Raw genomic sequence first — 144,179 nt, 5'->3', positions numbered from 1 at the left:
TATGGGAATGGGAATAAATGTGGGGTGGGAAATCACCATAATGAGAAAACAAATTCTGAGCAAAACCCAAAACAAGTCAGTGAAGGAGAGAACATTGTGTTCTTGTGTCCCCACTCTTGGAATTCATTCAGGAAGGGAGAACATGTGGGAGATCTCTGCTAGCTGCACCTTGCTGTATTCATTTGGGCATTTTTGAGGAATATCTTTATGAGCTTCTACAGCTGATCTAGTCCACAAGGCTTATTACACTACACAAATGAGATGGAGTCATATTCCATCCAATGCAGATTTCATGTGTGGAATGTACAGCTGATGCATCCCATACATGCATCAGTCATGCAGTCAAATCCCATCTGGTACAGTCAAATCCCATCTGGTACAGATTTTATTTTCTGCAGAATGTAAGTAGGTGGAAAGGCAGGACCTCACTATGCAATGGATAATGACAAGCAGTAGACCAATAGGCATAAAGATTATGGAGGCCTGGTGGAAATTTCCACAGTGTTGGTGAAGATGTAGATCATGAAATAAGTGCATTTAAGGAAACTGATCACTCCACATCTCCCTTGGTGTAAGAGCCTAACTGCACAAGCTTATGCACGCTTAGTCATGTAAGTAAGACCTACTGTCTTTAATATGGAAAACGTGGTTTTCACTGTTTAGTTTGGGTTTACCAATGACAGGAATGCACTATAGACAGTGCTTGAGAGAGGATGTGTTACTGCAGACAAGGAGCCCAGCAGTAGATATTTTTTCATTAACACCCTGTAATAGGAATGCACAAATGGAGATGCTAAATTATAATGGGCCCTGGAATTCCTTATGGAATTATCACACCAAATGCAGCTGCAGTATCTGCAGGAGGAATAAATAATGAATTGACACTTGTTAAAGAGTGTTGCCAGCATGTCGACTTACCTCAGCAATATTAGGACAGTGTGTTGCGTTAGTCCGTAGCAGAGCTGATTTACAGAAGTTGTCAGTGGAGACAAAAAGGCCTCTAAGTATATCAGCCACATACATTTTATTCTTGGCAACTAGACACTAAAATATTTTCCTATCTGGTTCATTCAGTTTTAAATCACAGAGATAATTTTAATAGGCAAAGGAAGAGTAGAGAAAAGGAAAAGGTCACTGGAGTTGAGAATAACAATCCCAAATGCATTCAAGTTAGATTGGCACACTACTGTCTCATTCACACACATGTACAATAAAAGAAGGATTTGTTTTGTCAGTTTTTCATTAGTTGCCTGCAAGTTTATTTCCATTTCAAACCAATAACAGGCTTGAAATAAATACATGATTATCAATCCCTTGTTGATTTTTGGCTCCAATTAATTAACTACAACAGATTTTAATTTCAGCGCAGGCTAGCAATATTTTCCTCCAATGTTTGTTTAGTTGGTGATTTGGTGATTTGGAATCCTTCTTTGGATCTCTTTGTATTTAAGCACCAGAAGTAATAATAATTACAGGTTACAATGAATTATGTTTCAGGTGTGTGAACTGTCCCACACCTATCTATCTGGGAATTTATCACTGGGTTCTTGGACACTCCATATCCACTGTAGAGGGTGCTGCTTGGAATTATTGAAACAGAACCTTTGAATGTTATTACCACAATCACATATTTAGTAACCTGGCCTTCAGAGAACAAACCCGAGGGAGTTACAGAGCCCAGGACTCCTTACTCATGGATGATCAGCCACTGGAAGAAAGCATTTTATAGATTCCTTCACAAAACCCAGACATGAACAAGCAGGACATAAGCTTTGTAGCATATTAAAGAGGTGTGTGGACTCAGCTCTTAGGCAATGTTCAAATATCTTTGAACAGAAGCACTTTTACGCGAGACATGTAATTTGTTACTCAAATGGTCTTGAAAATTAGCCTGCAGTTAATACCTTGAGCAAATGAAGTATTATCAACTAATAATAACACCAGCTATGTTTTTAATAAGGAGCATATTTGTTATAGCATTGAGTAAAATAATAATTTCTAGGTGAGGATGGATCAAAATTGTGAGCCTATGAGTTAAGGGACAATAGGCTGCTGGACTTAGTTTTAGAAAACCTGTCCCTATGTCTACCTTGGCAGCACAGTTACATAGCTTAATTTTCAGAACCACAACATCTTGGCTGGGAGTCCTGGAAAACCTGCTGCCTGCTTTACAGGCCTTTTCCTCCCTGGTCTGGGAGGGCACAGCCCTGACTGACTCCAGCTACAAAAGCTGCTGAACACATTCCTAGGCTTTGGTATTAAGATGATTCGTTGGTTGGTTGGTTGGTTGGTTGGTGTTTTGTAAGTTAATGATATTGATTTCTGTATCTTTATTTTTAGATCTTATTATTCATGAGGCAATTGTTTCAGTTTAGTTGTGTACTTTTTGATGTGTTTTATTTATTGTTTATTACTTTTGTTATGTTTGCGATTGTGTAAACCTTGTCATGTTGTGAGTCACCTTGAGCACAGTTTTAACTATGGAAAGGCGGCATACAAATAAAATGATGACGATTATGACGAAGACAACATCGCCTGCTCACCTTCCAGTGAGCTGGCATCATCTGCCAGCAGAACATTTCTGCTTTCTGTGTATGCCAAACAAACCATCTCTATGCAAAAGAATAAACAGAAACAAATCTGATACCAGAAATGGTATTTTTAAATAATATATTTTTTTAAAAACCCTCAGCTGGCAGGGAGATACGTTTCAGCTGCCCAGGACACTTCAGCTTCCAAGAAAGAAGGTACTGTAAAACTGCTTAATTGCAATTCATCATGAGGTCCAATGCTATCACTTGTGGAGTGAATCATGACTGTGGGGCTGCCCTGTGAAAAAGGTATGTTAAATGTTTTGTGGTCCATGCACTCTATAGGGAGAATAACTTCAAAACCAAGTTCCAATTGAGGACAAGATAAGCAAAGTGCAGCTACCCATGGTCTATGGAGGCTCAGCATTAAGTATGGGACTAAACCCACAACTACACATGTCCTTTCTGTTAAGTTGTGGGTGAACATATCAGACAACACAGTGATTCTCCCAACAGTTCTTGTTTATTCACAGGTCAGAACAGAACTGAACTGAAGGGTTCAGCCAGCCTGCTTATATAGAGCTCCAGTACAACGTAACTGTAACAACTTTCTATAACTATCCAATCACTGAACGTCACTTTCAATCCCTTATTTGCATATGTGGACCTGAACTATCTACAGTATCCCCCTATTGGCCAGGGTGAGAACTTCAGTACATAACACTTTCTAGGCAGTAAAATCACAGTTTCCCAGTTGGTGTATCCCAAGGCACCCCAATAGCCCCTTATCCAAGGCTTCACTGCTTGGAGAGTTAAAGGCCCTGAGACTTTGCTGCTGGCCGCCATTTAGAACCATTGAAGACAAGCCCAAATGGCCAGGTCCTCCCGAATCATCCAACTGGGAAGCAGGATAGGCCTTCCATCCAACTGCAGGGGGGAGAGTTTTTGTGTGGGCAGAGGTAGGTGGGGGACAGGGGGGGGCAGGTTGCAGCAGTACAGGCCTGCTCCCATGCTGGTGGAGAGAGATTCCTTTCTGCGCTCACAGAGGCAGTGGGTGGGTCAGATTCGGAAAGCAAGATAGTTTGCAGTACACAGGGAGCAAAGAAAGGTGGGCAGCCAAAGAGCAAGATCAGAAGAAAAATAATTCACTGAGCACAGAGGAGCAGCTAAAACGTGAGTGCGCTTGCCCCGAAAACCCATTCCTTGCAATGGTGGTGGTGAGTCAGCTCAAACTCTTGCTCTTCGACTGTATTCATGATACAGTCATGGAAATGAGATTTATGTAGGGTGTAATAATAGTTTCATTTCTAATGCGTGCCATTGTAATGGATTGTTTTGAAGTCATTTCTGCAGCAGTTAAAGTAATTTTTAGTTGTCTCCCCCCAAAAAACCCTGTGACCTGTCCTGTATTTTGCCTGACCAAAGGTGGCGACCCTAACTGGAACTTAAAAGGACAGAGCAGAGAGACCAAGGCTGGGATGGGAGTGAAAAGCAAAACCACAGACCTAATATCAGGTAGAAAAGAAATGAGAAGAGAAGAGGGGCGTGAATGGTATCAAAGGCAGAAAAGGGATTGTGGAGGGGGGAATCGATATAGAAAGTAAAGGACAAAAAAAAGAAAGAGTGAGCAAAAATAATGCAATGTCAGAAGATGGAAGAGGAAAAATCCAGCTGAAAGAGTGGGGGGTTTTTTATTAAAAAAAACATAGTAGAAAGGCAAGAGATTGGAACAAGTCACTTTACATATATGTGGGTATGAACGTATGAAGAGAGGGAAGGGGATGGTGCATTCATGTGAAGGTTTAGACAAACCTATGCACATAATGGGGCGAGGGTGGCGCTGTGGTCTAAACCACTGAGCCTAGGGTTTGCCGATCGGAAGGTTGGCGGTTTGAATCCCCACGACGGGGTGAGCTCCCATCTTCCGGTCCCAGCTCCTGCCAACCTAGCAGTTCAAAAGCACGTCCAACTGCAAGTAGATAAATAGGTACCGCTCCGGCGGGAAGGTAAATGGTGTTTCTGTGCGCTGCTCTGGTTTTGCCAGAAGCGGCTTAGTCATGCTGGCCACATGACCTAGAAAAACTATCTCCGGACAAACGTCGGCTCCCTCGGCCAGTAAAGCGAGATGAGTGCCAAAACCCCAGAGTCGTTCACAACTGGACTTAACTGTCAGGGTCCTTTACCTTTACTTTTTTATGCACATAATATTGCACACACAGCTGAAGACCCTGCAAAATATAGGGTCAAATGAAGAGGGCAATAGTAAAAGAGAAAACAGACACTGTGCTATGAATGAATGGAGAAGTGTTGGATCTAGAGTGTGTGCTGACAGTTTTGCTGATAATGATCCGTTTGTGTTTGCTTAGCAGTCATCTTGCTGTATTTTCCGCTTGCCGCACTTCCAGAGTGAATAAACGAAGCATCGGTTTAATGAAGAAACTTACAGACTTATACAAATATTAAACTTCCAATTACTCTTAAAACAGCACAGTCTGTAATGAAGCTATTGATTTCTTATAAGAACAGGCAGGTTATTCAGCCAAATGTAATTGCAGACAGCAAGGCATACATTTCACCTCACTTTTCTGAGTTGGTCTGGAAAAAAATGTACCATTTGTGAGATAGAAGCTTTTTACACGTTGATCCATAATTACTGAAAATACATGGGTGTAAGAAGAAAATGTAAAAAGCCAAATTTAAAAATGGAGGACCTTTATGAAAGTTACTGGAGCACATTCAAAAGAGAAATTGCATGAATGATGTAAGGGTGTAAAGGGAACCGTCATGGAAAATGTACGTTGTCTGAAGACATTTTAGAGGAACGAGCATTTGAACAAGCCGATGTTCTTCACTAGGGAATTTGGATCTGGTGATCTCATGTCTCTGCTTGGGACAGTCCTGTGCTGTTTATGGGCTTCCCATCAGGATCTGGTTGGTCACTGTGAGAACAGGATGCTGGGTAGATGGGCCATTGGCCTGATCCGGCAGGACTCTCCTTACGTTCCTACGCAGCTGTATTAAGATGCGGTTGCATTGCTAGACTAGTTTCAGATGGAAGGGCTTACCAAGGCACAATCCTATACATGTTTACTCAGATGTAAGTCCCACTGTGGTCAATGGAACTGGCTCTGCAGTAAGTGTGCATAGAATCTCAGCCTCAGTGAACCTGTCATGTGCATTGCAAACTGCACAGCTGTTTTGCCAGTCCCTGTACTGAGTCTGCTCCACTGCCCAGAGAACAGCTGTACAAGCATTTTGAGAATTGTTAGTGGAGCTACTGCCTATTAACTGACTAGGGATGGGTGACTCAGTCAATTTCAGTTCCTCTTGGTTTCTCATTTTCCAATCTACATTTCCACACCAGTCTGTGGTTTTAAAACAAATTAAATGTCCTCGTCAGCATTTAAGTGTGATTTCTCCTAATATACAACTTTTTAATGCAATTTTGCTTAATATAGTCATTTTTACAAAGCACATTCCCCCTAGTATTCACATTTTCCCCAACATAATGTATTTTGCTATGCTATTTTCACCAGCATATCTACATTTCTATGTAAATGCAAACCAGATCGACTTCCTCCCCTATCCCTATTCATGGCTTACTTATAGTTAAGTAGAATTGGATTTTATCAAGCTCTCAGCAGTGTCACTTTGGGTGAAGAAGGAACCACAGCTGGGAAGTGTACTTTTCCACCACACACAGAGGGTCTTCCTTCCTCACCCCCCAGTTGTCTGGACTAGATGGACCAACAGCTCATCCTTGGGCACCATTCCTCTGGATAAGTCCAGACAACCCTATCTTGGCTTTGATAAGCTGAGTCTTTTGGCCAAACATGGAAACCACCCTTTTCTCTTCTCCTCCCTGCAAGCTGGGAACAAACCAGGAAGTTTTCCATTAACTATAGTCCCCCACTTCACCTGAATCAGAAAACTTCCCAGCAAGCCAGAATCCTGAACCTACTTCAAGCAATGGCTTAAAATCCTGGCTTCTTCCAAGGCTGTTAAGGATAGTTTCCCAGCTTAGACAAAAAGTATACTTCCCAGTTCAGATGTTCATTTGGGACATGCTGGGTGTGTTTGTGTTGAGGTGCATTAAATAGCTCCAAGTCAGGGGCTTAAAGCAGAAGCATATTGAACGTCAGCTATGGAGGAGGCAAAATAGTTTTATTTTAAAAAAGTTTCTTTAAAGGAGCAATTATATTTTATGCTTCCAAAAGCAATGTTAGCCTTTTCAATAACAGCTTATGAGAACTAATGGGCACTAAGTGCATCAGCTAATCCACTGTGGTCCCTTGTGCTGTTTGAGTTTTATTTATTGGCATAATAAATAATAATGTGGAATAAATTAGATCCAATAAAGCATTTCCTGAATACATTTCTGTAACCGTTTATGATTATTTATTCGCTGATGGGTTCAGTGCATAACAGCCTGCCAAAGGCATGTAGGCTTTGTGACTAGAATATGAGAAACGGGTAAAAACACTATCCAGGAAAGAAATGAAAGCACAAAGGCTGCAAAACATTAATTAAGCAGTTTGTTTTTGGAAACAGAAGCTACTAAAAAAAAAAAAACACCCATGCAACCAAGATGGTACACATATCAATTTTTATACCAGTTCAGGTTGAAGGAGGCATAATTTCACAAGGGCTACAATCCTAAACCCATTGACTTGGGAGAAGTGGCAGTTGGTGGTTACTGGACCTGGCAGGGCTGCTAGGAGGTCATGGAGGTGTGGTCAAATTGTTCTGGCTTCTTCACTCTCCTTCTGGATACAGTGGACACGTAAGCATTGCAATTGTACAAATACTTAGCACCTAACTAAACTGAAAAGTGTCTTACTTTGGTTCAGGGACCAACACATTTCTGGGGCATGGCTCTTTAGGTGTGGCCCTCAAGGAAACAGCTCTGAACATGCTCAGAACAGATGTATGATTATCAGTGCCGTGATACTGCACAGGGCGGGGGAATGTGCAATTGAGAACACTAATCTGTTGAGGCAAGAGCTACTCTACTACAGTGGTGCACCTAGGCAGTCTCAATAGTCAAACCTAGCCTTTCTCAACCTTGGGTCCTCAGGTGTTTTTGGTCTACAGTTCCCATCATTCCTGGCTAGCTGGACCAGTGGTCAGGGATGATGGGAGTTGTAGTTCAACAACATCTGTGGACCAAAGGTTGGGAAAGGCTCCTCTAAGCATTCAGCAGTCTAAACTGAAGCTGGCAGTAAATTTAGGATATCCTCACTTTCCAGTCTAGCAGCATTGTGATACCACTGTTTTTAGTCTACAGGAATGCAAGCATTTTCACATACCAAGACATTTATCACAGCCCATAATTCTTTACCGGTTAATATGTTTTATGCTCTTAAAGTGATTTACAGATTCACAAATTTACAGATATTAAGTGCAATGGGGATATTTACTACTGGCTTTAATGGGATGTAGATAGTACCATTAAGCATGCTGAAACTTGCTCTGCTCTGTTATCTTAGGCCTTGACCTAGAGAAAGTTAGCTGATTAGACCAGCTGGAATCAGTGAGACCTACATATGTTCTGCAAGTTGTCCCATCAATTTCAACAAGATTTCTGGCTCTGGGCTTTTTCATTAAGGATTATTGTTGAAATGGTCTGTGCATTACAAAAGTTTGGCTGGCCAAAGATTAGTCTAAAAGAGGTATTTCCTTGTTTCTTACGCAACATGCATAAATTTTTCTCAGAGAACAACTGAAACTGGTCAAACCAAATTAAAATTATTACAATATACAGCAAGCTGTGCATAAAGATATATGAACCTGCGTGTAAGTTTTAAAAATAATAATGTTAAAGAAGCAATCAGGCAATTACAAATATTTTAAACCTGGGTATTTAAAGCCATTAGATACCAAATATATTTTAAAATAATTTTTATTAAGGTTTATAGAGAAAAATACAAAACTTTTATCTAGATACAATAAAAACACAAAAGGGGGGTAGAGAAAGAAATAGAAATAGAAATAAATAAATAAGTAGAAAACAGGTTAAAAGAGATAGAAAAATAAGATTCATAAAATAAAGAACTTCCGATTCTTCATCTGTCTGCTATATAAAAAGCCACTGGATCCCAAATATTGACTGGAGGCAATAAATATTGCTTTTTAGTAAACAGCAAAATTGTAGGCAGAAAAACAAAAGGTCAAAATCAACATTTGCCTTGTGGAGTCCATATAGAAACCAAGAGATGCATTTACTTTTCTATTTCTATTTAACCTACATATTTGCAGACAGAGGGGTTGTGTTGTATAATAATCCTTTTTTATATGGACAGAGTCAACAGAAGATTATTTGGGTTTCATTTAAAATATGGATTTTAGAATCAGCAATAAATCCCCTTTTGGCTGAGACAAATGAAAGGCAAAGAAATAACGTGGCATTTAATCTTTTGGCTCCTCAAGTTCTGCGCGATTATTTCGACAGTTAATTCAATGTATTTAATGTAAGCTCCCAAGTTGTTCAAAGAAAATCTTGTTTTGAGCCTGCCTCACTGAAGGAATGGCGTGATCGGGCTTTGCTGTCTTTGGAAGAATTACCTATGTGAGAGGAAAAGAAAGCGAGCATTATGCATGTTAAAAGAGCATTGATGTCCGAGTTTAAATTTCTCAAACTCATCAGCCTTCTTGCTTCCTTCCTTTGAAGTTAATAATATTTCTCTCTTTGGAAATAAAGTGCTTGCTCATGTATCGGTGCTGGGAAGAACTGAAGCTGTGCTACAAAGTCCATTTGAAAGCTGATTCCTGACACTTGCAAGGTGCTTGAGAAGGTCACAGATGCAGCAATTTTTGTGTCATTTCCCACTGAGCCAACCCAGCTCTCCTTATGTGAAGTTTGGACCTATTAAAAAACACCTGCCATAGTGTTTGACCTTTGGCAAGGAACATGGAACCATGTACCCCGCCAGGTCAACCCTCTTCTCCCAAACTGGCTGCTACAAATTGAAGGCTGCCAGTGCTGTTGACCCCAACCTTCAGCACAAAGCAACATTGTGGTGTTGCAGCCACTGGGACCCTTGTTCGTAATTCTATGCGCTCTCCATCATTGGAGTGGACCACAAGGAGAAGCCTTCTTGTTCTTCTAGAACAGTGTTCTCCAAATTTTTTTCAAAGAGGGCCAGATTTGATAAAGTGAAGGACCATGGAGGCCCACCAAAGGGCCCACCAAAGTTGACCTTTTTTTAGGATTGAAATTGTTGAGCTTTTTAAGGATTTTACCCCAGGAAATAAACTGCCACAGGGGCCGGATTAAACTGACTGGGGGCTTTGAACAAGCCTGTCTGAAACGGACTTTGAACATGCCTGTTCTAGAAGGTTCTGGGTCTAAGGCTCTTCCAAATGCCTCAGCTTCTGGAAATGCCTCGGCAAAGGACTTTAAAATACAGCTTTACTTCAGCACGGTGGAACTGTTCAGACAGGGGTACTTTATTTATCCAAATTAATATATCGCTTGATTGTAGTAAAACCTCTAAGCGGCTTACAAACAATAAAAATAAAACATGAAAGTTATCAATAAAAGACTCTTAAAAACAGGTATATAAAAACATTCAAAAGATCGGCAGAAAAGACAGGTTTTAATCTCCACTTCAATGTGGCTGGAAAGGCTTGCTGAAGCAAAAATATTTTAAGCAGGTGCTGAATAAAGGACTGTGAGGGTGCCTGCCTGATGTCAATAAGTATGGGGCAAGTTGGCTGTCTCCATCTTTGCTCCTCGTGACATTCCATCGCCTCACATTCCTCTGACAGGTCTCAGAGGACTTGGGGCCCATTATCCTATTTCACCTAAGGCGTTCTGAACAGCAGCAGCTACAGATGTTTCCTTTGCTATCATTCAACAAGGAGGCGTATGCTCAGAGATCAACAAGCCCTCTTTCATGTTTTGGGGAACCTGGACAGCAGCTTCTCTCAGCATCAACACTCGCAAATGCATTTTGAGACTGTGGGGATCTGTGCGACACAGGTGGGCAAAGGTCACCCGCTCCCTCTCCCCCAGATGCTTTTGTTCATAGTTGGGCACTGGCTAATACATGTGTGTTGTCCTTGACTGAGGGGAGAATTCTGGTAGCATGTGGATACTACGCACACACTGCCTGTGGGAAATTTGTCTGGGGTGAGTGAGGTCACTTTGTGCCCTTTTGCCTTCCTTTTGCTTTTTGCAAAAAAATAAAATAAAATCTCTTTTTGGTTATATTTTAAAATCAGCTTATACATTCTATAAAAGTTCCCTTTTGAGGACCTGCACACAGAAATAATTTCATCAGAAACTGAAGCCTGTCAACAACCCCAAACAATCCAGAACACCATTTAAAGAACCAGGGAACTGAAATGTAAATAGTATGGATTGAGAGATAAAAAATGAATCAGGATACAAAGTGAGTATGGTGGTACCTCTGGTTAAGTATTTAATTCGTTCTGGAGGTCCGTTCTTAACCTGAAACTGTTCTTAACCTGAAGCACCACTTTAGCTAATGGGGCCTCCTGCTGCTGCCGCACCACCGGAGCCTGATTTCTGTTCTTATCCTGAAGCAAAGTTCTTAACCTGAGTTAATATTTCTGGGTTAGTGGAGTCTGTAACCTGAAGCGTATGTAACCTGAAGTGTATGTAACTGAGGTACCACTGTAGTATTTTTTCTTTGTGAAGTAAAACACGCTAAGATGTAAATAAGTGCTTATGAGTAGCAATACAGAGTAATCATATCGGACATATAATCCTTTGTCCAGAGAGTAAAGTCCTGGTTTCCTATAGTGGTATGAAAATTTCCTAAGCCCCACAGTAATGAACATTGGGATAATCTCATCGTACAATGCTGCATCTGTGACTGTCTTTTTAAAGTCTTTTCTTGAATTATGTGTCTAAGCATTGCCATCAGCTACAAGGTAGTATTCTTTTGTGTACAGCAGAGAATAATGTTGCTGAATGTGATGCTTTCAGGTGCACTTTGATAAGACAGGACAAAAATAAACCACACTGAGCTCAATAGGGAGAGGTCAGGGCCTTCATTTATTTCAACAAAGCTCTTGCCTTAGATATGATATTTAATGATGTAGCCCTGTGCTTCTGCAGCGCAAAAAACCAAGGGGAAATGCAAGCCATCTCCTTCTGGCAGTAGTATAAGCAATCCTGACTGCATGTGGCTCATTACAATTGCCAACAGATTTGATTAAACCTTAGTCCTATTCTCACTGGCTTAGCTGTGTGGAATTTAGGGCCAGAGGGAGCTCATTTAACACCATATCTTTAGGGCTATCTAGTTACCTTGAAGGCATATTTCTTTGTGAAATAAGATGCTTCACTACAATCCATCCAGCCATCGTCTTGATCCTTGTGTAAGTTCAGAGAGTCAGCATCTATTTATCCTCAATGACAACTTTTTCACCAAAAACATGTAAAGAGGACTATGTGCATGCAGGGTAGTCAGGAAACAGAGGAGACACATCCTTAATCCATGCCTCTGCATGGATTATTATTATTATTATTATTATTATTATTATTATTATTAGAATTTATATACCGCCCTATACCTGGAGGTCTCAGGGCAGTTATGAATGTTGACAATATGTTTGCAGTTATGCATCCAACCATGTGTTCTCTCGATCCCTGTACCTCATACTTGATAAAATCTAGCTGGCATGGCATGACTGGGTAGGTCCAGGGTGTGGGTCAACGTTATGGGATAGGATGATGCCCACTGCTTTGAAAGAGGCAGTGATGGGCCTGCTCCTACAAAAGCCCACCCTGCACCCACAGTCAACTGATGCATCTTTTCTGGGGAAGGCAATGGAGTGAATTGTGGTAGAGCACCTGTAGGCATTCTTGGACACAGCACTGATTCTATATAGTCTATAATCCTGGTGGCCAGTCAGATGTCTGTGGGAAATTCAGAAGCAGAACATGAGCACCACAGCACTCTCCCCATGCTTGCTCTTCAGCAACTGCTATTCAGTGGCATACTGCCTCTGCCACTGGAGGTACTATATAGCCATCATGAGTAGTCACCACTGAAAGCCCTATCCTCCAGGTCAATTCTTGCACGACCACATCAGATCAGGAATCTCTGAAGTTTACTCACAAAATACTGGGCAGGGAAAGCATTCTCACCCAGGATCACCGTAGTCCCCCTTCTGCAGATGCTACCACAGCAGAGGGCATGCAGTCTAGAAGTCTCTACTGATGCTTTTCCTGTTCTTGGTTTTCACAATGGATGGATTTAGAGGTATTAAAGTCAACAGTTTCCTGACCTAAGTTAAACACTGCAGGACAGTTTAATTAAAAGCTTAATTAAATTGCTCTCCCATCTTTCCTCAGCCTGTAGCTCAGGAACACTTATCTGTAACTTCATTATAGATTCCAACAGTACAGTTTAATTACTGCATTTCATTCATTTGCAGACAAATGCTAATATGGGTTTAGAACCATTTACAAAGCCTCTGACCAGATGAGTAGCAAAGTGGTTTTCTTTTTGCTCTGCAGAAAAGGCCAGACCTTCTTGTACAGGAATAGACCCAAAACTAAGAGGACTTCATGGAATAAAATGATGAATTATGAGATGCTGTATTCAGGTTTCTGATTCTCTGAAGCAGAGTCTTTATGATGGGCTTAAGAGCCAGCATGAAAAAATCCTAAAAATATAAATGGTTGAGAAAGGAATTTGTAAAAATGCCATCTCCTGAAGCTTTTATGAACAAATTTATACTAACGCTGCCACTTTTTTATTGTTCTGTTCATGAGCTTCTCAGTTAATTTCAATGAAGCTGGCAAAGCTTTTTTTGCAGCTTTGGTGTGTTCTCAACACAACATGAGTGTTGCATCTGGGTGCATGTCTGCACTGTAGGGGTTGTTTGGCTCCTATTTTGTGTAATTTTAGTCTAGATCTCATAAACATAGCTTACTTTGCATAGTCTGTGTTCTTCTTACCATACGTTCACACTCTTCCCATGTGAAGGAATCTCTCCCTCTACAAGATGGAGGGGCAATGGGGTTGTGGGGAATTTCCTTGGCTTCTCAACCTGGAGATCTATTATGGTGTGGGTTGAATTGCAATGCTTGGATCACGTCATCATCATCATTATTATTTCCACAATATATACAATATAAAAACACAAAATTAATGATGAAAACAAGAACAAAAACCATAAACCAATAAATCTGGAGTTCCCTTCACTCAAGCAGCAGACTTGGCTCATAGTGGCACATTTCAGGTACCCATAAAGTTGCAGATGGTATGCTTGTCTTATCAGCATTTCATTTCTATATCAATATCGCCCACACTAGTGCACACAATCTTGAAACTGTGAGATCATTTTAAAAATGAAAATAAAAAGCTTTAACAATATGCCAATGAGGCAAAGCAAACAATTGGCTCTGCTCATGGGTGATAATTACTGTGACTAATCTGCCAGGATTTCCATCTTCACTCTTATTAGCATCATAAGGTGAAGCAAAGAAATCTGCTGCTCTTCAAAGAAATGCAGTCTTTGCTCAGTAACCCTATATCCTCACCGTTTTCTGTGGGGTTTTAGCGCAGATAACACCAGTCAGATTGTGTTGTGGTTGGGGAGGGAGGCACTTCAGTGAAGAATTGTTCTCCCATCAGCACTGCTGTGTGGTAAGCATCTAAGCAGACAGGCTGCACTTTTATACCAATTGCTTCCTCAGCGGGTGTAGAAATTATTTTCCAACTCTCTCTGAATCCTTTAATATACATATATCTCCTCACGTTTAATCTTCATCTCTCTAGTCTGGGCATACTCAGCTTCTTCAGCTTCCCCTTCCCTTCTAACCCATATTTCATTCACCCACAACATTTTCTCCATTTTGTCAATGTTTTATTGAGCTGTGGAGATCAAACCAAAACACAGCACAGCTCTTGAGACTCTCGGCATTGCTACTTAGAGCAGATGAAATAGGTTTTGATAAAAAATGGGGGACAGTCAGTAAAATGACTTTCTGACTTGAAGTGCTGAGTACCGTAGAATAAAATAGCAAAGTCAGGGCCGTCTTAAGCATATGCAGCGCCGGGGTGCAAAGATCCATCTGGTGCCCCCAGGTTGCCCAGAGTTGTCAAGGGTGCTGACACCATGCTTATCTCTGCTCAAGAAAAGAAAACAGGAAACATAAGGAGCCCAGCGCAACAAACCAGCCATCGGCGTCAACGACTGAGTGAAGCCGGGCGTCTCATGGTGTAAGCAGCATGCGCTAGGCGGGCCTCTCCACGGCCCAACACGAATCTCAGACGGCCTGGAGGGCGGAGCCGGCAGGGCACCTCAGCACCTCACTGCCTCGCTTGCCCTCGAACTCGCGGCGCAGAGCCGCCTGCAGCAGAAGAGCCCGCCGCGGCGCTCCGACTGACAGACGGGCTCTTCCCCAGACTCCAACTCTTGGGCACCGGACTCTCAGCCTGGCGCCCCTGAGAGCCTGCCGCCCAAGTGCCCCACACCCCTGGCACCTGTGGTTAAGATAGCCCTGAGCAAAATGGTTCATTGTTAAAAGTTCATATACAGTCTACCTAAATACACGTTGTCTAGACAAATAGCTTGCTTAAGCCGTTGCTATGATAGCAATAGAGGTAGCTGGAGGATGGAGATGGCTATCCATGGAGTGGGTTGGTGCTCAGGGACCAGCAGGGTTGCATTGTGGAAATCTAGATATGGCCAGGATGACTGGGGTTTGGATGATGCAAGGATTGGAAGGCAGTGAGATTTGGAAACAAGGAAAGATCAGAGATGAAGAGGGAGTGAAAGGGAGTTGTTTCCTGAGTTCCACCATGATCTATGGATTTGAGGTTTCAGTCATCTACAAATCTTTAGCAGCAGTTCAATAACTGGGTGGTTGGCCCAATCTTCTAAGTCAAAACAGTTACCTAGTTCTGGGGCATGTGCAGAGGCCCAACACAACCAAGCTACCACCCTCCCCTTGTTTTCACCATTCATGTTTGAGTCTGCAAGCAGTGTGCTTCTCACCAATGGTGTTGTGAGGGGATGGCAATGCATTCTAGGCAACGTAAGCAGCATTGCCCACATTATCCAGTGTTGCTCCCAGCAGCCAACTGGAACACGGCAGCCTGTCCACATTCTGCTTTCTGTAGCCTTAGTGCATAATCCACTGCCAGCCTGCTGCACTTGGCAGGCTGTGAATGGAGAGGGAGCTCCATTATTCTCCCTTTGTCAGTTTCCCTCTTCTCTCCTGCTCCTGCAGAAGTGAGAGATATTACAAATCAATAATAATACGAATAATTCAATATCTCACCCAGGATATGTATGAAATTGCTAAATGGCAACCAAAAAAAAATAAAAAATAAAAATGTAAGAAACCAATTCCATCTAAAACCTATTTAGGACTAGGTCTCTTCAATTTAATCCACAGTCTCAAAGTACAAAGGTTATACTCATTGCCTTTGTCTGGAGCTGCCAGTAAGCTTTAGTGCTCTGTGACAGGGCAGGGAGGAGGGAACTCCACCAAGATCAATTCCGACTGAATGTTCGTATCACAGAGGTCTTGTAATGCCTCCATGTATCAGTAAGGGAACGAGGGTGTCTAAATTGAGTTCAGTGGGAATTTGAAAGTGGGCCATAAGGTTTAAAAAATGTCAATCAAATATTTTTATAACTTGCTCATGATGCCATGTCCCCCCCCCCTCCGGAGAGTAACCCTAGATTTCCAGGGCATAACAGGAGTAATAGCTTTGCCCAAGTAATTTGCTGGGACAATTGTGTGGGGGGTTTTGGTTGGTTTGTTTTTAGAAGGCCAGAGTTTGCAGTATCTACAGACCAAGGAGGAAAGTGACTTGGCTAATAGGACTATTATATAAAGATGTAAGCATCCGATGAGCAACACTGCTCTAAAAAGGGAACGAAACAGAAGGAAAACAAAAGCCATATGGGTGTGTGGGCTGTTACAGGAGATGCAAGAGAGGCTGGAATGTAGACCTCAGATGAGGTAAACCCAGATTTTTATGCCCATTCACCCACAAAGCTCTTTAAATGGCCTTGGGCAAGTCATGTTGTTGCCACCAAACCAGAAAAAAACAACCCAGAATAATTAAGCAGGAGATGGGCATTAACACTTGTACACAAGGCAACCATTAAAGTAGGGTTGTCATACACCTGGAATTTCCCTGACATACCCAGAAGACTGCAGTTGGAAGCAATGTCTGGGCAGAAATCAGTAAAATGTCCAGGAAAATCCGACCATACGGCAACCACTGTTGGCAGTGTCATTTTTGCCAATTTCCCCTACAATATATCAATTTTTTGCGATTTTGCAGAAGAAAGCTCAACAACTATCTGGCAACACTTCATTAAAGGTACTGCTATAGGAGACAGCCGAATCTTGTAGCCTAGGCAGTAAACAGGGTAATTATGGGATAATCACATGTAAGCCCCCCCCAAAAAAAAAATGTCTTGGGGGAAGGAGTAGATGTGATAAATAGGCCACAAACTGGACAAAGATATGATATTTCTATCCCATTGTGATTTGGGAAAGCCAGATGGATACTCAAATTGGAAGGAGAACTGTGTATTCATAAGCTTTAATAGCTAGCCATGCACATAAAGTAATAAGAGATTTATTATCAGCTTGCTGAGTCTTAGGCAAGAAGGCACATTCCAGTAAGTATTTTCAGGATAAGGACTCGTTTGGGCTATAGCAGAAAAGCCTGAGGCGATGGCAGGCAGAAACATGCAAAGGTAGAAGGAGATAATAACTTGAGAAAGGGTTGTAACTCTGCTTCGTATTCAGAAGGTCACAGGTTCAACCTGCAGCATCTTCCAATTGTTCTGGGGCAGATCTCCTGCCTGAAGCCTTGGGGAGCCTCTGCCTGATAGCATGGAGAATGCTGAGCTAGATGGAACAATGGTCTAACTCAGTATAAGGCAGATTCCTGTGTTCTTAAATGATGAAATGCCCTTGCTTTGTCTTTCTTTACATTTAGATCCCTGTCTTTTCTCCAGGGCGCTCAAGATTGCATATATATATATATATATATATATATATATATATATATATATACATGGTTGTTTCTGCCACCCCTACCATTTTTATCCTCACAACAACCCTGTGAGGTAGGTTAGGCATAGAGGGGGGGCAGGCTCAAGAACACCAAATGAACGTGGATTTGAATGTGGGTTTTCCCAGTCCTAGTGGAACACGCTACCCCAGGCATTAGGTAAACTCGGCCCTCCAGATATTTTTGGGACTACAATTCCCATCATCCCTAACCACTGGTCCTGGTAGCTAGGGATGATGGGAGTTGTAGTCCCAAAACATCTGGAGGGCCGAGTTTGCCTATGCCTGCTCTAACCACTACACAAACCACTTGTTCTTTCCCTGTCCTTCCTGGTAATAAACAGTATTAACACAGTGATGCTGTTGTGCTTTGCCTTTCGCTGGCCTTTCTGGTCAATAACATCTAGCAGGAACAGGAGAAATTATTGCATCCCAACATGTACGTGTGACCAACCCTTTGGTGGGCCCTTTGATGTTCCCCTGTCAATCCCTCAATGTCAGGTCATTGAAAGTTGAAGCTGGGAAAAGAATATTTTTCCCACATGTAATGCCATATATGACATCAGACCTAAGAAAGGTGGGTATGGCACACCCAAAACAACCCAATGGGCAACCTCTGAGGCTCTCCATCCCTCGTCTTCCACATTCATCGTTGGCATCCATCTGTCTCAGGAGACAATGGAGAAGTGTGCCTTTGTGGGTGAAGTCAAACCATTGGGAGGTTATAGCGCCTGTTGTGACTGTAGAGACCAATATGGGAGAGACATGTTTTGCTGCAGCTGAGGCTGCAGATGTACTTAATCCACCATTCTTGCCAACAGATTGTAAGTGGGCTAGATGCAGTATAAAGGTAAAGGTACCCCTGCCCGTACGGGCCAGTCTTGACAGACTCTAGGGTTGTGCGCCCATCTCACTCAAAGAGGCCAAGGGCCAGCGCTGTCCAAAGACACTTCTGGGTCACGTGGCCAGCGTGACATCGCTGCTCTGGCGAGCCAGAGCTGCGCACGGAAACACCGTTTACCTTCCCGCTAGTAAGCGGTCCCTATTTATCTACTTGCACCCAGGGGTGCTTTCGAACTGCTAGGTTGGCAGGCACTGGGACCGAACAGCGGGAGCGCACCCCGCCGCGGGGATTCGAACCGCCGACCTTTCGATCGGCAAGCCCTAGGCGCTGAGGCTTTAACCCACAGCGCCACCCGCGTCCCAGATGCAGTATACTGGGCACCCAAATCCTGTTGACACCCCCAGAGCTCAGAGTAAGCTCTGACAGCCAGAGTTTGTACTTTCCCTCTGAAATCAGACTATTAATATTAGTCTATGCAAATTTGCATAACATTTGCACATACTAATTTATATGTATAGATTCATGAGCCTGCGCCCCAACTTTTCAAAGTCCCCCGCAGTGCCCCTTCCTGCATTCCTTCACTGCTTTTTATAAGGTTTTTGGTGTTAGTACTGTTATTTAGAAATACTTTTCTCTATGCAGTCAAAAGTTCTGGCAATAGAATTTAAAATTCCCTGTGCCCCTCAGCTTCGCCTAATTAAAACTGACAACTCTTGTTTTGAACTACAAACATAATTACCTGGTTGCTTCCATGAACCTGGATAGCTTCAACTGTCTATTGATAATTTATGAGCATCAGATAAGCCACATAAGAAAAATATCAGGTACTGGGTTGGGGAGGGGGAAACCTTGCAGCAACTTCCCTTTGAAGTTGATATGTATGCGAACGGAAGATGAACCTTCTCCGAGAACGTTAAGAAACGTGCTCTGCTTTAAAAGAAACTCTGCCACGTTTTTAAAGTGATATCATGACAAGCACATTGCTTTGCATTTTCACGTTTTCCTCAAGCTTCAGAGATAGCTGTTCACCAAGAGACTTTTAAAACCCGTTTAAAAGCCTGTGATTTCCTCCAGTGCTACCCTAGCAGCTAGCCTCAATGTAGTGCAAGGATCATGTTGTGTCCTAGGCCATCTCCATGGAATGGATGGGTGTAAAGTCCTACCTTGCTGCAGGAGGGTACCATTAGCCGGCAACACTTTAAACAAAAGGGGGCGGGGAGTAAGAAATCAGGATAGGATACAGTGATAACAGCAAGAACCTTTATTGAACTACATAACTGGGAAACAGAGGCAAAGCAACTGCTTATATACATTCCTGAAAGCCTGGGCCACTCCCACTCCCCAAGTGATTGGCTGTCTAAACTTCCAAACTGCGAATCATGACTCAGAGTTCATGGGCTAGTGGCAGAGGCCCAAATCCTGAAATGTTCTGTGACTGGAGATCATGTATCGAATCACAACACAGGAGTTCAGAATCCTTAGTCTAGACTCAAGCTCAGGCAAACACAGACCACTGAATACATAACAACAGCTACATTGCACACAGCAGTGGGATATCATTTTAGTTTGTGGTGTTGTTAGGGATGCGTCTATGGAGCATGGCCCCAAATCTTTTTCAAAGTGCCTTGTTTCTGAGTGGGTAATGAATCTGGGGGGGCGATTGAATGAGTGTGTGTATGTTTGGTCTAGCCTACTGGGTATGAAATCAATTTGGATGAATAAATTAGTATGAGATGGCTTTATTTAAATATGATTTGGGGTTGATTAATGGGGACAGCTGAAAGGGAACTGAATGTATCTGTTGATAAATTAATTGGGGGTAAAGGAATTGAAGAACTGGTATTGGGGTGAACCAAGATGGGGTGCAAAATAGTTGAAGTTAGCTGGCTATCTATAATCTATCTAACCCCATTCGCCTTGATTCTATCAGGTTTCAGTTTACTGAAAGAACCATTTGAAGAAACAAAAATAATATCCATAACTGTTTCAAGATTTCAGGATCACAGAGACAGCACAAGATGATCTTGCAAATAAACCTGACTCTAATCTCGCTTTAATTATTTTCAAGCCATTATTGTAATTAAAAATGGTATTTAATAACTTATAAAGAAAACACCTTAATATCATGACAGGGTGCTTTATTTAATTTGTTGGAGTGAAACCAGAACCCTTTTTATTCTCACCAGTATTTCCATGTAATACTAGTGCTAATTTTATATATTTATGATTCTAGAATATTATAGAAATCTTTCCAGCTCTTCATTGTTTTGTTACATACTCATCATGGTTCAGGACATTCCCCCTGAATGTTCTTTACTTAGTTGGTTTATAACATTCTACGCAAAGCAGCACACTACAAACTATTTTACCAGATCCAAAGGCTGTTCTACCTCAATAAACACAACTGAAGCCTCATGTATACCTGCTTGGGAGTCAGTCCTATTGAATTAACTGGAACTAACTTCTGAGCAAACACACATAGAGTTGAGCAGTGTATCTTACAGCTGATAAATGGTTCTGGTGGCGTCTTTTAGGTTCTCCACAGACATATGCCTGTATAGGGGCAAATAAGGACCTGGAAACTGAAGCACTGAAGCACCGAGGACTATTTTGAATTATTCAGATAATCCAGGCATCCAAAGAGGGAGACTGTTACCATATGATGAGAAACAAGTTGTTAGAGCTCAGAGATCGAGGTTAAAGAATGTCATCAGTGAAGAAGATCTTAAAAATTTAAACGGGAGGATTAAATACTCCATATGATTAATTGAATAACCTGCTGTCCACAAAATGTGGATTTTAATTGCAGCAGGCACTGAGCTCAGAGCTGGTGACACTGTTGCAAATAATGAAGATGCACTTCAGTCTGGCAGCATCTTACATGGTTTTCTAAAGAATGCATCAGTTCACCAGACAAGTGGAGACCAGTGAGTGTTCATTGTAGGAGAAGGTGATGGGACAGAAAACAAGGGAAGGGGTTTTTTATTCCCTTTGTAACCCACCACACATCCTTGGCTTACATTTGCAGTGGTGGATTTCTCCAGGAACTCTTGCCTCGATGAATATTGCTCCCAGCAGGGTTCATTGGCAGACATCTGAACAACTCAAACCCTGGCTTGAATATTTGTAGTTTTGCAGGAATATTCTAATGGTAGTTCCATCTGGTCTTCTACTAGCAATCACTAACAAAGGCATAGGAACCGTGGGAGCCAGATGAGAAAAGGACAGGCCTCCCTCACCTTTAATAGTTGTGTAGGTGAGGAAATTTCAACAGGTACAGCTTGTCATGACCAGTCAGTCCAGACATGTTGGTCCTAAAGCCAGGGCTTTGTAGTCATTCCTATGCAGCTTTGTGAAATCCATGGGCACCATGGACTGCACCTTAGGGTGTCAAGATCACTCTTGCACCTTCAGTAGAGTAGTTGGGGGGAAGAGGGAATTTCAACAGGTGCAGTATGGCATCCCAGTTTTGTAAGGGACCTGTGCTTTCACAAGGACCAGGTTTTGCTGGAGAGAGAGCTTTAGAAGAGAAATTTTTACTCTCTCATAGCAGAGTTAGCACAATGGTGAACACAACCATCCTTTGAAATTTGCACTTCTCTGAATTTTGTTCTCCAGCCAGTAGTAGGGTAAAATGTGCATTAAAAGGCGTACTAATTAAAGCAATAGACCAAAAAAAATTAAATCATTATTTTAGGGGGAAATTGCTTTGCAAAAATATGTATATTCGTCAAGCTTGCATACAAAAAGGTATATAAAATTAACACACAAATGCTGAAGAGTTTTCATGAGATTTTTTAAAATATAAAAATGGAAATGTGGAGAACTGAACTTAAGCTTGGGAAAATGAGAATCTGAGAGAAACCAAAATGGACAGATTCACCTGCGCCTAATTGCAGTAAAAGCTTCTTTGCAAGTAGAGATCGTTATGAATCTTTGAAGACCAGGTGTGGTGAACTTGATTTACAGTTAACCATACATGTTCAGGTTTGGCTAGCTTAACATTACTGGCCTTTCTTTGAGAACTGCCCCAACTCCATTTTGCTTAAAGAGGCAACATCGGTGATGCTTCAGACTGCATTGCATGAGAGAGCCAAGCTCTTCGCTGAGAGCAGAAAGTAGAGTTAATAGGCTCTGTCAGTGCTTGGAATTATAATTGGCTGTGTGATTGGAATTCAGAGCCAGGTGCCACTCTGAATTAGTACTAACATGAGTGGTTTAAAGAGATATTTGCTAGTTAATCTTTAGGTTGGTAAAAGAAGGCCATCACTTAATTTATTGCCTGTGGAAAATCAATGTTTTCCTAAGGAGATAAAAGTGTGTGTGTGTGTGTGTGTGTTCAGCAAAATCACCAAAGAATAAATCTTCCCATTGCCAAAAATAACCACACTTCTCTGGCAGTAGTTTCATCTCTTGAGGACTATTTTAGAGCAAAAGCAGTGAGCAAAAGCAAATGCTATTTTAAAAAATCATGACTGATTATAGGTAGGGAAATGTAATGGCAGCTGAGCACCCAAAATGTGCTAAGCAAAGGGCAGAAGAACCACTATCCCCTTCAATATGCATCCTGAAAGCTGAAGCATAATACAGACAAAGACTAGAAAGAGGCACATCTTATGTCCTGTTTGGGGATTTCCGCACCACTGTGAAGCTGAGGCAGAAGACAAGAAAAGTGGAGGCTCCTGGGTTAATCAGGAAGATGCTATTCACGTGCCTTTTTAACAGTCATGTAGCAGAGGGGATTTCAGTTACTGTAGCCTTTCTCACTCCTTTGCAATCAGTGCCCCTAATATTAAAGATAGAAGCACCCTGTTTTTAGCATCTGAAACCTGATGCACTGCCTCCATCTCTCCCAATCTACTGGTGGATGGCTGAGAGGAAGCCAGACATAAATGTTTTTCTTAGTCCCACATGTATATGACAGAGACTAAGCGCAAGTGGCCTTCCACCCAAGTGTTGTTCATTTATATACATATTGATGTGCACTAATAATAAAATGTTTCAAAGTGATTTATAGAATATTTCAAAATACAGTGTGACATATCGAACGTTTAAAATCCAGACCACCATGGAATTCACCATGCATACTAAAAGTGTTCATCCACCACATGGGGAGTTGTTCATCTGTAGTGTTCACGTGCAGCTCCACATTGAGCACACTTCATCAGATGCCGTTTGATGTGTCACAATTCCAGTTGGCAATGGGAACATGATGTCCTCGTCAAATGCTGTTTTTACAACATAAATTTATACAAAATTAAACATCTGATTCTCACTTAGTCCTCTTTTGGACTTCCATCAGCATGTCTGACAATTCTCCGTATTATCTCTTCTTCTCACATTTCTCAATTTATATTGCACTATACCATTCTTAATCTTATCATATTTTTTAAACAATATTTCTATCAATATTTTTCACAGAGCTTCTTGAAAACCCACAAGTGTTAATTGTTCATCACAAACATTTTTTATATACTCTGTAAATTTATTCCAGTCCTCGGTGAATCTCTGGTCTCGTTGGTTCCTAATTCTCCCTGTTAGTCGGTTAAGAACAGTTTCAGGTTAAGAACGGACCTCCAGAACGAATTAAGTTCTTAACCCAAGGTACCAATGTAGATGGAAAAATACGGTAAGTTTCATAGAACAGGCTGGGCTATCTGATATTTCTGCATGAGTCCGTTTAAGACTCTCTGGCTGAAATCAGTGAGACCTAACTTTTGCTGGATCATCCCCTTTTAGTTTAAACAATGCTTAACATTTATAATTTAGCTGACCCCTCTACGGATGTCCCACTGAAATGGGTTGCTAATGCACACAGTCTTCAAATCCCTGCAACTCATTAGAAGCAACTGCTTGCTGTATGATGAATGGAAGTGTCTCTTTATGGGTAAATGCATGTGTGTGCTTTAGCTGTGACAAGATCTTATCTTCAGCTTATAAAGGAGGGAGGCAAATGTGAGATGCTAAACTCCTGCTCTCCAGTAGCTGTTCAAATACTCCTGTCCCTTGGGATGCTGGTGCAGTGCTGCAGAGCTTTCCCTTGCCCTGCCGTCAATATCTCTTCCATGAACATTTGCTTTTGAGACCCTCAGGGTTTGGGAAGGCTACTTGTTCATAATAGGAGCTCATCAGACCACGACTGTAGTATTTGCTAAATACTCTGCACACGATCCAAAAGAAAGGCGGATTCCCTTGAGAGTTAATATCTTCCACTACCTTCTGAAATGGCTAAACTGTGGCTGGACTCTGTCCTTTGACTTCAGGGACTGGGATCGTATCAATATGTTGCTCTGTGTCACCATGGAATCACACATGGTGGAGATGAGCCAATTGGGCAGCCCAAGTGCATGGACTATAAGTGCCAACTCCAAGGGGCTGGGCTCTTTTGGCATCCTCAGTAATTGGGGAGGGTATCCCAATGTTCAGAAAAATAATGGGGTGGTGGAGGCCAAGCATGGAGCCGAGTGCTGGCATCAGTGGCCAGCTCCTTTTCCTCCTCCTCATGCCACGGAGGGGATGGAGGGGGAAAGCAACCCCCAGCCAGTGGCAGCTGCAGGAGGATGGGGAGGTGGCCAAGTGCCAGAGAGGAAGAGCCGCCGGCCATTGAAGCCACACTGCTGCCACATTCGGCTCCGCCTCTTGGCTCCTCCCGATGTCCTGACATTGTGCGTGTGACGTTTCACGTGCGTCATTGCCCCACCCTCCAAAAAATGTCCTTCGCAAGTGGTGCCTCTGGCATGGACCCAGTGAGCTGGCAGGCAGTATAAGATAGTTGCAATCCTGTGCACTCCAAACAACAGTGCAGAAGACAAAAAAATACAATTTGAAACAACAACTCAGCTGCCATTTTCATTCACAACACTGAGTCGTGATTATGACATTGTCAGGGGTTTTGCATACTAGGAAAGCAGCAGTCAATGTCCAGTGAAGTCAGAATGACTCCTGTTATATCAGTCTAGCCACAATACACAAAAAATGACATCTCTTGCTATTCTTTCCCCCTCACAACCTTCCTAGAAACAATCCACCCTCTACCCCAAATTAGGAAGACGCCTGTGATCCCAGCCTTGGTTGCCTAACGTTTATTGCAAGGAGTTGGCTCTCCACAGGCTTGTACAACTGGCAGAAATAGGTATAGCAAATACTATATGATCACATCAACTGCATGCATTTAAAGCACTCTTATGCCACTTGTAAGAGTCCTGGGAATCTGGGAACTCTAGTTTGTTAAGGGGCTGATCTCACATAAGTACAGTTCCAGGCACCCTTAACAATCTGTAGTTCCCAGAATTCTCTATGCTTTAAATGTGTGGTGTGGGTATGGCCTTGGTGGTTAAGCAGCTAAAGATGTTTTCAGCCTCTTATAGACATAAGTGGTTCCTTTGGAACAAACAGGTTCATTTTAAAACATATACTCTTTTCCGTCCGTTTGAGCTTTCAACTTTGTTAAGCCCAAAGGACAGTTGGAAATATTTTCCTTATCATTTGTCATTATTTGAACCATTGACCTGGAGCGGAAAAAATCCATATCTGCTTAGCAATTTGTCTAGTTCACCGTTCCCGCAGGTTGCCTTTGTATTGCTGATGGGAGTATTGCTGTTTTCAGCTTATTCTTAGGAAAACCAAGGTGGGTGTCAGTGTCTTTAAGCACCAGCTTAAAGTACTTTTCAAAAAACAACTAACTGCCAAAGTGACAAATGAGAGTAATCTTGGGTTCAAAACTGCTTCTGCACCTAGACATATTGTAAGACTATGGGCAGATTATGTTAGACAGAGGGAATCCGCTGCAGAATGCCACCATGTGGACCTTCAAAGCTATCTTCTGGAGGTTGGGCAATGCATATCCCATATATTACTAAACCACGGTTTAGCGTTACATGCACGAGCTGAAAGGAGCTTTGTGTTTGCATGCTTGCCTTCCTCTCTTCTTGCGTGGCTGAGAGGAGAACTTTGCCAAAGTAACTTACATTTTCTGTTATTCCTGGATTGACATCACATGTGAACCAAATACCAAGTTTTATAACACTTTCTGGTTAAACAAGTCAGCTTCATAGCGCATGGTTTGAAGATGGCTTGTTTTTGATATTGTTTTAAGTCATGAATGAGGAGAGGGAGTGGTGGCAGATGGAGTAGCAGCCTCCCCAAGCTGGTGATCCACCAGATAGTGAGAGGAGCAGGCCTGAAGCTGGGCACCAGGAGTTGGAAGGGACCCTGAGGATCATCTAGTCCAGGGGTCGGTAAGGTTCACTTCAGCGGAGATCCCTTCGTGGACCAGATTACACACCCACCCACGATTTCCAGGGTCTGCGTCTGTGCAGACATGATTTTTGGCATCTGCACATGTGCTGACATGATTTTCGGCACCGCAGAAGCGAGTCCCTGTGCTGCACCGTGCCGATTTAGTGCAGCGTGCGGGGTCTTGCCAAGCTGGTGGCTCGGTTCGAGGGTGGCTCTTGGGCCAGTTAAATGATCCCTGTGGGCCGCTTGTGGCCCATGGGCCTTAGGTTGCCTACCCCGATCTAGTCCAACCCCCTGCAATGCAGGAATATGCAGCTGTCCCTTACAGGAGAAAACCTGAAGCCTTGGTGGTATCAGCACCATGCTCTAACCAACTGAGCTACCAGAGGAGAGAGAGAAGGAGAGATTTCCAGAGTTTGACATAAACCAGCCATAGCAGCAGACCCCGACCCCACCCCGTGTCACATAGTCTCCCTGAATTGCCCTCATAACAACAGGAGAGAGTGGAAACCTGCACAGTCAGGGCTGATTAGCTGGGGGTCCTTTTAATATACAAATATAACTTGGTTTTTCTGTCTGGAGATCCTGGGAGGGACCTCTTTGCCATAGCAATTCTTTTGGATTGACTGAGTGTTGCAGAGGGTTGGCTGGCTTGAGAACAAGAAATTGACAGAAGTGCCTGCAGGAGCCTCTGTAATTTCAGTGTGCAGGGGCGCCATCTATAGGGAGCTCTGGGTGCCTGAGCACCCACAAAAAAATTGTTGTGGGTGCTCAGCGCCCACACTGCAGGCCCCCGACATAACTTCTGGTGCTTCACGAAGCACCAGAAATCACATCCAAGGCCTTGCAAGATCTCAGAGATGCTTTCCAAGGTCTCACGAGGTCTCAGAACCTGATTTCCGGTGCCGCTGGAAGTCAGGTTCCAAGACTGGGGGGCACACGTGATGTTAAGATGTCACACACACTGGGCACCCATACCCTGGGGCCCAAGTCGGCTCCTCTGGTATGTGGCTCCAGAACGCTTGGCAGGGCTATGCCCTGGCAGAAGAGCTTCCACCGCCTGCTTTTGCAGTACTACACTCTGGACATAAATATTGAAATGACTCTGGAAGTAAAAAAAAAATCCGCAGGAAAAAAGAGAGTGAGAGTAACCATCTAATTGTTCAGTGACATTGGCTTCGCTGCTTCCAGAGTTATCAGCCCAAGGCATTTAAAAATATTTGCTAGAATGCTCACTTATCTGCGATGCAAGAGAACGCAATCACCCCTCACCCCCAAGATAATGCTGAAATCATTATGGATTGTGTGGGTAGAAATCATCTGGGGACAAATTATCTATGGACAGAACTGAGTTGTGACCCAGTTAGAACTATGGGAAGAGCAAAAAGTTAGAAGAAACACTTAAAAATGTTGTTTTTTTCATCACCTAAAGGCTATTTGAAAGCAAACTCTGACTTTTTAAAAACATGCTTACCTTGTAATTCCAAGGGCCGTGATGAAAAGCATGCCGTGCACAAAACAAGATTTATTATGCCTAGCACTCCACATTATAGCTGCTCCACTAACCATAATAAACAAGATACGAAAAGCGATCGTGTAGATAATGTTAGGAAGGAGGGGCGTACGCCAGGTTTTTTAACCATTGCATGAGGCTTGATCTTCACAGAACCCTCTATTTGAAACAGGATCTAGGTTTGGGCCTCTTGTTTTTAAATTCATAATTCATAAACAGTAACTCTCTTCCAAAGCTCTGATTTGTTAAGCAATAACCATCTCTCCTTATTTAACAGCAGTTAACTCCTGTCGTGCTATCAATGTACATGACCTGTGGCAAGGGAAGGAATGAAATAACGGATGGTATTTAGCCTGGAAAGAGTCACCAGAGAGCACTGCAAGAATGGCAGACATGATTTCCTCCCTATCGAAGTTGACCTTTGCTGTGGTCCCAGTGGGATGTTTGTTTACAGAGCATTTGCTCATGAACCAATCTCAAAAATCTGGCTGAAAAGGGTTAAGAGTGAAAAACACACACCACAGTAGTTGTTGTTGCATGTTAGGCTAATTTCTTTTGCTCCTACTTCTGATGTTTTTTCAACATCCCCCCTGCACCTCACTTTCCATGCTGCTTGGTGATTTGTACCTCTTTTTATAACTCCTCAGCAACCACGATCTTGATTCAATAACTCCTACTGTTGCATCACTTGCTATACTGGCCTGGCCTTACAATTGTGACTGGGGAAGGTGAAAAACATGACCTGTCAGGGGTGGTGGGCAAGATATGGTCGTCTCTCCCGGCTTCTCACTCTCTACTGAGTACTCCCCACTTTTCTGCTATTGGACTTCATTTTGAAGTTTGCAGGTCTGAGCGCATTTGAGGATTCTTTTGCACTCGAATCTCATCTGAAGAGCTTCATCAACAACACCATTGAAATAATAATTTTAAAAAATCTCAATTTGCTTCCTGTGGGCCTTGCCTACTTTCTAGAGAAGAAAAGAAATTTAACAGCACCAAAGGAAGGACTAAGCAGTTTAGTGACTGCCACTCTCCACTGTTCACATCATTATTGTTTTTTAGGATTAAATGTGATGGTCTACCTTAGCTGCAGCACAACACTGCCCCTTCTTGTCTGGGCACCTGAAAGTCACAGCAATGTGATATGAATGGGGAAAAGCTGAGAATTTGTGGACAGGTTGGATGGCAGATGAATTGAGGTGAGGGGGCAGACTGTGCTAGGTAGGAATGGCAAGAATGAAAGCCCATTAAAGCCCATTAAAGCCCAGTCCACCCCATCCAGGTATATTTTTAATGGATAAACTTGTAAAATCCACCTGGTAGTGCTCATTTAAGGGGGGGGCTGTCTTGAGGTGATCCAAGAATTGTGTGCTGCCTGTAGAAGCCTGCTTGCTTCTAAGTCAATAGGCAAGGAAAGCCTTGCCCTACTTGTGTGAGTGACTCCTGAGTAAACATACACAGCTTTGGACCGTAAGTTTGATGTTGGGAGAAAGTAGCAGATTTTGTTAATGATATTCTCCAGTGAGAGTTCCTTGTTACTTTGGTTCTTCCTTTAAATGGGCCAGAAATCATTAGAAATAATTATGCAACCATCAAAGAAAGAAAACCTAGTGACTGCTGACTGCTTCATCCCTATGAGGGGAAACCTCCTTGCAAAAACCAATGAGTTTTCTTTATTGGTTGCAGTGTGCCTATCAGAGCATTCTTCTTGGACACTAAAGTACCAGTCATTCACACCAGGTAATTTTCTTTCTTTTTTATTAACGTCTTTTTCCAACATAATTGAATAGCTTCATAGAGATTTCTGTGATATCGATTTCACCTAATGGAACGTGTTCATTTCCTTGGGGCATTATGTCTTAATCTAGAAAAAGGGCAAGAAGCAGCTTACTCAGCCTGCATGTTGCTGATTTGTCAGCATTTAATTAATCTGAGACCTGCAGAGCAGATTATTTTTGTACAACCCCAAATAATAATAATAATGATAATGTAGAGACAAAACATTAATTTGTGCCATGAATGCTCTAGTGCATTCAAGGGCTGCAGCGAATGTAGAGAACACAGACTCAATGCTTGTCACATCTTGTTCCCTTCAAGGCTTTATTCCAGCAACATTTTAACTTGCAGTTCGACGCTGTCGTGTGTCCCCCCCCCCCCCCCCGCCGCCCAGCTGCCCACAAAATGGGAGGAGGCTTGTAAGGTGAAACAGTGTGATTTTACACCTTAAGTTCTGCTTATTACTGTTAAGGCTTGGAAGATGACAGTTTCCTTCAGACTGGAAAAATAATATTTTTCAGAAAAGAGACACTACAAAATACATATTTAAAAGGCTGTGATTAAAAAAAAGGTACGTTTGCCTTGACTATGTATTAAACCTCTTTAGTACTTTGGGAATAATGTCGCACATGGGGATAGATATTTTGGCTGAGCTCATGCATGTTCCCCCAATACTAGAGAATTTCTAGTATGTAGTTGACCAATTCAAGTCTTGTTTGTTCATTTTTATTTATATCCCACGTTTATGGATTTATATCCATAGCAGGGTTCAAAGTTTCTCTCTCTCTCCCTCTCTCAACTTTCACACACTTCTGCCTCACGACAACCCTGTGAGGTAAGTGAGGCTTGGGCAGTATGATTGGCCCAAGGTCACCTTGTGACTTTCACAACTAAATGAGAATTTGAACCCTGCCTAGTCCAGTACTTAACTGTTCTGCTCTCCCTGACCATTGGTCATGCTGGCTTGGGGTAATGGGAGAAGTCCAAGAATATATGGAGCACCATAGTTTAGCCACCCCTGGCCTAGAGAATTTATTGTGTGTACGCTAGTAGTATAATCTTTATTCTGTGACTCATTAAGCATTCTTCAGATTCATTAATGATAAAGGGAAAGAAGAGAGGGTGCACATGCACCTCCAGCATGTACATTTCTTGTACACAGGGACAGAAACAACACGTGGAGAAACATGTGTGAAGTGGACTTCATTTCTCAGATTTCCTCCACAGACTTTGCAAAAATACACACACACAACCCCCCCCCCCAGCTGTTCATGCCTCTCAAACCCTCCAGTCTGTCAGGCAGTTTCTTTCAAATGAGGAAAGCGAACACTAAGGAATAGTTGAGAAGTATAATCTTAACCTGTCAAAGAGCGGATGAATAATAATTTCCCATTATATCTCTGCATGGCCCTCTTTTTCATTATTCCATAGGGATCAATTACCCGTCTTTCTGTATAAGAAATGGACTACAGGCACATAGGAAGAAGCTGCCTCCAACTAAGCTGGGGTATTTGTCCTTCTTGTCCAGGGTTACTTCCTGTATTTGACTGGCAGCAGTGCTCCAGGGTCTCAGGCGGCGGCAGGAGGGGGGACAGTCTTTCCTCTGACCTGCTGCCTGATGCTTTTCACTGGAAAGAAGAAGAAGAAGAAGAGTTTGGATTTGATATCCCGCCTTTCACTCCCCTTCAGGAGTCTCAAAGCGGCTAACATTCTCCTTTCCCTTTCTCCCCCACAACAAACACTCTGTGAGGTGAGTGGGGCTGAGAGACTTCAAAGAAGTGTGACTAGCCCAAGGTCACCCAGCAGCTGCATGTGGAGGAGCGGAGACGCGAACCCGGTTACCCAGATTACGTGACTACCGCTCTTAACCACTACACCACACTGGCTCTTAACCACTACACCACAGTTAACCTGGGACCATCCACGTAGAAAGTGGGCCCCCCTCTGTATGTGGCTTCACTCACGAAAAACATTCCTCGTGTGCTTGCAGAGCAAGTCTTGCTGCATATAAAGAACCATACAATATAAAACCCAATTCGCCAAAGGAACAGAAATTCATCCCCAAATCCATTTTTCTAGGGCTAATTATTAACTATGTCTATTGATTAGCAATGCAAGCAGGCCATGCCTGATATAAGAAGGTAAAACTAGTGAAGTCCCTAACACAAAGCAGTGTGATTCAGATTCCCTAAGCAGCAATTTTGTGAGCTATTAAAACATGACAAAATACCCCCGTTTTTTAGCAGGGGGGCAGGCCTGCCACGTAGAGGATACAGATGAACCTGCTCTACTGGGACCAGACTCTGCGGTTTGTTCATTTGTTGGTATATTTTCAAAGCTTTTGCAGGAGAAGAGATACAAAGCAAAATATGCAGATGCCACCCTAGCAAATCACTAAATGTGAGAAATGATCCTCCTCCAACTTTTCACTGTTTTTAGTCAATGGGTGAACTGACAGCTGTGATTGACAGTTAGGGAAGGTTGCTGAGCTGTAGAGAAAAATCCAGTCTCACCCACCCACTGTCTGAAGAAGAGACTTCCTGATTCATTCCAAAGCCCCCCTCCCCCCCAAAAAAAAATCCTGTGTAGGTGTGGAAATGACACAGTAAAAACTCATAGGTGAACCTTGCATAAACCTGTGCATAACTGAGATTGAAACAGCACCTTCAGGTGACAAACACAAGCCCAATCGTTTCCAGAAACAGTTAAACCCAGGGCTCACTGTTGGTTTATTTGGACTAAAGTTACCTCCAGGAAATTGCTTGTGCCAATCAGCTCTAGATTCCATCATTTCATGACATAGTCCAAAATTAGACCACTTTCAGGGAACACACACAAACCAATTTACTCAATTACATAGGTGCCAATCACCATTGTAGCCTTTTAACTGTGGACTTAGCAGCTGCATTTATGGGAGTTTCTATAACTCAGTGCCTTAGACTGGCAAGCTTGTAAAATAAATTAGAATCAGCAATCTCGACTGTGGCCTACTTCTTGTCGGGGCGGGTGGCACCATTTTAGACTGTAGATGGGAGCTTGCATGCCTCCATATAAATACAGCTCCTCATATATAAGATAAGCCCTCCTACATGAAAACCTGCTCAGGAGTGGAGGAAGAGAAACAAAATGAATGAGAAAAAGAGAGGGAAGGGGGTATTAGAGGGAGGGCAAAGAAAGGAGTCGTTTGGCTCTGGCCCAATCCACTACTGACTTTAGCTTCACCCACTGCCATCATGTGGCCCCTGACAGATTAGTCCAAGGGAATGTGGCCCTCAACAGAAAAAGTTCTCAACTCCTGCATCACCACCACTATTACGAAGAAGAAGAAGAAGAAGAAGAAGAAGAAGAAGAAGAAGAAGAAGAAGAAGAAGAATATAATAATAATAAATGAATTGCTCCCTACTAATTATGTCCCCCCCACACTTTGTAATATTTAACTTTGGGGTGTTATGGGAGGGTAGTACCTCTGGTGGGGGACACATCATGCTCCTCCTGGGGCAGTTTGTCCACCTTTGGTCTCCATCCTGCACTCAGCTCTCACCTGTAGCTCCTGGAAGCTGTCAGCATGCAACAGTGGCCACATCCCAGGAAGCGGCTTTGACTGGCTAGTTAAACCCAGTGAGAGTAGCCAATAAGTCTCAACCCCTTGGTGAGTTAGGGACTTCCCCTGCATGCAATGACAGGCTCCGGTGGGTTGAACAGACGGGACGAACAGTGGGTCCAATGGTCAAGAAAACAGTTTCTGCATGTGCTGTAGAGTGGAGTGAGGGGCAGATGGGGCTTGTTAACCTAGGAAGGTAGCCCATCTTGGAGAAGGAAAACTCTGATCCTAAACCTCTGCTGCCTTGTGGCATATCTTCAGGAGAAGAAAACCCTACAGAAATCCAGAGTGAAGTCCCTAAGATGGTTGGATGGCACCTGTGATTCTCCCCCAGAGGCACACGCCATTGTCTCTCAAGACATATGGATGCCAATAAAAATATATTTAACTTTGCTCTGCTCGTTCATTCCCAGCTGTTTCCTTCCATGGTCTTTATCCAGATTTTTAAAGAACATTTCAGATTAACTCTGCTTTCATGCTACTGAAGATAAGGGCTACAATTCCCCAGGTTTCTTCCCTTACATCTTGCATGCATATTAATAAGGGATTTACTGGAGGAGGAAGTTTTCATATTCTCTGAGATGCAAGAGCAGCCTGTGCTGCAGATGCAGCTGGCTTACCATGGATGGATCTTGCTGGGGTTTCTGGCTCCCCAACTTCATTACCAGCTAAAGAAGGTAGGGAGCACCTGATATATGAGTGTATGGCTTTAGAGAGCAGTTCTGTAGCACCCATAAGCCTCTCTGGATCTGTGAATTTCCCAACAGGCAGGAAGCATAAGAAGAATTAAGAAGCATAAGATATTTTTTGACGTGGCAGCTAAAAAAGCCAATGCAATTCTGGGCTGCATCAATAGGAGTATAGCATCTAGATCAAGGGAAGTAATAGTGCCACTGTATTCTGCTCTGGTCAGACCTCACCTGGAGTACTGTGTCCAGTTCTAGGCACCACAGTTCAAGAAGGACACTGACAAACTGGAACGTGTCCAGAGGAGGGCAACCAAAATGGTCAAAGGCCTGGAAACGATGCCTTATGAGGAACGGCTAAGGGAGCTGGGCATGTTTAGCCTGGAGAAGAGGAGGTTAAGGGGTGATATGATAGCCATGTTCAAATATATAAAAGGATGTCACATAGAGGAGGGAGAAAGGTTGTTTTCTGCTGCTCCAGAGAAGCGGACACGGAGCAATGGATCCAAACTACAAGAAAGAAGATTCCACCTAAACATTAGGAAGAACTTCCTGACAGTAAGAGCTGTTCAACAGTGGAATTTGCTGCCAAGGAGTGTGGTGGAGTCTCCTTCTTTGGAGGTCTTTAAGCAGAGGCTTGACAACCATATGTCAGGAGTGCTCTGATGGTGTTTCCTGCTTGGCAGGGGGTTGGACTCGATGGCCCTTGTGGTTTCTTCCAACTCTATGATTCTAAGAGACCAAAGATCTATCTCGTTCAACATCTGGTTTCCAGCTGCAATGAGGAAGATGCCTCCAGCAAGGCTTTGAACGTGCAGCTTGTATTCAGCAGCTGCTTAAGTGTCTCTCAACACAGGGATTTCAAGCAGCCCTCATGGCTTATGGTCATCTAAAGCCCTCTCCTCCATAGATGTGTCCTTTTAAAACAAGGATGGGAAAATCTGATGCCCTCCACTTGCTGATGGGACTACAACTCCCATCAACCCCAGCCAGCATGGCCAGTGGTCAGGGGTGAGGAAAGTGGTAGTTTAACAAAATTTGGGGGAAACACAGGTTCTCCATCCCTACTTAAAAGCCATCTAATTTGTCCTAAAATGACCTGCGTTTGTGGGGATCAATGAGAGTCTAGGTGTGATGGCTGGAGTGGGAAATTAAGGTTCCCCTTGTACACAAATAGAAAAGTCTCCCTGTCCAAGGAGTTCTGAAGATGGCAACAAAGGGTAGAGCGATCACATTTGTCCTCCCTCCCTTGCCCACTGTGTTTATTTAACACTGAAGTGGAATGCGTGAACTAATAATATGTTCGTTTTTCGGCAATAACACTGTGATCAAAGCACTAGCATTGACGGCCAATTTATCTCGAGCTGATTTTCCAGGCAGCAGTCCTGAGTTAACAACAGATTAATTGAGCAAGTATTTGATTAAAACCCACAACATGACAAAAATCTTAGTATATCCTGAAGGTGAGCTTCCCGCACCTTTGACAGCAATTGGAGAGTTCCTCTTCCTTTCCTGGCATGCAAAGAAATCTGTTGGTTCAAATTCCTTCCTTGCTGTAGCCTTGCTAGCTGAGCCTTAACACTCTGGTTCCACCAGCTACTAGTTTTATTGCAAATCAGGTAGTCATAAAGCAAGGATGGGGAACATCTGCGGCTCTCCAGATGTTGCTGGACTGCAATTCCCATCAGCCCTGACCACTGGCCATGCTGCCTGGGGCTGATGGGAGTTGGAGTCCAGCAACATCTGGCAGGTCACTGGGTTGTCATCCCTCTGCTATCAGAGAGACGGCAGAGAATGCAGCTGCTGGTCGGGACCTGGGAATACTTCCTCATCCCCATTCAATTTAGCTAGAGCTCTAGTTTTTGGTTGTAATGCCATCATAATTTGAAAATGCTTGGCTCAAAATACAAAGTTACCCAGTGTGCAATGCATTATGGTATTTTGAAGTGAGCTCCCTTGCCCCTTCTCATGATTTAAATCAGGAATATATTAAAGGTTTATGTGCTGGTTTTGTGCCAGCACGGTTTTTATTTCTCAGGCTAGGTGCTCAAAAAGGCAGCTGCTCTGTTGGCACAAGTTTGTCGATTGCTGAGGTCAACCTGAACTTTTAAATATACCATATTTTTCCATCTATAAGACACCCTCATGTATAAGATATTTGGGGGGACTCAGATTTAAGAAAATCCACCCTTGGCACTATCCGTGTATAAGATGCCCCCTAATTTTGGACATTATTTTTTAGGGAAGAACCCTAGTCTTATACACAGAAAAATACGTGTGTGTGTGTGTGTGTGTGTGTGTAATAATGGGTAGGCACCTTACAGAACCATACCCCCAAAGTCAAGCCAGCAGGATAAGCAATTTGGCTGGAAATTTCCAGTTCAGGAAATTGTGGGAAAGGGGGCTGCATTGTGCAGATGTGACCTTCAAAGGTAGCTGGTAGAGTATGGCTGGTAGAAATAGGGTGGGGGAAACACCTCAGAGTCCATATGTTGGAGAGTTTGAGGAGGGAGATCCTTGTGAATAAAATACAGTGGTACCTCAGGTTAAGTACTTAATTCATTCCAGAGGTCTGTTCTTAACCTGAAACTGTTCTTAACCTGAAGCACCACTTTAGCTAATAGGGCCTCCTGCTGCCACACCGCCAGAGCACGATTTCTGTTCTTATCCTGAAGCAATGTTCTTAACCTGAAGCACTATTTCTGGGTTAGCGGAGTCGGTAACCTGAAGCGTATGTAACCTGAAGCGTATGTAACCTGAGGTACCACTGTACTTAGTTTTAAAAATTGCCTACAAAACTGGCAAACATTTTCCAAACAGACATGTAGGAAAGGGAGTATCACATTGTTGCATACATGATGCAGTTCTTTTCCCTCATCTCCGCTACCATCCAACCGCCATTTAAAGACTGTGCATACACCTCAGAAAGAAACTGCATGTGTACCCCAAAATATGGGGGAGAATAGGTGCATTTTTAAAAGGATTCACAGATGCTCATTCTCAACCCTTTTCGTTACTGAGCTGGGGAAGGTTTTCCCATTTCTAATTTTAGTATATGTTTAAATCACTGACTAGCCCTTCTTAAAATACAACAGTAGCGTGAATAATCTTCGATTTTTAATATTCATACATGGAGCACAACAAGCAGTGTAGTCAGGGGCTCAATCTACCCTGCAAGACATTCTTTGTTCTTATATTGGTCTTCCCAAATGTGATATTTGGGAGTCGCCCCTAGAAGAGAGATAACTGGCTCTCGGATGCCAGCCAGGCACATGCAAGCAGAGGCACATTCAGATCCGTGTTTCTTGGCATTGCTAGGAAACTCATTCTGTTCAAATGGGGGAGGGAAAGCCCAGGGGGGTATTACAAACATGGGTTTATTTGAAACAATCACTGAAAGGTTTGATATTTCCCACCTTTTAGTTCTAGGAAGAGGGATGCAATTATCAGAATGTGTTTTGGAACATATCTACCGTGCCCAGGGTCAGGCGGGGGTAGGGAGAAGAACAGAGAAAGCTGGGAATGCCATCAGAAATACGTGAAATTCATAGCACGTGTTGAGACTAGTGGAGTCTCGCTCATTATTCGATGTTAATACAAGCTATTTGACCCTTCCAATGAGCTTTCACATCCCAGGGAAAATAACCATCTGTCATGTACGAAGTGGTGATGGTTATTTAAACTGAGGCTCTTATTCCCTTATGCCACTCTGCTGCTCTTTCAGTGTAATAAAATGCTTGTACCAGCCCCTTAGCCAAATATATGTAATTGGCCAGCATTAGTTACCTCACACTTAAAAACAACTGTATTTTTCCTTCATTGCCTTGAAAGTTGAGCTTATGTTTTCTTCGTTCAATCTACCTAGCAAAATGAGAACTGAAATTGTGCAGACTTGCCACAGGACTCTGAAAGCAGAAGTCTTCCTGAACATGGTTGCCTTCCCAGCAATGTTGGCGGGCGCAAATGGGAATTGTAGTCCCAAAACATCTGGAGGGCACCAGGTTAGGGAAGACTGTTAAAGGTAAATCCTGAATCCTTAGATTCATCCCCCTCCCATTCCCTTTTTGTACCTTTGGTGGTTAAAATGGGTTTCTAAAATGTAAGTGAGGTCAGGAATAAGAAAAATAGCTTTATTCACAGTATTTGGTGACTGAGGGGAAATACCGGTAAGTAATAGGCTTAACTGCAAAGCAGTTCTAGGTACATTGCTTCTAAGGTCCAGCTGAGAGATGGAATATATCACAAAAGTTCAAATGTCAGGACAACATTTTGGGTATAATTGCAGCCACAATTATACTCAACTGAATTTTGTATATTCTCTGGCCTTTATGTGTAATACACGAGACCTCGGGGATTCTGCGCATAGTGACTGAATTGTGTACATTCTACCATTTTGCATAATCTCCAATGGGCTTTTGGAGATGTAGATATCTCCACTGCATTCTCTGGGCAATATGCACATTTTTTTTCTGGTCAGTATGTATAAAAGTGAGATAATTTACAAAAATCAGCCGAGATATTCACATTCCCTAAGGCATGTTGGGGATTGTGCATATTGACCAGAAAATGTGCACAATTGCCTCTTCAGTGAAGATTTATGTTGTGAATCGCCCTGAGATCTACGGGTATAGGGTGGTATAGAAATTAAATAAATAAATAAATAAATAATACATGCACATTCTCCATGAGACTAGTGAATGTGCCCAGTTATTATGCACATTATCTGCTCAACTCACCTTAGAAATGGACCTTCTGAATTTTATATTGCTATCTTGGTAGGGCCCCTACTCCCTACTTCTCTTTCTAAAGGAATAAAGAGATTCTGAAGTGCTATAATGCTGCCTGGTATCTAAAAGAATAAAATTTGCAGTGCTTTCTGACTTGTGCAGAGTATGTTACTTGCATGCTTAATGCTACAGAAGTGTGCCTATTGTATCCTGTGATTGATTAAACCCGGCTTTTGACAGCTTACAGAGATCATCATACTGAAAAGTTAGAAAAATGACACTGCTTGATTAATTTCCTCTCTTATCTGAATATTCATTTGATCCTCCAGATGTGATAAAGTTCAAAAACCAACCCCTCCTTCCCTTTATCTTAAAATCAAATGTGAAGAGCAATACTTCATCTAAGAAGGAAAAAATTAATTGTCATACTGCCATCGTTATTTCACAGAGATCTATTAAAATTACATTTGCATACCACATTATGAGGTTGAGATATAAACCTAGCTTCCAGTGGGGGGGAAACACGTTTACTCATTACAGAAAAGAATTGTTTACTTATATGAGACACAAAATGCTAAGTGAAAAATGGTGTCCTGGCCTATTAAAGCAAATAGCTTTGTCTGGGCAATGTTGGACAAAATGTACATGGCATGTTTTGGGGGAAGAACTACTATATGTAAACATTTCTTCTTAGGTTTTGTGAGACTCATCATGTGTAGTATTGGTCTTGGTTATGGATGGGAGGAGAGATTCAAACCAAATTTATCAAATTCACACTTCCCAAAACAATAAAGGTAAAGCGACCCCTGACCGTTAGGTCCAGTCGCAAACAACTCTGGGGTTGCAACGCTCATCTTGCTTTATTGGCCATGGGAGATGGCGTACAGCTTCTGGGTCATGTGACCAGCATGACTAAGCCACTTCTAGCAAACCAGAGCAGGGCACGGAAACGCCGTTTACCTTCCCGCCAGAGCGGTACCTATTTATCTACTTGCACTTCATGCTTTTGAACTGCTAGGTTGGCATGAGAGCTGAATTGCAGCCATCCTTTGAAATTTGCAGCTAATTGGATTTTGAGGTGCAGTTCTCCAGCGAAACCATGTTTACAAAAAAGTCTACATTGGGGGGAAGTGTGTCTAAAAAATTACATATATTACTTAAAAATACAATGGCACCTTGGTTTAAGAACAGCCCCGTTTACGAACCATTCAGTATAAGAACTCCACAAGACCGGAAGTAGTGTCCCAGTTTGCTAACTTTACCTCGGTCTAAGGACGGAATCCAATGGTGGAAGGGCGGCGGCCTCAGTTTAAGAATGGCTTTGGTTTAAGAACAGACTTCCAGAATGAATTAAGTTAGTAAACCAAGGTACCACTGTAACGTAATGCAATGCATTATATTGGAATAAATTGTTTGCAAAAATGCAGACACCAGTCGAAACTAAATACAGAAAGGTGTTTATTAGGAGAAATTCCCACTATAATAATGAATAAATTTCATGAGGATTTTTTAAATAAATAAAAAATAGCAGATTGCTGCAGAAATTTGGAAAACTGGTTTATTATCCTTTGGCGACTTTGGATTATTTGATTAATTCACAGATATAAAAAGTACAAAGAAGGCTTCTAAAAACAGGCAGCAAAACAGCTAAATCTGCATTGACAGCAAATTGGGCAGCCGCCCCCCAATTGTCTCAAGGCTGTGCTCCAGTTTCAGATAGTTCTACTTAGAAACTCATTTCTCTCTTTAATACAAACTGCAGACTCCAAACCATTTTCTACTAGCTGGAAGGCATCAGCTTCCCAAACCCTGCTAGGTATTATTTTCCAAAAACCCTGAGCTTCCCTTGATGGACTGTTGACTGATCATTTCTGACCATTGGAAATCTGCTTATTGAAGGATAGTGATCCTCAGCCACCATCCCTTTCTAATGTGCCATAGTACGCGATGCCATTTTATTACTGTCAAGTTTCCTTTTAAAAAAATACTCCGTTTTTAAGAGAGGTTCATCATTCACACAGCCATCATTCAGTATATTTAACAGCTAGTTAAATGAGATTTCAAAAACAATATTTTTAAATTAACGCCACTTGAGCATATTTCTCTGGATTTGATTTCGAACCAGACATGTGACATGCCATTCTTCGGCAAGGGTATATATTGCTTTTCCTGCTGTTTGCATCATTTTTAGAAAGCTTTGTTGTAAGCATATGCCTGCAATCCTCATTAAGGGAAACACATTTTAAAAACTATCTTCTGAATCAAAATATGAATATCTGGGGTTGATAACAACAAATGCACTCTGATTGCCAGAGCAGGTGCTCAATTTATGCATCATGGCTGAAAAGACATATTAATACCTTACCAAAGGAGAAACCTTTCTAGCAGTCTCCAAATTGCAAATAAAATGACAGTCTGTTTCATTAGTTTAATCTCCTTTTGTTGTGATCAAATCTGTCTATCCTAAGAAAGATTTTACATTTGAAATCATTATTAAAAGGGAAGCAATTATATCAGCTCCAAGGAGTGTGTGTGTGTGTGTGTGTGTGTGTGTGTGTCTAAGGATTATCTATTTGGGCTTCAGATGCCCACTGAGTGGCTTTGAGTCACTAGCATCCGACAGCTAATTCCAAAGGTCTGGTACCAAACATCTGTGCCATGTTACTGCTGGAGCACTGGGGGATTAAAACAGCACGGGAGACGGATGTGCGATATTCATTAAAATGGACAATATTATTATTTATTATTAAATTTGTATAGACAACACTGTGGACAAAGGAATCCTTGCACTGAGTCTCAGTGATACTGAGATATATTTCATTTCAGCTGCAGTTCTACCTGGGAGAAAGCTCCATAGAAAACCGTGTGTCTTATTTCTGAGTTGACACATACCAGATTTGTTTACATGATTTAGCTCCCTTGTATAGTTTACTCTTTGTGAAACATCTTGTGTTCTTGAGATGTACCATGTATCATAATTGGCAGCTTATCTGGACTACTGGTGTCCGACTACACAACTTGTGCTATACCAAGCCAAACAAACACAGCTTCCTAGCCATGTTTTATGGTCTGTCAAATGCTTGATCACCTCCCATTATTGCAACCTCATGCAGGCAGCAAAAACAGAAGCTTGATCAATCCCCTTTTGAACTGCCACCAACTGGCTGGCAGGATACATTCAGCCTGGTGGGTCACCAGTTTAGCAAATCTGTCCTACTGTAAAACAGGTAGAAGAGCAGAAGAATACTGAAATAAAAAAACATATATGGGGTGTCCCCCCCCCCTTGTATTTCTTATCATTACTTAGATACCCAACTTTCTCTTTTTCAATGAGAGCTCAAAGTGGTTTGCAAAGCAAAAGTTACAATGGAATATCAAAAACAGTAAAAAAAAAATATCAAAATACTACAAGAACATGTCCTGAATTTCCCTCTCGCTGAAATCAAAGGTGAGCTGGAAGATTTCAGGAAGTGGCAGCTCTTCTGCCACCAGATCTCTCCCCCCCCCCCCGCCTCCCCTCCATTTCTTTAGGTTTGATTGCTAAATCAGGGAGACCTCTCAGCCAAATCCCTTTCCCCCACTGCCTCTGCTATTTCAGCATTTGCTTAGATAGAGCAAAACACACTGCTGGTCCAAAATGATAATAAAGTAATACCGTTATTTTCTCACTTTTTATTCCCAGTAAAAGAAGTCATCTTTGAGCTTTATTCGTCTGCCTGTTGCAGGAACGTGATGGAAGGTCAAATGCATATTTTCCTCAAGTGATTGACACTTTAATCAGCTATTCTTTCCTTTTTCATATGTGTTTGATACTTCCTTTCAGTGTCAGCAAAGATACCCAGGCTGTGCATTGTCTGGGCTGTTAATTATTCCACATACTCCCATGCATGGGTGGAACAAGAGCCACCCTAATTACTGATAAAAGAAAACACTTTGTTAATGTTTGGTAAGTCTATAAAAGTAATTAACATCTTCACCTTACCCTAGCCTCTCCCTGGCATTAGGAATATCAGGTTGTGTTTCAGTATCACTGAGAGCTCCTCTGTAACAACATCAGAAGAAGTTCAATACTCTCTGTCCAAATTAATTAACCCCACTAGCCCAGAAGGAAGATAAAGGATTGTGCATGCTTAAGTTTCATGAAGGGAAACTGAATGATCGAACAAAATTTATTACCGAAGTCATAGCTTTCTTTCCTTTGACGTGTTTCTTTCTGCCTCATTGTTAATTGCTTTCCTTAATGTCCGTTCCTTGATGGTGAACACTAACTAAACTGGCTTGCTATGGGGACAATATATTGCGTCAAGATGGTTGTGTCCACAAGGAATATCCAGAGGGATGTCTTCCAACGCCTGCCCAACCCCACTTCCCATCATCTCCAGCCAGGAAGACCAACAGTCATGAAGGATGACATGAGTTATAGTCCAACGCCATCTGCAGGCACACCACTTGGACTACCCTTGATGTGTAGGCTTCTGTTTATCACTGACAAGTCTCACAGATTTACAGCAAGCTTTTATAAACCAGAACTAACTCCTATTGATGATGATGATGATTTATTTATACCCCACCCATCTGGCTGGGCTTCCCCAGCCACTCTGGGCGGCTTTCAACAAAATATTAAAATACCGTAATGCATCAAACATTAAAAGCTTCCCTAAATAGGGCTGCCTTCAGATGTCTTCTAAAAGTCTGGTAGTAGTTGTTCTCTTTGACATCTGGTGGGAGAGCGTTCCACGGGGTGGGTGCCACTACCAAGAAGGCCCTCTGCCTGGTTTCCGTAACTTGGCTTCTCGCAGTGAGGGAACCGCCAGAAGGCCCTCAGCACTGGACCTCAGTGTCCGGGTAGAACGATGGGGGTGGAGACATTCCTTCAGTTCAATGGGACATTCCCAGATTGAATACAGGAGTGCGGACTTAATTGCTTGAATGTCTGCTGTTTGAGAGAAAGTTTTGCTTAATTGTAACCTATATCTTTACCTATCTTATCAAAAGCTTTACAAATTCATTCTGTCTTTCTGGGCATTGTTCCATCCTAAAGCATTTCTAGTCCATTCTTCAGGCAAAAAGGATCCCCAGAGTGACTGACAAATGTTAACGATAAAGCAGCCCGTTTTCTCAGGCTTACCGTCTTAAAGATGCAACATAAAAGGGAAGGGGATTCGGAGACAGGAGGAAAAAAAGCAAACCCACACAGTACTTCTTAGCTACGTGATTGTTGCAGTGTTCTGGGAGCACATGATTTGCTCCCCTTACTGAAGCCAAGCAGGTTTGGGACTCATCAGCTCCTGAATGAGAGACCAATAAGGAACCCCACTGATCTCTGCCTTGAGTTCAATCATGGAATTAAGGTGAGATTTAAATGTAGTATAGAGACAACCAGTCAGGTTGTAGATCCACAGTGACCAGAGGAATGACACTGAGAGGAAGGCAGAAAGAAGGAATGCCATGGTCCACCTGCATCAGCACAACTAGACACCTTCATCTGCCCCAGCTGCAACAAAGCATGTCTCTCCCATATCAGTCTCTACAGCCACAGCAGGTGCTATAACTTTCCCGCAGTTTGACTTCACCTCCAAAGGCACACTCCTCCGTTGTCTCCCAACACAGGCAAATGCCAACCATAAATGTAGTAAATAATAATAATAATAATAATAATAATAATAATAATCAGATAGAGTCAAGCTCTAACTCATTTCTTGACTATTTCCAGCCAGGCTTGCATCTATTTTTCCTCTATAGATGGCATTTTGCAACACAAGAAAAATCTGTCAAGTAAAAGATATTTAAGTACCAGAATAGCAGAAGCAGAAAGTATACATAATCCAAAGTCATGCTGTGAGATATTTCTCTTTGAAATACTTCTATTTTTAATAGAATGCTTCTGCAGGGTTTATCTTGGTTTATGACCTCTTCATACACCACATTTTCGTACGCAGAGAATTTCCTTATAAGAAAAAAGAAAGTGTATTTTCTTGCTTGTGGAAGTTGATGCAAATATTTATTTTGCTGCAAGTAGGAGGATTCCAAAGGCACCGGGCTTCCTGCCCTATGTGCTCAAGGCAAAATAGGGTTCTTTTTTCTTTTTTAGTAAGTGAAACTATTTCAGGAAATGTCATGTGACACAACTTTTAGGAGAAGGAGGGGAACTTGTGGGCGTTGTGGGTGTTGTTGCTGAACTCCAACTCCCATCATTCCTGACCGCTGGCCATGCTGTCTGAGGTTGTTTTAGAATAACTGAAACCAGTGCTATTTTTCTAGAAAAAAAAGGTGCTGGAACTCATCACGAACATCTCTCTCTTTCTCTTAGAAAGGCAGTAATGCCCACCTGAGAGGTGCCAGAACTGAGTTCCGGCGAGTTCCCCCTGGGAAAAAAGCCCTGACTGAAACATCCCTTTCATATATTCCCCTTTTTGTGTATATATAGTTAAATTTTCATAAAAGCAAATCACCCAAATGCAATGGAGAGACAGCAGAGCTGAAGTTAATAATCTCTTTGGTTTTAGGTTGCCCTGCTCACATTCATTTATGCATAGCAAATTCAAGCACATTGTTCTGGTTCCTTTCAAAATATACAGAGTGGGTTTTGTCAAACCTAAATTTCACTAGCTATTCAGCAGGCAGCTGAAGCCAGAGGTCTGCATGATTTTGTGCAGCCACCTGCAAGGTTTAGTTTACCATTTATTTTTTGGAAGCATCACCCTGCTTTCCAGGTTTGCGATTGTGAATTTACATACTGCTGTCTCTTTGTAAGATAAATCATATTTTCATTTCAATCTGCATCTGCTTGGAATAATATTCTGGTGGGCTTCCACTTGCCAGTAGGATCCAGCTTCCATTCTGTTGACTGTGTGTCGTTGGCAGAGTCCCAGGGTTTCATTCACACACTGCTCATTCTTGCCATTATCAGCTCCATAGGCAGAAGGGCCGAATCTCAGCTTTGAATCAGGATTTGGCTGTTGTAATCAATTGAGCAGAGGTTGTGGTTGACCCATAGGAACACTGATGGGTCTTACATCATCTGAAGTGGGATTGGGGGATACCCATTGTCAACACCATCTTTCTACCTATGCTGCAGCAAAGGCGCCATCTAGAATACTCAAGTTCCCTTTACCAACACCACTTTATTTGCAGTTTGCTTTGACTAGAGAGTCCAGGGAATCTGTCAGCCATCACAGTGTTGACTATCACAAAGTTTGCTCCTACCTCCCATTCCTTTGAGACAACTGGCAGATTGCAATTCACATTCGCTTACAAATAATGGCTGCATGCGTAGGTATTGTATAAAATACAAGATAAAATGACATGTATCTTATAGACAAAAGCAAGAGGTGTAGATCAGGGATTGGCAACCTAAGGCCCGCGGGCCAGATAAGGCCTGAGGGACTCACTTATCCAGCCCACGGCTACCCCCGCTGCCCGCTCTTACCAGCGTGGTATGACGCCCCACTTCTGGGTCGGAGGAGCACTGGAAATAGCTTGTGCGCATGTGCAAACACTATTTCCAGTGCACATCCGGATCAGAGGAGGCCCATGCGCATGCACACAAGCTATTTCCGGTGCTCCTCCGACCTGGAAGTGCACCGGAAATAGTGTGTGCACATGCGTATGGGCGCAGCTCCCCCACCCTCCTGCCCACCACACAATCATCGCCGAAGACAGCGGCCCGAGGCAAAGAAAGCTTGCCAACGCCCGGTGTAGATGATCAATTTATTTAATCAAATGTAGGCTCACTTTATAAAATGTCAGTGATGCATGGGTCCACTTCATGTAAACAATTTTTCTCCAGCTGAATAAATATCTCCCTACAATTATGTATTAACTTGAAGCCTAGCAGAAATGCTAAGATAATTTCACTAATTGGATATGGGACTCTCAAACACTCCAGCCCATAGACTCTGAAATATGTAGGGACAGGACTGAGCCCTCCCCCCTCTGCATCTTGAGGGGCCAGGCCTCGCCTGGCCTCTCACAGTGGTGGAGCGCTTCATTGGGCTTACCCGCGGTGGCAGCAAGCCTCCCTGGGCCTTGTGCCCTCCTCCCAACATGTGTGACATCACGTGTCTCTCCTAAAACTCCCAACATCTATTAAACCTAGAACTACAAGACTGAGCTGCAGGGTAGTCTTTGTGGAGAAAAGGAAATGGTTCCTGCAAATATCCTAACCAATATGAATCGACAGCAAACAGATAAGATTTGCCTTTTGAGAGTCCCTAAGCCCAATATACCTTAAAATATATTAACTAGATAGCGGAGATAAACTCTGTTCAATGCTTGCTATTGAGCTTACGTCTCAGGGGTGGTTTGTGGTGATTTTTCTCTCTCGACACTAAAAATAATTACATGGGATACAAGCGGAGAATAGCAATGATAAAGATTTAAGCCTGACTAGCCACACACTTCTTCTGAATGCCTGAATGTTAAGAAATAGCATATGCTACAGACTTCATTCTCAAACCATAATGCATGCGCATACAATACATGTAAAGGGATTACAGGGAGTGGGAAGAATTTGTGAGTTGTGTTATTTGCAGGGCAAATATGTTCATCTAATGAGAAGCGCCCAGAAAGGCAGCTTATTTATCAGCCATGCTGCAAAACCTTTATACAGATAACAATTATTTCCCTTTGCTCCCGTAAGAACCTAGAGCTGCAGGACTCACTTGCTGTTTTAAGCCTGTCAAAACTTAGGGAAAGCAGATTTGGGATCGTAAACTATTATGCAGTTCAACACAAACTGCCACATCTTCCAGGGAAGCATTTCTTTAAATTTCATGTTTAGCTGAGAAAGTGAGTATTAAGCACATCCAGGAATATGCTGTGCTGGAGTTTGGACTGAGATCAGTGCTTTTTATATAGAACCTGGCGAGTCTGTGCATTCAGCCCTAAATAATGAATGAAACAGCTGCTGATGGTCCTCTGAAAACAAAGCGAGTGGCATCTAAGAAAATGTTGGTTCTGGAATTGGTTATTCCTTTTAGTTTTTCTCTGTGCTTAGGGCTGGCAAAAGCGCACAATGACTTCCCTGAGCAGCTTTTCTCAGCTTAATAAACAGAACAATAACAAGAGTCAAGGACAGAAAGAAATGCTAGGTATTCAGGCATGACTTTTTTAAAAGAAGTATGTTTTGCACCTGTCTTTGCTAAATGGCGAATCGCAACATCAAAGAACTAGAAGGAACCAAAAGCCATCTGGTCCAATCCTCCTGTTGTTAGTTGGGACTCACCATCTTCTTCTTCTTTTAATTTATTTTTTATTAAATTTTCATATTTTTCCTTTGTCACATTCATATCAAATCATATCATCACATACAACTTTGCTCATACCGAGCATCGACTCCCCCCCCCCCACTCCCTGGCTTTCTTAACCAATCACAATCATCTTAGCATTTCTATATCACCCTATTTACCTTCTTACTATACTTAAAAAAAATTACTTTAGTATTTGTAAACCAGCTTCAAAAATTATCATTACAAAATGTTTTAAATCAAACCTGCAAATGTTCTCAAATGTTTACAATGTTCTTTCATATACTCACCATCTTCTAATCAACTTGCACAGCTCCAGAAGATTGCCAGACTCAAGGCATACACTAAAGGAGAAGGCAACCACATTCCTGGAGTCCATAGCCAAAGATGACCTGGGGAAGAAATGCTTTCCTGGATTGAAATATGGGGAATGGTTGGCATTGGTTCACACAGGATGCAACCCCTGTTATCAGCTCAGGAGCATACAGAGTTGCGTTTACATGGAGGCACCACTTATGTGAAGCACTAGATCAGGCATGTCCAACTCACAAGAGTGCAATCTACTCCAAGTATTAAAAAACAGGCTGTGATCTACCCATTGTCCATACCATGATCACCCTGGGACACCCCTGTGATCCATCTGTTGGACATTCCTGCACTAGATGAATCTAAACATGAGCACTTAAATACTGTAACGAACTGGCAGGACAACAGGGAGGAGGAAGGGGATCCTGACAAGGAGTGTAGCTGGGTCTGGAACATACTGGGGCAAGTAGGCAATGAGGAAGCAAGTACTCACAGGGTGACAGAGGGTGGCAAGGGGGTGGAGGTGAACAAGAACCAGAACAACAGGATCCATCACCAGAGCCAGTGAGGTCCCTGTTCCCAAGAACATAGTAGGATCTGATGCTTGGGGAGCAGCAGAAGTGGTGCTCTAGGAGGCTGAGGCAGGCAAGGCCCCACAGCCTACCTCCTTAGCTGGCCAGGTGGGCTTGCTCCTCTGGGAAGAGGAGGAGGGGTGTGATTTCTCAGCTGAAGTAGGGTTGGAACAGGGTCACATGCCTCATCAAGCCCAGATGCTGCAGTTGGCATGCAGAGTACAAAAGTGAAGCAGAGGTTAGGTGCTGTGTCTGCTCAGCCTTGGCTTGGATGCTCCTGGACCTCCATGGTTCTTTGGGTTTGAGACTGGACTGTATTCTGACTGCTGGATTTCAGACTTGGCTACTTGGATTGACCCTGGATCGTATTTCTTTTTTTTTTTTTTTAATATATATTTATTGAAGTTTTCAAATAAAGCATATATTAGATAAGCACAACTTATCATTGTCCATTTAACATCTCTCAATTATTACATGGGACTCCCCCACACCTCCCGCATACACTTACATCATTATTAAATTTATTTCAAACAAATTATCATTTAACTCATCTTAATTAATAATCTTAATTTGGTTTGACATATAATTCAGCCTTAAATCTAATTTAATGGTAGACAATTATCTGCACTGGCATCCAATTCAACACTCAGCCAAATTACAATATTTTTGTAAATAAATCTTAAATTCCCTCCAGTCTTCTTCCATCCTTTCTTCTCCCTGGTCTCGAATTCTGCCGGTCATCTCGGCTAATTGCATATAGTCCATCAGTTGCATCTGCCATTCTTCCACAGTGGGTAACTCCTGAGTTTTCCAATTCTTGGCAATTAATATTCTTGCTGCTGTTGTTGCGTACATAAAGAATGTTCTGTCCTTTTTTAACACACTCTGGCCTACAATACCCAGGAGAAAGGCCTCTGGTTTCTTAGTAAAGGTGTATTTAAACACCTTTTTTAATTCATTATATATCTTCTCCCAAAAGACCTTCACTCTAGGGCAGGTCCACCAGAGGTGAAAAAATGTTCCTTCATTTTCCTTACATTTCCAACATTTGCTATCAGACGAATGGTATATTTTAGCCAGTTTAACAGGGGTCATGTACCATCTATACATCATTTTCATTACATTTTCCTTCAACGCATTACATGCAGTGAAGTTCAGCCCAGAGGTCCACAACCTTTCCCAATCTTCAAACATAATATTATACCCAATGTCCTGCGCCCATTTTATCATTGTTGATTTTACCATTTCGTCATGTGTGTTCCATTTCAGCAGCAAGTTATACATTCTTGAAAATACCTTAGTCTTAGGTTCTAACAGTTCAGTTTCTAACTTTGACTTTTCCACTTGGAATCCTAGCTTTTTGTCATTTTTAAACACTTCTTTAATCTGAGCATATTGTAACCAGTCTCGCACTTTGTCTCTCATCTTTTCTAAACTCTGCAATTTCCAGTTGTCACCATCCTTTTCTATTATCTCCCAATATTTTGGCCAGTTGGCCTCCATATTGGCTCTTTTCCGAGCCTTAGCCTCCAGGGGTGACAGCCACCTCGGAGTTTTATTCTCCAGTAAGTCTTTATATTTTGTCCAGACATTAAAAACTGATTTTCTGACAATATGGTTCTTGAAGGCCTTATTTATCTTAGCTTTATCATACCATAAATATGCATGCCATCCAAACGCGTTATTAAAACCTTCCAAATCCAAGACATCCGTATCTTCAAGAAGTAACCAATCTTTTAACCAGCAGAAAGCTGCAGCTTCATAATACAACTTTAAATCTGGCAGGGCAAAGCCCCCTCTTTCTTTCGCATCTGTTAATATTTTAAATTTGATTCTGGGCTTTTTGCCCTGCCAGACAAATTTAGAAATATCTTTCTGCCACTTCCGGAAGCACTCTGTCTTGTCTACAATCTGCAGTGTCTGAAACAAAAATAACATTTTTGGCAATACATTCATCTTGATGGCAGCTATTCGGCCCAACAAAGAAAGTTTTAGTCTTGACCAGCTATCCAAGTCTCTCTTAATCTCTGACCAACATTTTTCATAATTATCTTTAAATAAACTCAGATTTTTTGCTGTTATGTTTACCCCTAGGTATTTAACTTTTTTAACCACATTTAGTTCTGTCTCTTTCTGAAGCTGTTCCAACTCAGTATCTGTCAAGTTTTTCCCCAAAACTTTAGTTTTTTGCTTGTTTAACTTAAATCCTGCCACTCGACCAAAGTTTTGAATCAGTTGTAGTACTCTTTTCAAACTAGACTCCGGCTCCTGTAATGTCAGAACTAGGTCATCTGCAAAAGCTTTAAGTTTATATTGTTTCGCTCCGACCTGAATCCCTTCCACCAACCTGTCCCCCCTAATCATATTCAGGAGCACTTCCAGAACCGAAATAAACAGTAATGGGGAAATCGGGCAGCCTTGTCGTGTACCTTTTTCAATTTTAAACTCTTCTGTAACCACATTGTTAACTATCAGTTTAGCCTTTTGTTCTGAATATATTGCCTCAATCCCGTTCTCAAACCCCCGTCCCACTCCCATTTCTTTTAAATTCCCCTTCATAAATTTCCAAGATATGTTGTCGAAGGCTTTCTCCGCGTCTATAAAAATTAAAACTGCTTTAGTGTTTATGTTTGTTTGTAAAAGTTCCAATATGTCTATGATGTTCCTTGTGTTAGTAAACATATGTCTGCCCGGGAGAAAGCCTGCCTGGTCTTTATGGATTATCTCACTTAAAACTTTCTTAAATCTTCGTGCCAAAACATCTGCAAATATTTTGTAATCCACATTTAAAAGGGAGATGGGACGGTAGTTCTTGAGTTGTGTCTTTTCAGTTTCTGACTTTGGAATCAATGTGATAAATGCTTCTTTCCACGATTCAGGCGCCTTCTTCCCCTCCATTATTTCATTACTGACCTCCAACAAAGGTTGTATCAAATAATCCTTCAATGTCTTATAGTAGTTAGAGGTCAGTCCATCTGGCCCTGGTGATTTGCCCTGTTTCAGACTCTGGATGGCCTGTTCAATCTCTTGTCGTGTTATTTTGCCATTCAAAATTGTTCTATTTTCTTCTGACAGCTTTGCTAATCCATTTCTCTCCAAAAATTGTGTAATCTCTATTTCATCTTGTGGCCCTTGAGTGTATAGCTTTTTAAAATACCTCTGGAAGCACTTTCTAATCTCTCCCGGGTTCTGAATGTTCCTTCCTTCAACCTCTAAGTTTGTTACTGTATTTAATCTTTGTCTCCTTTTCAGCTGCCAGGCTAGCAGTTTCCCACATTTATTTGCCGATTCAAAAGTTTTTTGTTTCATTGTTTTAATCTTCCATTCTATTTCCTGATTTATCAGTTTGGAATATTGTGCCTGATAAAGTTTAATTTCTCTCAGAATCGGTTGGGACTTCGGGTTAGATCTTAACTTCTTCTCCAACTCTTTGATACTTTCCAGAATTTTATCTTTCTTTTCATTTTGCAGTCTTTTCTTTAAAGAATTCTGTTGAATCAAGAACCCTCTCATCACAGCTTTACTTGCATCCCAGATAGTTCTTTTTTCCACCGTAGTGTTCAAGTTAATCTCAAAATATTTCTTGACCTTTCGACTTTGCTTGTCTGACTTGACCCACCTGCACCTGGACTTGGACTTTGGACTTGACTTACTGACTTGCTACCAGGTAGGCCAGGAGTTCAGGACATATACCCTTTTCTGTTGGTGCAAGGGGGAAAATGGGTATAAAAGGGAGAATTCCTGGACACCAAGATCCAAGTTTGGGGCAGGTACTCTTTGGTGAGAGAAACCCACCAGAGATTCAATATATATGCAGAAAATATGCCCTTCTTAATTCCAGAACTTCCCTCTCCCCCCAGGATAGGAAATGACCACGTTTGGTATGTTAAAAATTGGTTTATTTACCAACTCTTCAAAGGTCAGGTTAATGTGTTTTTCCATACATCAGTCAGAAAAGTTGCACAGGCATTAAAACATGGCTTAGTGTCAAAGTGGTGATTGATTGATACAGGATTATTGATACAGGAATTGAAGAGAAGCTCGTTAGAGACACGTGGCTAGGATAGAGCAACCAGCTTAGCCTTTTCACATGCTGACCTTCTTAGGTAGACTGCTCTACATCCATTTTCCCAAAAGGAGTTGAATGATCTAGTTTGCGACCTCAGCTTGTCAAAGGACTCTGCCGAACTGTTGGCATCTAGATTGAAGGGAAAAAACCTCCTCTCTGACAGTGCTCGCATCAGCTTCTTGCGCAACAGGCATCAAGAGTACCTCCGTTTTTTCTCGGAAGAGAAGCACTTGGTGTACTGTGCAGATATTGCGCAGCTTCTGCTCAAGCTTGGAGTGCCACAGTACAAACCCAACGATTGGAAACTGTTCATTGACAGCAGCAAGCGATCACTGAAATGTGTTCTGCTACACAAGGGCAACCAGTTTGCCTCTATACCCCTGGCTCACTCGAGTACACTGAAGGAGAACTATGAAGCGGTGAAGTATGTGCTGGAGTAAATTGGTTATGATCAGCATAAGTGGTTTATTTGTGTTGACCTGAAGATGGTGAACTTTTTGTTGGGACAACAGTCTGGCTTCACCAAGCACCCATGTTTTCTTTGCATGTGGGATAGTAGGGACCGTGCTCAGCATTACATGAAGAAGGACTGGCCTGTGCAGGAGGAATTGGTGCCTTGCAAAGAAAGGAACGTCATCAACGACCCTCTGGTGGACAGAGACAGAATACTCTTCCCACCGCTGCACATCAAGCTCAGCTTAATCAAGCAGTTCACCAAGGCTCTGGACAAGGATGGTGACTGCTCCATTTACTTATGCCAGGCTTTTCCATGATTGACCATGGAGAAGTTGAAAGCTGGCATCTTTGACGGTCCTCATATCCGTCAGCTCATCAGAGATCCAGAGTTCGGAAACTCAATGAACGAAGTGGAACTGGAAGCGTGGAAGGCATTTGTTCTGGTAGTGAAGAACTTTCTTGGCAACAATAAGGCCAGAAACTATGCAGAACTTGTCAACAACATGCTGACTGCTTTCAGAAACCTGGGCTGCAACATGAGCGTCAAGATGCACTACCTATTTTCACATATGGACCGGTTTCCTGAAAACCTGGGTTCAATGAGTGATGAGCAGGGGGAGAGATTCCATCAGGACATGAAAGAGATGGAGACCAGGTATCAGGGTCGCTGGGACGCAGTCATTATGGCTGACTACTGTTGGACTCTGAAGAGAGACCTCCCTGCTGCTGAGCATTCCAGGAGTTCCAAGAAACAGAAGTTCAAGCCCTGAAGTTTGAAAAATGGTGAAGCAACATGCAATTTACGTGTACTTACCTTTATTAATGCCCACCATTCAGTTTACAGAAAACCTGACCTGATGGAGAGAAACAGATGCCATTTCCTGATTCAGCAGTACAAAAATACCCTAAATCAGTTGTAGAAATCTAGACAACATTCAAAAAGTAAAAAATTGTTGCCCAGTGTAATCGATCAGATCCTTTTGCACTAGTTCTTTATGGAACGTAAGTACAGGGTATTTGGTTAGTCCTGAAGGAATGTGGTTTGTTTTTCTGTAGTGCTCATACATTATCTAAGCTAGGGGTAGGAACTAAAGACTAAGGGTGGGAGCCAAGTGCGGTCCTCCAACTCTCATGACTCTTCTCAGGCCACTTCCCCTTGTCAGCTCTGCCCCCTCCTCAAGTGCTTTTGTCTAGCTGGAATGTGCCCTTCAGCTGTGACAATGCCTTAGGCTTGCCTGGATACAGGCTGGAGACATGTGTATGGCAGTGTGAGCATGTAGAAACGTCTTGTTTTTGTGTAGCTGGAATGTGAGTTAAAAGTTAAGGCTCACACCTGTTCCTCCATTCACTTTTGCCTCTGGCAGCTCAGGATCTCAATCCAGTGCCATCTACCAAAACTACTCAAAAATACATAACTCTGGGCCCCATAACCCTTTGTGGGAATGTTAAGGATAGTAGGAAAGGCTATATTGAATAAGTATTATCCTTCCTTCATTCACACTAGTTAGTGATGTAGCAGAGCAGATTCCCCTCAGTATAGCAGGAAGCTAGTTTGCAGATTCATTTGGATTACTTAACTAAAGAGATTCAATCTGGCTTGCCCATATGAATTATTTCTGGTGTCCTTTTTTATCACTCTCAAAAGAATAAAGACCCAAGGGTATTTCCTTAAAAGTAACAAGAAATTTACTCACATTCAGTTCACGATTAGATCCCTGAAAGAAAAGTTTTACTTAGTAGTTACATAACAAACTGTGCATTTATCTCATATGGAGATTGAGCTCATGTGCTCTCAGCCAGCAGACAGCAAAATTGAATTAAGAGAACAAAATGGCTGCAGGAGAGCAGCATGGCAACAAGAGAGCAGCAAGCAAGAGATCAGCAAGAAAGAGATCAAGAGAGAAAATGGAAAATGGCTGCGCGACTCGGCTCTTTTATGGAGTCAGCCACGGCCACGCCCATCTCCCAGATCACATGCAGGGGAGGAAGCTCCAGACCAGTGTAACAGGAAGTTACACTGACTGGAGTAGGATCCCCCTGCCTGTGCCCACTCTAGGGAAATAAGAAATGTTGTACTTGACTGTTCCAATGGATTACATCCCATAACACCTCCTGTCCCCCTCTCAGTAAGCACCAGCAATCCACTGTGTTGGGAAGCTGGAAAAGCAATAGTGCCCTACCTGTTCTGCCTCACCAGCCACTACCTGCTACAGGTATTGTAGCCCAACAAGATTTAGAAGGCCAAATATTATCACCATGAGGAACAAACCCATTTGATTAAACATCACTGTTCCGCTTGCGTGGCTTCAGCTCTGATGTTCATTTGATTTAACGAAAGTATTTCATTCTTTGGCCAAGATCCAAGGGTTTGCAAATGACAGAGTGTGGCATGTAGTTATTAAGAGCCCTGATTTACAAGAGCAAGCTGGTGGTTTAAACAGAAAGCTAAGTGCCTATTAATACAGAGTTTAAAAGCTTCTCTGCCTCATTACTGTTTAGCTAAAAGCCTACCAACTCCATGCTGCTCACTCCCTCACCCCCTCCTTGTCAGAATGGAGAGATTGTGGAATATGTCATCATGGCCTGTCCACAACTTCTATCAGGAATCCTGAGAGCATCCTGTTGAGAGCCTGTTGCAGAAAGCACAGAAATGCTGTGTGACCTAATTTATCCAATTAAAAACATGAGAATTTGAAAATCTTTTGATACAGAAAGGTTTGCTAAATTGACTTGAACATACTGTCATTAAAAAAACCAACATGTTGAATTTGGGTAGTGACAGATTTAAAATATTCCAAATTCGGATTATAAGAATCGTCTGTGGTACTATTTACAACTTTAGGTCCTATCATAGAATATTACCATGAGTGTCTGAGACTGGTAATTATTGTTTTGAAAGGATGTAAAAGTAGAATTGAAGTTTGAGGGTGCCTCCATGCTAGCCTTTCCTCCTACCGTTAAAACCATTAACAACTGCAGTCAAATGCTCTCCATTGACAACTGCTCTCTCATTTTTGCCTGAGAATCTAGCAAATTTCTTATGAACTGGTGTGTGTGTGTGTTTCTCAGGAGTCACCCTGTGTTTATTTGTTCTTCATATTGCAGAGGTTTAGTAAGTTTTAGAACTTACCCAGCAAGCCAAGGCAGGTCATTATTTGAGCTCCTCATGCTCCTGTTTCACTGGATGGAGATGGAGTTTATGATGAGGCTGGCAATTCTACCTCTCTCCCTTCCTTGCTGTTCCTGCCCATTGTCCATTAGGGGAAACAGGGCACTGTCCCTCCAGAGGTGTATTGAGTGGAGCATCACTGGTTTGCCCTCCCTGGGTGCCAAGCCGAGGGGCTGCCACAAGAATGATGTACAACGGAAGTGACGGGGCTGTGCATAGTGCAGATCTCAAATTCTTTCTACATTTAAGATCATCAATGCAACATCAATCCAGACTGAATGCAAATGAACCAAAATGTGATTCCACAATAACACTTTTTATTTATTTATCCCCCCCACCACCACCACCAACTTTCACAACTAATGAAAACCTGGGGAGCTTTCTGAATTTGCCAGCCATTCCTCCTGAATAGCAAATGCTTCCTTTAATTAATAGTTGTTGGCACTTCCAGCTGCTGGTGCTTGATAAGCTGTGGGCAGAAGACCTAAAGCTATGAACACACTATTGATTTTACTATCGATCGGGTATCTTCTTTCTTTCTTTCTCACTGCTGCTATTTCACATGCAAATGGATGGTAATGGCTCCACATTATGACTGCTCTATTCGGGTGGCATTTAAGAAGGTGCAATTTAATCCAGTGATCGGGATTTCCCAGTGTCTCATGCCACCCCACCCCACCCCCACCATCCAGCATTGTCAGAGTGAAGGGAGAACTTAGGCTGCTGACAGAAAAGGCTCTTATCTTGAAAGAAATACAGCACTGTCTCCCAGAAGACTAATAGAAGAATTATCAACATGTCCTATGGGAGAACAATGATCACTTTTATGTTGGCTAATGTGACAAGCTGCCTCAGGGCGCTTCTGCTTGGCAGCTCCCTTATAATATCAGTTTAGTGAAGGCCTTTTGAATCAATAGCATGGAAAGAGGCCCTTGGCAAAGGAGGCTTGTTTCCTCCACCTTGACATCAGAAAATGGGTTTTATAGGTTCCTTTTGTGGAGAGGTCTGGTGGGAACAGAAGGGGACCAGAATAAGACAGGAAGCCTTGTTATGAAGCATGTGTGGTGGTGTTATGTATTTAAAAATCCTAAACCACCTAAATTAGAATCATCTAAAGGGTGTGCAAAATACAACAGAAACAAAATATGTAACATAATATAAAATCATCATATGCGCCATAAAAACATAAGCAACAGAAATATAAAGAAACAAGGTACATAATCTAACCTCACAGGTCAGAAACAGCCTGGGCAAAAAACTATGCTTAAAGGAGTTGTCTAAAATGGATACATGAGAGTTCCTCATGAATCACAGAGGGCATTTCAGGCTATAAGACTGAACTTGGGTTTGCCTCCTTCTGACTTACTGCCCCACAACAGTCCATAAAGCACAGTACCACCAACAGGTTTGCCCCTGAGTGATTGTATGGGTCTGGGGAGGAAATCTTTCACCTGGGCCCAAGTTGTTCAGGGCTTTAAAAGTCAACAAGAAGACCTTGAGCAGGATATCTTAGACCAGGCATCCCCAACCTGCGGCCCTCCAGATGTTTTGGCCTACAACTCCCATGATCCCTAGCTAATAGGACCAGTAGTCAGGGATGATGGGAATTGTAGTCCAAAACATCTGAGGGTCGAAGGTTGGGGTGCCTGTCTTAGACTTCTATACAGCAGGCATCAGCCTACAAAATTCATGCCACAAAATATGTCTTTGTCTTAGAGAATTCATCCCACAAAATACTTGCTAATCTTATATTCTGCTAATTTTTGCAGCACCGGTTTGGTAGGTTATCAACTGCAAGACAGCAGGTGTGTATACCGGTATGTGTCTCTGTGGGGGTGGGTGTAGCAAAAGGACAAACAGTTGTCCACAGTAAGGCATAGAAAATGCAAACTGTTACAGTACAAGCTACTGTCATGTTGAAAGTTGCTTTCAGATTGCCGTTTATTGTGGAATCAAGAACTGTTCATGCACAGAAGCCTTTTGCAGTGTCCACACAATACTATTGTCATCAAAGTGCCAAGGCATGCTTTCTGTACACTGACTCTGGATTTCCACTTAGTTCAGATAATCAAACAAGTAAAAAAAATAACCCATCCAGCTGCTGGTGCTCATTGCTTCCCCTTTCTCTCCACAGGGTACTCTTCCACAGGTACAGGAATCCATGCAGTCCCTGGGCTCCTGCCATCTATGATGAAATCTTGTGGCTGGGGGCAAGGGAAGACAAATGTTCCATCTTGCATTAGTTGTTTGCTGCTGTGAATGAATGGCTAGAGAGCTGCAGTTGGAGCAGCAGCGTGCATTTCATAGAATCATAGAATTGTAGAGGTAGAAGGGATGCTGAGGGTCATGTAGTTCAACCTCCTGCAATGCAGGAATCTCAACTAAAGCATTCATGGTAGATGGCCATCAAATCTGAGTCCCAATATGAGCCCCAGGATACCCTCTCTTTTGCCCTTGACATGGTCAGGCGCACTTGCGCGCGCGCACACACACACACACACACACACACACACTATTGGCCCTGCTGGGGCTCAAGGTATCATCTCTCGCTTTCCAGTCTCATGGTCCAAGGAATAAGCCTTTGGAGCCAGTGTGGATTGTGGCTCCCCTTACTGGCTGTGCTTTGGCTGCTTGTCAAAATATTTCCCTCTGTGGCTGGGTCTTGAGCCCTTGTTCCTGGGGGGCTGCTAGTGTTCTCTGAAGGTGTGGGTGTTGTGTTGGGCATTGGGTTCTCTTCCTTTCTGCTTGTGTGCTGTGCTCCCGAAAAACAGATTTAATGCAGCATAAGGGAACTCTAAGCTCTGCTGGTAGGGACATCTGGCCATAGCAGGTGCTATCAAGGATAAAGCCAGGAAAGCTGGTCATGTGCAACCAGGGTGACATTTATTGTGTTGTGGTTGTGGCGGTGCAGAGTTGTATGTATTCTCAATGCATGTCCTCCCTGTCACAAGCACATTTCGTTGCTCCTTCCCTTCCTCATTGTGGTCACCGTCCCTGATTGGTAGGTTTTGTCAGCGTTTCCAGGACCAACGTGTCTGCTGCTTCTGTGTTTCCTTGCTGTGTTTTGTCTCCTCTCCTCCTGGCCTAATATTGTGGCTGTTCTACTGCTTGAATTGGTATACACAGGAAATGCTCTGCAAAAGTATGAAAATCAAGGCTTAAGCATTAGTCATAATTCGCACCGCTGGTTCCCTTGCAGAAGCATTGAACAAATGTCAAAGAAGGAAAACAACTTGGGGCTTTCACCTGTTTCACAGTTATGTAATGTTTCAGGAGTGGGGAGGGGGGTAGAAGATGTGTAAGTTATGCAGCACAGGCAAGAGAACTTGAGCTCTAAAAAACAAAACTGAAATTGCTGGCTTCACATGAAGAACAACTGTTCTATCCTTCCAGGGACCATCACAGGTGCCTGGGTTGGGCCATGCAGCAAAATTTGAAGTGCTGCTGGTAACAACATTCCAGTAACAAAAGCAGGTTTTTCTTTTCCAGAACGGGCAATAAGATTCCTTTTCATCTTGTGATCTCCCGTAAGAGAGGCTCTTGTACGTAGGGACAGCTGCCCTCTTTCACAGACTCTGTCCAAAAGGCTGCACTAGACACAGAGCCTGTCCATAAGGAAAATAGGGAACAGGTGTTGCCATACTAGTGAGCCATATCTTTGGGTCCTGGGATGTTTCCTAAGTTATTTTACACCATCACTGAGAGTGGTGAAGGGGATACAATAGAAGCGGTACTTCTGCTGCAATTGTTAAGGATGGTCACTAGGGTAAGGGTGGCTTCATTGTTATATTTATAAACATTTGTGCCTTTTTAGTGTAACCCTTTATAGAAGATTATCCTGTTCATAAAAAGCTACAACAATAAAATAATAATGAAAAAAGAGCATAGCCAGGCAGTTCTATAGGAATTTGCATAATTCCAGGCAATCAGCTATTTGTTTTTTAAAACAATACATTTCAAAATATTTATACTCTACCTTTTATGTACAAACATTTTTTGCAGGATGCCTTACAAATAGATAAAACACAATACAAGAAAATCTAAATGCTGCATATTAAAAAACAGCAGCAGCAGCAGCAGCATAAAAGCCAGAGACTAAACTTTCACATTTAAAAGGTCAGAGAAAATATTTAAAAAGTGTTTCTGCCTTGTGCTGTTGTATCATAGGATGTCATACCATAGCAGGATCAAAATATATATGCATGCAGTCATGCTTACATTTCATTTCTTAAGTCTTTCCCCTTGTGTAAGTATGAATCAATGCCCCCAAAATTAACATTAGAATGATTGCATGAAATTAAACCCATTTAACAAATGACTAGGGTGACACCTAGCATGCTTTGCATATTCTGTTTCAGAGTAAATAAATATAACCAGGATGGTTTTCCATTTGCTGGCATGCATGCATCAGATACTGTATATATATAGATATATATCGTCTAATTTTATGAATCATCCATTGATTGTTCAAGACAGCAATTGCAACAACATACTCTGCTTTCTTTCACATTCAGAAATGAAATTGGATTGTTACAATGAGCCATTGTCTGGACATAAAGTCACTGTCTCTCACAACAGCTGCAAGGAGTCTGGCACCACGGCAATTGCCAATACTGTTGCACAGGAAGAATAAGCATGAGCCGTAATGTTAATGCATAGCCTACTTAGTGTGAAGAAAGAGAGATGCTAACATATGCACCTTATTGGAAAAAAGCAAATAAACTGGCAAACAGACCGGTGGGAGGGGTGGGTCTGTAGAGCCTGGGGATGTTGACCATTTGTTCAGAAAAACCAACAACTCAGAAGTACGAAATATGGATGTGAAATCTAGGGCTGTTCCCCCCCCCCTTTTGAATTTTGCAATCAGACTTTGCTGGGAGTGGAAATAAGCCTGAGAAATAGCATCCTGATGTCATTATGGTAGATTTTCTCAGAAGCTGCAATGGAAGAGAACGAATAGGTTTAGAGAAAGCTGGATTTGAAAGCAGGCAGAATGACTGGAAGTTAATTGCTGAGGCCTTGAGACAACTGCTGTTTCATGTTGCCATGTAGCTTGTTGCCTCGCTCTTCCTTAGGCATGGAGTTCTTTTTCATATGTGAAGCCAGTTGTACAATCTTCAGGGTGCGAGCTTGCTTATGCCGGGTAATTTATGTTAGGGCTAATTTAAGACAAGCAAACTCTCATCTCCTCATCAACATTTCTGATCCTTCATATTGGTCAGAGTTTGAAAATCCCTGTTCACCACAATGCGTCGTGTAGAAGAACAACCAATGTTCTAGAAGAGAGGCATGTCCTCAGTATCGCTTGATATTCTTGCTCTCATTTTGAAAATATATCTATTGATATTCTGCAAATATGAAAAATTACGCTGATACTATACTGTACTGAAATGCTTAAAGCACAATCAAAGAAACATTTAATCTTCCTGCCACTTGCCATTGTCTCCTGCCACACCCGAGTGGCACACCACTCCCTTTGAGAACCAACAACCTAAGATAATGCATGTTTATATGCTCTTTTCCACCAGTGCATACAGTTTTAATGTACATTTTACCCCAGTATATGCACTTTTTGTACACATTAAATATGGACTGAATCAAATCTCTCCCCCATCCCTACTCTCCATTGGCTTCCATCTGTAGAAAGGAGAGCTGCTGGCAGAAGGTGAATACCTCAAGCGGCTTCTCTCCTGCTCCTTTATTTGAAGTTAGCAGGTGGCAAAGTGTGCTTAAGATCAGAATTGCTGCTAGAACAGCATGCTCACCTAGCATGTATTTCAAAAACCTTACTGGGCAAGGATGCAGGGGTAGATTTCTTATGGATGTGCTCATCACGTTTTTATGTGCAGCACCAGGCTCAGCTGGAGAGGTGGGAAGGTGGGGTAGGCCTACGGATAGCATCTTCTTGGCCAGGTATTCAGTACATCTTTGAGGGTCTATACATGGTCTTGGGCTCCAGAGGCAGATAGGGATTTTGCTAGTGCGTCAACCTCCCAAACAGTCCTCTTACTCAAGCTGACGGAGGTGGTCTTGAGTGTGGCATTGAGATTGGCATTGGGGGGGGGGGGCTTCAGCAACCATGCTGGGACTACCTTGTCTAAAGTACCTGAGGAGTCGTCATGGTCACCAAGTTAACCATGGGTCCATTTCAAAGAATATCAGGGCCCACCACATGTCGCAGGACAGATTTTAGAACTGGTTTTCTGCACAGTTATGAGGGAACATATTCAGAAGCTGGGGGAGCCAGATATAACTCCAATTGCTATCTGGTCAGGTTTCCTTTCGGGGCTGCTCAAAAGCTTTGGAGGTCTACCCTGGCTTGACTCTGGTCCAGATGGATTTCTTATGGGCTGGAGGCGGGAAGTGTTTCCTATGAGGGATTTGTTGAGACCCTGGTCCCTGCTAGTTGGGATGAGAGGATCATGTGGGTAATCAACACAATCATTCCTAAATGTCCTCATTTAGGAAGCAATGGAGCAAACGGCTTCACACCATTCTTATTAGGGCTGCTAAGTACTGAACAGTGAAAGCTTCTCATTTCTCCACCTGCATCGAGAGAAAATAAAATGCAATAGTGACATCTAGTGATCACATCTTAATAATGCAATAGAGACATTTGGATTTTAAGGATTTTACACAAGGTGGTTTTACAGAAGTGGCTTGCTAGTTCACTTTCCCGTGAAACGTAGCTTTCATTTTTGTTAGTGTGTGTTTCCTGCCTTCTCCGCTTTTCTGCCTTTCTGATGACCTATTGCCATGTGTGACAAAGCTTTTACCGGCAGCTCAGTTTGTATCGGGCAGATTTCATGTTCTGCAGAACTACAAAAAGCTGAATTGCAGGTGGTCGTGGCACTTCTTCAAATTCATCTAAGTTTTGCAATTTATTTTAAAGTTGCCTTTTGAATCTATTGGCTCAGATTTAACTACATGTTGTGAAAAGGGTCCTGATCTGATGCAGCAGCAGGTTACTGCACACACATTGTCAGAGAATTGGAGATATCCTCCAAGCAAGCGATGGGAGCCCAGGCTTATCCTCTATTAAGCCACGTGGTCCAGCCTTTGAGTGATGATCCATGCTGCTGATGATCCATTTGTATCAAGGGAGGTGTCTGGAACACTGCATACCCAGCACAAACCTAGGCACATTTTCTCTTTAGTAACTCAGGGTACCTACTTCCAAACAACCTGTCTGTTGAGCATCCATCCTGATTTATTTGCAAGGAGTTTAGACAATGTCTGCTATTTTGTGAGCATTCATCCTGATTAGTGTGTGGGGAGGTTAGAAAATGTTGTCTTATCATTTCCTTATCTCAAAATGTCTGACCTTTTTGGAAAGCAGGTTTGTTGCACAAGAGCTCTAAATCAACTTGGCCTGAATTTGCCAATATGTGACTGAATCCTACCCAAATATAGAGACCATTTGCCAGTGCCTTACTTAGGAGCTTATTACACCTCCTCCTTCACCCTGTCATGCTCCTTAATGCATAAGCTACCATTTCTCAGCAAAGCTACCTTTGGGAAAGTCACAAGAACTGCATCTTTCAAAGTACATCATCTCTCTTTCAAAGTGGGCAAAAAAACCCCCACCCCAAAACAGTCACCCCAACCCACCCTTTTAACTTTCAATCCAGCTTAAATTTGTTTGGCACATCAGGAAACTGAAATGATATTTATATCATTCCAAGCAGCAAGCTATTCTGGACCCAGCAGCAGACTCCATGTTAGAAAAAGGCTGTTTTTGCCAAGGCTTCTGGAAAATAATGTCTGGCAGGAAGCGGTGCACCAAAGTGAGAAAAGAATCTCTCCTACGTGCAACCTCTTGCTGGTGATCTTTGCAGTGGTGCCTACATAGCATTTGGGAACTGATTTGTTAGAAGGACAGGATCTAATTTCACTCTGCCTTCACACACCTCCCAAGACTGCTTACGAAGCAAGAGTATAAAAGTAGGCATGAAGATGTTTGCTCCCCTCCCCTCTGTGTCATCCCCCTTTCCATGGGCTTGTGCTTCCCTACTTTCGACTCTTAACAGATTCTGGTTTTAACTAAAATGACTTCCAGTCCTGGAGGCATGCACTTTCAGTCTCTCTTGGGTCATTTACCTCTCCACCCACCCACTGCTTATATCCCAATTCATACAACTGCATTGATAAAACACCGCCAAAAAATGCAGGGATTGTACATATGATTGCCATCGTCATGGTTCTTTTTGTAGGTGGTGCTCCTGCAATCTGGGAAAAAGCCAAAGAAAGATGCTCTTGATACACTATATGTACAGTTTCATCAAACACTGCCTTTTGGGGGGAGGGCAGTTTTATCAAGACACACATCCATAACTGGTTGGGAGCAGGGGAGGGAAATGACAGTTTACATCATATCTTGATGTGTATTGGGTTGGAGGAAGAACCTTCATCTTTTCATTTTAAATGACTGGCTTCAAAATTCAGTTGATGAAAGTCACCAAGATTAGAACCACCAGGCATTCAAACTGCATTGGAAAAAAGAGGAGGGTAATAATAAAAGGGCATTCTATCACACAGCTAGGAAAAAGCCCAAAGGTGAAAAGTATCTTAAATGAGTATTGTTGGCTTCAAAAGACGGAACATCTTTTTCAGATGTATGATTTCCCTTTTATTTTAGCAGAGGTTTGCCACCAGCGACAGCTAGAGTATAACACCAAAGCAAACTGAAGTGTATAGGTATAATCTCATCTTGGCACATGAAGGCTGCTCTAAGCCTCTAGTTTGCAAACAGGACAGGGTCTACCTACTAGGATAAGCAATATATGAACAAATATTCATACCCATTTGGTGAAGGGAAGCCAGTATGCTTTACCCATCACTTGAAGGTTACATATAAAGGCCTCTTAAAATATTAAAGGGAGATTTGGCACTTTTTCTGGTCACCAGAAGCATTTACAAACTTGTTCATTCTTCATTGGCAAGGAAATACATGGATCCCCTCCTTTGAGAAGGTCAGCAAAATCTATGATGTTTCCTAGGAGGCAGGTACAGGACTGTTACAGAAAGGTTTGTTCTTATGCACCAGCAAGTGCACATTGAAGTATTTTATCTGTACATGTAAACTGTTTTCTGGTTTTTAACTTAAGATGTTATGATTGCTTTGTATAAATGTATTGTTTGGTCTCGACAAAAACTTAACCGATTTAGTGAGACAGGGAATTTACCACTGTAGAAGTACAGTGAGGTGCACCACCACTCAGCCAAGCAATAGCTGTTTTTCGTTCCTTCAGCTCCCTTGTGACACCAGCAAATCCAAAATCAGATTTAAAACACTTCTTCTATTGTCTTCACAAAAGACATAGAGGACCTTGTACTTGCATGAAGGCAATCCAAGTTTTGTTTCCTCTCTGCTGCCAGTTCTGGAGAAATTTTAACAGAAGGGAGCAAGTAGCAGTGCGTGGGCCAGTCAATGTTCCATGCACCCACGTCAATCAAACTGCATAGGGCAAGAGAAAGGAGGGCAATAAAAGGGCACTGTCTCTGCCAGACAGAAGCAAGCCCTCACTGCAAGAGGACATGTGAAGCACGGCAACTTGAGGCGTTTCCCATTCCAAATCAAGAACAGGCTCTGGAGCTGAAACAAGACCCAGGCTCCAATAAAGTGGATTATTTCCAAGCATTTGAGAAGCTTCAGACAGCTGCAGCTAGGATGAGAAGTCTCACAGTCCAGGGTGAAAGAAGAACAGGGACAAAATCAAAACTGCTTCTTACCTAGAACTGAGCCGTATGCCTTTGCCCGATGAGCCTAAAGGATATAAACAATATTGCTGAGGTCTCTTGGAAGAACTGCCCAGATGACACGATGCTTGAAGAAAACCTTGTTTCGAGGCTTTTTAGCAGACCCAAGTGCACAGAAGATTTTGCAGAAACTAACGAGGGCACATCAAATATTTCGGGGCTTCGAGACAGCTTGGACCAAGTCCAAATGAGCAACTGTAGCGAATATCCCCACTCGAGCAATGACAGCTCAACAAGTCAGAGTTCCTGGCAGGACCACTTTGTCAGTCTAAAGCAGCAGATGGCCAGGCAGAAGGCAGAGTACGAGACTAAGATTTCAAGGTAAGAGCTCCGTCCCTGAAATTTCTAATGCATTTTCCTTTGGGTTTCTCAGGGGCTCCTATAATGAAAAGACAAGGAGTTGTGTTGGTTTCTAGATACTGGCAACACCTATTGGGTTTTGCCAGAATAAGTTGGAATAATTTACATATAGAATGCACTAAAAATAAAAAATAATCACATGCCTCAAACTTTGAACTGGTGCTGTAGTTTTAGCTATGACCTTTAAAGGAGTAATGAACATAACTGTACTTTGCCAGAACAGTATTTTCTTCCAGAAAGGCCAACATAAAAATATGACTGTATGACTGGCATGTATTGGGTGGCTGTCTGTGGGTGGCTGTCTGAATGCACGTTTGTTGGGTGGTGGTGGTTTTCAATAGCAAAAAGATAGGACTGTGTACTTTTCACCCTCCTTCTTTATCTACCACAATCTTACTGCATCTTGCAATGAGACTTGAGCTCCTGGGGATACTATCCCTTCCCCCTGCCCTCCTCTGGCCCCCTGTAGTCAGTGTGGTTCTGTAAGCGATGAATGCGTGAAGATTGAAATTCCAAACAGCAACAGGCATACTAGATAGAGAGATTGATCTGGTCATTGATGTGATGGTTTTAATAATTTTGTATCAGGGCATGTGAGAAGAGCAACAGTATCCTTCTTTGAATTGTGTCTTATTTATAGGGCCAAGGGTGAAGCGCTTGAAAAGCGCTGTGCTTTAAAAATCACTATGTCAAAAGACAGCCAGGAGAAAGGTGGGCTGCAAAATGCTAAACTACAGTGTCTGTGTTTATGCCAACAGCCTGGAGCAACGGAACAAAGAATTGCAGTTAGAGATTAAAGATCTGCATTTGAAACTGGGTCAGCAACGGAAGTGGCATTGCTTGGTGGAAATTAAAATGCGCAACACAGAGAGGGCACACAAAGATGCGGAGAGAAGGAATGAAGCACTTCAGAGGGAAATGGAAGAGTTTTTTGATACTTTTGGAGAATTAACACACGAAGGAAAGATAACAGAGCAAATTGGCCAGAGCTTATAGGGAGTGACTGGCCTTGATTCTGGCTCCCCTGCTGCCGCCACTCCCATTTTCTTACTACATCCAAATGTAAAAGTTGGAAATCCTGGACTTTTCAGAGCAATATAACATACTATGATTATATAGGATTCTTCTTGCTTATATTTTAAAATATTTCTATATGTTGTAAAGTATGTTGTGCAATGCTTAATTCAAACAGTTAATGCAGAATTCAGGGTTACACGCTATGATACCATTGACCATGGCAGGCTGCTGGATTGGCTCCGTGGCATGAATTTGGGGTGGGGGCAGCACTGGTTCTACTTACAACATTGTGTCCAGAAAGTAGCACTGAGAAAATGTTCCTCGGGCCCACGGCAGTTACATTACGGGATCCCACAAGGCACTCTTTTATCCCCCAATGCTATTCAGCACTAAATGAAGCCGATGAGAGCAGTCATTTGGAGTTTTGGAACAAGGCGCCGTTCATATGCTGATGATACCCAGCTCGGTTTTTCCATTGCATGTGATTTAGGAGCAGCAGTGAAAGACTGGGACTAGTGCCTGGATGCAGTGATGGGCTGAGTCTATGGGAAGACAGAGGACATATGGGTAGGTAGACATCTGGGATGCAATTACCTGCCCTGGATGGGGTTGCACTCCCTCTGAAGGAGCAGGTACTGTACATAGTTTGAGTATGCTGCTTGAACCACCATTGTCACTTAAATCTCAGGTGGCCTTTGTGGCTATTAGTGCTGTTTATCAGCTTCAGCTGATATGTCACCTACAGCCATTCCTGGATAGGGGTAATGTGAACGCTGTAGTTCATGCTTGGGTAACAATCAAGCCTGATTACTAAGAGACCTGCACTGACTTTCCATTTTCAGGTTCACGGCTCTTGTACTTGTGTACAAAGCCCTGAATAACTGAGGCCCACGATACCTGAGGGATCTCCTTACCCTAAGCATCCCAAGTTAACCACTGAGGTCATCCAGGAGAGCATGACTATGGGCCAGAAGCATGACTCATGTCAAAGAGGAGTTACGCTTTCAAGGGTCCAACTCTATGGCACTCCTTCCCCCAGGAAGTTAAGACAGGCACCAGCCCTACTGAGTTTCAGATGTATGAAAGTTTTTGAACCCTGAATGCTTCTTGATATAACTTTCTACTTTTAATTAAAAAACAATCCTTTAAGAGTTTAAATTCTGGAGATTTTAAATTTTGGAGGTCTTTTTTTCTTTCTTTCCAGGGGACAATCCCATAACATGGGGTGTAGTCTGCTATCTGTATTACTGCAATGATGGGCAACATGGATAAAGAGAATGAAGACCCATTCACCAAACTGTGTGGCAATCATTTAGAGGTGTATACTGAAAGACAAGACAGATCCTCTTATCTCACCATTTCCCATTCCTTAGAATAATTATAATATGGAAATAAAGACAAAAGGAGGAGGAGGCAAGCAGGCAGGCAAACTCAGGAGGAAATCTGCTTACCTGTTCACAGTATCTTTGCAAAGGAGGATGGGGAGAAAACCGGAATAAATTAGCCATGCCTCCATTGACCCACTTGACTGTCCTACCAGCTCCAGTGGTTACTAGCTGCCATTGCCAAGAAGGAAGTCAGGTAGAACAGTGGTGGAGGGGATATATTCAGGGACCTAAATGTAAGCACAAGGCATAGTTTGAAGGCACATGAGGCCACCACCTTGCTGAAGCTAAGAAGTTCTAGGTTCCTTCAGTGACTGGCTAAGTGGGACCCACATGTATACTTTGGGTTCAAGGATGGAAAAAAGTGGGATAAATTTAACAAAGTAAAATAAAAATGAATGTTCCATGTGGCATTCCCGGTCCACAGATTTAGCCACTAACACAACAAAGGAGATACACAGCCTTCTTTATTACGAAGATTGGGGATGGTGGAATGCTATATATCCAGAAAAGCTACCTGTCATGCAGAGAACCACACTGGAACGAAAAATATTATTTTCCACAACAGAACTCGTATAGCAAAAAGTTATTTTAGTTATAATACAGAAGAGGGTTGTCCACCATCAAAAATTATACAAAATGCAACTATGAAATCCAACTGGGTACAAACTTTGCATCATAAAAAATTATTGGGGAATGTAGAGGTTCAATAAATTAAAACCCATTGTTGTCATTTCAAAGATCTGCAATTCCCTACTGAGTTTTTAAGTGTACTGGCCTATGCTACAGAATACCTTAATATTATCCATCTGTAACCAATTCTGTTAACTTTAAAAACCTGTGTGTAACTGGAAACCTTGCCCCAGAAACAAAACATTGCTTTCCTGTTGTATATTTCAAGCAAGGATAGTCAAGGAAAAGGTTTCTAGAAGTGGTTTTTAATTTTTGTAGGTAGGGCAGCTAACCCGTGTGTCCTCGAGATGTTGCTGGACTATGACTCCCATAAAACCTGACTCTTGGCCATGCTGGCTGACGTTGGGAGTTCACAGATTATCTGGATAGCACAGATTAGCTCCCCCTGTTGTAGATGGTCAATAATTTTGCTTGCTTTAAATGAAAAATAAGCAACAAGGGCCTGAAAGAACATCACATGTAGATGATACCGGCCATGTCCACAGTGCCTAAATATCCACAGTGGCATTATTATGGCATTTGTAGTTTTCCTGTTTCACATGATCCTGCAATATTCTAATAATCATCTACACCACCTCTGAGGTTTCCCCTCCACCCAACTAGTGGTTTAAAAAAATATTTTGCTCTTATCTTTTTATTCAACTTAAAATTGCTCTTCCAAGATTATCCATATTTCCGTCCACCATTCCAAAGAAGTAGAGAAATACTCATGTTGAGACACAAAAACCAGCAAGCCAGAATTCTTATATACATTTTGTCCACATTTATTTCATTTTTACAGTGGCTTTAATATAGATGTTGAAAGACAAGACTATTGGGGAGAAATGGAAACCCAAATTAAAATAAGACTAAAAGCTAACACTTAATAATTCACTATTAATAACATTATTTTCAAAAGTCGAGTTTTGAGGGGGGAGGCATCTAATCTTGTTGAAGTAGCCATGATATAAAATAATTCACTTCCATTTTCCACAGAACATTGCACAAGCATCAAGAATGAAATGTGTCAAGAGCCTCATTTAGTACACAGAACAGGTCATTTGATGTATCAATACACTGAGATTTCAAAGGTTTAGTCTGAAAGCACATTTCAAACTGACACAATAAATGACCCGAGACTCCAAACATGGTGAGGATATTAGGGCTTGATGCCATTTTTCTGTGATAATTTGTATATGTAAATCACTTGAATACAGGCACATACATCGCAGCACATGTTTTACAGGGAATAAACAATATTGTAAAAACAAAGGCTTATGGGGGAAATCTGAAAGATAAAAATGCAGATATGAGGAAACAATTTAAGGCTGTTTGTTAAAAACAATATTTTAATGGAGAGCTCTCCAATAGTTCACCTACGCATTTTACAGGCATAATGTACTGGGACCTTCGATGTAAGCGCCATTTAAATCAATGAAGGCCACCGACAGCTTACTCATTTTGACTGGGCTTGTACAATGGAAGTTCCAAAACATTCTGCCCTAAGCCAAAATCTAGCTGGATAGTTTAAAGTTACTGGAAACTAGGGGAACAGCTAACTATAACATCTGTTAGCACAGGACTGCCAAATTCAACCAGTGTGGCTACAGTTTAACTTCAGTGGCAACACAAGTCTTCAGGCTGATTCACACATCAGCTTTTGGAGCTTTCAAACCACAGTGATGTGGCCGAGTTACTACAGTGCGATAACACACACATAGTGAAGCAACTCCTGGTTTAGCATAGCACTGCAAGCACTTGAAAAATGTAATCAGCACAAACAGTCTTAAGGTTGTGTGAATCAACCTCTCGAAATAACTGGAGTCATTCTAGAAAAATTAATGAGGATCTACCACAATATAATATTTTAGTTTTAAGAGGAGGGATACTTGAAAAATGCTCAAAAGTTCACCTAAGGTTTTTATTCAAAAGTTTGGCTAGACTGATATGCTTTGTGTATTGCCTTTAATTAAATACTTCATTGACTTTTGAATTTAACAGTTACATTTGGCCCTTGAAAAAATGTTTCATGCATTACCCAGTAAAAGACCCAGAAGAGGAAACAGCATTTTTTTGTTTGTAGAAATCTACATTTCCTTCAGTATTCCACAATAACTTTTTGTAAAGAAAACCCAAACACTCTGGAAAAGGACAATAGCTAAACATAAACCAACAACCATTTAAAAATATATGCATATAAAAATGTCAACCATATTGCTATGCCAATTCTTGTTGAAAAAATTCATGTAGGCATCAAAAATTCATTACAAAATTGTGCACATTTCTTTTTTGTTTCAGTCACCACTGTTTCCCCTAAAAGATGATAGCACCTCACAGTAGCATCTGCTATGAAAAAGTGGGAAGGGTACAGCTTCATTTCTCATGTGCACTTCTACAGCAATCAAATATGGCCATCATTAACATACATAATTCACCTTCATTATGAATGGGAGAAAGATGATTAAGCTGTCCTCTGTGTTTCAGTCTAAGGCACATAGTGCAGCACTAAAGCCCTATATCTGCAAAAAAAAAAAATATGTGTACTTGTGAGAGAAAGACTATGGACAGAACCAGGGCTTCTCACTGAGATGGGATCCCATCTTTGTATACATTTTATATAAATTGCCTGTCTAGCATGCACAAGGGTTGATTCCTGCAAGCTTATCTGGGTACTTTCATAGTATAAATACTGGAAAGCTAATTTATGATGCATAGCCAAAAATTATTTTTAAAAAAATTTCTAATGAAGAACCTGATTGCTAGCAGTAATTTCTAATCCAGAAAGACATAATGCACTTAAGTCCCATTAATTAACAAGCTCACAGCCAAGTGTACACAGATCTTGGACAGTTTGAAAAAGCACTTAGCTATGGATTTTGAAACTCAGCTTTCTATTTCAGGGTTATTTCCACCTGACATTAAAGTACACTAAATTTTAAGCAAAAAAAAAAAAAAAATGCACATTCAAAATGTTTAAAAATAGTTTTATTTTTTTAAAAAATCAATATCTTGGTTTAAACTAGTCTCCTCCCCAGAAGCCCTAACTACAATGATATTAATTCAGTCCACAACAGGCACAGCAACACACAGTGTGATCCCTGTTGACATATGAGCCTGTTTCTCCCAACCTTTCCACAGCACGTGTAAAACATTATGGACAGTCGGCAGGCAAGGCTGTTACAGGGAACTGGGGTACGTGGGTGCACAGAAACACACACCTTCCACATCCCATCTAGCCCTCCTTCTTTACTTGGGCAGAAGTATCTGGCTCCAAGCTTTCATTTTTTGACTGAGCAGAGGGACTACATTAGATGATCATAAGGGATGAATGTTAAAGCACCAATCTCCCATTACACGCTAGTGCAGGGCCTATATATGCACCCATAGATGAGCACCAGAGGGGAGAGGAGGAAAATTTCCCTCATATGCATTATGGAGATCCCTACGTAAGCAGCTACTGCGTTCGTGCTGGACTGCATCAACTCCAAGCACTTTTAATAAGTAAAGATTGTGTGATGAGAGAGGAGGCATGGTTGTGTTTAGAAGAGCCCTAAAGTGCTTTAAAAAAACAATTAACAAAACAGATTGCTGTGCAAAAATGCAGGCACTCTTTCAGAAAAATTAAGCAGCAGCATGACAAAGTAAAAATTAAAATCTTAAATACACAATTTGAACCTTAAGTACATTTTCTTTTCAATTTTGGAACCATTAGAATCAAATGAATTAAGGAACCAATTAATTTACTACTTCCAAGTAGTATATTTCTACTTTATTTTTACAAATTCATATACGTATTGAAATATAGGACCCAGACTTATCTACAATATGCACAATGAGTTAATGGCAGTGAAATCCACAATCAGAATTACAATTATAAAAATAAAATACAATTGTTTTATAGTTTAAAAATGAGAACATGTGTTTTCCTTTTGCTTTGTTCATATGAGAAGATGGCTTGTAATTCTTTAGCACAAGAGATTCTCAACATGCATACCAAGCATAAAATTAAAAAAAAATACATAAAGGTATTAAAAGTAGAATCTAAACAAATTATCTTATCATTTTGGTTCACTGTTTTTCATACTGCAACATATAAAAAGTGATCTCAGCAACATTGATGGTGAAGTTATGAAATTAAAGATCAGGCAAGTCAGCTGAGGGAATTTAACCTGACTCCAAGTTCTGTCTCTGGAAGCAGATGTGCACATCACATTAACTTCAAGTATGTTATCCAAGTACACACATGTCCAGGAAAACATTTAGCTCCAACAGTATCACTAAATGTAGCATCAAGCCCTGATCAATTCCATACTACATACACTGACTTCATCTGTGTGCAGAATTTTACAGACAACGTTCATACTGAATTTACAAAATGTTGATCAGCCTTTCTTAAGCTTGCAGTTCAGCACCTCAGTTTTACAAACCAGTTCCCTACATAAACTGTACAGTGGAACCTTGGGTTGTGAACGTGATCCGTGCAGGAGGCATGTTCGCAACCGGCAGCATTCGCAACCTGCAGCGCCGCGTCTGTGCACGCGCATGTGCAAAGCACAATTTAGTGTATCTGCGCATGCGCGAGTGCCGAAACCCGGAAGTAACCCATTCCAGTACTTCTAGGTTTGGTGCGGTCCATAACCCGAAAATGCACAACCCGCAGCGTTCACAACCTGAGGTATGACTGTATTGCTGCCAAGACTGGACCAGTATTCTCTGAGGCATGGTCAAGAAGGATGCCTCTCCACTTGAGGAATAAATTCCAGATATTTAGAAGGAATGCTATCCAGCATGCATCTTGCACATTATTATGGCCACCAATTCTGTTCTGAAAAACCAATCTCAATTTAGATACTGCAGCTTTTAGTGCAACCTAGCACAAAATTTGCAAACTGCATACTTATCTTCCCGCTTAACTCCTGGGGTGTTAAGCTGTAGCCTAAAACTACAGATCCATTCTTCCTACATCTTAATTACCTTGAGCCTAAATTCAAAGAACCATACACCTAGTTCCACATGCCCCAAGGAGCTTCAGAGCAGCCCATATGGCCCATGGTGTGGTGTTCAAAGGAAAATAAGAGTAAAAAGGTCTACTGGGCTCACCTAACTTAGAAATCTGGATCCTAGACCCTCCTTCAAAAGCAAAGAATGAGGAACTGGTGGCCCTCAGATGTTGTGGGACTCCCGCCACCCCAGACAGTATGGCCAAGGGGCAGGGATGATGGGACCTGCAATCCAACAACATATGGAGAGCCGGGGGCTCCCCATATCTACTCGGAAGTTCATACATTCCACAGAAAATCATGTAAACCTGTAACAGTAAAAAAATGAGTTTAAAATTAAGCAGCTCATGCTGAAACACAGGACTTGAAAGGATGGATCCGTGAGGGTACAGCTGTGTTGTTTTTAAACCCAACACCAAATAGAACACATGCAGATGCCTAGGTTAGCCCAAAAGTAAACATTCGGGTACCCTTGTTATTAGATTTAACCAGCCTGAACTATCTGATAAATTTAGTTTTACTGAATAGAAAATGACACTATTTCAGAGGCTGTGTATAAACCTAAGCACGCAGGAAGCACTCTTCCACACATTACAGGAATCAGCAAAAAGCACTAGTGACTTGACTCTCTTTTCATACTTACATTGTAATATTATGGACATTTAAGGTATGCAGAACCCTCTGTTAATTTCCTTTTTTGCCACTTCCCCAAACGTACCAAAGCAGCTGTTATCTATTTGGTATGATCTGTGCAGATACGTGCCTCTCTTTATATAATTAATCATAAATATGCATGTTCACACAAAATCATTTCTTCAAAACACTTTCTACAAACAATTCAGACTGAGAATGGGTTGCTTCTAATTTCTGTAATGTTCTGAACAAATGACAAAGGTACATGCAAAAACAGTTTTTACATCTACTCCATCTCTGCAATGCCATTCAGCTACTCAGTATTGTGTTTAAAGAAATATGTAGAATATAAAATCTCAACATTTAATAGCCAATTTTCTTCATTCTCCCTTTCAGGTGAGCAGTTAAGTAGAACTATTGACAAAGAAAGGCGGATTAAATATTTCACAGTATTGCCAGAGCATGCTATAGTAGTCTCATGATGGGGTTTTGTTATTGAAAGACAGCCATACTTGATTACATATACACATAAAGAGCTTTTAAAAAGGTGAACATTTAAGTGGCTCAAACACACCAAACTACAGAAGACAGAAAATATTTAAAGGCATAAACTTGATCTAAATTGTAGGAAGAAATGACCTAACTGAATTAGCCTCCACTGCTAGAACTTTAAAAATGGCATGGGTAAGTTTGAATCCATGTTATATAATACTTACATTCTTTTGTGGCAACAAGACCAATGTGCAAATTTAGGTTTCAGGTTTAGTCCTAATACATAATTAATAGATATAGATTCTGGATTTTTAATTGAGTAAGTGCTAGAATTATCTATTTTGAAGGTGCTGTAGATACAAGATAATGATAAAGGTAAAGGTAAAGGGAGCCCTGACCGTTAGGTCCAATCGCGGACAACTCTGGCGTTGCGGCACTCATCTCACTTTACTGGCTGAGGGAGCCGGCGTACAGCTTCCGGGTCATGTGGCCAGCATGACTAAGCCACTTCTGGCGAACCAAAGCAGCACACAGAAATGCCATTACCTTCCCGCCGGAGTGGTACCTATTTATCTACTTGCATTTTGACGTGCTTTTGAACTGCTAGGTTGGCAGGAGCAGGGACCGAGCAACGGGAGCTCACCCCGTCACGGGGATTTGAACAGCCGAGCTTCCGATCAGCAAGCCCTAGGCTCTGTGGTTTAACCCACAGCACTAACTAGTAAAGTTATGGAAGTGGCCCACTGGGTCATGTTTTCCCACTGTCTGCCCCATACTTATGTTAGCTCTACCTTTCGGTAATGAAACTGGTCAAAAAAATAACCTTATCACTTGATTTACTGGAATAACATTACCTATACTAGAAGAAAACAGTTTGCAAATATGTATCTCACTCATTTACTGCAGGGGTGCATTCCTTCATGCATAACCTTCCAGAGGCTATAAGACAGTGGTGGATGGGCAAAAGTGGGTGGCACAATAGGAGCAATTCTTATCTTTGTACAGTAAGTTACATTCCGACCCTGCAAAAGTCAGAGGCTTTTGCACCCACACATTGCTCCATCCAGGCAAGCAAGAGGCACTGTCATAGTTCAAGGAAACTTTCTAGCTAAGCAAAAGCGCTCAAGGCAGGACTGAGCAGGGCCAACGAGAGGCATGGCCTGGGATGGGGCCTGACCCAGGAAGAATTGCACGGGGCAGGCAGTGAGGCAGGAGGGGCTGCATCAGGGACCTGGGGGTGGGGTTCTCCACCACTGATTTACCGCGTCTCGTCCCTTTGACATAGGCAGTTTACAAGAGAATGAAATATTACAATTAACGTATTTTAAAATAAGAACAGGAAAAAGTGGAGATGCTAGGTGACAAAGTGACAGTACTTCTAAGTTGCTGAAAACATTACCTGAGGAGAGACGTGTGTGCGCGTGTTAACTATATTTCTTTGACATTCTATGTGAAGGCTTATTATAAATTATGAAGGACCACCCAGTCATGTAAGCTCCCAGCTCTGGTCTGAAGTGGTACAGCCCAGGTTTGCCCCTTGAGAGAACTAAGCCCTATAAAAGCATTATATTGAAGAAAAGTGTTACAAGAGCTTTTAAAAGTGGCCATCTTTTTTATTCCCAAACTTAAGAGTATGTGTTTAGACAGTGACGCAAGGCTGCTTTATAATGAACATGACGTCTCTCACCCAACACTATATAAAAATTAAGCACAAACTTCACTTTTGCTGCCAGTAAGCTATAACCAGAACATTCCATTCTCCTCCACACTTCAATCCAGTAATTGTTCTCTTCACTTTCCTTTCAGCAACAAGTTCTTCACAAATGTTTTTCCCCACAACTGTGTGTGTCCCCTCCTTTCCATTTCTCGTTATAGGCGAGCTCTCCCTTGTTACCAAACTGATGCAAAGAGTCACCAGAGCTCAACCCATGTTTCCTTTTTTCAATATTAGAGATGAGTCTTAGAATATGATATTAAAAGTATTTCTTAGCATGTGCAGAATGCCCTTCTGTCACCACTGAACAACGGCAGTCTCCCTCCTCCACACACTTAGCATTCAAGAGCAGCTCAACCCAGGACGGCTTCTTTAAAAACAGCAATGTTGATGGCTAGACATTTTGGCAGGGCAGACTCCAGAAAACAAGCTGTCCCAACCAAATCATGACAACTGAATTCCTGTGATCTGAACTAGTTGCTCCTCACACTGTTGAAGCACAAGCCTCTGGTTGCTCTAATAGCTCCAGTGTCGCAGCCTTCACACAACTCCTTGTGTATTTCTGCCCCACCCACCCCTTCCCCACCTGGGAAAACTTCGTGTGATACTCCTAAGGTAACGCTGAAGCATGAAACAGAGCCCAGTCTCTGTTGCAGTACAGCACATTCAGAAAAGAATGTTTCAGTTACTAGATATTTTATACAAAGCATACATACATAATCCTTGAATGCCCCACATTTACAAACATTTATGAAAATATTTTCATAGTGGTTCTGGAAGTACAATGTACATTTTGAAAGATTTAAATCCTATAAAACTAACATACATTAACACTATTTACAGTGACGTTAATTTTTAGGACTAGTTTGTCATCACTGAATTAAGTTATACTGGGATAAATCTGCATATGAATGGGAAACCTCTTTTTTATTAAGCACACATTGAAGCATACACTCTTAGTTAAAACATAGATTTCTATTTTTCTATTTGTAAGTATAATCGATAATTTAGACTCTCTTCAAAGAATAGCTTAATAAAAATGCTATTTTAAGCAAGTCAGAGTTGCTCTGCAACACCTCCTTATTCAACTTTTTGTTAAATACATTGAGTTGTATCAAACCCAATGGGAGGAAGGCTACATCTCTCACCCTGCAGATGTACTATAGAACGAAAAATAATGCCATAGTTATGCATTGATACTTTTTAAAAAGGAGTAATTTTCTTTCTTGTCTGTGGAGGATTCTTTGTGTACTTTACATCTTTAGGTATAGAGATTTAGTAGGAAGTCATTTCAACATTCACAGCCAGTAGAATGTCAGACAACATTGTGAATCAAGATTGGGCGGCCAAGATGTCAAACAACTTGAACTCTTAGTCTAGAACTTATTCCTTCACTTGTTCCCTGCTAATTGTCTCTTTCTTCCCTCATGTTCCTCTGCTGTTTTCCCCACTGCTGAGTGTTAATTTGGGACATCAACCTGTCCCAGGTACCATCCATATGGATCCTGCTATACAAGTACAGGCGTACTTGTACACTTACACAGGGCTTATTCTGGGCACCCACGTGCATAAGTGAAATCACATAAAGTGGGAAGCACCCTCTGAAAAGACTCTAAATGCCTATTTCCCCCTGCTCTCTAGCTCTCTCTCCCACTCTCCACACGACTCTCTCTTCAACTAGAGTTAAAGCTCTGGGGCTGGTTGAAGGCTGAAGGCCACACAGGGAAGTAGCTGTGGCTGTGCTACCAACTGTTAGATGGGGAGGCTGAGCAGCCTAACAAAACCCTGCTGCACATCAGGTCTCTTTGGGGCTTCTTCCACCCTCACTGACATCGTCTTCGGAATCCGGAGAGGATCTCCTCATGTGTCACAAGGACTTTACAACTTTCTTCCACCATTTCCTGGTATGATTCTATTTATTTATTTATTCATTTATTTATTTACCAGCGCTATGCATTCAAGCAGTCGCACGTGAGTAGAACTCATGTAAGTGGGGGAGATGCCTGTATTAGATTATAAATTATGTCCAGGTTCCAAAGGTTTACACATCTAGTTTTAACTGTGCACTGGGACGGAACCTTAGAAAAATCACTCCTGAAAGTCAGGTACCCTGACGACCAATGCATTGCGGGGGGGGGGGGCATAATGTGCATATGGTTCTTAGGATCCTGGCCAACAGTTTTACAGGGGCTCTTTAAAGCTGTAAGTTTTATTTTTAATAACATACCTGAAATTAGGTTCTACTGAAAGGAATGACATACCTCAATAAGCACTCTGGATCGGGGCAACCCATTCATCCAAGAATCAACTCACACACAAATGTATCACTTAGCAATTCATCAGCTGCTGGCAGGTGCACATAATAAATAGCTACCACAAACATATTTCATACCATCTCGCATCTCAAGCACAATATTTAAGGGAGCCAGTTCTCATGTTCAGCCAGAAGTCTCAAGTGAAAAGATAGCAATAAATTTACATGCACATCTGGAAAACCCAAAGAGCAAATTCAAAGAGAAGTCTGTAGCAGCAAATGCAGCAACATGATAGAGCTACTCTAAAATGTATTTGTGGACCATTGCCTGAGAATGCTTATCCTACAAACATCTACTTAGGCTGCAATCCTATACTCACTCACCTAGGAGTAGACCTCACTGAATTCCTTAGGACATACTTCCAAGTAATCTTGCATCAGATTTTGATGTTAGTAAAGTGCTGGTGCCAGAGCAGAACGATGGCATATACAGTCTGACTTTGGTTTTCAGTGGAACAAACAGATGTCCATCACCAAGCCAGAAATCTGCATTGTTTAGAGCTTGCCAGTAAGCCTGTTGCACCACCTGGGATTGTCTCATAACTTTGTTCCTCCCACCATATCTAATACAAAGTGTTAGTCTGGCAACCCACCTACACATTCACATAAACATTTTTATTTTAAACCCTAGGTGAATAGTTTTGACTCAAGCTCAAGGTGTGACGAATTACAATTTTTAGAGCTAGAAAGAAACTGAATCATGTCAGACTGATGTTTGCCTTTGGAATATGCCAGAGAAAGAGGGCGGGGACACACAATTATGTATAATAAATGCAGTCCTTTTCATACGGTTCAGTGTTTAAAATAGCCCCTTTCACTTTCTTTTAGAAGTTTCTATTTATTCTGGATGTAGATGTAGTTATTTATACATAGGGAGTAAAGATCCCTTTTAATATACAGACCATAAAAGCAGATATTTTAATGTCTATTCAAAGGGTCAAGGTAGGCCTCCAACCCCTTTGAATGCCCCCATTTGTTAATCAAGTTTTCCATGGAAATGCCAGAGTATGAAAAAAGGGGTCAAGGTTTCTAAGAGTGTTTTATAAACTGCTTTAAAGACCCCAAAAATCTTATTTTTAAAAGACACACTAATGCATAAATGCATGCAAGAATTAAGAAAAATTCCCACATGGCATGTTTTGCTTATTCCACCTTACCCCTTGAAATGAAAGCACTGAAAGAGCACATTCAGAGAAGCAGAGTTACATTCAGATGTAAAGATGAAGCAAGAATTCACAAGTTTGCTTCTTCTATAGAAAAGTACAGAAATTAGGAGGTGGAGAGGAAAAGGCCCCGAGAAAAGAATGCTATGTAGGTAAACAACTGCCTCTATATTTTACAGTACGGAAAATACCAGCAAGATACACTAATATAGCAAATGTATGTAATTGTAAAGATATACATTCAACGCCACTTACAATGGCTTTCTTCTTCTTTCTCTTTGAAATTTATATTGATTACGTTTCAGATGTCTGACAGAATGCCCATGAACTCATTAGAGCTTCGAGTTACTCTAACTGCTCACCTGATGTAGGTTAAAACAGAATAGGTATAGTAATATTTGTTTCGACCCGAGATATGAAGTTGCTTTCATTTTACACTATTAAGCAGATAGTCTTATTTCAACTGAGTAAAATCACAGGCATTACTTTAGGGGAAAAAACATGCAGAACATGGAGTTTCTTGACTTGGTTCCATAAACTTACAAGCATTTCAGGCCCAACAGAAGCAAAAGTTCTTTGCCAATGTTAAATCTGCAAAGCTGATCACCGGCATCCTTCAAGTGTTCCTGTCAAAGCATCAAGGCTGCTGTCTGTGTCTGAAGCCAATGTTTGTTCTGTCGACATGGATGAAATGTCATTGATAGATGATGACTGGGAAGGGCTGGTGTTGCTATTCACTGCTGCATCTGTGCTAAGTAAACCAAGCATAAGAAAATCTGAGGCAAGACATGGCTGGAACCATAGATTTTACGGCACTGTATTCATTGTTCTGGTGAATTTATTGTGGTTTGCTTTATTTATGTGCTTCTGTGTTTGATATTATAGTGCTTACAATGTCCCCCCCCCCCCCCGCAATCCTTTTGGGATTATTGTGAGCTGCTTTGAATTCAACGCTTGCTGTCGAAAAAGCGGAATACAAATATTGTATCCAATCAAATAAATTGATGATATTTTAGGATTTATAGTATTCTTTCTCCAAACACAAATCGCTTACCGTAGTATTTCTTAAAGGAGTGTATATATATGCAATACTGCAAGCTGTCCACTCAAGGGCATCAAATATTTTATAGGAGGCAAAAGCCCTGTACTTTTGAACAAATGAAAACATGTAGCCAGTATGTTGGGAATGACAGAGTGTACACACTTACGAAAATGAAATTTCAGTTTCTTCCTTTGGATATGTTTGAAATCTTTGTTTTCTAAAAAATATCACCCATTACTCCACAATAGATTGGATCTAGTGTGCCCCTCTATAAATGGAAGAGCCCCTTCCATTTGTAAAAGAGGCAGATCTACTGGAGGTTTCTGTTAGGGAAAAAGGGGACATGGTTTGCAATTCTAGGCCACTTCCTATACTGCTCCAGAGGATTCATAACCATCTGGTCAGGGTGAATAAAAATCAATTTCTAAAAATAATAATCCAAAAACTGTAAATTAGAAACAATTAGAAATAAATAATATAAATACAAATGTGTTGGCCCCCAAATTAATCTCTACATTGAATCAATGCCTCTATCAAATGCAATGAGCAAAAGGGTAAATGACGAACCTATGTGATCATTTCTCAAATATGAACATTTGCTTTCTACCTACCAAATGTAGACATTTCATTTTCACTTGATGAAAGCAAACTGCTGTAGTCTGCCTACTAACTACCAAACCTTGCTTTGACTCATCAGTGATGGGCATTTCATGCTTGCTTCCTACTCTGTTTTTGTGAGGCTGGGCTAGGCCAATGTTAGAAGCAGTGCTGTGTGCACTTAATTTTCACAACAGAACCACAGTGCTGTACTTACCTGTAATTTTGCACAGAAAATTAATCTCAAATATTGCTCATAATTCCAGGCCATGGTGAACTAGCTTCCATGAGCAAGAGGAAGCTGGGCTTGCATACTCCCTGCCATCCTTCTGCTCCCACATGGGAGCGGATTTATGTCATGTGTGGCTTTGCTTTTGCCAAGTTTGGTTGCTATTGAAATGAAATCAATATTGCTGCTCCTCACACCTGAGTAGGCCTGGCATTGTGTGCAAACATGTGCAATATTTGACATTAATTTACAATCAAGCGGTGCATAAATTTTATGAAATAAATAAGTAAATAAAGCATTATATGTGAATTGGGCCATTAGATTTGTGCATGAGACAACCTGCACACAGAATCTTCCAGAGTTCTGGTACTTTAGTTGCACTTTCCTGTTCCCTAGACAAGCTTTTTGCTACCAAGCATGTCAGTCAAGATGTGGGGACAGCACCTCCTCATTCATTTCATATTTGTAGTCTCTAGAGCAGGGAAAGGCTATGTGACTGTATTGTCTCTTAGAACAGCAGTTACAGGAAAGAGAAATTCTGTTTCCCTTTTTGTGGCCTCTGTGCAGTCCCCTATATAACAACAGTGAGAAGTTCTTACCTGGAGAAGGATGTAGAAATTGTGTCAGCTAAAAATATTCATCAGTGCATCTCCACCAACATCACCCTATATTGTGGCATCACTGTCTATACTATAGCATAATGCCAGGCAAATGTCTGGCATTACTGTCTATACTATAGCATAATGCCAGGTTGCTATCTTGCCTGCATTCACCATTGATATGAAGAAAACATGTTTGTAAAATTTAAATTTTCAGGGTCAAGTAGGAATGAGCCCCTACAGTGTTCCCCGTTACATTCCATGGGACCGTAAGCCAAGCCAGACAGTGCTTCAATTCATCATTGTTACAGGACTGCCAGACAACTTTAAAATAAAAAGGAGAGGGGTGTTGTTCCCCATAAATTTCCTTTCAAAAACCAATGACCTTGCTCCCCTACAGTTCTATGGAATGTGATCACACCATTTTTGTTTCTCATCATGATGGATCTGCCTGCTGCTGGGAGAGAGAGAGTACAAGTGACACAAATGTCACTCAGAGCAACGAGGGAAGACTTCCTATTCTCTCCTGAAACCTTAAAGCCACAGAGAACACAACTTTCATTCCTCAGTGGTGAGGGATGGTGTGTGATGTAGTCCATCGCCACCTGGAGGGTCAGAGGCTCCTCACCTGTGCTTCAGGGGGAAAAGGCATCCCATCTACAGCTCTCAACTTCTTGTATCGTCTTTCCCCACAAGCTAGACATTAATATTATAATTCCATGTAGCTCAGTTATTTTATTACTAGGTGTTTGTGCACATTCTGAAACAGGTTGCACTGGAACAAGAATTTGAACAACATAACTTACTTGGAAACTTCCGTTGTTAATGACAACAGATTTATAACACAGCACAAAGAACTCCTGAAGACAAAAACAGACTATTACATCAATGACTAACCTGAAGGTTGTTCTTTTACCAAACCATTCTTATTCCTTTCTTCCCAATCCATTACTTCTTTATATATTAGTTCTACATTTAAAAGAAATGACAGAGGAAGGAGGAGAGAAAGAGAAGAAAAATTACAAGAGTACTTTTTAAAATCTTGAAACAGCTACTACGTTCTAACAGAACACTTTCATGCAAACCCCTCCATCTCAAATAACTACCCAGTCATATTTCACTGTAAGAGCATACTTATGTTTAATTTTGTTTATAAAGCAACTATAGGCTGCCCTATGACAAAGGTTCTCAAGCATCATAGCATATAATAAATCATGGTTACCTTTCCATTCTTCAATGGCATGTTCTCTTTCTTCCAACTGTGCATCGTAGATTTGAGGAGGAGGCTACAAAAAAAGGTTAAAAATAAAAGTCTTTGAATTCAATAAAACTTAGATTAATTCTCAAGATGAAATACAAGTGTAAAAAAGAAACGATCGTTTATTGAGCTGGGAAGTTCTCATGTGTTATTTCCATTGAAACAAACATAAGCTGCATAAGAGAATGTTTCTGTTTAAAAGGCTCTTTATAAACTTTTCATCAAAGCTAGTTTCTACTGTTATCACATGATTTGCTTTTTTGAATACAAGGATTAGTAAATGCTACAATTAATACGGTAGCAGCCAAATAAAGGAGTTTTAGTCAATCAATCATTGCACGTAGTTAACAAATCAATTGATCTAGCAATAAAATTTACACAGGAATATGATCAAGTTTTCAACAGAATAAGCAATTTTTAAACTTTTACTCAATTTAGTCAAATTTTCCAGTAAAAACCCCCACAAAGGAGGTCTGTGCTTTTTATTTCTTTTAATGAAAAGGCATTATAGCTACCTAGGATGAGTTAACAGGCTTATTTAGTCTCAGCAATATTTCAGTGGCCCTAACTCATCCCTAATATGATCTTAAAAGGCTGCTGAATTTTTAGTCACGGAGCTGGTTCTCTCCCTCCCATGGACACTACCATCACAGAACTTCTAAATTCCTTTAGACCGTTTTCCTCCCCTAGGTAAAATTTGGTGCTGCCCATAGGAAACAACAGAGAAGCCCACAATTTTGGCATATATGAGATTAGCAGCAGTATGCCAATCTATACGCAAAGACAGAAGCTCATGCACCAACTCAGGTCTTATTTGGAATCATTTTTCCTGAACATCCTCCCAACTCAAGCCCAGTGCTTAGCTGCATGCAGAATCCTTGTACATTAACTCTACATGAAAACATTCTGCAGTTCTAAATATTAAGCCCCACCCCCACTTCAAATATACCATATACCATATGGTTTTTCATATCCAAAGAAACCCACCTAGTTAAAGGACCCAGGGACTTCCATATTTCCTGCTACCTTTTTTTTTCTTTGCTAGACACGCTGATGCCCAGTCACAGTTATCCTAAAATGCAGGTTTTTCTCCATTTTTTATGGGCAGCTCTCATACTCACCCCAGAAGGGGGAAAAAGATCTAAAGGAGACTGGATGTTGGCAGCCTCTGCAACCTTTTGAATTACAAGTTTATTCTCCCCCCTGCCTCCTCTACCCTTCTTTTTTTATCCAGTTCTTAAGAATCAAATAAATACCAATTCTTCACTCTCTCATACTGACTTCTGTGTTGCCACAGAGCTGCAAAATACAGGATGATTTAAAAGATTGGGAAATGGGACTTGGTGGGATTATGGAACTGCATATATAACATACATAGCATATATAACATACATAGCATATATAACACTTTTTCTAGTGTAAGGAGAAATCTAAACATGCTCTCAGATTTTCACCAAGGTAAGTAGCACTGCCATAGTGACATCAACCATATAATTTCTTTTGAATAAACTTTAAAGGTAAACTTACCGCTTCAGCTTCAGCTGGGTCATACCAAACAGTGATATATGGATGACGCAAAGCTTCATCTACTGAAATTCGTTTGTCTGGATCTACTACTAGCATTTTTGATAGTAAATCTCTAGCTTGACCGGCTAGAAAATGGAAAGGGGGGTGACTGTTAGCTGAAGATCTGAAGCATAAAGGTAAGGTACAAAATACATATTCATAACAAGGACATACCATAAAGTATTTTTAGTCTTGGATATTTTGACAAGAGACAGTAAGGATGTTGGAATTCACTCGATACAAGCAACATGCTTAATGTAAACAGTGGATTAAAAAATTGATAATCTGCATTTTGCTTAGTGACAGACAACAGGAATATGCTGGTTTATCAACTAGAAAAAAGTATCCACCCCACCCCAAACAATTACCATAGCATTCTGGTTAAGATCCCTGAAATTTGTTAGTTTGATTTTTAAATTTGACAGTTCCTACTGCTCTACTAGCACAGAATGCTGTTTCTTACAATAGGGCTTTTGCCAGGACAGTACAGTGATACCTCTAGTTACGAACTTAATTCGTTCTGAAACTGTTCTTAACTAGAGGTGTGCTTTCCCTAATGGGACCCCTTGCTGCAGCTGCGCCACCAGCACACAATTTCCATTCTCATCCTGGGGCAAAGTTCTCAACTCAAGGTAACTCTTCCAGGTTAGCGGAATTTGTAACCTGAAGCATTTGTAACCTGAAGCGTTTGTATCTCAAGGTTTCACTGTAGTATGATTCAATTGCAAAATAAAACACGAATTAACAATGCCAAAACAAAGAAACATATACTGATAGGCTATGGCATACAGTTATAATGTCCCAAATCAAAAAATTAAAAGTAATTCCTGTCTTCACCAACCGGTCTGGTAACCTAAACTCTATAATGCAACTTGAAGTATTAAAAGCCTGTACAAAAAAATAATGATGCCTGTTTCACAACCTTGAGAAAAATGAAAATACAAGAATAATGCACACATGAAATCTTACTTTTTAGTTTGTCCCGATCAGATTCCGATGGAAATATCCAGTCTGGGAACAACTCTTCAAATTTGATACCTGGATATTTTGGCCTATTTTCTACATAGTTCCGCACAGTAGGCTGCAGTTTTTTCATAAAATCTGCTGATGGTGTACCTAGTTGTTCAATAACTTTATTCCACTGGTCAATATCTGCAAAAGTTTCATTTAGGAAAATAAAAGTATTCCCCCTTCCCCCCAAAAAGCATGTATAGTACAAGAATTTGCTATTTATTTACTTTATTGCGTTTATATCCTACCTTTTTCTCCAAAGAGCTCAAAGTGCCATACATGGCTCTTCCCCTCTTCATTTAATCCCCATGGCAACTCTGTGAGGTAGGTTAGGCTGAGAGACTGTAACTGGCCCAAGGTCACTCAGTGAGCTTCACAGCTGAGCAGGGATTTGAACCCTGGCCTCCCAGATCCTAGTCCAACACTCTAAGCACAATCCCACACTGGCTCTTCACAAAAGGTTGTGAAGCATGTTGGGAATGGCTTGAGAGACAAGTTAGATCCAAACTTTGTTGGCATGTTTCTACTCAGGGCTGGTGGAATTTCAAAACACTTGTGCTTGTCACCTATGTGGATAACTGCCTAGCAGGTGGTCACAGGATGTACTCCAAGTGGATCCTGAAGTTGAGCATTTAAAAGGTACATGGTGACAAAATTTCAGAATCAACTTGAAAGCAGTGTCTTCTTCAGTTACGCCCCTCTTCCCTGCACAAAACCAAATCAAAATGTCGCAGTTCCACAGGGTGTTTTGGATTTTTCAACTTACAAAAATGAGGAGTGCTCATTGGGAATGTCAAAAGATATTTTGGTTAAATTAAATTAATATAACTTAGCTGTGCTTGGTAAGTAAAATGTGTGTAGAATTGCACTGAAATCATTAAAAAACGATTGCCAAGAACTTGCAGTTATGTTGCAGTTGCTTAGCATTAGCTGACATATTCAGAAGGTAAAATTATAATTCTTTGGTTTTCCGAAAGCAGTTTATGTGCTTCTTCCTCAGATATAGACTCACCAAGCTAAATGTTGTCCAGTCAGAAAAATAATAGCAGATTTGAATTCCTCATACCCAAAAACATACTTTAAAGACCCTTCACTGAAGAAATCTCCAAAAATTAAGTTTCAACCTCTAAAATAACATGTCCTACTGGGGCAGCTTCCTCCCCAACAAATATTTATTTCTAGGGAGCTGTACTTTTTAACTGGCAAGATCATGCTTTTAATAGTATTTTTAATCCTCAACAACTTTTTTTCCACCGACTTTTATAGAATGGAAGTGTTTGGCAGAATTTCACCCTCTCAATTCCCTGCCCCTTCTTTAAAGAACTCACTAGAATTCAATGGAATAGATGAGTTCTTCCAATATGGTAGAGGACATTACCCACAATATTTTCTGCTTAACCTGAGTGAGCACAGCACTGGAATGACAGTACCAGTCTATGGGTCTATATAAGGCTAGCTATACTTCTCTTTTTGGGAGGAGAAGACATGTCCAACATCATGTCTTATCGTTCTTCTGTAGGCTTCATAAAGGCAAATCCAGATGTACGTTTAAACTGAAGACACAGTGAAAAACATATTTAAAATCCCATTATAAGACTCTCTATGTTAGTTACTACAATAGCTTAAATTTGGTATGCTGGCAAAAAAAAATGAATTTCATAAATTCTTTAGTAACAATCAATGGATATCAATTGCAACTACAAGCTTGGCAATTTCAAAGAGTTAAGCCTTGTTTACTAAATGCAAGCAAAATATGCTAAATTAGCTAGCTCTCTAAAGCATCAGAAAAAGAATACTTCTAGCTTGAAGATATATATTATAGTACAGTGCATATTTCCGTAGTTTCCCAAATAAAAAAGCCACATCACTGCTGCCATTAAGGTATCCTTTTAAAGAATCTGTATGTTCTGTACAGATGAACATGCTAATTGCTCAGTTTTTCCTTGCTTGATCAAATGCATTTAGATGGAATTTTGATACCAAGTACTATAAAAGGTTAAAACATCACATGCTAAATTGCACAAATAAAGACAGCTTCTTGATCTGCATAGATAAATGGATTTTACTAAAGAACTCCACCAATCTAGAGTAAAAAGAACCTTAATTCACTATGCATTCCTAAAACATGTCTACTCAGAGGTTACTACTACTTAATTAAATAGGATGTACTTTTAGGGACATAAAACTGCAGCCTTAGAAAACTGTGTACAAACCATGTATTTCATTACTGCATTCCAGAATATTTTAAAACAACAATTTTGTGCAGTTTCTGCTCTCTGGTGCATTCAGAAGTCTAGTCTACATGAAATAAATCTTTTTGGAATAACTCTGTAGGTGAAAACAATCAAGTTCCACATGGCTTAATCAGAAATAGATATCAAGTGAGGTTTTTTGGGCATCACCATAAACCTTCAACAGCACACACCAGAAGTATCAATAATCCCAATCCAAATTATTAAAATGTGCCTCTCATCTAGGAACAAAGAGGCCACATGCAAATATAATGATTAGGTAGTGCTTGCTTGTAGAAAATAATGAGGAAGTCCCTTTAAATGTGGTCTTCTATAAGGTCCCTCAAGTTGTTAAACTGCAGCAAATGAAATTTTAAATGGAAGAAACCATTCTCATCCCTCACACTCCTTCAGAATCCCAAATTGGAGCTGCATGGTCCTAATAATTATTAAAAAGGATGTGCATAAGGTACTACAGATAGCTTGGTGTGCCTAAGATCTATACTGTATATTGCAAACAGAGAACACCGTAGTCTTTTTAATATCCCAAAGCACTGAGGAGAAACTTTCACATACGTACTTCTGGAAGAAAAGTGTTTGACAATACATTGTGTGTGTGTGTGTGTGTGTGTGTGTAAAAAAAAGAGAGAGAGAGTACATTCACTTGCTAACAACTGTGACAAAACAACTGGCTGATTATTTTTAAGCAAGATTCAAGTACTAAGGTTCTCCCCCACTTTCTTCTAGGTCACCCGATTGCAAAGCCAAATTATAAACTAACAACCAAATGCTTATTTCAATAGGGACAATAGCCATTTACATGGCTTCCTCCATGTAAATCACGAAGATGGAAAACAATATGGGTATAAAGAGGGAAAGAAAGCATTAGGATGTCAACTCTCTGCTCAGTCATGAAAAGTACCTGTATCTGTTGAAATATATTAAATTGTGTGTTTTCTGAAGAGACTGTGATTGCACCTGAGATTGACTTTCAAGTAAACAACACTTTTAACCAATAATATAAAGTAATGATCAGAGGAAACAGATACTAGATTGGTGGAGCTCAAACAAGTAAGATGCATTTTCTGCACAGAAATTTGTTAAGCATGAAACACAGATATATGAAGACAGCAAATATGAAAACTAGTGTTAACATGCAACTTAAAAGAGACATAGCATACATGAAGAATTGTGTTAGGTTGGTCATAAGGCTTTAGAGAGTAAAATAATATATATGGGAGAAAATTGAGAAAATGAAAATTCAAGCTTCTTCTATTTAATTGTGTTATTAGGTTAACACATGATCAACCATTAAAATCTCATGAAATTAAGCATTCGGGATTATATTTTTCTAACCTGCATGCCTTCACTATCCTTTTGAAGAGAACAGGATAAGATAAGAACTGACAAGACAAAACCACTGTTGTGAGGCTATTTCCATTGTGCAGAGAAATGCAAATAAAGAGAAAACAATAAATTTTGAGCAGTAATTTTGTGGAATTTTCAGTTTAAACAGTGCCAATAATATCAAGGAAATTTGCAGCACCATTAAAACTGCAAAAAATGAAATTCCAAACAAGAATGATTAATGTTCAAACACCGAAGTTAAATGTGGACAAAGAAGAGAATAAAAGTTTAAGTGCTTGGTTAATATCACAAATTTTGAACATGCGTGGCAGATCCATTCAGTAAAAAGATGAGGGCAGGGGGTTAGCATATTTTGCATCTGTAAGTGAGTGAAATAACTCATTGGTAAATGTGAATTAAGATTCAAAATTATTAGGGAAGGATACGATCAGTGCCTTGGAATATCACACAACCTTTCACCAATTCTCCCATGATGCAACCAACTGACCAGATATCAACTGAAAGTAAAAGTGAAATGACAAAATTATGAAGTGTCGTGAACTAAAGTGGAAAACAAAAACATTTTTACATTAAAAACACAACAATGCAAAAAAAATGAAACTGCTAACGTGTTGTTGAACAACATGGACAAGAACATTTAATCTAAATGCAATTTTTAACTTTTGACGAAGAAACATTTTGCATTAAAAATATAACGCCACCATATTATGGCAGGTCTGGCAATTCCTCAAAAATCGCTTCAGTCTTATTTTCAACTGTTCACATTTGTGGTCCATGAAAGTCTTATAAAGGATACAATCTCTTCCTGGAAACAGGACCTTATGGAGGACCATTTCTGCCATTATGCACCCAACAGACCAGATATCCACTATTAAATGTTAGGTGTAATAGGGACAAAAGTTACAAATCTACAAACACATTTTCAGTACACACTAAACATTCATGGCAGCGATTCAGAATAACCCAAACAAAAAATTCACCACAGACTATTTTATACAGTATTCTTTAAACTGAAATAATAGCCAACTAGTCCCTGGTTTGAAAGAGTGTTAAACAGAACTAGCGTTTCCTAGATTGAGGTCCTTACATATGCATAGTCTCCTTCCTGACTGCGTATTTTTTAGTAAAACCTCCATAAGCCTTTGGAGTTTAATTTTTATAATGGAATATCTGGGAGGCAACATAAAGAAGGGAGCTTACACATTACACATTTCTGCTCTACCAAGAGAAAAACTCAGCACCATGCACCGTTGCCTTTTATTGCCATATTGGCAACCTAGATAATAGGTTGTAGCCAGTGAGTTAGGAGATGAGGTAATCTCCACAGCCTTATCAACATACTGTATACTGAGAGGTGGTGTTGGATGAAGGAGACTGACTAGCCAGCAGGGCCTCCAGCTTCAGAGACCTTCTCCCTCAGAGGATGCTTAGTGCTGGTGGTGGCTGAGTGGTGCCTCCTCCACTACCTCACCAGCTGCATCTCTCTTTGCATAGGGAGATTTTAAAAGATTAGAAGGTAAAACTGGTTCTTTAGGCTGTGAAAACTTGGCAGCACTGCCTCAGGCAATTACCCCATGATGCTTGATGGTGGAAAGCCTACTACACACAGTTCTCAAATGATAAGAATACATTCAAGAAACAGAGAAATCTAACAAGTGGTCAAGTACCCAACAAGACGTAATTCTGTTCTGCAACTTACCATTTTCTTTGTATCCCATGCCAAGAATAACCTCTGGTGCTCTGTAATATCGTGTTACTACATATGGGGTCATCATGAAATTAGTACATGCCGTCCTTGCAAGTCCAAAGTCAAGGATTTTGAGGGTACAATCTGATTTTACTACTATATTGCTGGGTTTTAAATCCTAAGAAAAAATACATTCAATTAAATGTTTAAAAATATATAGGGTGGTGCTGTGTTTGGGGTGGGGGAGAATCTGCATGATTAAGCGTTTCTGGGATGGGGAGTCTTGGTACCTTTCCCCTCCCCCCCCCCCCAGTTAACACATTGGGGCTGGAAGAGACTCCAGAGTGAAATTCATCTACTATTGGAAGGAGGGAATAACTAAGTTTGTGGGAGCTCAGCTCCTACCCCACCCAACAGTTGGCTGCTGTTTTATAGGAGAGGGGAGGTTGCCAATTTCTGCCAATTTCACACAGAGAGACATATGACAGGGATTGCCAACCTGGCATCCGCAGATGCCTTCACTGTCATCTGCAAGCAGTGGGCCCAAACTTTTGAGTTTCCTCAGAATAAAATAAAAAGTAAGTCTTTCACACTCCTAGAAAGTTACCAAGCAAAATATGCAGGCACCATCTAAGTGATTTCTGTGAAATGAGCCAGCCTAGCTACTCCCATCTGTCAGTGTTGCAGTCAACCATAAAGAGCTGTTGCTTTCCCCTCTCCTGCTTTTGTCTTGTTTTCTAGTCTTTGGAATGTCCATAGTTTGTCCTTCATTTTTCACTAGGAACCAGGATGCATCTTTCCTGTAGTGGGGTCATCTGAGATTAGGCAGTCCCTAGAAGTTGTTTTAATGCAAATAATACTACACAATATGTATGAGTAAATATTAAAGAATCCCTCCTTGCCCCCAGAAAGGCAAGTGTGGAAGCTTTGCTAATGGGTGTAGGCTCCTGCTGCGCAGAAACTGATGTCCAGCCACTCATTAAGAATTCACTGTATCGTTAACTTATAGTTCATATGATTACTCAGAGCTGGGTTTCTCTGTGTTTAATGAACCTTACTCCTAGCTAGGTGAGCATAGGATGACAGCCTAGGCTTTTCAGCAAGGGCAAAGAGCTAAAGTAGAAAGAGAGGAGTGGAAACCCAACATTTCTGGGTACTGGACGACAAATCTGGTTAAGCTTCAGAATTCACGACCACAGGATATCGTTTCGTTTCCCTCTTGTATGAGAATATAAAAGGGATTGATCGAACATGGCAAGTCGTAATTGTCATGTCATTATAAAAAAAAAAAAAAACTTTCAAATATAGCTGAATATTCTTAATGAGGTTAGTTAATGAAAGTCAGTTATTGATATGATTGTAATAGCACTACGTACTCTATGGATGATACCAGCTGAATGGAGATGTTTGATACCACACAGCATCTGGTACAAAAGGTAGGACATTCTTTCATGATCCAACTCCATATGAATTACTTGGCACAAGTTAGCATCCATTAGTTCCATAACTAAATACCTGAAACATTTAAAAAAGTATTTTTTTACAAGAGCAAACGTTGACTACAGCTTGCGGTTAGCAATGAAAGATCGTAACCACAAGCTCAGGTACAGACAACAAACTAAGCCAGACTTCAGCTTAGCTCAACATGGGTGAGAGCATAAAAAAGACATGGGTGGTCTAGGAGCCCACACGTTTGCACAGTCCCAGTAAGTCATAGCTTAACATGTTGTGGGAATGCAAAATGGAAATTACAGTGGACGCAATTATACAATTTTGTTTTCTTAGCAGAAATATTTTTTAGCAATCCAGACTCAAATAATCTAACATTTTATTACTTTGGGTACAAATCTCCCACTGAAGTTAATTGGCAAAACTTCAACTGACATTAGTTCACATCTCAGTTTGAAAATATTGTCAGGATACTGGTTTATAAACAAAGCAACTCCCTCTCCCCAATGTCAGTTATGTAGCCAGTAAAATTTATTTTTTATTTTATTTATTTAATTTGGATACCTTCCTTTATCCAAAGATCACAGGGCGGTTCACAACATAAAAATACAAAATGAGAACACATAATAAAACAAAATCAAAACAATAACCCTAATGATGAAATGAACACTTGGGGGGAGTGTCATGTTTTGTCCATAAGTCTCAATGCTTACAAGAAGGCTTCAGCATTTTTCTCCTAAAAGCACAATATATTTTGAAAATCATTTATAGGCCAACTGCTTCCAGGCAGAGAACATCAAGAATCTGGTCTTAAAATCTTAAATGGATATTTATAAAGAAAACACAATAAAGTAAACTCACACATCTTGAAATTCTTCTAGTGACTTCTGTGGTGTGAATACATTTAATAGACTAATTATCTGTAAAACCAAAATAAAAGAATTATAATCACCATCACAATGATTTGCAAAAAAAATATCAAACAGTACATGGCAATGTCAGCATATAGATCAGATTATTTAATAACTTTTTACCTGAAGCTTTGTAGCAAGAAAAATGAGATTAACATAGTGATTCACAAATATTTTAGAACTAACTCACTATCCTCATTCAGTTTGCATAATGCAATTTTTTTGTCAAGTTCCATAAGGGACAGTCAATATTTCGACATAAATGAGATAAATCAAGTATATTTGTTTAATGGCTCGAATAGCTTTATTTATAATAAATCCATGGATAAATTAATAACCAGAGTTTTGAAGCATGGCAATTCTTAGGTTACGGGAGTAGCACAGTTGCATCTCAGTGATATATTATTTTGCTAGAAGGCCTAGAAAATACATTTCCACATTGCCTGTTCAAATATTAAGTGGAAAGAGATCAATACCCTATTGATAAGGGGTTTTTTTTACTGCTTTTTGAAGAAAAACATAATGGTTACTAAGAAGTATACATGCTAATAGATATACATTATAAGCCTGCTAATAATAATAGAATCGTAGAATTGGAAGGGACGAGGGTCATTTCAATGGTCATAAAGAGAAACATACTGGACTGTTTTTTAATACATTTCTAGAAATATTGGTTGCCAATCTGTGGTGTAAGCCATAGATCATTCCTATCCGAGGAACTGTTACCTAAAGCCAACCACAGACACCAAAAAGACCACAGAGACCTGCATGAAAAAACCCAAATTTAGATAGCTTTTCAAAGAAATAGGACAAACTATGAACAACTAGTCTTCTACATTGCAATTAGGAAATAGTCCTAAAACAACTACAGTGTTTCATTATAGGAGGTACAGAACAGAGCAAAAATTGATCTCTCTCTCAATTATTTAATCATTTGAATCACAGAATAATGGCTTTAGTTCCAGTTGATTCAACTGGCATTCATTCAATTATTATTTTACATTTACTTGTTTCTAATATAAATTAACATTACTTACATTTTTGTGATTGACACATTTTAGAAGCACAAGTTCCCTGTAAGCTCGTTTTGCATGTGTTTGGTTCTGAAAAGGGCGACTCAATTTCTTTACAGCAACATTTATTCCAAGAACTGTATCAAATGCAGCACTGAAAAGTTAAAACAGAAACATCTTAATTGCAACTTTTTAAAATCCGAGCCATGGGTGTCAGGGTATATGACAGACAAGCTCAGTTACCCCAAGGAAACTGCTTCTTGTTTTAGGTGAAGGGCAAAGTGCACAAATGAAAACCCTCTCGGTTCTACTTTATTCAACCAAAAATAAATCAGATCTTATTACTAGACTAATTTTAACACCTCCATGCATGAAGCATTTCATCCTGTTCCATTAGTCAAAGTATAGTTAGAAATTTCTTAAAAGGCAGATGCATTTATATCTCAGTCAAAAACTAAGAGACAATTCTTCTCTAGAACAGGTGTTAAGATTACAAAATTTCTTTAATCAACTTGTTGTTTTAGTTGAGCTCTTATTCTGACACAGGACTTTTAAAAGGTTCTGTTCATTTTCAACTTCATCACGGAATAGTACTGTACTTCAAAATAATGTTTAGATTCTGTTGTTTCTATGTATGTGTGGAATTAAGGTATGTGCCATGACATGTCAAGCAAATAAAAAACTACCTTACTTTTAGAAGACATCTGAAGGCACACCTATATAAGGAAGATTTTAATGTTTAATATTTTACTGTGTTTTGTATTTTAATTTGTTGGAAGCCACCCAGAGTGGCTGGAGCAACCCAGTCAGATGGGCGGCTAATAATAATAATAATACTTTGTTTTGAGTCCTTGATCAAAATTTTGGTGATATTACAGTTTGATGCTTATACTAGTTTTGTCCAATAAGTAGCTACTCACCATACAATGCCTTGAGCCCCAGAGCCAATAGGTTTCAATTGTTGGTAACGTTTTAGTACAGTGAATGTCGAGTCTGAGACTTGAACACTGTAAAACTGACTGTCACATTTACTCTCGCTCATGATGTAGTGTCATGTAGTTTTCCTCCCAGGATTTGGCAGTTTTCAAGATCTGTAGAAAGAGAACAAAAAAAAGTGAAACTTCTTATAAATATGTACCCAAAGCTGCCAACAGCATTTCTCTTTAGAAATTAGACAACCACTGAGAGAACAAAGCACAACGTGCATTTAGATGACTAACTTAAGAGACTTGACTAACATAATGGACGATCCAAAAGTGATTTTAGCAGAATGACTGATCAGTGCAATGCTATCTTAGCTGAGATAGAATTTCCTGTGCACACATGTCCTATTCTGTGTGGGTTTCCTGCCCTGTCCCAAGTAACAGGCAACAATAGGCAAGTGGCTGCCCCATGGAGTCCAGAAGTCTACCTCTTCTCCTTTTGGCACAGCACCATTCTTTTCCAGTCAGTTCCATGGGTAGAATGTCTTCAAGTGCCTTGGAACAGAGGAAGAAGCATTCTGTTCCATTTCTTATCTAAAATCTTCTAGCAGTGGTGCCACACCAGATAGAGAAGGGTGTCTTTTCAAACATAGGAGGCTTTCTTACTCCTTCCCATAGCAGTGATGAAGTAGGAGGAGACAACAGGGTGTTGTGTGTTGGCGCTGAAAAAGCTTCAGTTAAGCCCTTTAAGCTCACTGCAGAAAACAGCCATTTAGAAGAGTTGTTTTTACTAGGCTAATACTGACATACACCACTATACGAACACACACTATTTACAAACATTACAAGTAGCATTCTCTCTCTGAGCCCAGAGAGGGTTCTTTGCTTCAAAGTCCTTGTTGTGTTAAAGTCCACAGTCAAGTCTTAAGGTCAGTTGCTTTCAAAGTCCTGCAGCTGATAAGACAGGCATCCCCAAACTCCGCCCTCCAGCTGTTTTGGGACTACAACTCCCATCATCCCTAGCTAACAGAACCAATGGTCAGGGATGATAGCAGTTGTAGTCCCAAAACAGCTGGAAGGCGGAGTTTGGGGATGCCTGTGATAAGAGTTCTCTAACTCTGTAACCTGAAGCATATGTCCACCAATTTTCCAACTTCTTCCTCAGACGATCTTCTCAAAAAGTTTTCACTTGAATCCATAGTTCCAACAGATAGCCTTCAGCAATTCTCCTACCATGACCCACACAGTATGCTGTAACATTGAGCCCTTTTATACACAAAGACACTTGCCAAATCTGCCCAATAGCACAGATAAGAGAGTCACAAGATGCCTGCAGGTGCATGGTGCAGAATAAGTTATCTCTGCTGATTCATAGAGAATTAACCCATTAACATTAATCCTTAACATTTTGCCCCCCCCCCCCCCAAGGAAGAACTGAAGCAACCGATGATCCTCATACACCAAAGCTGTCCAAGACAGCAAATGCACTGCTAGGTTTGTGTCACTGTCTGTCCTCTCTTTCTTTGTTTATGTGTATGTTGCCTGTCCCCGCTTCACTTATGTTCAGTACAGTGGTACCTCGGGTTAAGTACTTAATTCGTTTCGGAGGTCCGTTCTTAACCTGAAACAGTTCTTAACCTGAAGCACCACTTCAGCTAATGGGGAGTCCCACTGCCGCCACGCCGCCGGAGCACGATTTCTGTTCTCATCCTGAAGCAAAGTTCTTAACCCGAGGTACTATTTCTGGGTTAGCGGAGTCTGTAACCTGAAGCGTATGTAACCTGAGGTACCACTGTACTTATTTCAGAGAATTGTAAAGTTTGAAGGAATCAAGTCATCAAGTCCAACTCCCTGAACTAAGTCTATTCCTCCTCCTTCTGAGTTTGTGTGTCCTGAGTGAGTGTGCACGCATGTGCAAGCTAGTGTGCATGAGTTAAATTGGTTCAGGTTGGCATACAGCCCTCAAAAGAGCCGCAAACCAATGTCAGCCACCTCTGCTATCAAGTTGTACATTTTTTGAATGAAATTCTTAACCCACAACTCTTCAGTTTTGAACCCATGTATCTGGGAGTATAAGGTCCATTTAATTTAATGGGACTTACTTTTCAGTAAATATGTTAAGTTAAACAATATCATGTATGATGTTTGTTTGCACTCCTACTTTATTATTACCAATGGTCCCCAATCCAGATACATTTTTTGTGCAGAAGACTAAGAAGATGATCAGCACAGTCAGTTCAGGCAGGTGCTTTGCCAGTTCAGGCAGGTGTTTGCCAGTGCTTTCATGTTGTAAAAGATGCGTGAAAACACATCTTCCTTCCCACACCCTGGTTCAGATGCAGGAGGTAGAGAGATTTCTGCTTCCACAGCAGTTGTTTTGTACTTCTTGGTGGGAAGTGAGCAGAAAATGTTTGAACTCCTAGATTGTGCTTGCTGGAATATAAGAAATATTGTAAAATACTAATAAGTATCTGTGTGGGGAGGAGAGAATTAAGTTACAGCACTAGAAGCAAACAAAAAAGAAGTTATCCTCAGCCAAACAGACTGTTTTGTTTGGATCACTCTGCCAACTACAGAAATTTCACTGCCTGCTAGGGGAATTTGCTGCAAAATTTCAAAACAAATCCAGGCAGCAGGAGCTTTAAACGGCTTTTAAAAATAAGATGACAAGCTATATCTAATGTTAATGTGAATTACACGAGAGACTGCACTTATGTGAACAAACATCTCAAGAAACTTGACAGTGTTTCAAGTTAATTATATATCCACAACATGCATAATACAGAAGGACTGGAAAATAACATTAATTGCAGAAGCTGGTGAATACCACTAGACTATACTATGCCAAAACAATGTTTTAAGTTGGCAATGAGGCCTAGATGACTTGAAGAAACCTGCCCAACTGTATACCACCTCAAAATACTCCTGTCATATCTGAATTTCATGGAAATATTTATGTTAAACTTTCCTTCTTTAGCCTTTCTGGTCCCATCATCATCATCATCATCGCTTCTTCCCCTTCCTCCACCAACCTCAACATATTATGTGAAGTATCATTAATATGAACTGGATTCAACGCTCTATTCAAGAAAAGTTATAGGGTACGGAGAAAAAAAAGAACATGCAACGAAGTACCAATAACTCACATTTCCAAATGATTATACGTTTGCAGCTGGTTCACACATAGCAAACCATGGTATGGTTATCAGGTCAAAGCCAGCTATAGTTTGCTGCAACATTCAAATTGGCAGGTTATGGATTGTGCTTGCCCTCCAATGCAGAATTGGTGGGTTTAAAGTTCTGGTGTGAAAGGAAAGACAAACCACAGTTAGCATAGTTGGATCTACAGGTAAACTGCAGTTTGCCTGAAAAAAAAAGTAAGAAAGGAATAGGAGACTGAAAATTCAAAACTTTAATCTGATGCCAAATTAGCCTCTCTTATAAATCATTAATACATATGACCAAAACTTTTGGTAAATTTGATTAGTGTTTATTAAATATTGCATTTGTGTAAGTAGCAGAGCTTTAATCTAGTTGGCTTATACTATAGTAAAGTAACCAAAATGGAAACTATTTACAAGTTAAAAAAAAAAAATGGAATCTAAAGAGTTTAGATTACATTTCACTATTTATTCAAAATACAATTTAAACAAGTTAAATCTTTCTGTTGAAATGTTCAAAATTGTTTTATTACATTCCACTACAGAACTGGGAAAATGTATTTTTGACAGTGATATACACTCAGTTTCCGTTGCCAGGCATAGATACCAATAAGTCAGTTTCTGAGTGTTTACATCTGTGTGCATAATACACACATATATATACCTTAGCCAACATAGATGTTTCTCTGTTCAGAACTGGGCACATTCAGTAAAAGCAAGTCCTTTCATGTCTAGGTGTAAAAAGTAAAACATAACCTCCAGTCTTCAGGTGGGCAACATATGGTCTGTGAGCCACACAAAGCACACCAAGTTAAAAGAAAAAGGTGCTCAAAGCCAAACAAGTGTATTTCAGCTTTCCTTCAGATGATAGATGTTTACTAGAAGCAGCTGAATATATTGGAGGCAGGGCATCAGCTTCAAAAATGTGGGGTGACAAGGCTCACACTGCTTTTGAAATTGCAGCCCATATGTCTTTTAAAAAAAAACATTAAGTACCCTAAGAACCAAAACATTTTTTTATATATAAGCCTACCCAGACATATATGCTTTAATCTGTTTTTAGTTTATTACTGGTTTTATCTTTTGAAAGTTTTAAAGTTGTTTTTATTGCTTTTATTGATAATTATATTGTTTTATTCTCTTTATAAACTGCTATGAGGGTGTTTTTTAAACACTCAAGTTGTGTATAAATTTTATGTGGTACATTAAATCAGTTAATCAATCTTGCAGAATACCTGCGTGGCCCAGGCTTCAGCATGCTATAGATATTTTCCCCTTCAAACCATTGCAAAGTTGCTTTAAAATCACTACATACACTAGGTAGCAATTGTAGCATGAATGCAGACTTGAAATTATTGTACTGTAACTGTACTGTGTTGTAACTTCTGAATAAATGATTTTTTTATTAAAGTGGGGAAGTGGAGGTTGCCACTTGGATAAAGACAATACCATGTGAAGATGCAAAGAACTTGCACACATGGGGTGCATCTAATCCACTTTAAACTGTGGTGTTTACATAGCCTAGCTGTGTTATTTGCCAAGCCAGACAAATATACTAGACCTGGATGCTGATTTCTTTTTCCTTTTCCTTTTTTTTTTTTTTTTTGTCCTTCTCCAGAGTCAGGTGCGATGAGGATGGAGAACAACAACAACAACAAATATTTCAAGAGAAACAAAAAGAGGATCAATTAATCCAACCCCATTCATTAAAAACCTCACCCACATAAAGGTAAAGGTAAAGGTAAAGGGACCCCTGACCATTAGGTCCAGTCGTGGCCGACTCTGGGGTTGCGGCGCTCATCTCGCTTTATTGGCTGAGGGAGCCGGTGTACAGCTTCCAGGTCATGTGGCCAGCAGGAGTAGGCCGCTTCTGGCGAACCAGGGCAGAGCACGGAAACGCCGTTTATCTTCCCGCCAGAGCAGTACCTATTTATCTACTTGCACTTCGACGTGCTTTTGAACTGCTAGGTTGGCAGGAGCAGGGACCGAACAACGGGAGCTCATCCCGTTGCGGGGATTTGAACCACTGACCTTCTGATTGGCAAGTCCTAGGCTCTGTGGTTTATTTAACCCACAGTGCCACCCGCGTCCCACATAATGACTGACTATTCCCTCTGGTAGGAAAGAATGAGTACTAGTCCGTGCTCAGTCTCTGCAGTAAATGATATGGAGGCTACCTGCAAGTAGAGTTTATTTTACCACACCTAGTCTTAAATTCTAGCTCCAAGTTGAGGGGAAAGAAAGAGAACAGCTGCCACTAACACCACACTGTGGAGAAGCATCACAGTATTGAGGACAGCTGACTCTCCAGGCTACTCCCTATATTCCAGGAATTGGGGAAGAGTGTTCACTTTGTGTAACAGAACCTTTCCTCGGAACCGAGGGAGGGTCCTTAAATCTAGGATTAATAAAACTCCCATAAAAATCACTGATTTTTATGCACGGACTTGTAAAGCACTGTACAATAGATATAACAGAATTTGCTTAACTAAGCTGTCAACATATTGTTACACTGAGGTCTCAGGAGGTATAAAAATTTTGAAGTCCCCATTTTATTTACGTTACTTGTTTCCAACATTTGTAGACCATTTTTCACCATACAAACTCCCAAAGCAGTTAATACAGCAATAAATAAAAACAATCCATCAGCCAAAATAATTATCATATTTAAAAAAACAGCAAATGTAAAAATGAAGGTTTAATAAATAGGCACAATAAACAACACAGCAACAACACAGACCTCTGACTTAGATCATATTAATCAAATCAAGCATAAGTCTAGGTGAACAGAAACACCAAAGAGGTAGCCATTTGTAGGGACGGACATATCAATCTATTTCCTCTGCAGGTTTAATGCGTACAAAAAAAGGGTCAGTCTCATCGTGGTGATGTGTGGATTTTATATCCTTTGAAAATCCACCTTTTTTCAGGGGGAAGGAAATTTGTATTTTCAAAGTAGTCCAATGATCGCCGTTTTCTTTCTTCTTAAACAAAACAAAACCAAAACATTTCCCAGACCAGAGAACAACTCACTAGCAGTACCTCTGTCTTGCCAAAATTCAGCTTCAGCTTGTTGATCCTCATCCAGCCTATTATCACTTCTAGGCACCAGTTCAGCACTGATCCAGCTGCATGTGGTTCTGATGGTATGGACATACAGAGCTGGGTGCCCAGCATCACCACTAAGATGGTTTCAGCTAGCTCTGCCAAGGAAGCTGTTGGGCAGTGGGGTGAGGATCCCTGTTCTGTATCCATGACCCAACACTAGGTGCATTCCCTTGACCCTGGTACCCAAGGACACTGGATTACTGGGACAGTCAGGCTAGGACAGTCAGGCTCACCCAGCTCTATGTAATGCATACCTGGTTAGCACCTTAAGGTGTTTTATTATGCACCTACCTGGCATTCAGCAATAGGACTTCAAGATGGGAGGGTTGGCATGACTACCTAGGTTCTATTGACAGGTAAGTGTGTGTGGTCAAGTGCCTGCTGCCTACTTTCCCTAACATCATCCCTCCCCCAGTGTATTCCAGGGAGTCAATATTACCCTGCCTGGGATTCTGTTGATCCCTTCTCTCCGCAATACAGTCAGCCAGGCACATATCTAACATTCCTTATCTGCTCTGGATCACCAAAAGAGTCACACAAACTGCTAATGCAAAAAAACGAGTGTCAATAAAAAGTACAACTAATAAGGCACAGTGGAATATAAAATGACAACTGCTACCAAAGGTTCTTGTTAGAATTTCATTGCAGAATACATGCAATATAGAATAGAAAAGACAGACAAAAAAAGCTCACTAAATACAGAGCCAGTGCAAAAACTGGGCATTATAATTTAAACAGTCAGATCTTAGTGGTGTACCCTGCGCACACACACACCAGTACAACCAGCAGCAATAAACACTCATAACACTTTCAACCCAGTGCCAGCATCTTACCCACACATTATTTGCTGCCTACTTGACTGGAAGTTACAGCACACACTGGCAGTTACCAAAGGCTATGCTTTGGTAGTAACCTGGGGATAATCTCAAGCTTTTACAAAGCTGCACCAGTCTTCATATTAACTGTATACTTAAAGCTGAAATCCTATTTTGCCCATTAATAAATCCCATTGGGGTTTACTTCTGAGTCTAGGGATTTATCCAGACTTCTTTATTATCTTCAAGGGCTGGGTATCTGCAAGCAGGATGGAACACCACTGTTTTAAGCATAGATTCCACTGTAGAAGACCACCAAGTTAAACAAAGTGGTGAGGGAAAGAGAAACAGGAATCACATTTATGCACATTACAAAGTACTTCCCCTTTGCTGGGGTGGTCATTCAGTATCTGCAACTGTTGTTCAACCCTTCTCTGATGAAGATTTGGCCAAAAGGCCAACAGATGCATTGTACTTTATTAAACACGGAATATTTACAAAACGGTGGCATAGTTATCATAAACAGTGTGTCTGATATTAAGTTTTCTGGGCTGTTCCATTTGCAGTGGTTAGCAAGTCTTGCTCTGATGTAGCACTGAACTTCTGAGGTGCCCAGAACACCTACAAAATACAGCCCATGACAAGGAACAAACCCCAGCCCCCAGATCCAAGTTCAGGAGGGGGCTGCAACTCACCATGTTGTGCTTCCAAGGTGTTTGGAGAGCCCCCAAACACAGAACAATACAAATGAGGCTCAACAGTCCCCTCAAACTTGCAGCTGGATACAGGAGAGATAATATTCACATTATGTCTCCAAAGCATGCTGCAACTGTAGGGACAGTACCCCACCCCCCAGCTCCAAGCTCAGGAGGAAGAGTTTGTCACATCAGTCAGAGGTGGCATGGACACTCACCCCTGATCATTCCAAGCTGCAGAAGCAGACATAAATGACTAAAAGCTCTTTATCCTGCACAAAGAAAACTAGCACATCAAGGAGAAGACTAGAGTTGAACACTTCTCACCAAATCTAGTTTTTCTATGTGATGGTAACATTTTGACATGGAGAATCATTCATCCACCAGCTGAGACAGAATACTGCCCAAGAACATGCTTGCCACCTTATCTTTTCTTTTCCTCCATCTGTTAATAGGTGGGCCCAAAACGTCTCATGCATGTCAAAGTAATTTCTGCGGGAGGAATTCAATGCCTTCCTCTTCCGATCCTTCCATCAGCACAAGCCTTTCTGCTTGCCAGAACAACAACCCCCCTCTCCTCCACCCACCCACAGTTCAAGGGGGGGTGTTCCTGACCCTACAGAACAAATTTGCGGTTAGTGTGCCAGTAGGACATCAGGTTAGTTGAATTTGGCCCTAGTGTCTAAAACTGACATAGGCAGCTGTAGAAGTACTGAGAAAGAATCTGATAGCATATGGGGAGATTATAAGAGTGAAAAAACAGATATTTTAAAAGTGAAACTTATCATTCTGTCTTGTCTGGCTACCACAGGCAAGCAGAATTTTCATGCAGGCATGGGCAGGGAATTTCATACAGGGAGGTAAGCAAAAGAGAGAAGGGTCATTCCATCCTTCCTCCTTCTCCAGCTCACCTTGTTTTCTTCTGGCTACCAAGGAATTCAAGTCCTTTCACCTTGCCCAGCACAGAGACCTGGCAAAGGAAGGGTTGAGAGTCCTCCTTCTCCTCTGCCAGTCCACCTGATAGAAGCCTTTTTCTTTTTCTATTAGCCTCTAAGTAAAACAGGATTTCTGGCTAGCTGCTTTTCTGGTCTTATATAGGCATTTTCGGTGTGCTGAAGTAGGTTCTAGTGAACAAAAGTTTGTATCATACAAATATTAGTCTTAAAGGTGGCACAATACTCTTATTTTTTCTTTTGTTTTCCTTCCTCATTCTCCCCTCTCCCTCCATTTACTCTGTTGTAACTTCCTGCACATATTTGAAGGCCTTTTCTGTCATCTAGAATAATTAAATGCAACAAATATATATCTTACCATTGCCCTATTCAGGCATTATTGCTCCTGCATTGAGCATTACAGGAATGCGGGTGCATCAAGTAGCTTCACCTGCTACCATCTATGCAAACAGAACAACTATCTATATCAACACAGCTTTCACACATATAGCTGTAGGTACAAAGAGTCTTTCATTTGATGACTGAGGAAATACTAGGGTATTGGGCACCTTGATGCATCCCTGCAATAACACTAAAAGGGCTTATATTGCGGGGGAAATAAAAACTCATAATGCAACTGAAATTTTCTGAAGTGAATTAGATTTTAGATAGTTCAAAAATTAACTTTAGTCACTGTAAAATGTTTTGCACATGATGAAAATCTGCACATAGAGGCTCCCAATATTACCCAATTCAGATTTATTTAATGCACATTGTCAGTGTGGCTAGGAAATTAGGATAGCAACTCTTTCCAAAAAATATTTAAATGCCTGAATAAATCTGATTTACTGTATATATGAATAGGGAATGCTCCAGTTTAGAATTCATCTGTTTAATTCTACTACTTCCTGAAACGTGATGTACATTTTGTCTTCATAACTGCATGTACAGAAAAAGAGTGTGGTTATTTGCCACAGATATATTAGCAGTTCCATAGGCTGTGGTTTTACATGCACTCTAAAGTAAGGGCTGCCTTATTAATTATGTTTCTCTTAGATGAAATAGACTTCTGTCTGTAGGAATAACATGCAACCCATTTGTAATTTTGCCGTGATTAATATACTGGAAAGCAACAACACAAAATATTATTATCCATGTTCAGTACAGTGGTACCTCAGGTTACAAACACCTTGGGTTACAAACACTTCAGGTTACAGACTCCGCTAACCGGGAAGTAGTACCTCGGGTTAAGAACTTTACCTCAGGATGAGAACAGAAATCGCGTGACTGCAGCGGGAGGCTCCATTAGCTAAAGTGGTACCTCAGGTTAAGAATGGTTTCAGGTTAAGAACGGACCTCCGGAACAAATTAAGTTCGTAACCAGAGGTACCACTGTACTTGTGTATAAACATAACTTACGAAGTGGCTCTAAACTAAACATTAACAAACAAAATGGCTTCAATCCTATGCACACTACAGTGTAACTCTCAGTGAACTCAGTGGGACTTCTGAGTGAACTTGCATAAGACAGAGTTGCACATCTCATAGTTCTTAGAAAAATTTCATCAAATGAAGCTAAATGTTGGGAAAGTCAAAACAGAAAAGCAATGAATTGATCTGGTACAAATGCCACACTATGCCAATCTATGGCTTAGCATGAATGCACAAGTGTGTGGACTCTCAAGACATTACAGCCACTTTGCCCCTCTCTAGTCAATCTGCTGCTGTGTTGAGTTAAAGTATGGCTTGGCTTAGTGTGTCATGTGAACCTAGGCTCATGCTTTAGTTCTCTGCACACTAACCATGAGCAGTAACCAATGTATGTCCTGTGATTAACAGCTCAAGATTTGATTGGGAGAGCTAAACCATGAGTCTGGAGGATGACCAAGGCTTAGCTTAGCACAGCAGTTGAATGACCAGTGAGGAATACAGCAGCTTCAATCTCCTCTTTGAAAGTCTGCACTCTCACACATTTGTGCTAAGCAATGATCTTGCTTAGTGTGATGTACAAACAGGATAGCACATAGTTAAACTGTGGGAAATGTTATCACAAGATGTAGTGATGGCCATCAATTTGGATGGCTTTAAAAAGTATTTTGACAAATTCAGGGAGGTGAGCAATGGCTCCTAGATATGATCATGACATTACCTCCAGTATCAGAGGCAGTATGCCTTTGAATCTTTTGTTTGGGGTCACAAGTAAGAGAGTGCTAATGTGCTCATATCCTTCTTGTAAGCATAGGCATCTGGTTGACTTCTGGGAGAATAAAATGCTGAACGAGACAGGCCTCTAGTTTGATCTTATGTTCTTAGGTTAGAGGTGCAGTTCCAGCGTGTATATCAGCTGCTTAGACTGTACTATGGACATTTCTTTTTAAAACTTACATCCTACCTACTTTCAGAGGAACTCAGTATATGTTTAACATATCACAGTACCAAAACAATATTTGACATTAAAACTATCTCCAAGATATATCTAACAGAAAATGTATTGGATTTGAATATCCATGATTCTGAACAAGTAAAAAATACGCCAGAATCACCTTCCCCTTCTATTAAAAAAAGACTAAACAGAGACCCTTCTCACAAGAACATGAATACAAGGTCGATAATAATGCACTTTCAAATGTAAGAAGGGGTGTATAAAGGGCAATAGTAAAAAAAAGAAGCAGAAGAAAAACATGTTCCCTATATGTGACCAAAAAAAATGCTCTTAACAAAATAAGCTACCAACAAGTATCATGTAAGTTAGAAGGCAACTTTTAGCTAGCATTCTTAATAATTTCAGTTATGTGTTGGCACATGAAATGGAAAAGTAATCTAACAAGCAGACTTCTCTTAAAAGGTAATTTCTCTATGTGAGGGATATAATTACACAATCCAACACAACTCAAACTCAACAATTTGACAAGCGGACAGTACACCATACTAATTTTAAAGCAGAGTCATTCTTATCCAGAGAAGTATGACATCAAGAGAAGCACTAGTGGCAACCTAGATGTGCTATTCAATTACATTAAACAATAACTCCTGCTTGAATTGTTGATCCCCCTCTCTCCTTTGGCAATAATTTAAGAATAGAACAGTTTACTGTGCCTCCGAGATGGGACAGGGGATATTCAAAGAAAGCTTGGGCAGAAATCCAAAACACATTTCCTTGAAAGTACATCCTACAGAAATCAATGGCTTCTACTTCCAAGTAAACGTGCAGAGCTGGGTTGTTAACCTCCACCTTCCATAGCACAGATTAGATAGCTCTGTTCTGGCACTGAAAATGTGTACCAGGACTGTTGCAAAACGCCCATCTGAAAGCTTAGCGAGGGCAGGACCAAAGTGCTCCTGGGGGGCTTGGTTTTCCATCAACGCAATCCTATGAGGGCCTGCTTAGTAAAAGTAAGCTCCGCTGGATTCAATGGGATTTGCTCCCAGGCCAGTGTTTAGAGAGGGTGGCAGCTCATAGCAAACCACCACCACCACCGGGACCCTCCAGTCCGACCCCTGCGTCAGAGCACGAAGAGGCTGGTCCATCCCTGGCATCTCCTGTTCACAAACCGCAAAGGACGAGAACCACTGCGGCAACAGAAGGGGGTGAGCGGCAGGAGGGAGGCGAGAGAGGCGCAGGTACCAGCCAAGCCGGGTCAGCCCAATGCTGTCAGGCGAGGAGATGCCACGGGAGCGGGGTGGGAAGGACCTCCTGCGTGTTTCGCGACCCCTGAGAGACGACCCCCCCCTCCCCGGGCGGCACCAGACCGCTTTTCCCCGGGCGGCTGCTCAGGAGACGAAAACGAGTCGTGGGAACGGGGGGCGCTGGCGGGGTGGGAACAGGGGGGGCTGGACCCGGCCGGGGCCTAAAGCGGGAGCCTCCGCCGCCCCCTCGCCAGGGGCAGGAGGAGGAGGAAGGGGGGCTGCCAAGGTGGCGGGGAAACTTTCCAGCCGCAGCTCCGGGTGGGGGAGGGGGGCTGAAGTCATCACGCAGCCGTCTGCGGGGGTCGCCGCCGCCACGCTCCCCGCACCCACCCACAACCCCCGGCGCCTCCTCCCGGCGCCAGCCCCGCTGGTATCCCTCGGCCGCACCCACAGCTCGCCCGGCCCCAAGCATGCCCGCTCCGGCGCCCGCCTCACCTCCTCGGAAGCCCTCGGGGGAGCCACTCTGCCGCTTCGATTCCTGACCAAGCTCTCGGAGACGCTCCAGCCGCAATGGCCTCCCTCGGTCCCTCACAGGCCGCACCAGGCCCCGAGCGCGATGACAGGCAGCCGCCGCGGCCAATCCACGCCGACATTCTTCGAGGGTCGGCCAACCAGTCTTTCGGAGGCGGGTGTTAAAGGCCACTATATAAGGTAAGGAGTGACAAGCGCCTTCCTCGGTGACTGGGCGGGAGGGGGGGAGGGGTGTGTGCTTTGAGGTAACGTCACCTGCCTGTGCGAAAGTGAGCGGTTCCAATATTCACATAGGGTGACACATATGGAAGGCCGATTCCCTAGTATAATACTGTTAGATGAAGAAGACAAACCAGCAAATGATCGCATGGCTGATGTCAGGCTTCCACATAATTTTGTTTTTCCGCTCTGAGGTGAAATGACGTTAAGCATGAATGAAGCACTCGCCACACAGCTAGTTGCCCCACTCCGCACAGCAGTGGAAACGTCATTTTCATATATCAAAACGCTAGGAGAACGGATTAAGTGCGACGTGTTTGCTTTTGAAATGTATTCATATGCATAAATGCCCTGGACTTTGCAATTCCAGCAAAGGGCTGGAGCCGTCGGGTAACCTGCTATTTACCACAATTGGAAAAGTGTGGCATACAAGGGTCAGTGACAGTGACATTTGAATCTCGTGCTGGTATATCAAATATGGGGAAAGGAGTTTGAACATCGCCATCCACTGATAGAGGAATGCACACCCAACTGTGAAATTAATCTATATTGTTTCCATTACAATGAGACACCTCTATGAAAAATGGCATCTGGTAATTTTATCCTCACCAAGCATGAGATTCATCTGGCAACAAAAGAACACTAAGCAGATGTTTATCCTGTTCATTTGACACAATAGAAATCAGCAGGAAAGAGAAGGCTGCTTCTTTAAGGTACAGTTTTTTTCTATATGGGGGTGGGTATGCATTTAACAGTAAAGATCCAAAACATAATTATACACTATACAACTTATATCACTGGCGTAAAACACTGCAAGGTTTCAAAAAGGGCAGCAGCACACAAGAGGAGCCCACATAATTTATCCTTCTGTAACTTAAGCCTTTGGGGGCAAAAGATAGCAACTTTTTAGGGTAATTCCATACTGTATGGAATGTACTGTATGGAATGTAAAATTTGTAAGTTTCTTCATATGACATTTTGTGTATTAGCTAATATTATTTGAACTCCAATTAACATTAAACCATTTGTTCATTAGCTGACTTGATCCTCTTAATTCAAAATAATCAGTAAGTATACCACTGCTAATTTAAATGCTTACTTTTTACTATGTTTTAAAAACTCTGACCAATGTAACAATTTTACAACCTTACGAACAAGTGTTTTTGCTAGAAGTATGAATTGTTTTTTCCCTATCCTTGCTAATAAACATCTAATGCTTCAATAAGTGTCCAACTTATTGTAATGATCATTGGAGACTGTGGAAAGAAATATTTTCTGGCAAATGACCTGTGACCAGTGTTACATGAACAAGCTAACTGAGACAATTCATTGATAGACTTCCTCGAATAAATGTCTGCAAAGCAAGACCAAAAGCAAGTGTGCATATGAGGTTAACTATGAATTCACAAGTTGTAGGTCAGCATCAAGCCCATGTATGATGCTGTAATGCCCATGGGAATTTGCACTTAGCTGTGGCAACACCCTAATAATTTGTTCCTTTGCAACTGAACATATACAATTTGTGAGGAAAACAAATGTCACAGAAATCCCTCTTTTTACAAAGAGGATGAATATTATGTTGCATCACATGGTCAATAAATTTTGTTTTCAAACTCAACAAAGTTGCCAACTGACAACAGTACTTCAGTAGCTGTTTCTGCTTCTTTCTTTCTTCATTTTCTTTCAGGATATTCACACTTCCCATAGTGTCATCGTTCCCCCCGTTTGTGGTGTTTATTTTATATTATGTTAAAATTCATTTACGCTTTGTGTTAAATACTGCCTTCAACCATTTACAGTTGTTCACAACTGGACTTAACTGTCAGGTGTTCTTTACCTTTACCTTTTTACTGTCCCCTGAGGCAAGGCAAGAGAGCTTCAGCTCCTGAGGTTAATTTTTTTATCTTTAGATCAGGTGTGGGGAACCTCTTGCCTATGGGCCAGTCTTGGCATGCCAGACTTCCCCATTTGGCCCACGAGGTTATTTTGGGCAAGCCACAGCCAGCCACCCTAATCCTGATGTCATACAGGTAAGAGTGGGGCTTGACCAATCATATTTTACAGCTCCTTTAAAGGTAAAGGTACCCCTGACTGTTAGGTCCAGTCGTGGCCAACTCTGAGGTTGCATGCTCATCTCGCTCTACAGGCCGAGGGAGCCGGCATTTGTCTGCAGACAGCTTCCAGGTCATGTGGCCAGCATGACTAAGCCTCTTCTGGCGAACCAGAGCAGCGCACGGAAATGCCATTTTCCTTCCCGCCAGAGCGGTACCTATTTGTTTACTTGCACTTTGACGTGCTTTCGAACTGCTAGGTGGGCAGGAGCTGGGACCAAGCAACAGGAGCTCACCCCGTCGTGGAGATTCGAACCAGCAACCTTCTGATTGGCAAGCCCTAGGCTCTGTGGTTTAGACCACAGCACCACCTGTGTCCCACAGCTCCTTTAGTCCAAACATAGTTTATTTTGTTTACCAAATGAGAAAGCAGAACTATCAGTACAATAAAGGGTCACTAACCTATTTTATTGAAGAGGTTTTTAACCAAACTTTAGTGGGTGGGGGATAGAGGAATTTGGGTCGTCTTTCATAGCACACATCTGGCTGCTTTACTCACATGAAAAAATCTGTTTTGTAAAACTGTTGTCAGATAATAAAACTCTGGAAAATCATCTTCAAAATGATTCAGAACATGTTAACTATATGTGAATATAAAAAAATAGGTCTGCAGATTGACCCTTAATCTCTTCTATGGGACAGCCCTTCAGGAGATAAGACAAAAATGGGTACAGCCAATGCAAAGTGCTCTTGCCAACATGTGTCTCCAGGCACAGCAATGAATCCATGGGCACCTCTAAGGATGTTTACCTGAGGAACCAGCAAAAACTGAACACTACAGACTATGAGATAAAAATAATAGTAGTGGGGGTAGAGGAAGAAACATCAGAAGAACAGGATGTTTTAATTAAAGGAAAAACATTCTGGAACAGGTTTTGCAGGGGAACAAAGAATGTAAGCTCACTTTATCCCAAATCCCAAGGCTTTTGAGGCTGCCAGTGAGCTTGAACTAGTTAAATAAATTGAAGTCACTAAGTAGCAGAGAATCTACATCTCATGTGCAGTCTCTCAAAGTTAAAGGAATTTTATCCAAAAAGGGACATTACGGTACAGACTGCTCATTCTCTTCAGTGAGCTGTAGCGTAAAAATTGCTACTTTGAAAACTGCAGTATGGGAACATATTGAGAAATTATCTTTGTGGCAAAATTTATTTCTCTAGGAAGTGAAGAAGTGATAGAACTTCAGCAACACAGTTGCTAGAAATACAGACGGTCATTTTCTTACATGTTCCATGAAGCTTGAAGATACACCAGTTAAGTGCATAATATGATTACCGTACCTGTCTGCATTGTCAGTGGCACTGATACTTTGTGTCAGTTCATAGTAATCAGAAATTTTGAAACATCCCCATGCTGTAGTTAGAATTTTTTTCTTCACCCTGATTTCTCCAAGACTATACTGTGAGCTTCATCCAGAGGCACCACCAGGGCCAAAATATGCAGCAGAACACAGCAGAATGAGGAAAAGGGCCCCTCAACAAAGCAAGACTAGCGTACTATATTCTGAAGTAATACACATTACCATCTAAAGAGCCCACATCCCTAACCTGCTCCCCATAAGAATAAGAATTTATTACTTATACCTTATCCACCATTAAGTCCAGGATATAAAATTAACTAATTATACCAGTAGATCCAACAGTGTCCACAATGCCAGGCCAAAAGGTTGAAGAGGCGGCATCAAATCACAGCAGAGCCGAGGCTAATTAAGAGCAGCCACAGTGGACCACTGCCTCTGGAAGGCTTGCAATCAGGACATGAAAAAGTAATCCTCTCCTGTTGTTGACCTCCAGGAACTGCAAGTTTCATACATACATCATAACTAATATCCATTGATAGACTTATCCTCTGTGAGATGTGTCTAATTTCCTTTTAAAGCTATGAAAACTAGTAGCTATTATCACCTCTAGTGCCAGTGAATTCCATCAATTAATTTTTCATTGTGTGAAGAAATACTTCCTTTCGTCTGTTCTAAAGCTACCAGTCAATTTCATTGGAGGACCAGCACAATCTCCTCAAATAAATCACTTCTTTCCCCCTCACACCATAACCTACACGAAAACTCAGTCAAGAACATTTTGCAGTCAATAGTCTATTTAATTGCATAGCGTTTTGGTTGTACAATAGTTAAATATAAACATACTGAGCTCACACAACAGCCAATAGCCTACTATGGTTAAACAATACTATTCAAGAACATGAAGATAATTTGGCTCAAGTAAATTGGTATTTTGTCAACAGGAAATTTTCAGCAAAACACAACTAAATCTGAATGATGTTTAAGAAACTTTAATTCACAATAGTGCAGAAGTTGTAAAGTGTAGATAGATGAAAGGATCTGTGGAAATACAGATACAATCCCATAACAGTAAATAGGAAAGGTTAATATAATAGGAAAGAGAATTCCAGTTAAAAATACAAAGCACAAACAGTAAAAGAACTTGTACACAATTAGTAAAATCAGCCCACTACTACAGGCAACCAACATACTAAAAATAACTTAAATGCTATACATTTGTGTATATATAAATACTTTGTATTTAGAACTAAGGCAGCACTCCTATGCATATATACCAAGGAATAAATCCTACTGATTTCAGAGGGACTTACTTCTGAGTAAACATGTATGGATTCAGGCTGCATGTATAGTGTTGACTTATTCACAGTAACTCAAAAGTTATATACATATATTGCACAGTCGTAGAAATAGAAAAACTGTTCATTAACCATTTGTAAACAATGCTTTTTCTTCCTTTCTTTGGCAATTTTATTATTTCAGCGATGTGGCAAGAGCACTTAGGTGCAAGGCAAGTAACAAATATTTAAAGGCACATTAAAGATCACATTAAAAAATAACAAAACATTCCCAAACACTTTCCAGTTAGCAACAGATCCATTGTACTGGTTTGTGGTTTCCACAGCCCCAAACCCCACTGAAGTAAACAGAATTATGTTTACTTTGCTTTGTAGAATCAGCATCATCAAAACAGTCTGCTAAAGTCTCACTGACAGAAATTCAATTTTGGATTATAGGTAACAAATATTCTACTGTGCAATGCTTATTCCACAGTCACAGATTTTGCCAAATTCCTCGGAAAATCCACCTGGGGAAAAGAAAAGAAAATTATCCTCAATTCAATTTATAGGAGGCTTTTTCATTTAAGAAATTCATGTGCATCACTCAGTAAAACAGACTAAAAATAATAATCACCATACTAGCTGTATTCCTCCCCAAATTCTGAGAATGTATATGGAAATACAACCACAGCTAGCTGCATCCCTTCCCATCTGGCTTTGCCTGACCACTTTCCCTTGACCACTTCTCCCTTCTGTATTCTCTCTACTGCCATATTTGAACCATAACCCTGGGTCTCTATGAAAACTGAGAGAGATTACATTGAAACTGTGTAGTGTAATTGATCGTGTACACTGTTAACCTGTGATTTAAAAGCAAATATGCCCCAGTTGTAAAACTCCCAAGGCACGAAAAAAAAATTAAAACAAATGTTAGAGAAACAATAGAAGGTTAAAAAACAAGCCAGCAACAGCAATTAAAACAGATTATGCATTATGCATAAAATGAAAGTATTCACTGGCAATGGAGTTTTGGCACCAGACAATCCTTGGGTATGGCATCCCATGGTCAGAACAACAAAACTGACAGGACCCTTTCTTCATTTAGCATCCACCTAAACTCTGAAGGTGGAGCACCTGACATCACTGTTGTGTAGCAGCAGCAGCTCACCCAGGGGGCAGAGCCAAAATGCTTGCTTCCCAGCTGCTGAGTTGCTCACTGCCACTCATTGAGAGGGGTGGGGCAAGGCAAAGGGGAGGTTGGCATGTCGCACAGGCATCTGCTGCAAACCGCTCCTTATAGCTTGGATAATGGGAATGTGCATGTCAAGAAAAATGGCATGCGCTCCAAAACTATTTTTGTAATTGTGTAAACTTGTTTTTTACGCTTTTAGCATTTGGAGCTTATGTTGCAGGGTAAAAGTAAATTAAATTTGATTTGCACTGAATTTCCATCTTAAGAGAGCACAACCAGGTCTTTGTTTAAATTCTATGTAATCATTCTTGTTTCAAGTCTGAAGAAATAGGGGAAGTGTCCAAGTGTGTTTGTATAAGTGCTTTAATTGGAGTGCCTAAATATAGAAGTAACTTACATCATATCCTCTGAGAACAGCCAGGTGGAATGAAAGCAGCTGTAGAGGGATAACACTCAAAACTCCTTGCAGGCAATCAACGGTCTGTGGAAGCTCAATAGTTTTGTAAGCAAATTTTGAGCTCTCTGTGTCTTCTCTAGAACACAATATAACAGGGCGGCCCTGCAAAGCAAGAAATCAAAGTTGATTCAAGGTTACATTTTCATTTCATCTATATTTTGCTGCGCATTTCAGACATTTGCCAATATGCAGCAATTAATGTCAACTGAGCTAAATTTTAAGATGAAAGCCATTTTGCATATCTCTGTAAACCACAGTGGTATATATTTTATAACACAACGGTATACAAATATTTTTATAAATTAAATAAACAAATTTCATAAAAAATACTGAAGTCTTTCACAATAATTATATATACACAATAAAAACCATGTAAGAACTAACATTGCAGAACACCTGCTAACTATTACCCACTCCGTGTATTTTAATTGTTATGCCTTGAAGCTTATGCAGACAAGTTAGTATGGAAGACAAGTGCCAAACCTCTACTAGAAAAAACATTCCATAGGTTTACTCATGATGTAACATTTCCAAACCCATGGGATGGGCCATTAAAAAAATCCCTACTTTCTCCCTTTCTTTCCAGAAAAATACTAAATAAATAAATAAAAGGCCTTGGGAAAATTGAAATGTCTGCAAACCAAACCAAATGTTAATCAAATCAAACCAAATGTTATGTACAACCTAAGAACATGAAATGTATTTTCCTATTTCCAGCTTAATATGCTTGCAGCAGTGTCTTCTGAGCACATGATTCCCTAGGCTGAAAATGTCCAGAGGAGCAACAGCTGCTGAGAGACAGTTTCTACCTCATCTTATATCCAAAACTTTTGTTCGATATAGTTCTAATGGCCAATTAAAGATACCTAATGTAGTGGTTATGGGATGTGGGTGGCGCTGTGGTCTAAACCACTGAGCCTCTTGGGCTTGCCAATCAGAAAGTCGGCAGCTTGAATCCCCGCGACGGGGTGAGCTCCCATTGTTTGGTCCCAGTTCCTGCCAACCCAGCAGTTTGAAAGCACGTCAAAGTGCAAGTAGGTAAATAGGTACCGCTTCGGTGGGAAGGTAAACGGCGTTTCCATGCGCTGCTCTGGTTTCGCCAGAAGCGGCTTAGTCATGCTAGCCACATGACCCGGAAAGCTGTCTGCGGACAAACGCTGCCTCTCTCGGCCTGTAAAGTGAGATGAGCGCCGCAACCCCAGAGTCGCCAGCGACTGGACTTAACTGTCAGGGATCCTTTACCTTTTTTATGTAGTGGTTATCGCTGTATCATTTGACAGCAATTCCATAATTTGTGAATAGTGTGAAGACTGGTTGCTTAATCTCTACACCTAATCTATTTCATTAAATGATTCCAAGTTCTAGAGTTACTGAGATAAGGGGGAAAAGGAAATCTCTTTCCATGTCCTCCAAACCATACATATAGAATCATGGAGTTGGAAGGGACCCCAAGGGTCACATTGCCAGTCCCCTGCAATGCAGGAATCTCAGCTAAAGCATCCATGACAGATTAAGTTTATTGTGAATGGGAAGGCTCCATCCCTATGGCTATTTTGGTTGCCCTTTCTGACCTCACAGTTCTACTTTCTCTTGCCTATGACTACCCTTCATAATGATAATCTTGCAGGAAATGCACAAGCGATCTAGTCCTAAAAGTGACATGCTTACTAGGCAATTTACCTGGCGAGCAGTGACCTGCTGTAGAGCATTCTGGCACTTTGCGAAACAGGGATCTTTCATAATGATCATGATAACTGGCATCTGCTTATCTATAAGAGCCAAGGGCCCATGCTTCAATTCCCCAGCCAGAATGCCTTCAGAGTGCATATATGTAATCTCCTTGATTTTCTGCAAAGCAAATGGAACAAGATCACAACCAAAGCACTGGGATAATAAAAAAGCATTTATTACGTTCAAAAATAATTAAGTGCAAGTAGGCAAAACTGACAGATGTTGGAATCCAAAAGACACTTTCATTGTGCCCAAAGTCCCACAGGCAACATTTCACAAGTTATGTGGTTCTTTGGATCCTGACCTATGTACACGTATGGTTCCCATGCCCATATGCAAAACAGGAAGATCAGAGATGCCTTAAATCTAAGATCATAAACGCCACCTTCATTCAGTTCAAAGTCTGTTTGAGGTTTCCTGCACACAAGTCTTGATTTAATTAACGGAAGCTGCAAGGCAGCAATAGCTCAAAATGAGAAAGAAGTGAAACATCTACACCTCTTTGTTCAGTAACACAGCTCTTAAGAGTTTTTTGAAACAAAACCCATCAGATACGCAATCCCCCACCCCCTGAAAAGAAGACATTTTAATCGGTTGGATCCAGACTTTGCCTTCCATGGGAAGAAGGATTCTTTCTGTCCATGGAAGGCTTTATATATGCAAAAACCTAATGTATGCAAAAATGTTTTACTTACAGATGTAACCATATTTAATTATGTACTTATTTAACATATTCCTAAATTGCCCATCTGCTGATCTCGGGTTGGGGTAAAATACAGGCAAGTATTCCAGGTAAAACAATAAAAACAAACAACAACCAATTATGCCAAACAAAGAACAGGAAAAATATCACAAATAAAACTGAGATTATGAATTCATACCAATGCACCTTCCAAGCAAGTGGCATAGTTGTAGCCACGACCCATAACCAAAAGTGATCGCTGTTTATATAGTTCAAGTGCCAGATCATGTATCTTCTCATCCAAGGACAGTACTTCCTTGATCATTTCTGCCAACAGGTTAAAACCAATAATTATTTACGGTATTACAGAGCCAACCATTTCAAAAGTAGTAAAACAGAAGATGTGGCCAGGATTGCATGAATTCAGATTGATCAGCTTTAATTTTATTTACTAGCAAAGCACAGTGTTTTGCTCCTTTTTTTAAAAAAAGATACACAGGGCCATTTTGAATAAAGATATGGAAAATTATTTTCAGTCAGTCCCTATGCTGAACACTCAATAGCTTTTAAACACATTTGCGAATACAGAGGATGATTTAAAAATCAATTTGGGGATTGATTTGAGACATTAAACAAGAGGCTATTCCATTTTATCTCTATACTGTTTTCTCGATTGTTATTTTTTCCCTGAAGGTTCTGAACTCAATACAGTACAAACTGGAGCTATGACAGTAAAATATGAGCACCTCAAAATATAAAGTTGGATTAAAAATGGTTAACTTAATTTTTTAAAAATAAAAGCTATGGATATTCCTTACTCACATAATAATTTGAAAAACATTCTACATATCCCATTTGAAATGGCCCACATATTCTTGAATTTTAGCATTCCCATATATATATCTATATATCTATATATCATTTGAACGGTAAAAACATGCATACCAGGTAATGACTTCAGACCGCTTATGATTTCTTGTCTTCTGTTTTGCAAGGAAATTCTGTCTTCTGACATCATCAGACCAAACATTACAAGAGAGATGAACTGGCTGGTATATGCCTGAAGATTTTTAAAAAGACATTAATTTGGCTTGCTTCATGTTTGCTACCTAAATTACCTGCCTCAGCAAAATAATTTCTTACATTACGATGGAGTGGGAAGGGCTACAGGTCAGTGGCAGATCACATGTTTTACACTGAGAAGATGCCAGGTTCAATTCCTGACATCTCTAAGTAGAGCTGCAAAATTCTCTGCCTGAAACCCTGGAGAACCACTTCCAATCAGTGCTGACAATACTGAGATGGATGAACCCTTCAGTGGTCTGACATGGCAGCATCCTACAGTGTCATAAAACATGCTGCTCTAGCACCATGCAAGGCTATTATTCTGGCAATCTATGCAAAAATGTCTAGGCCTATGATTTGGTCAAAGAAAAACCCCCACCAATGACAGTACATATCAGTTACCTTTGTGCTTGCCACCCCAATCTCAGGCCCAGCATTGATATGCACACCACAGTCTGTGTCTCTGGATATTGAGCTTCCAACAGTATTTGTAATTCCAACTGTCAAAGCTCGGCGATCTTTACAGTACCGCAAAGCCATCAATGTATCAGCAGTTTCCCCTTCAATAAAAGAACATATTGACATTTATGCTTAATTCAGAATTGCAACAGAATTATTAACCTATCATATAAAGTCAGAAGAGATTGACTTGAAAAGGTTGTATAGCTAGAAATGTATAACCCATTCATAGAAGAACCTGGTGGACTGGCATTTCCATACTGTTTCACCCCTTCTGAGTTGGTGATATTGACACAATTTGTAGTTTCTTGGTTCAGAATATGAAGCAATGTTTTAAATACAAGCTGAGCACTATGATCCACAGGCTCTCGTCCAGCTTGCTTTTTAAGAACTTCTCCCACCCAGCCACCCAGCTGCTGCTGCACTGTTGAAAGCCAGAAGAAAATCCCTCCGACACCAGGAATCTAAGCTCTGGAGCCACAGGAAAAATAGTGCAATGTAGTATGCTGGAATGTCATACTAGGAAGACTGAAATTCAAATCCCCACCGTGAGTGACTTTGGAACAGTCACTGTCGGTCTGCCTAACACACCCTACGTCACCTTTTGAGGATAAATTTGGGCTGGGGGCAGAACAGTGTATACCAAGCTGAGCTACTTGGAGGAAAAGAGGGTTTTTTTAAAAAATGTATCAATAGCCATTTGGATTAATTGTCCAAATCAAATGCACCAGATCAGACGATAGAATGAGAATGTACTTTAGTCCTCCTTGACCCTTTCAGACTGGTTCATGGTACCTTTAGGTTTCATCTACAAAATTTTGCAGATCACATGCTTAAATTACAACAAAGAGACTTGTAGTACCTTAAAGGAAATGAACACATTTTCATTTCGCATAAGCCCTTGTGGACCAGAGTCCACTTCATCAGATGCATAATTATCTTAAATTGGCAGGAAGATAAATGGCAGGAAATTGTAAAAAGAGGAGTCAAACAGCAAGGAAATGAAGACACACAGACTGTGAAAATTCAATTCAATCTTAAATTATCACCGTTATTATTCACAGCAACAGTAATTGGTGATCCAAGCAATTGCTAACTGGCACCTGTAGCGAACCGAAAACCATTATCCTTATTCATGTCCAGATTTACTATATTAAAACGAAGCTTCATTATTAGGTCTAATTTAGCTATTTCATACTTATGTTGTGCCCATCTTGACAGAAGAGCCTTGAAGTTTACACGTCAACCTTTGTTCCTCTGTCTTGAAAACACTCGTACCAATTTACACATTCTCCCTTTGACCTCAACCTGAGTGTTGCCTGACAGAAAATGTGCATCCTTTAGGACAACTTTGTTCTAATTAGGTTGATGAGATACTTAAAATGTAAACTTAAATAAAAAGAATGGAGTAATTGGGAGTGACTAATGTTTGCTTATACTGTATCTTCTATTTCCTGGAATATTATCATTGTGTAAGCCCCATTGACCATTGTTAGCAGCAACAAAAAGAAAAACACCACAGCAAAAATAGCACAGGGACAAAAAGAGGCAAACCTGAAGTTAGTGCCAAATGAAAACTCACTGGACTGAGAAAGCCTAATACATTTTGATAGTGTTTTTCTTCCTCAGAAGCAGTATTCCTCTCTGGTGGGACACCTGCGGCCCTCCAGATGTCGTGGGACTACTATTCTCGCCAGCCCCAGCCGGTATGGCCAATGGGGCAACCCAATCAGATGGGCAGGGTACAAATAAATTTATTATTATTATTATTATTATTATTATTATTATTATTTATTATCAACAATGGGAGGGCTACACATTCCCCACCTCTGCTCTATGCTCTCCTGCTATACCACAAAAGAAGCATTTAAGATTCCTCTCTCTATTTGGCACCAGTTCTTTTGCCTCTCACTGTTAAGAGATAACTTGAGGTATAGTGTCACTCTGCTGCCAAGTAGTTCTTTAGTTAATAAAGGAGGGTTCTGGCCTGACTTATCTACACTGTTATCTAATTGCCTCACCAGATACACTCTGCTTATTACATCCTTTACAAACTCCGAAAAGCCTGCTTTTTCCTTTGCAGTACATGATCAACAGAGAAGAAATCTTACAGCCTTGACATAGGAATGCTATTTCCCTTTTAACACATAAAGCGAATTAGAGTAGTCATAGAATGTTATTTTATATTTCTACTGTGATATGCTTGTAGCAGTTGACATACAAAGCTCAGCTAGTAAAAAGCATTCAAAAATGTAGCCAGGAATCTATCACCTAGGTATGGAGAAAGGGATTGGGACCCAGGATGAAATCAGGTATGCCTGATCTCACTTGACAGTGTAAAAAACCTACTCCAGACTGGCTCTGAAGCTGTCACCAGCTCATGATAGATCTGAAAACCAAATAAAAAGCTTTGCCAAGATTAACATACAGCATAGATTAAAGCTCACCAGACTGACTGATGAAAAAGCACACATCGTCTCTAAAGACAGGGGTATTCCGATCCAGAAAATCACTGGCAAGTTCCACCATCACAGGTAACTCAGTTAGTTCCTCCAAAACTTGACGGGTCTGTAACCAACATAAAGATAGTAGAGCAAACTTCAGTCTTAACAAAATAAAGCACACTTAAAATTATCCTTAAAGTAGCTTTAGATCAATGGATTATTTCTAGTATTTCTAAAATGAATAGCTATTCTGTAAAGTTATACAGCATATGCACAATGCATTTCTTTTGCAGAAATAAACTATATTTGCCGAGATCACAAGTGAGGAGAGCGCTGTTGCGTTTACATCCCACTTGTGGTAAATGCTGACCACTGTAAGAAAAGGATGCTGGATTAGATGAGCTTTTGATCCAATCCAGCAACTCTTCTTATTTTTGTAGGGTATGTTAGATAATGGGTGGTTATTTTATTTTATTTATGCATTTATTTATTTATATTTATTTATTTAAAGATATGGTGAGCATCTTTGGTGGCATGCTTTTGTCAGCAATTAAAGACATTCTTTCTTACCAAGGCATCTACTGAACACTCTCTCTTTTTCTGCTATGTTAACCTGTCTATTATTTTTTAAAGTAGCAAGCAGGCAGTGGGGTAGAGCAGCAGAATGGGGGGGGGGATAACTTCTTGCTCTTCCCTCCCAGAACCATCCCACCTCCCTGTGGACTGAGGCAGGAGGGTCTACTCCAGTGCTGGATTTAAGGTCGTGTGGGCGGTTTCCCACAAGCCGAGGGAGCACAAAATAACAACAACAACAACATTTATCCAGGTAGCTACCAAGAAGATCCATTAAAAAAGCAACTGTACCAAAAGGAATAATTGTGAAAATAAGAAATAATTTGGGGGGGGGGGGGAGAGGCCAAATTTTGTCCTTGCTCAGGGTGCCATATTATCAAAGCCCATCCCTGTCTAATCTATGAGGTCCATGTCAGTGCACTTCAGGCACTGTTTGAAGCTCACCAGGTCCCCAGGTCCCTTCAGCCTCTTTTCAGTCAGCTTCTCAGCCAGGACATCAATTAAGCCTAGCCCGCAGTCCTACACCTCTCTCACACCGCACACCGCCAAGCATTTTCTCCCTGCTTGTCTTAGCTAGGATTCCACCCACCACTCTATCTGCTGTGTCTTCTTCCTGAGTAATAAGGAGTTCTGAGGCCTCAAGGCTGTCCCTCATCCCAGCTGTTTCTGGTATGCCTTATCAAGGCACTTAGCAGGGAGGGGAAGCGGTCTATGTTGTCTGCCCACAGGCTCTTTACCCAGCCACCCTCTACTAGCAAGTCTTGTTGACTGGGGGCTGTATTCTATCTCTAACCAGGCAGGAAACACAGGGTACAGCAAGGCCACCCCTAAGTGTCTTTCACAGCTTCTGCCCTGGTATGCAGCAGCAACACAGGGAACACAAGGTCAGGTGAGTGCTGCACCCAACCTCACCAAACACAACTAGGTTTATTATGGTATATTTATGCAGGTCCAATGTATTTTTATTGAGCACCACTTTGTGAAAACAGATCAATAAACCTTTTATAAATAAAAGCAAAATAAGAATAGAAAAGTAAAATCCCTGTAGCCATACGTTTCCATTATCTTTCTTACATGTTCAAGAGTATACTGAACTTACAGCCACTGCAGCATGAAAACTGGTTCCGCAACCAATGATTATTAATCGCCTACATCTTCTGATTTCTTTCAAATGGTCCTTCAAGCCACCTAAAAGAACTGTAGTTTCCATGAAACAGAAACAAGGAGATATCTTTAGTTCAGAGTAGGTTGCTTAAAAAAAAAAAAGAGTAGTGGCAATGTTGAATGGAATTAAAAATTCCCCCATGTTACCTGTGTTGCTCTCAAAGTTCACCCTTCCTCTCATGGTATTGAAAACAGACTCCGGTTGTTCAAATATTTCCTTTTGCATGAAAGCACTGAAGTTCCCTGTTTTTATAAAACATGACTAGTTAAGTTTCAGACTGCCTTTCTTATTACTGTTCAAATGAGACTTGAATTTGCAGCAAGAGTAACCAAGCACAGAACAGCAATTTCAACAAAAGTCAAAACTGTTGCTAGCGAAAGATTGGGCAAAGAATGCAGAAGGGGTTATGGGAATTCATTTCGTTATAAATATTAAATTCTCCTAAACAATAACTAAGCTTAATTAAAGATGAAGTTGTTCTGGTTTGGTGGCTGAAGGGCATTAGGGTGAGGCAGAGGGCTATGGATCAACTGCCTCCAACAAGACACCAGTGGAAATTGAATTTTCTGCCTATGTTTATTTGCTGTTCAGTGCTCAGATGCTTTACATGTTTCGAACAACATCATACTAATATTCATTGTTTTTATTAACTGTTAAACTGAGAAATTTTCTTTATAGAAGTACACTTGATGCCTCAAATATCAGCAGGACCAGTTTACAGCTCTGGGGAAACACCAGTTTCTAGAAATGATACTGAAGTATCATTATTGTCATTATTTTAAAACTGTCTTTCTTTTTTCCTCCCTGCCCATCTCTAGCGCTGTTCCTGTAGCTAAGGTTTGACCAGAAAGGCACCTGGTTTCTAATGGGTAAATGTTTCCTTCATATGCCCTTGGACCAGCAAGATTGTTCAGCTGCCCTTACCTTTCATGATTTGCTGCAGTTCCATCTGCAAAGTCTGTATGATCCGAGATGGGTCATCGCTAGCGCAGCGTTCTAGCCGATGAATAGAAAGCTTCCCTTCAGCCACTGCTGCAATGTCATCGTCTTCTAGAAAGATTACTCTGTTGGTGTGCTCAATTATAGCGCTACAAACAAGAATGCAAAATCAGCAAAGTTACAGAATCTCCATTTAAATTTGTTCTATTTGCATGTGCAAGTCTAAGAGTAAAAAGGAGCTTGGATTATGCACTCCCCACATCTTGGTCACAACTCAAAGATGGGAAAGTTGCAACACCAATGAGCATTTGGTAGCCAAATTCTAGAAAGGCTCTCACATTCAAAATGTCAGCTCCAGCCAGCATGGCCAATGCCAGAGATGATGCGAAGTGTATTCAAGAGGCAATGTCTGAAGGGTTACAGGTTAGCCATGCCTGGATTAGAAGCTGCAGCCAGCAGCAGCCTGTCCCACTGATTTACATTTCTCCATTGAATTACAAGGGTAGGGTAAATAACTAAACTGATCCTGCTAACATAGATCACACATATTTTTCAGTTACCTTGCATCTGAAGCAAAGAAAAATTCAACCGCTTTATCTCCAACAGCATGAAGGCAGGTAGAACTATCTAGTCTTTTCATTCGTGTTTTGCATCGATTCTTTACATTTTCAATGTTGCCTGCCAATTAAAACACACACACACACACAACTGTGAAGATTGAGTCATTATCTAGATCAAGTTGAAATACAGAATTACATAATTTTAAAACAGGTGTAGCAAAGGTTTGTCCTCCTTCTTCCTCACAATCTGCCCCCAAAATATGGCCTGGGTTTCCACTCAATGCTCCAGAACGGATTTGGGGATGCACACAGGAGGAGGGGGTGCTATCACTAATCCTTGTGCTAATGCAAATATTTCACTGCCCTAAATGTCTACCTGTGGGGTTTCTAGTGACATTTCTGTGTGTGTTTAATGAACTCAATTCCTCAACAATTCTGTAACAAAAGTGGGACCTGTATGATTGTAATGCTTTAATAACTTACATGTTCTATATAGGACAGGGATTTGTTCAGTGGAAAGCTTAGATTCACTTCGAACTCCAATAAGTAGTGGACTCCCCCTCCTGTCAAATAATGAAAAAACAGGCAAATTAGTTATAAAACTTTTATTAAGGATAAACTGAATGTTTCAAACAAAAAATATCTACAGTGGTGCCTCGCAAGACGAAAAGAATCCGTTCCGCGGGTCTTTTCGTCTTGCGTTTTTTTCGTCTTGCGAAGCAAGCCCATTGACGGAGTAGCACTATTAGGGCTATTGGCAATTTAAGGGCTAAAAACGGCTTTTTAAGGGGTAGGGGCTTAGCGGTTTTGCTGCTAAAATGCTTTTAGCAGCTTAGCGATTCAAAATAAGGGGTTTTGGAGCAAAAAAAAAAAAATTCAAATGTTTTCGTCATTTTTCGTCTTGCGAAGCAAGCCCATAGGGAAATTCGTCCCGCAAAGCGCCTCTGCAAACGGAAAACCCTTTCGTCTTGCGGGTTTTCCGTCTTGCAAGGCATTCGTCTTGCGGGGCACCACTGTACTAGAAACCTTTCCTGTGTGCTTGTCTATTAATATGGACCCCACCAAATGCAAAAAACCCCTCTAAAAACTATCAAGTATAAAAAAACCACAGAGCTTTACATATATCCTCAGCTTCTATTACACAGTAATGGACTCTAAATACTTTTACTAACCTGGTAGCAATAGCTTCCCCTGGGTAGTGGATACTTTTGAAAACCAGTGCAAAAGCTCCTTCCTAGGAGGGGGGAAATTAAACATTAGTTGGCGGGGAGGATAGCATGGATGATAGTTACACACAGAGTAAGATCCTGTCTTATTATCTCCAATGACCCTTTGAGGGGGGGGAAATGAATCTTTTGTCATTCGGCATCAAGGAATTGTCAGAAACAAAAGATTATCACAAAATGAGGAGGTCAAAAATGCACAAGTCAGCAATGCTAAACACACAGGTGGGACTAATCCCCATTAAATTCAGTCAGGTTAGAGTAAATATTGAGTAAACAGAGAGGAAGGAATGAAATGTCCCAAACAATGATGGAAGAAAATGTACCTTCACTTTACACATTCAGCTTTGGGATCTATGGTCCCAGGGCTATTAAACTAACAAGGAAGTTTAGAAATCTTTTAACTGGTGCAATAACTTTTCATCTGAGAACTATAGAGGAGGAAGACAAGAGATGGTAAATGGCAAGATTGTGCTCTGGTTATTGAAGTTTGGTATTTCTGAAGGAAAAGAAAATCATTGTGCTCAGAAATACTACAGTTTCCTCTATTTCTTCTGGGTTTGCACTTCATTCTTAACCAGCAGGCACAGGGCAGGTATATAACAAGATGGTATTTTTATTAAAAATGAAAGCAAAATAAAACATGGAATTGAAAGAAATTTTTTTTTAAGTTTTCCCAACGGAACAGAACTGAGTAGTTATTTCCACATTTTAACTTCATACATGAAAAGTAGTTTCATATTGTTTTAAACATTATTTATTATAGGAAATAAAGAGACTATTTCCCACTCACCAGCTGATGAATGACTCTCTCAACCAAGACAGAAAAACTTATGTCTTCAGACTCCCGGTTGTCATACACATATTTGATCAGCTTTGGAATGGTTTCAGTATCTGTTTCAGATTCAAACTCGTAACCTTTGGTTTCCTGGAATAGTGGGGGGTGTTTTTTTTAAGAAAATGTTTAGATCTATGTGTTACCATCAGGATTTTAAGACTACATACAACATAATCAGGTGTCATCTACGGTTTCAATCACAATTACCATCATTCCTATCACCTACCAAAAATACATAGAGAAACTTCATTTAGACTGCAATCCTATAAACACTTGCCTGATCATAAGCCCCACTAAACTAGGTACAAATGGTTTCATTAAGCCAAGGTTTGGCTTAGTGCATCGTGAGAACCAGGCCATAGAGCAAAAGCTAACCAGGCCACAGAGCTAAAATGGCACACACACATTTTGGGACATCCAGTTGTTTTCAGCTTACCAAAAACTTCCTTAGGTCTTTGTAATTTGTGATGATCCCATTATGGATAACGACAAATTCTGAAATAAATAGGAAAACACACAAAAAGAGATGACCTAATCAATAACAGCTTAATTCAATCAAAGATTTAAAGTTGGAACCTTTTCTAAATAACATTTTAAATCTGCAAAGTGCTTTACATTATTTTCCTCTTTCAGTGACTGTGTCGGGCTGCTGTCACTAGATTTTTGGTAATGAAAACACAGTGTGTTAAGGGGTTTTGTAGGAATCCAATCTGATTTGTGAATGGAATCCTGGCATTCTAGCCTCAACTGCTTCAGATTCCCTAATTTCATGAATCCTTGGAGTTGCATCTTTGCAAAACTACAACATTCCTTTGTGTAAGAAGAAAAAATATCTGACATAATCACCAACCTTATCTAATATGCAAAAACAATTCATTTCAGTCTACTGGTTTCAAAAGTTGTTTCTGGGAATTTCTACTCTGGTGCAACTACAGATTTTTTTAGAAGGTACCTACCGTTACTTTTATCTGATCGTTGTGGGTGACTGTTCACTGCATTTGGTGCTCCATGGGTTGCCCAGCGAGTGTGAGCAATACCAAAATGTGTCTCGAAGTCTGCCTTTAAGTCTAGTCCATCTTGTTCTGTATACAAAATCAAACCCATACACACACAAAAATCAATCCCAACCACTTTTAACTCAGATTATAGTCACAAATATATGTAACTAACAGAGTCTTAACTTTTTATTTAATTATAAAAGAGAGACTATTTGTAAATTCTAAACTGTGTGGAAAGTATTTGCTTCCATACTTTCAATAAACCACTTGAAACTGGGTTGTCCATATTATATTGGCTGCATTTATTTCATCAGTACCAACAGGAGAGAGTTCTTTTTAAAAATGAATTAATTTTCTTGAAATTTGCACACAAAAATACAAAGATTAATATCAGCTACCTTTTCGTCAAGCCTAAAAAGCTAATCTAAATAAAAATACCTAACAGAACTAGAGAGAAGAAGTGGAGGGGGAGGGGAGGAGGAGAGAGATGAAGGAAGGAAAAAGAGGGAAAGAAAAAGAAAACAATAAAAAAGAGAACTTCCAATTCTTAATATGTCAGCTATATAGGGAGAATTATTCAACACACCCACTCCAAGATAACACCTAGAAAATCCACCTTCTATAAACCAACATTATTATCTTCAATCCTCAAACCCTGATATCATTAAGTTCTTTTTCTTTTTCATGCATAAAGTCTGTAAGAAGTTTCCAATCCAATTTAGTAAATGCTGGCAATGATTTCCCCCAGATTAAAAATGTCGATTTCACCATCTCAGCTAAATTCAGTAATTTTAACCACCATTCCTCCACTGTAGCTAATGATGAATCTTTCTCAATAGGAGAGAGTTCTGATGACATCATATACACCATGGGTGCCCAAACTTTTTTCAAAGAGGGCCAGATTTTATGCAAGAGGGCCAACCAAAGTTGTTGAGATCTTTTTAGGATTGATTGAAGTTGCTGAGCTTTTCTCAGGACATATGCAGTGGTACAGTACCTCGGGTTACAGACACCTCAGGTTAATAACTTTACCTCAGGATGAGAACAGAAATCGCACGCTGGCAGCAACAGGAGGCCCTATTAGCTAAAGTGGTATCTCGGATTAAGAGCAGTTAAAAAACGGACCTTGAGAACGAATTAAGTTCGTAACCGTAGATACCACTGTACTGCCACGGGGGCCGGATTAAATCAACTGGTGGGCCGGATTAGGTCCCCGAAATGGACTTTGGACATGCCTGATACACAAACCACCACAGTCCACAAAGAAGAGCAATTGATATGCTAGCTTAGAGGTGGGGAACTTCAGTCTGAGCCCTTGTGCTGGTGGTTAGTGGGGCTTGTTAGTTGAATCCCACCCTTTCTACTCACTGTGCAGCTCCTCATCAAGAGCCTTCACTTTTCCTCTTTTCTTGACCAATTTAATGTACCTTTCCTTATCTTCATTATCATTCCCATCAATTGCAACACCTGAAATACAGAACACAACTTATTGTACAGTCTTAGTTAACACATACAATTGCTTACAAAGCCAGATGAATGTTTAGGCAACTGGTGTTGAGGTAAAGCATTCGTATTGCTCATCGTACCTTAGACAAGCCCCAAATGTTTTAAAAGCAGCAAAAATTCATGAGGGCACTGGGTGGAGGAATACCTCTACCTACTAAAATAAAAGAAGCAGCCCAATGTAAGGATGTTTGGATTGTTCTGCCGAGCTCTAATTATCATTGATGGCTATATCTGCATCTCATTGCCATTCAACTCACACCTTAAAATCTTCTCCTTTATGTACCTGCCAGCTAAGATGTCATTTTATGCATCTGATGAACTGAACCAGAGTCCACAAAAGCTTATGCCATAATAAATTTATTAGCATTTAAAGTGCCACAAGACTCTTTTGTTTTTCTTACAGTATGAGACCAACTTGGCCACTGCTGTGGAAATTTTGCACAACAGGATTGTTCACATACCTGCAGAGTCATATCCCCTATATTCTAGTCTCTGTAGCCCTTTTATGAGAGTTTCAAATATCTCCTTCCTGGTCCGAGGCACCCTGTAGTTCAGATACGCAAATATTCCTGTTGGGTATTGAAAAGAAGAATGATAAGCTGGTACTTTAATATGTTTACCCAACATACTCAGAAGCACATATAAAGTCTTATAAACTCAAAGTGCTACATTTTACGACAAATCCAATAAGGCTTAATCCTATCATTATAGAGGTTTGGGGCTTTGTTTTGTTACTCAGTTGAAGTTTGTTATGTACTTAAGAAACAACCTTTAGAATGGGGCAACCCAATCCAATAATTCATAAAGTGTTGCACAATTTTAGTCAGGATCATGGATTTAATTTATTTGAGTGACATTCCCAGGTTAGGACACCAATTAACGGGTTGCTTTATGACTGGCACACTAGTCAACTGACTGATCAAATTACTGTGAACTGACCAATAAATTGACCACCTACTATTTGATCATGACCAAATATTTCATGAAGTCAAGAACACTAACTGAGGTGGAAACTTACTACATATTATAGTGTATTGTCATTTGTTACCATGGCGAGGGAACAGTTTCATGCTTAACAGTTAAACTAATTTGTTTTTGTAATTAACATCATATTAAACAGGTTGACAGAATATCTCAATCCTCAAATAAGCCATGCTGGAGAGGGTTTGGATGAGGTGCCCACCTACTCAAACAGTGGGTAGGTAGAAAAAACCGCCAACAGCACCTTACTGCCAATAGCCAGCAGCATTTTGGGGGCAGGTGAAGGTCAAAGCTGGACCCTTTTTTGCTGCTCTTTGCTACTCCAGATTGGTAGGTGCTGTAACTAAAAGCCAATTTCCCTTCCCTACAGCATTCCCTTCAGCCACAGCTTTGTACCTTTTTTCTTGGCCGAATAAAATTAATGCTTTACAAACAGTTGGCAATTATTTGACAATATCTGACCAGTCAGTTGACGAAATAATTTCAACTGGTCTGAATTCACAGCCCTAATTTATTCAAACATCCCTTCAGAATGTGAAATGTATTAATTACACTGATCTTTTCCCACTTTTCTTTTCCATTTTTATTCTTCATCCCTGGTATGCAATCTTTCCAACGTTGGTACTCCTTTGGAGATATCTTACAGATTGGCTACAACAGATTTGGGCAAGAGTTGGGCAAGCATATAATTGAATATGTACCTGAAAACTTCTGTATACTCCCTTGTTTGTAATCAGTTTTGTTATGGTTAATCCCCCCCCCCCCCCTTTTTGGTACTGTACATAAAATGAAATTCTAAATAAACAAATGAGTATAAATGAGAAACTGTGCATCATTTAGTATCCACATCTGAAGCTACACATGTCATGTCAAATATGTATTATCTGACACCAAGAAGGATTTGTACTTTTGGAGCAAAAGTTAGTCAGAAATTTCCCACCTCTCAAAAGAAGATATGCAAAGTGGATATTTTTACAACAGACCTGAAAAGGAAAACTTTTTGGAATATAACTGGGATTTCACAAAGCCTGTTACATAACAACCCCCAGCCCAATGTATTGAAGACTTGTGTTTTTGTTTGGTTTTCTGTTAAAACATATCGGTTATAACTCTTGCCTGCAAATAGTAACATTAAAAAGTTGCCCCGAGGCAGCAAGAAAGTCTGTTAAATTTATGGCTATTAACATTTTTTCCATGTGCTCAGCTCAAATTCTCTGCTACTTTTCCAGAGAAGTGTTTTAAACATTTCTGCATATCCTCATTTTTTAAAAAAGAAGTGACCCTTTTGCTGCTTTCTGAACCAGTGCTTTACAACATGTATATTTCAAGACCTGTCAGATTTCCTGCATTAAGGCATCATGTCTTTATGTGTATTATCACTTCAGGGAAGGCCTCTTTTGAGGGATCTGTCCACAATGCAGCCAGTGTCCTGTGTTTGGTAAAGGTTCCTTGTTTATACTGAACTCTAGCACTGCTACTATTCATGCATACCAGGAGACTCAGAAGCCACTAGAGACTTCACTGAAAATGATAGCAGAGCCTGGGCTGCCAAGGAATATATTACAGATTCTTTGGGTCATGGGAAAGAAATTTTCCTTTCAAGCACACACATTCTATTGTGCCTTCTATTAACTTATTAACTGCTCACTTTCACATACAAGGAGGCCAAAAATTCCCAGCAGAGAGTTAAATACCATTAAATGTCAGTGGGCTTGCATGCTCTTAACTCCATGCTAGACTGTGGCCAAACCCTCTACTGCTTGTTAAACTCATTCCCCTTCTCACATACTTCCTTCCACAAACAGATTGTCCTCTCTCTCTTAATTAGTTATGTGCTGCTCAGCTGGACACTGTGAGGGCCTTAGGAGCTGTTTAGAAATAGCCTATATTTTGGAGCAAGTCAGTATGAATTTGGTAGTGATCAGGCAGGAACCTGAACTTCAGTAGCTGATACAGAGTTTTTAGAGAGGCAAAAATAAGTACCGTGGTACCTCGGGTTACATACGCTTCAAGTTGCAGATGTTTCAGGTTACAGACTCCGCTAACCCAGAAATAATACCTCGGGTTAAGAACTTTGCTTCAGGATGAGAACAGAAATTGTGCTCTGGCAGCGCGGCAGCAGCAGGAGGCCTCATTAGCTAAAGTGGTGCTTCAGGTTAAGAAGAGTTCTAGGTTAAGTGCGGATCTCCGGAACGAATTAAGTACTTAACCCGAGGTACCACTGTATTTGCCTTTTTAAAAATAAGTATTGCTACAATGTGTCACAAACATTACAAAATCTGAACCAGACCTCTTCTTTTCCTGAAACTGAAGAATCTGTTGTTGTTCCATCATAATTATTTTCAAAATAAAACAAAACGTAAGTTCGTTTTTGGCCTGAGCTTCTAGCACAAATTGCAAATACAGTTTTAAGTTTCATTTATTGCTAATGCCATTACCTTTTATGAGTGGCAGCATTAGCAAGGGGGGGAGCTTGAAACTGAATTATTATTTTTTCAAGTATACGTCGGTGATAGCAAAAACAGTGATGTGTCTTTTGCAACTTGGAGACAAACAAAACGTAGCACAAGCTTATGTGGACAGAGCTATAGAAAACAACCACAGAATGATCGTTTTGAGTTTTACTGAGTTTTATTGAGTTGTACAATAAACCTGTTATTGTTAACTAGACCATTTCCCTTTTGACCTCATTATCCTCACTTATTTTCTTCTTAGACCCTACTTCCCAGCCAAAACTCCCAAAAGCACAGCTTCATGTTACAGCCTTCGGCATGCTGTTGTCTTTATCATGCAGGAGATAACAGATGACATTAAGTACTCCTATTTACAGCTGACTTAATCATTTGGTTTGATTGAAGAAAAACTGAAAAGAATCTGGTTGCTTTTAAAGGACCGCACAAAAGGAATTCTGTACAGGAAAAGACTCAAGTTACAAAGGCGGGTGAGGGAAAGAGCCTTCATGCTTTGTGCTGGCACTTAAAAAACTGAAGTTCCAGCAAAATAAAATAAAAAATAAAATAAATAAAAATTCCTTCCAGTAGCACCTTAGAGACCAACTAAGTTAGTTACTGGTATGAGCTTTCATGTGCATGCACACTTCTTCAAGCAGAGTCAGCTAGAAGTTGCACAAGCTCATCTTTGTTTAAAACGGCTCCCTTTATCTCTCATCAAGGCTTTGAAATTCTTGCTTCCTCTTTGAGGAATGCAACTGGTGGGTAAAGAAAGGGTCATTGAGAGTTTTCCAGTGGGGAAATTCCTCAAGAAACGTCAGTACTTGTAAGTTTACCAGGATCAAGATAGGGGTGTCTCATAGTTTGAGACTAATGAGTCAACACTCCACTCCTTCAGCTTTTAAATATGTACTGCCTTAGAGCATTATAGACCTACCATTTATCTTCTACACTGGGAACGGTATTCTGCTATTTGATTAGGCTCCCACTCTAGCTACTCTGTATCTCTGTGGTTCATAGAAAATAGTCCATCTTCAAGTGTACTGATGTCTTCCTGTCATTCTATAATCTCAGAACTGCAGTTTTGTATTATCATGGAGTTAATTTGCAAACTGATTAGACCCAATACTTCAGTTGCAGCTGTGCACCATTTTCAGGCATGTTACTGAACCTTAAGCTTTAATCCAGTTAAATAGCTTTTAAAAAGTTGTTACTCACATTCTCTCGACCATCATTAGTATTACAGAGAACCCTCATGTTCAGAGGCAATACCTTCAGAACAGAGATGAGAAACCCATAGCCCTCCAGATGATATTGAAGCCCACTCCCATGTTCCCTAATTACTGGTCCTGCTATCAAAAGTTGGGAGTCCCACACCTAGACATTCGTAGGTTTCTCATATCTGCTTGGATTTCAGATGCTGGAGGGCAAGCCAAAGGGGTAGGCTGCTGCCTTCAACCCCCATTTGAAAACTTCACAGAAACATCTTCCAAGATCAGGCTTCACCAACCTGGTGCCCTCCACATGTTTTGGACTACTATCCCTATCAGCCCCAGCCAGCATGGCAAAAGGTTGGCAAAGGTCAGCCTTGAAAGAACCACCTATAAAAACGCTGGCTTAGGAAATCAGCAGGTAAGTCTTTAAAAAGGGATCCACAGTCAGATTTTTTTCTCATTTCCCCTTTATTTCATGGAGCTCATGTTTAAGTCTTTCACAAAAGATTGTCACAAAAATCCACCATGTCCAATCTGGCGTGGTACTAAAAGAGCTTCTATGAATGGTTACAATGGCTAAAATGTTTTGATTTGAAAGACAGTTAAATTGATATTTTAATCTACTCCTAGATAATACCTGATGGGTGCTTATTTTCTCTGTTTAAAATTCTATTTTACCTCTCTGATTATTATTTTTTTGGGGGGAGGGGGATTATTGGGTTGTTCTTGTTTTTATTTTGATTATGTATTTTGTGTTTATTGTGATTTTATCCCATGAACTGCCCTGAGACCTGTGGGTATAGGGCAGTATATGAATTCAAATAATAATAATAATAATAATAATAATAATATACAATGGAAGAAGCAACATCGCCAGATGCAAGCAAGCTACAGCTGTGTTCTCAGGACTGAACAAGGTTGTCAACCTCTGTTAAAAGTTTTTAAAATATATGGCATTTTAATGTATTATATGTTTTGAATTTTTCTTTTGAAAAATAATTATGCTTTTAAAACTTCTTATATAATCATGCTTGTTTTGCCAAGAGTATTTTAAAGGAGTTTCAGCTACGAGCAGGAATCTTTCACTCCCCACTTCCAGTGACATTTTTGGAACAGTGTTCTTATTTACATATTCATTTTGCATCACCAAAATTGCCTGGTTGCTATGGCAGCAGTGAAGGGTGTTAGAAAGGCTGAGTGCACTGAAATCACATACTTGTTGTTACTTCACACTGAGTCAGCTATACCACTCCTTAGTTAAAACTTAGTTGAACAGTGTAATATCCCTGTTTCCTGCTCTACAACCACAGATGTGTTGCTTTTAGTATTTAGTATTATTTCAATTTCTAGTTACAAAATCTTGAATTCTTAACCACAGGTAATATGGGTCATTCCTGATAAAATCTTCTTTAGCGCAAAGGGTCACTTAATGAAATTCAGGTGGAACAGAATCTTCTTAAACTGATAAAATAAGGCACTTCTTGTCCACCTTTCAAAGATAACATATTGCTTTGACTGTGACGGTGGGTGATTTCCTGTTCTGAATGTACAAATCCAAAGCAGGCCATCTCTTTTCAGCTTTGGAATTAATAATGTCCAATCCAATTCTCAGACATAGGCTCAGGCATTTATTCCATACCTATTGATGTATTCCATTCCTTTTTACTTGACTTAACATATCTTCAGCATCCTTAGGGATAATTACCCTTAAAATAAACAAAATCTAAGTAATTCCCATTTGCTCAGATGTTCTGAAACAGCAATTATATCATAAGGACTTGCAGGCAGTTTTAGAGATCTGCTCATATATAGCTATTCTGCATATGGCTAGGCCATTTTATCAGGATTATGCTGCTATCACACCAACAGTTTAGCCATTTTCAGATGTTCAAAAGTGTATTCGATGAATGCACATGATGGGGGGCATAATGTTAGCAGGCTCCTCCTCCTCCCTCCAAGACTAAATGAATACAAGAGACCAGATGCGCTGAGGGCTCTGTTCTTGTAAACAGGGTCCGTGTGCCACCACCGATGCACATACAATGAACATTCTTTTTAAAAACATTTGAGTAAGGAAGGCTATTGTCTGAAAGGTACAATTTCATGTTTCCTAGCACTGGTTGAACAGTGATGCACAAAAGTGACTTGTGCCCAAGCTGTACTGAGTCAGATGACCCATTTACCATGAACACAGGGCAATCCAGGAAGGGAAAGTTCCTGACCATGTGATTTCATGAGCCTTTAAATGGCAATCCTTTGGTCTTTGCTTTGTGGCGCCAAGATCTCCCCACGTCTTTACTTGCTTGTTACAAGGGGGCATGAACTGAACATTTCAAATGTTGCCATCTGCCAGTGTCCCATTGAAAGAAAGCCCTCAAAATACATTTTAACCATGTAGGACAGGTCAACATCTTTGACCAGAAAACCTCTTTTTATGACTTGTTCAGATTTTCTTCCAAGTAGGAAGGAGACGCTAACTGTTACCAATGCAAGGGAAACTATTACTCAGAAACATTTGCACGAAAGGACATTAATGTCAATTAAAAATACATTTTGCAAGTCTTTCTGTAATTTCAGTTACTGTACCTGGAGCATTTAAAGGACCAAGATTGGGGGGGGGGGAGAGGGAGAGAGAGAGAGAAAGAGAGAGAGAAAGTTCCTCTTGTCCCCCTTTGCTGAGAGAGCTAAGTTTAACAGCTCGGCTTTGCTCTCATAAAGAGCATGGAGCGTTAAACTCCTCCATAAGCAAACAAACAAAACCTCCAGAGGAGGGAAGCCAGGGCAGAGCATAATGCTACTACGGTCGCCTTGCAGCTCAATGGCTACCCGGAGGAAGCAGAGGGCACAGCAATAAAAGCATCCGGATGGCGGGACTGGGAAAGGAAGCGCTAAGCATCTCTTTCTGGGGGGAGGCGAGGTCAGGGTTTCAGTTCATTCCCCTTTCTGACTCCCTAGAAAATAATACGGCTCTGCTTCCACAAAATCTGCACAGGTCCCCCTCCCCGCAAAATGGAAGGGCCCCTCTGTATGGTTAGAACATGCATGCCAAGTCTCCCTTTGCAAAGTGCCCCCCCTCCGAGTGGATCTGCCCGCAGCCCTTTTCCATGATGCCTGGGCTCCCTCGCGCTCCGCATCTAGAAGCGCAACAAAGCAGCCCCCGGGGCTCCCTCACTCACCGCACATGGCCGATGCTCGCTCGTCCGCCCGCGCTCGCGCAAGAAACCCTCCTTTCCTCTCGCCGTCTCCCGTCGGGTACCAGCAAAGCACGCCGAGCGCAGCAACGCCTCGCGCCTCCGCCTGCCCCTTTTATAACGTGCCTTGGACCAGCCCCCTCGGCGGGTTCATTGGCTGAACGCGCAAGAAGGGAGTTCAGCGCCGTGTGGGGGGCGGGAGGCGGGGGGTCCCCGCTTCTGGCCGTCGCCCTCTCCTGTGGGGCCGAGCGCAGACGGGGCGAGAGGCGCAGGCGCGGACCCTTCGCGGCCTCGGCGCTTCCCTCCTGGCTTGCAGCAGCCTCAGGGCACCTTCAACCGGCGTGGCGACTCTGCAGTGAGCCGAAGGCGCCCGGTAGCGATGGAGGGAGGCGGGCGTGCCTCTTACTCGCTGCTAGTGGGTTTCATAGACAACGCAGGTCTCTTCCGGGGTGTCTTCGTCTCACAACAACAACCCCGTAAAATACGTGAGGCTGAGAAAGAAGCATAGGAACATAGCTGTCAACTTCCCCCTTTTCTTGCAAGGAATCCTATTCGGAATAAGGGAATTTCCCTTTAAAAAAAGGCAGCTATGCATAGGAAGCTCATCCGTGCTTTTTAACACAGTCAGTCTTCTTGGGCCCATTTTGTTCTCTGAGTAGAACCCCAAGATTTAGAAGCAAGGCCAAGTGCAAAAGACAAAGGATTAAGGAGCAGGGTTGATCTTTTGAGCACATTTTCTGCCTAGGGGTTTTGTTTCCAGTGCCAGAATGAACAGGGGACACAGTCCTTTCACACAACAGGCCACACCTGATGTGATTTCTTCATTTCAGCTGCCTAATTTAGGCATGAAAAAGTTGTTTGGTTGCTGCTGCTGTTCAACACTTGGGTGTCAAAAGCCTGTGCTGTTCTGCTGCAAATCACCCAGAGATCTACATTTTGCATCCTGATCAACATTCTGCCTCCCCTCTGGTCTGTCCTGACTATCCATGGATCTGGATTTCAGTGACAAGATCCAAGAACTGAGATTGAGGCTCCCTGCATGCAAAGATTAAGCTATGGTCCGTCATTTGTAGAGAGTAATATAGAAGGCAGATGAAACTTTCCATGTGTTAAATCTGGTGGTGAGGGTGGACATAGCCAGAACTTAAAAATGGAAAGCAAAAATGGAAAGCAAAAAACCTCAACAAAAGAGGTTTAAAGACTCTCTCAAGGCAAATCTTTAAAAAAGTGATTGCCAATGCCAAAGAAGAAGAAAAAGCCAGAATCACAGTGTCAGGCCTCTCTTCTGACTTATCCATGTTTGGTCTGCTGTCACAACAGACCATTTGCATGTTTGTACACAGAGTCTGTTTAGATTGCAGGCAGTATTCTTAGGTTGGTGGGGTGTGAATGCTCAGCCCATTCCCCCTGATCCCCCCCATACCCACTTGGTCTGAAGAAAAAACTACAGGCATTCAAAATTGAGGCAGAAGTATATCCATTGCATTCGGATTCATTTGTTGTTCAGGGCACTAAATGTGTATTCAGACCAGTTCCGTTCAAATTATCTTGTCTTTACCCTGATTTGTCCAAGGTCATTCTGTGGGCTTCATCCAGCAGGTACAAGTCAGGGCAGGACTATGGGGCAAAAGCCCAGGGCCCCACTCAGCCAAATGAGTAGGGGAGCCCAAAATGCAGCTTGCCACATTTTAAACTGCATAGTATACATTCCCATCAGGTGGGATTCAGGGCATAAAACCACGAAGCTCGAAGACTGTAAGTACCACCGACTTCATCATACTAGCCATTGGTCTGAGTATAGATTTATTTGCTCATGGGTAATTATATAACTTACAGATAATTATATAATGTGCAAATAATTATATAACCAACAAGGAATTCAGTACTGCAACATAACAGTGGTGATGCTTGATTGCTTTTAAATAAGGTTAGACACAAATAAATAGCAGGTTCACTGATTGCTGTGAGCCAAGCCAAGCCAAATAGAGCATCCATGAAGAGAGGCAGTGTACTTACGATTTCTGGATTCTTGGGGTAAACAACAAGCAGTGGCTATTAGATCATTACCTGAGGTATGTAGCTCCCTGCCTGGACCACTGTTAATATTAAGTCAGGACTAGGCAACCTAAGGCCTGGGGGCCAGATTGCCTTCTCAATCTGGCCCGCGAATGGTCCAGGAATCAGCGTGTTTTTACATGAGTAGAATGTGTGCTTTTATTTAAAATGCATCTCTGGGTTATTTGTGGGGCATAGAAATTCGTTCATTTCCCACCCCAAAATGTAGTCCAGCCCCCCACATGGTCTGAGGGACGGTGGACCGGCCCACAGCTGAAAAAGGTTGCTGACCCCTGGATTAAGTGCTGGACTAGATGAAGCTAATTGGACTCAGGTTATGTTCTTATCTAGTTCTCTCTCAGTTGCTCTTATCATTTATTGTGTTGGAGCTAATCAGGCAATCATCAGTGCCAGTGTTTTTCATAACAGGCTTCAGCCTTAATCTATGAGGTAATAATAAAGAAACTGACTGTGCTTCATCTTAACCAACTCCCATGCACCTGGCACTGAAGGATTACAGTGTAATCTCCCATGTCACAATGTATAACCTGACATTCCCACTCCTGGCCTGAATAGACATCAGTATGGCACTTATTAATTAATTACCCAAATATGGGATTGCACTTCCTTGATTTCTTAAGACACATGGGCCTTCCTCATCTCACCCCTCCAGCTGCCTGCCTCCTACTTTGAAGGAATCATAATGGCTTAAAATACAAAACCATGCAAATTATTTTAAGAGCTTTCCCTACAAAACATTAATTGCATGTAGTTAAAGGCTTAATTAAAGTCTTTGGTAGCTATATTGGTCTGATAGAATAAAAATAGATCAAATGAGGCATAATGTGTTAACCAACTGATGCTGGAAATGTGAGTTCTTTTTTAATTTTTTTACTTGAAAGCCAGATTCTTGTTTAACCTTTTTTGATGTAATAAAAGCTATTGCTTCCTGAATATATCTGCTTTATTTTCATATTTTTGTGTTCCTTGTAGTTCATATCTTTTTCACTTCCCTGTCTATCTGAATACAGTATCTAATTCCTTTTCACTATCTCAGAGCTTGTCCACATTTGAGCATTACTTAGCTGTTAATCCACATTTCCCCCATTTGAATTAGACCGGAATAGTGCACACCCGCACATATTTGAATATGTACAGTGGTACCTCGGGTTACATACGCTTCAGGTTACAGACTCCCCAAACCCAGAAATAGTGCTTCAGGTTAAGAACTTTGCTTCAGGATAAGAACAGAAATCAGGCTCCGGTGGCGTGGCAGCAGTGGGAGACCCCATTAGCTAAAGTGGTGCTTCAGGTTAAGAACAGACCTCCGGAACGAATTAAGTACTTAACCTTAGGTACCACTGTATTTGAGGATCAACTTTTGTCTTTCCCATTAATTCTTTTTTTGTTCTCTTTTGTGTTTGTCCTTGCCTTCTAATCTCTTGATTCCATTATGCCATTTAAGTACCAACAGGGTATGTGCACAGAGAAACCTTGGGTTTTTCTTTTAACTCTCACACACACACCAAAAGTGTGCAAAAACATAGAGCTGGGCAATTGTAAATTTGCTTGTGTGATTTTCTAGTTTTGTGCAGATCTGAGGGATCAAAAAAATATAAAGGACTAAACTCCTGATGCCCATGTATTGAGGTAGAAGTAGATGTGGGAAGGTCCATTGCAGAAAGTGACATTTTATCTACCCACCCTAAAGCACTGAAATAAATTGCCTGAGACCCTGAGTGGAACCTATTTTCACCCATTTTATCAGGTTATCCCCTCATCAGGTAAATCCAAATTTACAGACCAAAGCATTGAGACTGGTCTTGTTTGAAGGCAACATAATCTGGATTGCTCAAACACACAGTAAACTCCTGTGTGGGCAGGGCCTCAGTGGAATAGATTAAAAGATTCAGTGCTGGCCAATGAGTTCTGGAATCCCTCTTCTTTGCTTGCCATCGTATTTGACTTGCCTCAAGTCCATATCTTAACTTGTACTTACAGTACCTGCTGCCACTAAACTTATTTATGCTTTTGACTTGTATAGAGAAATCTTTAGAAAATTGTTTGTACTCCAGAAAAGCTGGAGAAAACAAAATGTTTACAGTCAATAGTAACTTTGCCACTGACTTCACCAGTATGCAGAATACCTCATTGAGGCTTCAGTCCTCTGGACACTAATTAACTAATTAATTATATTTATACCCCACCCATCTGGCTGGGTTTTCCCAGCCACTTATTGGGAGTAAGTGCCACTTGACACAGTGGAGCTGTTTCCTCAGAAATGAGTAAGCATGCATGGAATGACTCTTCCAGAAATACTTGTGCAAAACTATCCCAACTAGCCACTGTATGAGGAAACAGGAGCACCAGAGCTTTCGCTCATATGTTCGCTCACTTGGTGTTTTGCTTTTGTTTAGATCAATAAATTCAGCATAATTTTGTAATTTCATAAATATGTAAAAGAAAGGAAAACAACTCCTTACAGAAACTTCATCAAATACAAAAGCTCCGGGTGCCGCACAAGCTTTATGCAAAATGTATCAAATTAGTGCTAATTACACGGAGGTAGGATTTTAACCTAGTATATCACACAGCATGGAGAAAGGGACAAAACCGGAGAGTTCAGCCACCGGGGGCTTTCAAAAGCACAGGGAGAAGAAGCAAAGCCATGAGACAGATATGCTTCAACTCTGGTTTTCATTTATCTATTTAGAGATTTATGTAACCACCTAGCATTTTTGACAAAAATTCCTAAGTAGTTTACAAAATATGTATACTTAAGCTACAGCAAATAAAGTATTATAAAATAGAAGTAACAATCAGAATGTGATAAACATATTGTAAGAAATTCATAATTTTAAACAGTCAGCAACTGAACAGGATAACACTCTCAGCCATCCAAATAGCCCAGGGTAAACATCTCAGCTTTTAGGAAACATTTGAAGCATCCAACAAATGGCACTTCCTAAATCTCTTCTGAAAGAATATTTAGAGGGTCAGTGCTACAACTGAAAAGATCCATTTCTGAGAGGCTTCCAGGTGGCAATCTGCTGGCTGCTCTGTGGTCCGCATGTTCCTGGTTGATCATAAAGGTTTCATTGGCCTATAGTAGGAGAAGCAGTCTTCTAGGTCTGCTGGTCCTGAATAAAGCCCTGTTTAGGGCTTTATATATCAATCATAAAATCTTGAACTTGGTTCGGTAGCAGCTAGGCAACAGGCGCAAATCCTTAACCACTGTTGTAATATATGCATGGCTAGATGTATCACTCAATGCACTATCCACATCATTCTGCACTAGGCGCGACTTCCAAACCGAGTACCAGGGCGGCCCTACATACATTGGATCATAGTAACCAGTGCGGACAGACTATCCCTGCCCATGAATTACCAGAGCTGCCATGCCAACCAAAGTTGGTAGTACACATTTCATGCCAGAGAGATTATCTAGGAGAATACTGTGCTCAACTGGATCAAAAGTTGCTGGGAGAGATTCAGCAAGTTTAACAAAGTTACATTCCTCATC

At 41.0% G+C, this 144,179-nt stretch overlaps 3 protein-coding genes across 12 annotated transcripts; 1 reads left to right on the top strand and 2 right to left on the bottom strand.

Moving 5' to 3' along the window:
• Nucleotides 1–65,923: 65,923 nt before the first annotated feature.
• On the top strand, nucleotides 65,924–81,764 carry LOC310672050 (rho GTPase-activating protein 24-like). Its single transcript, XM_083428590.1, has 2 exons — nucleotides 65,924–66,844; nucleotides 67,642–81,764. The coding sequence occupies exons 1-2, from the start codon at nucleotides 66,525–66,527 to the stop codon at nucleotides 67,877–67,879; spliced, it is 558 nt and encodes a 185-aa protein (XP_083284716.1). The 5' UTR covers nucleotides 65,924–66,524; the 3' UTR covers nucleotides 67,880–81,764.
• On the bottom strand, nucleotides 70,719–110,135 carry MAPK9 (mitogen-activated protein kinase 9; the record flags this gene model as incomplete). Of its 10 annotated transcripts, none has more annotated exons than XM_083428576.1 (14): nucleotides 109,991–110,089; nucleotides 105,848–106,060; nucleotides 100,304–100,457; nucleotides 97,155–97,325; nucleotides 96,259–96,388; nucleotides 95,172–95,230; nucleotides 94,238–94,376; nucleotides 92,874–93,039; nucleotides 91,600–91,671; nucleotides 87,534–87,716; nucleotides 86,526–86,650; nucleotides 84,963–85,026; nucleotides 84,638–84,709; nucleotides 70,719–82,019 (listed from the first exon to the last, which is right to left on the bottom strand). In XM_083428576.1, the coding sequence occupies exons 4-14, from the start codon at nucleotides 97,274–97,276 to the stop codon at nucleotides 81,877–81,879; spliced, it is 1,275 nt and encodes a 424-aa protein (XP_083284702.1). In that variant the 5' UTR covers nucleotides 97,277–97,325; nucleotides 100,304–100,457; nucleotides 105,848–106,060; nucleotides 109,991–110,089. The 10 variants fall into 10 exon arrangements, 9 of the variants coding, with proteins under 9 accessions (XP_083284702.1, XP_083284706.1, XP_083284708.1 ...); XM_083428580.1 differs by having other exon boundaries at nucleotides 105,848–109,580; nucleotides 109,871–110,087; XR_014508360.1 differs by lacking the exons at nucleotides 100,304–100,457; nucleotides 105,848–106,060 and having other exon boundaries at nucleotides 70,719–79,545; nucleotides 79,844–82,019; nucleotides 109,991–110,134.
• A 4,297-nt stretch (nucleotides 110,136–114,432) lies between these two features.
• Nucleotides 114,433–138,945, bottom strand: GFPT2 (glutamine-fructose-6-phosphate transaminase 2). The gene is made up of 19 exons (XM_083428538.1): nucleotides 138,587–138,945; nucleotides 131,227–131,334; nucleotides 130,628–130,726; nucleotides 129,218–129,343; nucleotides 128,698–128,756; nucleotides 128,217–128,351; nucleotides 127,373–127,434; nucleotides 126,684–126,763; nucleotides 126,201–126,318; nucleotides 125,626–125,789; nucleotides 124,848–124,943; nucleotides 124,636–124,733; nucleotides 122,967–123,087; nucleotides 120,463–120,620; nucleotides 119,941–120,055; nucleotides 119,195–119,322; nucleotides 118,263–118,430; nucleotides 116,523–116,684; nucleotides 114,433–115,460 (listed from the first exon to the last, which is right to left on the bottom strand). Exons 1-19 carry the CDS (start codon nucleotides 138,591–138,593, stop codon nucleotides 115,416–115,418), a joined length of 2,049 nt encoding a protein of 682 aa, XP_083284664.1. The 5' UTR covers nucleotides 138,594–138,945; the 3' UTR covers nucleotides 114,433–115,415.
• Between the last annotated feature and the right edge of the window lie 5,234 nt (nucleotides 138,946–144,179).

Source organism: Podarcis tiliguerta (assembly GCF_965153285.1).
Source record: "Podarcis tiliguerta genome assembly, chromosome: 2".
Classification (NCBI taxonomy): Eukaryota; Metazoa; Chordata; class Lepidosauria; order Squamata; family Lacertidae; genus Podarcis; species Podarcis tiliguerta.
This window is presented reverse-complemented; position numbering and strand designations above follow the sequence as displayed.

Excerpts from the sequence above, each read along its gene's own strand:
- LOC310672050 (XM_083428590.1), top strand. The coding sequence starts at position 66,525 with ATGAGCCTAAAGGATATAAACAATATTGCTGAGGTCTCTTGGAAGAAC. Across the intron at positions 66,845-67,641 it reads TACGAGACTAAGATTTCAAG|CCTGGAGCAACGGAACAAAG; the intron begins GTAAGAGCTCCG and ends TTATGCCAACAG.
- GFPT2 (XM_083428538.1), bottom strand. Across the intron at positions 128,757-129,217 it reads ACGATCAGATAAAAGTAACG|AATTTGTCGTTATCCATAAT; the intron begins GTAGGTACCTTC and ends TATTTATTTCAG. Across the intron at positions 127,435-128,216 it reads AGAGAGTCATTCATCAGCTG|GAAGGAGCTTTTGCACTGGT; the intron begins GTGAGTGGGAAA and ends CCCCCCTCCTAG.